General features: G+C 39.5%; 3 protein-coding genes across 8 annotated transcripts; all 3 read right to left on the reverse strand.

The window, feature by feature from the left end:
- Positions 1-749: 749 nt before the first annotated feature.
- Positions 750-39,437, reverse strand: dbpa (D site albumin promoter binding protein a). Its single transcript, XM_081612411.1, has 5 exons — positions 38,394-39,437; positions 31,806-32,074; positions 28,266-28,467; positions 7,247-7,500; positions 750-4,663 (listed from the first exon to the last, which is right to left on the reverse strand). The coding sequence occupies exons 1-5, from the start codon at positions 38,587-38,589 to the stop codon at positions 4,448-4,450; spliced, it is 1,137 nt and encodes a 378-aa protein (XP_081468537.1). The 5' UTR covers positions 38,590-39,437; the 3' UTR covers positions 750-4,447.
- A 4,289-nt stretch (positions 39,438-43,726) lies between these two features.
- LOC103472855 (uncharacterized) lies at positions 43,727-53,580 on the reverse strand. Of its 5 annotated transcripts, XM_008422707.3 has the most exons (6): positions 52,920-53,580; positions 52,472-52,574; positions 52,165-52,277; positions 51,973-52,073; positions 50,673-50,760; positions 43,727-49,433 (listed from the first exon to the last, which is right to left on the reverse strand). In XM_008422707.3, exon 6 carries the CDS (start codon positions 49,001-49,003, stop codon positions 44,855-44,857), a length of 4,149 nt encoding a protein of 1,382 aa, XP_008420929.2. In that variant the 5' UTR covers positions 49,004-49,433; positions 50,673-50,760; positions 51,973-52,073; positions 52,165-52,277; positions 52,472-52,574; positions 52,920-53,580; the 3' UTR covers positions 43,727-44,854. The 5 variants fall into 5 exon arrangements, with proteins under 5 accessions (XP_008420929.2, XP_008420930.2, XP_017163083.2 ...); XM_008422708.3 differs by lacking the exon at positions 50,673-50,760; XM_017307594.2 differs by having other exon boundaries at positions 51,973-52,277.
- Positions 53,581-54,637: 1,057 nt separating this feature from the next.
- Positions 54,638-93,030, reverse strand: shisa7b (shisa family member 7). Of its 2 annotated transcripts, XM_008422711.3 has the most exons (9): positions 92,656-93,030; positions 74,777-77,720; positions 72,957-73,199; positions 71,992-72,108; positions 71,041-71,186; positions 69,928-69,996; positions 66,119-66,346; positions 60,112-60,493; positions 54,638-59,346 (listed from the first exon to the last, which is right to left on the reverse strand). In XM_008422711.3, exons 2-9 carry the CDS (start codon positions 75,172-75,174, stop codon positions 58,890-58,892), a joined length of 2,040 nt encoding a protein of 679 aa, XP_008420933.2. In that variant the 5' UTR covers positions 75,175-77,720; positions 92,656-93,030; the 3' UTR covers positions 54,638-58,889. The 2 variants fall into 2 exon arrangements, with proteins under 2 accessions (XP_008420933.2, XP_081468685.1); XM_081612559.1 differs by lacking the exon at positions 69,928-69,996 and having other exon boundaries at positions 92,656-93,029.
- Positions 93,031-109,686: the final 16,656 nt, after the last annotated feature.

The following is a 109,686-nucleotide window of genomic DNA, read 5'->3' on the forward strand; positions in this document are numbered from 1 at the left end:
GTCTTGTGGTAGATGGCAAAAGAACTGAATATGCAAATCTCTAAGATAAATTGAAACATTTGGAAACAGCAAAAAAAAAAAATAGCCAAAAACAATAATTTCTAACAAACATCATTAACACTTTGTTCATAAGTGAGCAAAGTGTTAGTCTTTACAGTATGCCCTGATCATTTTTTGTGTAAATAAGTCAATTAACTCATCGAGTGAGATAAAAACTCTCCAGTACATAACCACTATAAAAAGAGAAAAATGTCCCTCCCTGTGTTCTCTCTATAAATATTAGGATCTGACCTCAAATATGCAACATATTCCTGGCGTCAAAACTGAAAAAAAAAACCAGAAAAGCCATTTGAAAAACTAAGTACCCCCATGATTTAATAGCTTTTCGCAGCCAACTGGAGAACTGGCAAGAAAACTGCAAGAAATCTGGCAGACGTCTTAATTGTTTAGCATTTGTGAATAATCTCTCTTACCGTAGTTTTTTGTTTGAAAGAATATTTCACCTTCAAATCCATTTACATTAATTGGTTCTGCAACACCACACACACTATGACACACACTTATCACAACCATAAACCTGAAATGTGTTTCATAGATTCACATGATTTTCCTTTGTCATAATTTTTTTTTTTTATATGAAGTCAGTGATCATTCAATAGTTTTCTGTTTCACACACTGTCTATAACAGAACAGTTCTGTCACAAGGTTTGAGCTCACTTTTCAATCACACATTAAGACACTTGAGAAGCTTTGTCAGTGAATAGGGATTAGCCTTTATTTGTGTCTGAAGGGAGAAAAAAATACCAACATATGCCATCACCGCTGTGGACTGCGCACAATGCTGGTGAGGAGTCCGGCTGGAGTTGCGCTTGTAGTTCATAACAGTCAATCACGACAAGGAGAAGTTGGCTGAGAATCCACAAAGTTGAAGAAGAAATATCAAGGCTGTGTCCATTATTGTTATCATCGTTATTGTCAGTATTACCCGCATTGTCGACAGCAGCAAATTGTTGCTGCCTCCATGTGAAGAGTGGGCCTCAAACACCCGCCAGAGAAAATTGCAACACGCTCAACAACACAATTACATAGAAAAATAGCACTGTCAAAAGGTTTCTGAAAGGTGTGTGTGAAAGAAAATCATAAATCCCAGATATCTCAAGAAAGAGCATAAACCTTCATATGCGCTTGGAAGGAGCTTTGAGATTCCTTTTTATGGGGATTTATAGTCAAAAGTTTGTGTCAGACTAGAAATATTACCTTAAAAAGAGGACAAGAAAAAGGTTTACACATACTCACTGCAGATCAAATAAAAGCTGCTGTTGGGAATCAAAGGGTGATGTGCCAAAAATCAAAACACAACATCTCCTAAAGAAAACAGGCAGGAAGCTATTTAAAAGAAATACAAGAGCAGCAATAATTACAACTGTGACTAAATAGCAGGTAAAAAAGTTGGTATGTGTAAATAAGAACTGGGCAGTTCTAAAATGACCCACATCCCTACCTCTGTTAGTGTGTAATGGACCGCAGCCAGATGCCTGCCAAGCTTTGAACTTGATGCACAACATTGTGGTGCATTTGGAAAGTTTGTAACTTTTGACTCAGAAACTTTGAAATAGCATGTGAGTGTTGAAGCAAAACAAAATGTCCAAACTATTCAAACAATTTTTATGATTATCAATTTTATACAAGTATATTTCCATCTGGTTCCACTTTTATCTAAATAAAAAAACTTCTTCCGCATCTGAATAAAATGTAGAAAAAACAGTAGAAAACAGCACAGATGAAACTGCTGTAAACCTGATTGAATGCCTGAAGGTGGTGATAGTGACAGTATCACTAACATGAAAGTGTAAAAGAATGCCTTGATTCTTTCTTAAACTGAAATATTTAATTCATGTTTAATATATTTTAATATCAGAGAATAAATATATTATTGTTGTTCAATATTTAAACGTGAGAAACTTTCTTATTTTAACAAAAACGTTCTCGTCAAAATGAGATACAGGTCTTGAATTTATTTCCCAGCTTACAGTCCATATAAAACAAATAGGAACAACTTTTTTAAACTAAAATGCTGTTTTAGTATCAATGGGGGGTGAAAATGCAGTGGGAAGAGATTCGATATTAGCATTTTAGCATGTTAGCATTGAGCTATGACCAAGCGGCTTTCTTGGAGCCAGAAACATGGTGGATCTAAAATGTAATCAGTTGAAATCTCAATGGTAAAAAGTGAGCATCTTTCAGTATCAACATGAATATTTTTTTTCTTTTTCATGATTACCAATACAAAGTAGCAGCACCTAGTGGTCACCTCTCATAATAAACCTTTCTGGCGTTTCTGAATCCAGAGCTTGACAGGCATAGCAACAGTAACTATGGGGATTAGTGAAAAGTCCTGAGGCCTGTTGTTGAACTTTCTATGAAATATTGAAGTGAGTTGGTTATAAACTCAACTAAACTGACAACTAAATATTAGACTACAACTTTTTCTTCAAATAAACCCTCCCAAAAATCTGGTTTTTGATTAAAGATTTTTTTGCGTCTGTTTTTATTATCGTAGTTGAACAGATTTTATACCTCAGACAAAAAAAAGAAACACCTGAGAGAAATCTTGTTTTTTCTGTAATATATTCAATTATGTATGTTACAACTATAATCACATAATTCAAGCATATATCGTATACACATATATATATATTTAGTGAATACTTTAATATTTAATAGTACAGTTGTATGGTACAGTAGCAGTAGGATGCGTTTCTCTTTCTCATTGGGTAAAGTTTGAAGGAGAGGTATAGACAAAGTGTTTGTGTGTAAATCTGTATAGAAGTTTTCATTACGTTACACAACAAAGGAAAGAAAATGTGAACTAAAAATAGGAATAAAAGACAAAGAAAATATATAGGCAGTTTAGTAATGTGTTTGAGATGTGTAAATATGATTATCGTCTGTTGGGGTGTGTGTGTGCGTGCGTGTGCGTGTGTGCGTGCGTGTGTGTGTGTGTTTGTCAGGTGGAGGATCAGGTCAGCACCATAGAAGTCCATAACAACATCACCAACAACAATAAAGATTCAAATGAGGGAGAGGACTGGGCGTGTCTGTGTGTGTGTGTGTGTGTCTGCATGCTGACATTTTCAGTCACAACCCTAAACCAGTTAGCGCATTTCCTGGACATGACTGAGGAGTAACTAGAAAACACACATGAGCAGCTCTTCTCCTAATTAAATGCAATCCTGCCAGCAAAACACTGCTCTCTTTTTCTTTGCTCTCAAACATCTGCTCACATCCAGCTGTTTGGATGGCTAATTACTTCCTGTATTAATATATTTTTTTTCCTTTTCTCCTTAACCTTCGCAAAAAAAAAAAAAAGCCCTGTGATTATTAAAAGTCGGACACGGAATCAAGTAGAAGAATACAACTCAAGTGCTCAAACCGAGCTCACAAGGAAAAAAAAACGAACACTAAAGTTTCTTTAAGCTATACAGTTTTTGTTTCTTCCTCTGGTCATGCTTCCGTCTCCCTTCATCGCAAAGAAAAAAAAAATCATTACTGAGTTACCTCGCCTTGTCTGTGCGAAATACCTGATTCAACCTTGATACATTCTCTGTTACACATCTTCCTCTGACTACCCCGCTCCGTAACATTGAAAATAGATCTTTTTGTTTACTAGCAATAATCAGCTGAGAGGAAAAGACTTATATGTGGCCCCGTGACTGTCCAGCTGAAATCCCCGCCCCTTCCCCAATATATAAAATGTACAAAAGATTGTCTCTAAAATCCTCCTCCTTAATATCTCTGCTAATAGAAAAATATACAGTAATCATTTGTCAAAATCTCTTTGCGTTCTGGACGAAAACCCTGCATGACTTCTTCCTCCTCCTCCTCCTCCTCCCTCACCGTTTTGCTGGACTAGTTCTATCTTCCTGCCCAGTTCAAAAATATAAGATTTTTGTACTAGTTATAGAAAAACTCCATAAAACAATTACACTTCTGATCTCTCCTGGCTTGTGTCCATGCCTTGAGCTTAAAAAGTGACATTTCACTGGCATACTGTGAACTCAACACCCTGTTTGAACTGGCCAGAGCAGCAGGTCAGAATGCACTACCTGCAAAAAACGCAGTGCAACACCGGGCGCAAGCACAGCGTCGGAGGGGACGGATGCGGTGTGACCGTACAGTACAGAGTGTGGATTCAGTGAAACAGCAAATACGAAGAGTCAAACTGGGGGAAAGTGGCACCGCTGCGCTTTTCAGTCATGGCACCCTGCTAAAACTCGACCAAACTGGCCATGTTTGCGCCTGGTGTCACACAGCGCTTACTGCAGATCTACTCCGGCTTTGCCCCCTCGCCACTTCAACTAAAGTGCTGCTGTCGTTGGGTTGTACCCTTCTCTCAACTCCTCTTCCTCTCCAGATCCTTCCCCTCTCTCGTCGTCCTCCTCCGCCTTCACAAGTCTCCGTGCCGACTCTCGTACTTGTTGATGATGTTCCTGCAGCGGCCTAGCTCCTTCCTCATGTCGGCCACTTCCTGCCGGAGGGTGGCGTTCTCCCGCTCCAGGAAGGCGGCGCGCACCGAGATCTGGTTCTCCTTCAGCCGCCGTGCGTCTCGCGAGCGCTTGGCCGCCTCGTTGTTTTTCAAACGCCTGCTCCAGTACTTCTCATCCTGTTGGCGGCGCCGGTGTGGTATGTTGGGGTGTGTGGGGGGGAAAAGGTGAAGGGAGGACAGAAAAGAAAAAGAGGAGCGGGATGACAAGGGTCAGTCATGTGATGAGTAGAAAGATGGCAGGAAAGGAAAAAAGGCAACAGCTCAATGCTTACAACTAGAGAACATTTAAAGCTACGACAGCACACAAGAACAGAAGAAACGCTACAAAGGAAGCCTAGTTTTTTTGTGGAGCTGCACAATACATTACAAATAACCTCCCAATTCTGGCTAACACCATCCTAGACTATAAAATGGATGGATAGATAAAAATCTACATTTTCTTGAAGCCTGCTTAACTACTTGAACATGAAGCTTACATCAGGCAAGATTAGAAAAATGTGAACAAATATGGAAGAATAAATATCATTAGTAGAGCTGAAAATTAATGGTGATTATCAAAATAATCATCAACTAATTTAGTGGCTGATTAATCATTAACTGGAGGCTCTAAAACATGCCATTTGAAAAGATGCACAATAAAAACCCATTGTTCAATGAACCCGTAGCGAATTCCCAATCCAGCTGTACAAAGCCGACCCGCTGAGCTGCTTTGTTGAACCAATAAACCTTCTGTAGAAATCCTGCAGCAATACTGTAGTTTGAAGGTCACATAAAAAAATTCTGACTTTCTACTGAAGATCAAACAAGGAGATTATTGGGCAGAGCAATAACATAAGGGCCTACAGAGCTGAAAAAACAGGTCAAACACAAACCAAAACCAGAGATTTCTATCTGAACGATTTATGATGAGCGGATCAGCGTGGGTCCAAAAGAATTACTGCTTCCTTCACAGATCGATCTACATCTGGTTATCGTCAGGCCACGACTACAGGCAGGAAAAAAAGGCACTTCTGCAACAATTATTATGAGAATAAGAGTTACACGTTACCTCAGCTGTGGTGTTTTCATATTTTCATTATTTGTTTGTTTGTTTTTGGAGATTTTCTCAAAAGGTTAAACCTCACTTAGCATAAAACATTTCCTGCCGCCGTTTCTGTTGGCGTAAAATCCTGTGAAATAATTTGATTTGCGATGCGATTCACAAATACTCTGCATTTTATTTTTGCGGTGCTGATCCTGCTCATGAAGAGCTGCTGCACTGATATGAAACGCACCTTTAGGATTGACCCAATATCATTTTTTTCCCATAGCTGCACACATGATTGATGAAACTAACCGCGGCTGAACACGGCGAGGTGAGTGCCTTCATCTCTCCATAAATTATAAGCGCTTCAGGAGATGCAGCTGCTCTGTGCTGAACTGTGAAGCCATGAGCAATTGATCACAGCTTTGCCTATTGTGCAATGAGCTGAGGACAAAATATTTTAGAGCTTTTGTCAAGAGGCATTAACACCAGCTGGACGTCGCGCTACCTAAGGTTTTTGGTTTTTTAGATTATTTCAGCACAGAGCGGTGACCTTTGTGATGATCAAGTTAAGAATTTAGATTTAGATTTTTATTTTTTGTCTCATGTCATTTGAATCAGAAGAAAGTCCCTGAAATCATTTGATTATTGGAAGTCAACTTTTTTTTCTGCAAAATGTGATCAAATCATGAAAATAAATGCTCCATTCAGGATTATGTTGACATATTCATTGTGTCTTTTAGCACATAATTATAGTGTGACATCCAGATCAACAGAGTTTGAAGCAAGTCAACCAAAAATATTTAAACGCTCCAAAATGTAAAATATGAAATTACCGTATTTTCCGCACTATAAGGCGCACCGGATTATAAGGCGAACCTTCAATGAATGGCCTATTTCAAAACTTTTTTCACATATAAGGTGCATAGAATAGACGTTACGGTTGCCACCCGTCCCGTATCGAACCTACAGGACATGATTTGTTCTGTACTCTACAAATGTGGATGTGTAATAATAAAGAAATGGTCCCCGAGTACTTTATATAGTAGGCTGCCTCAGTCAATGTTTCACTCACGGTGTTGGTGTTGTGATATTGTGCCCAACTGCTTTCTGGGTAACACAGACCAACCGACACGCTGCCACCGCAGACTGTCTCTCTTCCCCCGCCCCCCCGGCTTTAAATGTATATGGGCTGGTCCCTTGGTAACCCTAGCCGAAGCACCCCGGATGAATGTCTAAAGCCACTTTGTTGACATAAAGAATGTATGAAATGTAGTTTTCGCGACTGGGCCGGGGCGTGGCCAGACGATGGTCACCCTTCAATTATCAATTATCCCAGCATGCACCGCGCGCTTCTTCTTCTACGGGCGAAAATGAAGTCGGCGGCTGCTTACCGTAGTTGCTAGACTTGTTGTGGCTCAATATTGGTCCATGTATAAAGCTCACTGGATTATAAGGCGCACTGTCGACTTTTGAGGAAATTTAAGGCTTTTAGGTGCACCTTATAGTGCGGAAAATATGGTACATATAATTACAAATCTATCTATATTTTGTTTGGATCATAATTTGTATTTGCTGGATTGATGTACCACCCAGTTTCAACAAAGAAACACTCTGCTACAGTGAACAGATTGGTTTTTATGCCAGACAGAAGTGGATTGTGGGAGATGTAGTACCTTCTGTTCGTCTGGGACCAGCATCTTGCGAGCCTTTTTGATCATCGGCTGAGGCTTCAGCTCGTCGTCCGAGAAGCGATGCCGCCGTGGGTCAAAGGCCTCCTGCCCCGGCACACTGGACAGTGCCAGGTCTGCCGGGTCAGGGTCAAAGTTCACCATGATGTCGCTGCTGCCGTTGGCACCAGCCGGAGGCCCGGGTGGCCCTGGAGGGCAGGTGGAAGTGGGCGAGGGGTCCTGGGGCACTGACTGCCCACCTACGGAAAACAAAATATGCATTTTTGTATTTTTATTAGGTTCCTTACAGAGGTGTCCCAGGATACATATTTAATTTCGTCTTCACATAATTCTAACATTATTCACAAAAACAGAAATTAAGTAGGTATTTCTCCAGAAATTGGATCTTTACATCCAAATTTTTTACTCCAAGACATATTAAATGTTTCAGTGAAATAGTAAATAATTAAATATATACATTCAGTGTAACTACACCACCAAACAAATTTAACCAAACATTATTTAAACTGTGTGCTAAGTCCTTTTAATCGCCTTCATGTTTCCACTGATCTCTGATCTGCTTTACACGCCACTGACATGCAAGGAAAACAGAAACAGCAGCTGAATTACTCGTTTGGTTGTCCACTCATCATCATCATCATCATCATCATGGAGTTTAGAGCTGCAGATTAGAGTCCATCTGCTGCCAGAGTGCTGCTTCCACATGTCAGAGAGCAACAGCAGAGCTGAAGGCAAACAGGATGAAGATGATGGAGGAAAAGATCCCAACAGAGGGAAACGGAATGAGACGACCAAAAAAGAGATTTTACGATTTTGCGTCAGATGAAGCTGTTCTGTGCTGATTTGTCCATATGTTTGGAGTCATTATCATAATCCTGGTGAAAGACCCAACAACGACTCATCTTAAGCTGACAGAAGTCTTCAGAGTGAAGTGCCCTGGTGGTTCGCAGAGTTCAAAACCCTTACAACTACAAGCAAAGCAAGCCCACAGCATCACAGATCTTCCACTTAACAGTGAATGCAAAATCCTTTTCTGCATGTTCTTTAGTTTCTTTGACAACTGGTCAACATAGAGTGATTGTTGCCTGAAAAGCTTCACTTTATTCTCCTCTGATGAAGGCAAACATATTTGTTAGCATGTAGCATCTAATGGTTGTTATGGAGACTTAGTATATTTATTTTCTTATATTGTAAAATAAATTAACATGCATCTGCCTTGTTTGTATGATAGGTTTTCTTGTCTCTCCCATTAGGAAAGATAATTGAGAAATGGATCATATTTATGTTACAGTAAAAAAAAGGTATTTACAGATCATTCCAGGACACTGCTCAACTTATAAAAAACTAAATTAGAAATTATGATAATGCTGCATTTACTTTTATTTTACAAGTTAAAGGCTGACAATAATTGTGCCTAATAGTTATCATTACTTATACTTATTAAAAAATAACAAATTAACCAGATGATTCTAAGTTGTTCTTGATTATTATTCATTAATTCATATTCTTCAGATGTGCTTATATATGGTGTAATTACATTTGAAGCTGCAGTTGTTGATTTGTTAGAAACAGGAAATTCATAGATATTTTTTCAACAAGCTCTTGGTATAATGCAAGCCTCGGGGTATTGGTCTGTTTTTGGAGCTGCATAAACCATAGCTGTACATTCTGTCCCCAAGGCCTCATCCTGAGCCTGAAATGTCCATAAAGGGGATTACCCCACAGGTCATGAACATTATGTTCCAGTTCATCTCAGAACAGCAGTAAAGAAGAAGCCCTGGCTGTTTCCTTTCCCTTTTCTCTCTGCTGTTTTATACTTAATTATGGTTGTGTTCAATGTGTAAAACTTGCTTTTAAAATCTGTTTAGCACTTAAAACTTATTCTTAAAACAAAGTAAAAAAAAATGCAATGACAAAGTTTATCCACCTGGTGTCAGTGTTGAGTCAGAAAAACTTGCCAGAGCAGAAGTCGGAATTTTCTTTCTGTTCTTTGACACATTAAAAATCTAATTTCACTTCAGATCTACAATAAGACATTAGTGATCACTTGCATACAATAAAATGTTGATTCAAGAATGCATAATTTATATAAATTTGAGACTATTTTAGGTCTAAAATAGTGTCGTGAGAGTACTGAATGACCATGAATACAAAGCCTAATTAAGGCTAAATCAGCCAGTGGATCCTGCTGGTACATTGTGTGCCACTGGATGTGAAATCCTTCCATGTAGCTCTTTAGCCTGCAGCTATTCTGCTTTAGCCTATCTTTGCTTTTCTGAACGGAACACCACAGAACCAGGAATAGTAAGTCCATTCTCAGCCAAATCATTGCACTCGCTAGTTATCATGACATTTCTTTCCAATTTGTGCTAACTGGAAAAACCTTATTTTAGTGCAAGGACATATCATCTCAATAGGGAGAAATTCAAATGTTAGCTTAGAAATCATTCGGCATTAGTCAGAAATGTATTGTGGCAACATTTGTAAGACACTTCAGAGCTCCGGGCTTTGTGCCACCATTTATAAATAGCTGCGTAGATGGTGAACAATATCAACCAAAACAGTGGTGGGAGCATCACACATAGTTTTCTGCTGCTTTTCCCGATGTGTAACCACAAAAAATATAGAAAGCTGCTTTTAATTAACATATTCAAATACGTATCTTGCCATCAAATTCACCTTGCTTTACTGTCTTGAGGACAGAAAGTCTTTCGTACAAACCCTTTTCCGGGGCTTTTTCTGCATGCAAAGCTTTTTTTTTTTTACATGAATGTCAGTCAAAGCAGCAGAACTGACACTGATTTGCTGCTTGCCACCTGCTGCTGCTCGCTGTCAGTCATGTCATTATTCATATCAGCTAAAAAAAAAACACAACCAACCTCTGACTGACAATGCATGAAGAAAAGTACGAGGGCTGAATGAAGTGAAGCAATTTTGTGAGAACCCCTTCTTGTAAGACGTCCAGCTGAAAACATTTAGTCATTGAGTGGACATGTAAACTTTGTGAATGGTGGAGGTTTTCAAATTTGAACTACGGCTGAACTCGGAGATAAAATCTTCTTAGTGTTGTTTACATTCAGATTGGCTCCTTCTTGACTTTGCTGATGACTTCCTTGATGAGCGCAGAAAACTGGCCCCGATTTACACTTTTACTTCGCATGTTATACCACATTACGTAATTTCAATCAATCGGATGCAGTTTTACCCAAAGTAGAGGTTTGATTTAACTGCAGTGACATGCAACCATCATGATTCTTCATCCTCAGCAGTAACCATACTGCAAAACTGATTCTTGTTCGATTTCTTACTTTTTACCCCTCATACATTCATACACTTTTCAAATGTTTGATTAATAATTAACTTATGGAAGGTTTTCAATAATTTCTTCTAAAGAACGCCTGGGCGTTCTTTATTTAGCAGAGAAAAGTGTCAGCATAAACTTTGAAACCGGAGCCTCTTTTTGTAGCAAAAGATTCAATATGTCTTCTTTGCCACATCATCACAGCTTACCAAAGCCCTCTACACTAAACATTTGGGTGCATTTTGGGTCCATGTGACTTTTTTTTATAAGTCCTTGATTCATTACAACTCTGCAATGAGAAGTCAAGATATCCAGAAGCAAAAAAAGTCATTTTTACCAGTGAGTACACGGCAAAGAGAACAAGCAAAGCAGAAAAGAAAAATTTTTAGACCTCCACTTAGCAAGTAGTTGATAAAAGCCTACATGACTTTTTCAACCCTGTCCTCTATACACTCTAAAATGTTGGTGCCTTTTTTCCTGAGCTTTTGAGAAGTTACCTTCAATAGTCAATGGCAAACTCAAAAAATGTCTTAAACTGAATTTATTCCTGTTTTTAATGCAGTGTTAATTCAATAAAAAAATCCTCTCAGAGCACTATACCTGAATAATGTGCAATTTATATTTTCTTACAAAGGATCGATCTAATTTGATCCTTTGCGTTTGTTTGACAGCCACTTTATTAGATCTTGTTGGTATTTGATTGGACTGTCTTTGTCTTCCAAACTGCCTAAATCTTTGTGTTGTATTTAATAACATTTCAGAAACATTCAACATAGCATCATGCAATTGGCACAGATTAGGTAGCTGAAAATCCATGTGAATTTCCCATTCCAACACTTCCTGAAGGTGCTCTACTGGACTGAAATCGGGTCACTATGAAGGCCACTGGAGTGCCATGAACTCACTATTGAGGAACTGTGTCAAGAAAATATACTGCATACCGTTACACCACCAGCAGCAGCGGCATGAACCCTTGAAGCAGGGCAAGATGGATCCACAACATCAGGTTCACAAAAATTATGACCCTACCAAATGGAAGTGGCAACTAAAACAGAAACTCATCAGACCAAGCAAAGGGTCCCACTGATATTGTTCAATTATGGCGAGCCTGTTGTCAAAAAAGGACAAACTAGCTTCCTTTCAATGGATTTGCCATCTTTAACAGACCATTCTGCAAGGATGAGAGATGCTAGTGCATGAAAATCCCAGCAGATCATCAGTTTCTGACCCGTCTGCAAGGCACCAACAGCCATGCCACATTCAAAGTCAGTTTAATCTCCCTCCTTCTCCATTCAGCTCAGTTTGAACTTCTGCAAATCTAGATACCTACAGACAATGAGTTAATTAGACAAAAACCTCTGCTCTGCATCGGGTTAAAAAATCATTATCAGGACATCCATACATAAAATCTGTGATGAGCTGAAAACGACAATCCTGAACATAGTATTGATAACATAAGAAATACCTTTACGTTAAATGACGAAAAAAATCTCCTAAATTCACAGAACATGGCAAAGAGAGCAAGCAAAGCATTAATTTTTTAAGCCTTTAAATCGCATCGCTCTGTTGCTACACATATAAAACGTCGTCTCTACATTCTATCCCGAACTACTACAATGCTAACATACTGAAATACACCGATTCTTCAGCTCTCTGATGGCCTCTACAGGCAGCTCAGAGGCATTATAGCAACAGATCAGTCCCATTTACATCATTGGCTTTTTGTGCATTGGTCTTAGGTGGGAAAAAGGGTCTCAGTTCTGGGTTGAACATGCCTGCTGACTTGTTTAGGTATTTTTGAACAACACATCCTTTTAGTTTGTTACAAAGACACAAATGTCAAGAGAAAACCTAACAAAAAACTTAGAGCACTATAGCTCCAGAAATATTTAAAATATTAGTAAAACATCTGTATCCTTTGATGCAAAATATAAAAAATGCATTTGCACCAATGTATAAGCTCTATTTTTGCACTCTTGCCTATTAATCATGATGAATCACTAAATATGAGGAATATACGGAACTATACATTATTTGTTCCATCTGAGAATCCTGCTGCTGATTCTGTGGCAGCTGAAAGGGGCTGATCCCGGATAAGTCTGCCCAAAGCCTTGTCCTAATAAAAGCCATTTTGGGTGAAAAGTTGACGCTGATCCAAGAACATGGCTTCTGCTGCTGCCGGGTAAACAGCCGCCTAACGCGGCCCCGTCTGGCTTCATTTCCTGTCTGAGAGCAGGAGGCATTTGGAGGAAGCAGCCGTTGATTCTCTCTGCTTGGATTAATTTAGCTGAGATTATGTGTTTCTCTATTTCTGCACGCCAGGCTCTTATTCGTTTGTATTTCAGTGAGTAAATGATGTGCAACTAAGATTTAAATTTGCCAATATCTTGCAAATGAACCTATCAGAACATGAAGGTCGTGATGTCAACAAGAAAACATAAAATCTTTTCAAGGTCTTTGCCCATCTAGTGAGATAATCTCAAAGGTTTAATTTCTAATCATGCTTAATCAAGTCAAGAAATACAAGTTAAAATCCTTCATTATTAAAACAGAGGAAGGTTTCTTCTCAGCTTTCTTCAGAACAGCTGCATTACAGACAGCTACAGGAGATCCTTCCTGCCCACTACGATCAGCATCTATGACAACTCTGGAGAACTATGAGAGTCGCAACATTAATTTTTAATTTTTGAGATCAGCAAAGTGTTTTAAAATGAAACTGAATTGAATATTGATGACATCAAGAAACTTTCCATTGCTTCATTTTTAGAATTTTTTTTTTTTTTACTATTTTATTTTGAGCTGTCATTTCACTCAGATGTTTGCCAACAACATGTGAAGGAAGACATCAGCTGCCGTGGGCGGAGACGCCCACAGCAGCAGAAAATAGAGAGCCTCCGGTTTGAGAGTCAGGTGAGCAGCTCTTCCTCTTGACTAATCTCTCGTTTGATCCATTGAAAGTCTCACGTGATCCACCTACATGTAAATCTGAATGCAACAAACTCACAGCTGCAAAAAAGGCATTTTGGCAGGAAGGTGATAGAGAAATATGTTTAAGAGAAAACACACAATCAAAGCTGGAAAAAAAATAATTTACAGACTAATTCTATGTTGTCCTAAAAATAAATCAGGTTGTCATTTTCTGAATCAGCTCTCTTATGCAGTAAAAGGAAGCAAAGCTACAAAAAGAATGATAATCATGCTAATTATACAAGGAGAAAGATAACAATTAACATGCAGAAATTACTGTAATTTAGCTAATTTTGTGTATTTTTTTCACTGACTTTTCACCCTCAGCAAATTCTTATTGCAGCCCTTAAAAGTGTATTTACAATTACAGCACTGTACTCAATTTGTTCTTCAAAAGAGTCCCCACTACAATTTAAAGCAATTACAAGGAGCAGCAAATTAAAATGTTGTTGTTTTTTTTTTTTTTTTATTGGTTAACATTAAATAAAACAGGGCTGACTTTTATTGTTTTCAGCAAAACATATTTTAATTTAGCTGCTCTTATCAGCTGGGAAGAGTTTGGACCTTGAACCTTTTTCTCTTATTTATTTTGCATTTCTACGGAAGTAGCTCTGCTTTGTGGCCGATTCCAGACTCATGAGCAGCAAATACCAATTTCATCCAGTTTGATTTGAATGTCAACCACGATCCACTCTGATTTAAAACAACACGGCTCAACGCAGCGTAATGCAATGAAATAAGATGATGCAGAGGAATGAGGCTCAAAATTGAAACAATGGGCAGTATGATAAATCTCTCAAGAAAGAAGAGTGTTTATGATTTTTGGTGAGTCAGCCATCATTATCCATGCCCACTTAACCGTGCAGGATTGCAGGAGAGCTTGTGCCCACCTCCAGCAATCATTGGGCGAGAGGTGGGGCACACCCTACAGGTTGGGAGTACATTCAAAAATCACCCAAATGCACACCCACTTCCCCGATGAAGCCCATTCTGCAAAAATAGCTATTACAATGGGAAGATGTACAGAAATGCAGAAATAATTTCATGCCAATTGCTTTAGATAAAAGAGAAACCAGAAAGCAAACAATTTTTCACATTTAAATTTAAACACAAAAAATGCACTCCTCCTCCATTCTGTGCTGCTGACTATCGGTGATCCATCCAAAGACTTAAACCAGAAAGTAACTATATCACTAAATATCCGATACAAAATATAGAAATACAGTTAGTATAGTTTGCTAATCCAACAGTCAGTCAAGAAACATCTGGGCCAACGGACAGATTATCTGCAGCAATGAGAAGAAGGGAGCGAACCAAGTGAGGTCCTGTTGAAAATCTATAACAGTGCAGTCATTACCTGCAGTAGAAGCTGTTAATGTTTTTGTCTAGCATCACCATAAATGTTTCCCAAATGCTGAAGCTAACAACTAATCTGAGCTGAGGTTCTTCTTTTTCTTTTTCATTCACAAAATGCTAAGTCTGTAGAACATTTTAACCACCATCCTGACTGAGTATGATGATGAATTTTCTAGTTTAATTTCTCTATTCTGAGTGGAAACAAAACAGGTCCAATTCTACATTACTTCAGATGGAAGATTGCTATCCTCGCTACTATGTAAATATTGGCAGACTTCAATGTAATGCAAAAAAGAAAGTGGTTCAGAGACACACTAGCATTTAAACAAACATTTTGGAGAAATATGAATGGTTTTTAGATGGTAAAGGTTCACTTTGGAGCTCTGCCAGCTCAGACAAGCCATTAGGAAAATACTAATCTGAATTTTTGTTTATTGGAGATGCGAGATAAGCTGCAAACTCCAAATAAGTTATTAAATACTTATAAAAAGATTTTTAAAAATACCTAATTGTCCTGTTAAGCTCAGACTGTTTCACAGCCGTTACACCCAGAGGCAAAAACAGAACCACTGTGAACTGAGCGGAACGTTGTACTTTAATGTTGGGTGAGTAAATCCGGCGGGAGGTGCCTTTCTTATGTATACAACATCAAACACAGATTCTGTTATTAATACACATGATCAGGGAATAGAAACCTTTTATTTTCCACCTCTAAATATGATTTCTGGAACAGTTTCATATCAGATTGTTTGTTTAACCCAGTTCATTTTAAACCTGTTTTAAATCTTTTATGCTTTACAATAAAAGATTTCAATTTTATTGTAATTATTTTGTTGATTTGCCATATTCTGCAGGTCATTTTAGACCAAACATTTCTGTTGTGATATTTAAAAGCAACATATTGGCAGCCGTTCAATCAGGCGAAGATGATTGAAACAATCAATTGGATATTTCACACCACATTTATGACAAAGAAATTACCAAAGTTTCAGACACATTATTAAGAAAGAACGGAGCAAGTAGAAAAGATTTCAGTGCAGAAACAGTCCAGTAGCAGGAATCTTTGCTATTCTAATTGTGGCTTGTGCAGCAGCTATGACAAAAGTCCTTCAGACACAGCTCTGGGCTTAGCAGTACTTTTAGAAACATTTACAACAGCATGAGTAATGATAGTCCTAGCAGACGTTGTCAGCAGCTATAATCAGATGAGGACTTTGAACAGCATTTCATTTCCTCTTTGTTTGTTTCTGTCATGGAAGATACGAAGACAAGCTGTGAACTCTGTCAGCAGCTGCTTTTCTTTTCTTTTTTTTTTTTTCATTTACAAGCTGGGAAGAGAACACGATGTGATATAAGGAGCGTGTTACATGAATAGGGCTTCCCTCCCTGGAATGTAAACATTGAGGCAGGTCCCCTCTCCACTGCCTCTTTATGCTTTCAAGTTAAATTCTTCTGTCTTTGGAAACTATGACAGTGTTAGGGTCATACTAAGAAAACAAAAGAGAATTAACTAATAATATCACATGATGAAATCAAGTAATACTACAACTTTATTTGCGTAATATTTCTTTTTTTCTTTTTCTTCTTAGGCAACACCCAGGATTCAGAGAGATGTTTTTATTCCAGACTTGTTAGAGATCAGACACTTCCAGGTCAATACTGGTTTCCAGTTTTCTTTGAGGTCTGGCTTGCCTCAGATTTTCCAGATCCACATAAAACTGTTTGAAGTTTGATACGGGTAGTAGTTTGGGTTCAGCAGGAAATGATCTAATTCCATGATTTTATCCTCATTTATGCATCAAAGCACATGTCCCAGATCATTATCTGATTATTATTGCACTCACAAATATACAAAGTGCACACTGTGGGTTGATTTGTTTATAGGCAAATAGTTGGAGTTCATTGCTTTGAGCTTTGTTTGACCTGCACATCACAGGGTCAGCATCAGAGTCTATTTCTATTAAAGTATCAAATACTGAATTACTAACATTTAACAATGGAGTATGTGTCAACTAGACAACATACAAAGAACATAATTTAATAATTTCTGTGTATGATTGTTTAGCTTTGGCTTATCCAGGTTTCAATTCATTTCTATTGCTCAAAAAATGGGGGAAAAAAATTGACCTGTGTCTCCTAAGTTCACCGTGAGAATCTGAAAAAAGACAGACGGTGCGTAAAAACCGAGACAGGCCTGGACTCGCACACTTGAACAAACACACGCAGGCACGTGCGTGTTCACATGAGTGTACAAAAGCACCAGAACACCGACGCACACCAGAAACAGCTGAGTCCAGGTGACACACCCCGGGAGTGTTGCACCCAGTGTCAACACACCGACTGCGTGTTATGTCACAGCATTATGGAGATCGTAGTGACCTCCCCCTCCTGTCACTGTCGTCTTTCCAAATCACCGCTGAAGCTCTGCCAGTGGTCAGATCAGATTATGACACACTGACTGGGCCTCTGAATGCATCAGATGACGGCGTGCAGATGCCACATGGCAGGTTTACCGTAACCATGAAATGCCGCTGTTTACTGAAGCCAGCATTCGTTTTTGTTTTTTCTCTCTCTGTGCACGTTTGAGATAAAAAGAGGATTTCTGCTTCGTTGTTAAGCAAATAGGCACTGACAGGTCCTGACAAACATAATAGAGGGAACAAAAACATTTAGGACGGTCTGTTGAAAGGCTTAGATCTTCTTAAATCTCAGCTATTTACTTGTCACATAAATTTAAAACATTTTGTAGACTCAAGTAGGGTGGAAAAGGCTTGGCTTCCGCTTATTCCTTTTTTGGTAAATTATCAGTTTGATGTTGTAGATTTGCCAAAATAAATCAAATTATATTAAAAGTATGAAATTAAAGACTGCAGAAACAAAAAATAGGGTGTTTGAACACAATGACCACTGTTATAAGGGTGAAAATAATAACGTATTGTTACATCAATTGAGATCAGAGATGCACTAAGAAATTCTGGTTCCTGGATTCTGCTGAGATTTAGCCTGTTTGACTCCAACCAGTGAACTGATCAGAGGATCCCACCGGATCACTATGAACATGGAGTTATTTCAGGTAGACAATGTTACTTTGTACAAGCTTCTGAAAAAACAAAACAAAAAAACAACGGGTGATTGCTCAAAGTTAACTATTTTCAGTAACAGTGAAGTGTTTAAAAAGGCTTAAAAAATGTTTTTAGGAGATGCTAAAAAATATTCTAAAGGAAACAAATTTCTACGAGTTAAAATATGTCAGATGTCAATGCTATGGGATCACCACTACAAGTATCCTCTTTCTAGACTTGCAGAATAGCATCTGCCTGCAAATATGGTCCAAGATTCCCTCAAAATATATCACAAAAATATAGTCATTCTGATATTGGTGTGTGTATAAAACTCCAAGACTGTTTGGAGTGCAAAAATTGTTGGCTAATATATTCCGAGTGTATAAACTTGCATTTTTCATCCGGATGTGACATGCAGCCAGTTGGACAGAGGCCCACAGCAGCAGATGCTCAGTCTGGACACACATGACATTCCTCAAACCCAGTCTCAGCTGTACGATCACCAACACAGCTGCAGATTTCATCATACCGGCTCTCTCTACCACCTCAGATTCTGATTCTGGTAGAAGAGAAAATGAATATAAAAGACAATATTAATAGGGAGTCTATTGAAAATAATCTCACTTAGCTGAATACGACTGCTTAAAGTACACAACTGCACAGCAAGTAGTTTAAAATGTAGTGTTTATGGTCTGTTTGTTACTCAGGATAAGTTTGCCATGTCTTAAAAAAAATCACACTTGACACTCCAAACAGTTCATCATGCCAATTACATTAAACTGATGATGTGCTTTAAAAAAAGACAGAAACTATTGGACCTTTACTCAATCAGATCAGCACAAATAAGCAACTGGGTAAGTAACTCTAGAACCTGCTAAACCAAGACCTAAAAGTGTTTTATAATGGTGCCATTAGTGTTATTCTTTACTGATCTTTAATTGCTTACCATTTTTATATACACTCAACCTTAATGGCACCAGGTTAAGGATGTGTGAAAAACATTTAATTATGAGTACATTAATCAGTGGGGCAAAACTACACGCAAGACAATCTAATAATAATTGATGTTTATACTTTTATCAAAATGTCTAGAAACTTTCTTTAGTAGTCCATGAAAATGGCGACAAGAAATTGGTTACAGGATTAAACCAGCCTATATCTAGAGTGAGAGCAAATTCCTTTTTAAAGTTTAAAGCAACTGTTACTCTGACAAACAAGGCAGAATATGAATCTATGTTTATCTTTCCACCACACAGTGAGCAGGACGATACAGAGGGTAAAAAAATATAAAAATCTCTAAGTCTCAAAAGCTCCCAAGTCGTCATAACAGCATTTAACACAATCTACATGCCAAGCAGTTAGCAGACATGCCAGGACAAAACAAAAAAACATCTACCTCTATGCAAATGTTCGGAGTTTGCTAGACCAACAGGAAATCTGAGCCAGGGTCAAATGAGGTCGAGGCTGAGCTTCTCGGCAGCACAACAAACCCTGCAGGTGTGTCTGACATCTACTGAAGGCTCAAGGATGATTTTATGGTGGAGGATCTGTGATGCTGTGGGTCTGTTTTTCCTTTAAACGCCACAGGAACAGAGTTTTTATACCGAACTCTGCAGGATAATGATCCAAAATATAATAAACAGAAACACTAGAAACAAAAGAAACTTTTTTATGGTCATCCCACAGACCTAAAGGTGTTAAAAATCCTTTGGTGAGCTGAGAAAATCACAATTTTGACTAAAGTGGATTAAAAAAAAGGCATGAATAGCAGTAGTGAGGGATTGTTTCCATCAATTTGTTTTGATCATTTAGACATGTGTAATTGAAAATGTTTTTAAAAAACACTAAATTTAAATGAAAACCTCTTAAAAAAAACATTTTTATGCCTGCATACATTTTACACAACAAAATAATGTGCACTCATTTTGTTAGTGTTCACATATGAAGGTAGAGACCTGCTTTGGAAACATTTCATCAACATAAATGCCAAGAATTTTTGCATCTTTAGTTTAAAATTGTGGATTTTTTGATGTAATAAGTAAAATTCATTTGGAAATCTGAATGATGTCACAGAATGCTTTCAGGAGGAGTTTATTTAGGCGTGTAATCTGTGCCATGAGGAAGCACATTGTGAAATGTGAGAAATGTTAAGAATTAGTGCCTGAACTTGTCTCCTGTTTCCTCTAATGTTTGTTTACTCTGTAATCTCCACTGCTTCCTCCTTCTGTAAATCTCCCTCTGCTCTGCTCTCCGTTTCCTCCTCCTCCCCTCCCCTCCCCTCCACTCCGTCTCCTGCTCTCGCTCGCATGCTGCCTCTCCAGCTTGGATGATCTCTGCAGCGGCACGTGATGTGGCGGCTGCACATGGCCTGGGCGTGTGAGAGACAGGGAGAGTGAGAGAGATTTCTGAACATGCAGAGCGAACTCTCTACCCCCCTGCTCTCTCTCTCTCGCTCTCTCTCTAGCTGTGCTCTGTTATAGAGTGCAGAGTCAGTGTCTCATTTAACCCTACACTTCCCTGGATTAATCACAGCCTTGAATGTTAAATCACTGGTTGCCTAAGCTCGGCATTATCCTTTTAAAGAGACAAGCGCCTGGTTTAGCCGCTCTGCAACCAGCTCAGGATTTCATCATTTCATGAGAGGAATTTAGAACTGCCATGTTTGCAGAAATTGTGATCGACTGCTTTTATAGTTCCATCTCAGTTGTGGGTTTGAGTTGTTTCTGTTGTGTTGCTCCAAAGGTCAAGGATGGTCTAATCGGTGCTTATGTCGGCTGTCTTCTGAAAGTGATAAGAATCGCCTCTTTTGGACTGCTGAGCAAAACAAATAAAATGCAAAGGATAAAATATATTTGCATTCATTAAAAAATGCAAAGTTAAACCTGTCGCAATAAAACAGTTAACCACATGATAAATTAAAACAAGCTCAATAATGTCTATTTGCATGATTGATTGTTTTTCTCGTGTCTCTCTTTTTACCAAAAACCGGATGACAACGAGGCTTCAGTTTTTATTTTTTGGGGGGAGATATTTTACTATTCTTCCAGTTCCAGTGTTAAATATTTCTTAGAAATTAAAGTTTGTTGAGCTATGAGAAGACATACTTGCATTATCATATTATATTACTTGAAAATGGTCTGAAAAATAATATTGTCATTTATTGCAATAACTTCAGGGATGATTTATCATTCAGCAAAATGTGTTATTGTGACATGCCTAAGGATACATTGATCTAAAAAATTAACTATTTTTGTAGTAAACATTTTGGGAAATATGAAAAAGCATTTTGTACATTCTTGTACAAAATGTGTCAAATCCTGGAATCTTTGTCTAACCAAACCCAAAGACATCATCGGATTATTACAGATCCTGTGAAACTAACATATTCAATTCTACTATTCACAAAACAACAAAGTAATGACTTATACATCAAACTAAAACGACTTAAACTGTTTCTGCAATCAAGAAAACATCCGAATTTTGAAAAGAAAACAGTAAAGCCAAATAGAGAAAGTGCTTAAAGTCCTGCAAGGCCATCGTTTATAGATTTTCACAGACTTTCCCTCCAGGAAGTGTTGATATTAATTATCATCAAGTGAACAAAGATCAGCACTGGTGTACTTGGGATGCCTGCCAGGAAGAAGCCACAGCTATTCAAAAATAATGTTGCAGCATGTTTGCAATCAGGAAGTGATTTAGCTTAAATATGACGAGAAAACCAAATGCCTTCCTGTTAAATATCTGCAAACCAGAACTTAATTAGTTTGCTCATTAAATTTTACCTTTAACTGATTCAAAGCTACACTAAGCAACAGCAGAGTTCAGTCTGGAGCTGTGATGCAGAAAGCATGTAAACATGGAGCAACGCCTTGTATTTGTTTTTTCACTACAGTATAATGCGTTGGCTTCATTTGCATTTATATTGTCTTTGACGTATAAAACGAAGCTTAAACAAACCTAAACTATTTTCACACTTTGCACATATGAATACAAACATCTTCACAGCTAAATCACTCAATGATAAGGAAAATATTCTGCTTTGCTTTTAAATATTGAAAATGAGATAATGCAAAAACATAATTTGGTATTTATATTATCAAGTCTGTCTAAAAAAACAACAAAATCATACCCATGCATATCAGCTGAACAGGAAGACCTAGTTTATAACATCTCAAACTTGACTGGCCTGTTTATGATTCTAGGACCATACGAAGCATTTCAGCATAAATCTATCTGCTCATCCACCTCTGCGTTTATTGTCAGTCTCCACACGTCTGTTTCTCCACCGGATTCCCACCGAGTTTGGAGGACAGATCAGCCTCGAGCAAAAGAACAACTGATCAGACGTGTGATTTTTTTTTTTCGCTTTACCATATTTTTCCTGTCTTTTTTCATATCGTACTTCACCTGAAAGACAGTCAGATGTGACGAGCTGACAGCAAGACAAGAGTTCAGATTTTACGGTTATTCGTAGAAATGTCATCTACTCTGATCCTTGGGATCCGTGGCGCAACATTTGCTCATTGTTAAAGAACGCCTTGGTAACAGCTGAGGAAAATCTGAGCGGCACATGTTTTCACGTTTCACGAGTAATGAGTTCATGCAATGGCTCTAGGGAATGTTAAGGCAGCGATCTGTTTGCAATTTAATTTTTTCTTTCTCTTTTGTTGGATGAGATGACCTGGACCCGATGAAGTAATGAATTTCGATAAACTTTTGGGATCGATATTTTTATTAATAGAAAGCAATGAATAGAAACTTGCTACATGTCAATTTCAATTTTAAAATAAGGATTCTTATTATCTCAGAGAATGCTGTTTTACTTTATGATGTAGACTTATTTAAGTATCTGCCAATAAATAGAGCTTGCCATTCATTAAAAGTATATCTTAAATGCAAAAAGAGCCAAAAAATCATATTTATTTATTTCAAATCCAAACACAGATATGGGTGTCAAAGGCAAAATCGTATACTTTTAAAAGGTTTTATACATTTTGATACATTATCACAGATTTTTTTTTTTTAAGTGAATACTCTTGCCCGAAACATGAATAAAAACTAACGTAGATGTTAGTTTTTATGCATGCTTAAATTAGATGTTTACATACAGTGCAATCATTAATCCCACTGTAAAAGCAGCTCAGTTCACTTTCTTTTTGGAGCTTTAGACAGAACTATCTAGTTGTTAATCTGAGGAAAGCTTAAACAATTTGCAGTTATTTATCATTGAATCCATTCTGTACAATGCTGGTGTTGTACGGAATGGATTCAATGATAAATAACCTAGAATGTGCTAAAAATCCAAAGGAAAGTGAACTGAACTGCTTTTACAGTAGGAGTAATTATTGCACTGTATGTAATCATCTAATTTGAGCATGCATAAAAACTAACATCTACGTTAGTTTTTATCCATGTTTCGGGCAAGAATAATCACTCTTTTTTTTTAAATCTGTGATAATGTATCAAAAATGTATAAAACCAATATGTTCAGTTTTACCCAAAGTCCAACCAAATTGTATTCCTTTACTGACCACTTTAGTTTACTGCTGTAAGAAACTTTGATTCTCTCATTTAGCATTTAGCTCATTTAGTATCCACCTAGATTGTTATGTGTAGTTTATAAGTTTATTAAAATAAGTACTAGATTTCTGGATAAAGAGTCTGCACAGTGGCGCAGTTGGTAGAGCTGTTGCCTTGCAGCAAGAAGGTTCTGGGTTCGATTCCCGGCCCCGGTCTTTCTGCATGGAGTTTGCATGTTCTCCCTGCGCATGTGTGGGTTTTCTCTGGGTACTCCAGTTTCCTCCCACAGTCCAAAAACATGACTGTCAGGTTGATTGGCCTCTCCAAATTGTCCCTAGGTGTGAGTGAGTGTGTTCATGGTTGTTTGTCCTGTCTGTCTCTGTGTTGCCCTGCAACAGACTGGCGACCTGTCCAGGGTGACCCACGTCTCACCCGGAACATTAGCTGGAGATAGGCACCAGCAACCCTATCAACCCCACTGAGGGACAAGGGTGCAAGAGGATGGATGGATTTCTGGATAAAGTCATGTTTAGTGATTGTTTTTAGCGCTTTCTTTTTTGACTAAATGCACTATATTTGATGTATTTTAGCTGTAAAATTGTCAGTATTGTGTAGACCCAACAGCAGAACATTGATGAGGATTTAAGTTACACTCACCTGACACTGCAGGGTATTTAGTTATTGTATCTGAAAGGACAGCTCATACCTTTAGAAAAATCTCCATTTAAAGAGACAGACACCTTCATCGCTCTCAAACTCATCAACAGGGCTCAAACATTTTGCCTGAAGCTCCTCTGACTGTCTTGGATTTTTTTTTATGTTCATATGGAAGTCAAAACTTTCACTATCATTTAACCCCAACATTATGTGACTATTTGTCGTTCGGTTTACTTTCTTTCAACAAAGAGACCCAGGGTGATTATTCATGCTTTGCAGCACATGAAAACTATCACCAGGATGCTTTGCAAAACCACAGCTGCATCCATGTTTTTATGCTTCGCCTCCCTCTGAGCTGTTCTCTGTTTCTGCTGAGCACAAATTAGAATCAAAGTAAAACATGTGCATGTGGATGAGATTATTATTTCCAGCCTATTTTCCATCAGTCTCTCTGGTTAACTCTCTCCCGGTTTTCTCTCGCTCTCTCTGCAGCTCTGTAGTAACACTTCAGCTCCACAACGACCGGAGGGATTTCTGGCTGGATGCATCAAGCTCAACCCAGTCACGTGTTTATAATTCAGAATAAAGAGCACACACGTACACACACGTACACACACGCACACACACGCTCACACACACACACACACCAGGATGAATGTGTGTTTCCATTAAAGCTAAAATAGCAGCATGCAAATGCCAAAACAAAGACAAACAAAGGTGCTCTCGAATGCACAAAGTTCTGCACACGAAACTGAACCCATTTCTAAAAGGCATGCATTTACACAAACACACACTGACACACTATGTTCAAAGACACACAATCACTGGAGGCACATTTGAATTGCAGCAGTGGTATTCTCTCTGCAGCAGCCTCGCTAGCCTGACTGAACCTCCGCTGCTTTCTCTCTTGCTTCTCTCTCTGTATCTCATTTCATCAAAAGAATATTTTTTCACAGATCTCTGAAGCTTATTTCTATTGTTTATGACTCGGAATAAAAATCCGAGCGCAAGGTCCCTGGAAGAATTCTCAGACACAGATCCTGCAGGGCTCCATATCTGTTTTTTTCCCCTTTCTTTTTCTTTGCAGCAAGACTTTCATTCTACAAATTCAAAGCAGTTTATTCTGTAAGAAATTTGAATATAGCACAAAGAAAACTGTGCAACAAGCATCCTTTTAAGTAACGAGGTCAGGCAGGTATTTTCTTCGCATCATAGCAACAAGACAAGCAGAAGATGAAAGGGGCAGATTCAAAACTTGGACGATTTATTGCATTTTTGAAGATCCTGTATTTCGCATTGAAGCTGGGCATTTTGGGAAATCCATGCAAACAGAGGAAGACTAACAGGTTCACAGATCCTTAGTGGCCTACCTAAAACCTCAGCAGAAACCGTTTGTTTTGTTGGACATCTTTGGATTTTATCAACCTCTAAGGTGATTTAAGGACGCAACATTTCACTCCAACATTTGTTTTGCAAAATAATCACTGAAATGTAGGAAAACAGGTCTGAATTATCTGAATCTCCCTTAATTATACAATAATTATATCCATATTTATGAATACCACATGACTAACCCATTTCTGTTCCATCTTTTTGCTTTCAGTGTTTGTTTGGTTCCCCGGTGAACAGCTTTACTATTTTATTAACTGTTTTATTTCTCAGTCACTGATTCTGTGTCTTTAAGAGCCATCAATCTCAAATTCTTATACTAATATATTAGAGAGCATCTGCTTAGTAGAAGAAATTTCCAGAAAAACAAATCTTTCATAAAATTACAAAGCTGATATTAGTTTTTTAATTTCCTTTCAGTATACTGGGAAATGATTATTACTGATTGTTTAATGTAAAGGCAGGTCGTTGCACAAACTGGAGAAATTCTGGAATTGTTGGTGCGTAAATTTAAATAATTAGTTCTTGGCTGCTTTGGTTTAATCAACAAAACTAATGAGTTATATTTATATATTCAAATAGTTTAACAGCATCTTAAAAATGGACTTTAAGTTGAATAATATCAATAGCACTACAGGCAGGACTTGGCAGGAGTAAAACCACGTCCAGTGAATCCTCTGGTATTTGTGGAGTTTAGGGACCACAGCTGTCTGCAAATAGCTGAAATTTGTAAATACTTCAGACTCAACTAAAAAGGCTTATATCTTCCTATTTTAATATGCAAAAATAGTGAGAATGTGTGAGAATATACACAGTGGAAACTTTCTTAACACTACTGGAGAAGCTAACCTCTACAGTCTTCGTTAGTTTTGCTCTTGGGTGTTCAGCCTATCAGTGCCTAGGAAAATGATTGGTGCTACGGGATTGGCTGCTTTGCAGACGTCAGCCATTGGCGTGTCAAGTAGCATTACTGCATTTTCTTTCTGGACTTTTCCAAAACATTTCTGCTCAATACCATTGAAGTCTCCTTGCTGCTGATTCAGTTTAGCACTGAGGAAACAGCTTTGGTTTGGGTTCGTGCCACAAGTTACCAAACATTTCAGCTTCTGGTTAACAAGGCACATTAACAGCAACAGTGACTTCTGGCCTTGTCTGTAGCCAGTTAAAACACAACCAACAAACCAACTGAAAACAGCTTCATAAAACAATAATGCTATTTTCATCCATTAATGAGCACTGGTTTTTGCTTACTTGAACAATTAATGGTAAGTATGCTGGTCTAGGTCCTTTCCAAATCTAACTTGATCTGTGAAGATCATTTCAAGCCTCCTAACTTAATGTTTCATGGACCACATCAGGGTCTCAACCCTGCAGATTGGGAACCCATTTTTAACAAGCTCACCACAAATCACAAAGTTTTGTTCTCAATTACTGGTCGCGGCAGAGATTTAAGAAGCTAACTAAGGGCAGTTATTTCTCATTTTAATTAGAGCCTCATGTTGTCAGACAAAACAGCAATTAAATATACAATAAAATACAATAAAATTCAAACACTTTAAATTAAGAAAATACATGGAAATTCTGTGCAAGCAAAGGAAAGATGGACATATGAGTATATAAAAAATGTAGGAGAATGGGAAAATGAATTAAGTCTGAAAAGATGAACATTTCTCCATACATGCTCTGTTCTTTGAACTTAACCCGAGTTTGAAATGAAATCCCATACCGCTCCATAATTCTCCATAATTTTCCAGACAGTGTACGATCCCTGGAATGTGTCACAGCAATTCTCATACAGCGCTCTAAGAGATTTGGTTTCCCTCAGTTTCTGTTCAACTGTTTTTTAAACATTTGTCTCCTTACTCCGTCTTCCTTCTTCTAAATGTCTATACATCCGGAGAAATTTAAGAAAGAGCTGTGGCTATCTGTCATTCGCAAATCATCACGGGGAAAGGGATAGCAATCATTTTTAGGTCTCCCAGGAATGAACGAAAGCCAGGATCATTGGCTTTGTGAAGAAGAGCTTTGTGGATTGAATTAGTAAAATTGGAAACTGTTGTGAACTCCTCTTAGCCAAAAGAAATGAATAGGAAAGAGAGAGGAAGAGCTGGTTTCTGGTGTCTCTGCTTCACATCAAACTACGCAGATGAACCAATAAATCAGAGTATTATAAAAGATGAAAACAGGCTTTTGAAGGGACGGTCAGAGACCACAGCCATTTATCATACAGAGCCATAATTAGAGTAAATCCTTCTCTGGTTATTGTTCAAGCCATCAGACTGCTGAATTTACATTAGTTAATGTGATGTTTGTACAAATTAGTCCTCATTAGTGTCCCAGGCTCCAATGAACAAATAGACGGGAACGAAAATGTGCAACAATGGTTCCAACAGTCAAAATGGCATTAAACTGGGCACAAATCAGGCACAAAACTGGGCACAAATCAGGTCAAATTGCAAGGAGCAGCATTAACTTCTGCAAGTCACCCCCTAAATAATATGCTTATATATATATATATATATATATATATATATAATTTTTTATTTATTTTTATTTTTTTATTAAGTTTTCCTTAATTTTACCTCAAACAACTAGAAAATCCAATTATTCAACAATTATCTATGAAGCATTCAAAAGACCAGGCCTAAACAATCGAAAAGTGGTTCAAATATTTACAGATTATTGATCCACTGACCAAATTCCCATCCAATCACCAAACGCTTCTGGAGTTAGGAAATTCACCATCACTCACCATTTAGTAACTCCGGACCTCCCATCATGCCTTGCTGTTGTTGAGGTGGCGGCAGCGGCGCCTGTGGCTGAACGGTCTCCAATCCGAGGAGCGAGGAGGAGGAGGATGAAGAGGACATTGAGGAGGAGGAGGAGGAGGAGCAAGGTGGAGGAGATGTGGGAGGACACTGGGAGCTTTGGTTCGGCACTGCAGACTGGGAGCTCTGGGAAGATTCAAAAAAGGAAGAGTTCGGAAACAAAGTTTTTTCCCCAAAAAACACAACTAATAGTTATAAACTGCACTCTAGATCACTGGAACCAGAAGAAACAGTGAGAACATTGGAGGGAGCTGACTTACAATATCCAATTGTTGATTTATTCTGGATCCAGTAATACTGAAATGAACCTACCTAACAGAAAAGCTCTAGAAAAGTTTGTATGTCACATTATCAGCCTATTGCTCAGTGGGAATCATTTTGTTTTCGACTGTCAAACTGTCAAAAACACTACAATATTTATGATAAATACAAGAAAATCAATGAGACCAAACAGTGAAGCAAAAAAAAAAATGCTGGGAAAAAAGCAACCAATGTTCAAAGAAACACAATAAAAGAACCACGGGAAGCCTGGAAAACTTTCCTTAAATGATATAGGAAGAAACCAGGAATGACTTAAGACTTTCACTCTGGACAAGAATAGCTACGGCTTGCATCTGATCCTGTTATGACACGTTGTGACTTAGGGAAACACTTTGCAGATTTGACAGATAAGTGAGAAGATCTGACACTGCAGAGGATGTCGGCTGTGAACAGCTGCTCTGCCTCCATGTGATGAGGAAAGCTGTAGCTGCGCGAGGGAAACATTAGCCTTTGTAACGTCGTTATTCATTCCGCTCGGGATTTGAACCTGCAGTGCGTTAGATTTGACAGAAGTGTCACCGTCACACTGCAGGAATCCGGCGCACCGTTTCCAACCCAACACATCAAACCAAACGTGGAGCAGAGAACATTAGAAGCTGGTTTGTTGGAATAAAGAGAGGGAGGAGTAGCAGCTGCTCCGCTGGATGCAGAAGAGGCAGCAGAAAAATCAGAGTAAAAACTTTGTAGACATGTTTAGATCGGTTTCATGTTTGATCTGTCCCACACAGATCTGGTCATCCAGTGAGAATGTATAGATGGACTAAAAATAAATATTTTGCTTTATTTTAAAGCAGATAGTTTAAATTTTATTTGATAAACTCCAAACAATTATTCAGTAAAGTATCCAAACTATCATCACGATTACTGAATTCTTTAAAAAAAAAAAAAATAATTATTTCTCTTTTTGATCAAGTTTTCTCATGAAACTGAATTTCTGGTGTCAGGGTTCATCAGTGCAGCACGTCTATGCATAATGTTTCAAGAGCACCCATGTTGTCTGCAATCTCATCATTATTTTGTAGAAATAAGTTTCTACTGTGACTTTCAAAATGTTTTTTTTGTTGTATTTTTCTTTGTTAAAAAAGGCAGATCATGTGGACCATGATTGATCTGTAAAAGCAAGAAAATGGTAATACATTCAAGTGGGTAAATAATTTTATGGGCACTGATGATTTTCCGTAGGACAATAAACTAACATCACCATAGAGGGTTCATTTAGTGTCTTCTGAACCATTTTTGTAAGCTTTAGGCACGTTTTGGATCATAATCCTGCTGAAAGAGACAATGAAATCCCATTTTCAGTTTTCTGGTGGAGGATGGCAGATTTTCATGTAAAATGTCCTGGTAATTCAAATAGTTAATAATACAAGGCACTCTAGCAAGTTTGCTAGGGCCAGTTCCCTGCCAGCATGCCCAGGTGGGTCTCATATGGGAAAAAGGAGGGCAGACCAGATGGGTCCCATATGGGTTTGTCCGCGGGTTCCACGGTGGCCCCACATGGGTTTGCCTACATAGGGCCAGAGCCCACATGGGCCCTACATGGTGGTGGACCCACATGGGTTTGCCCATTTAGGGCCCATGTAGGGCCCACGTAGGCTGTGGCCCTACATGGGCAAACCCATGTGGGACCACCGTGGAACCCGCGGAAAAACCCATATGGGACTGTGATAGCCAAATCCATGGCCACACTCTGAAGTCGGTAACTTTTATGCACAATTTTTTTTTTCATTCAAACACAACAACTCTTTAGTTTCAGTAAAACATTTATTAGTTGATTTGGATGCATTTGTTCTTTTTGTTAGAGCGCGCATTTAGTTAACATACATTTATATCAACTTAAGTGTAATTTGTTTGCTTGAGGCTGACCTTTTGTTTGTGTTTTGCTGGTACTTGCCTGCCTTGGAGTGGCCAGACAAAAGATGGGGGCCAGGGCTCAGCAGGCTTAAATGCTGATTGGACTGCACCACTAGTTCCTGCTGGCAGGGGAAATTTGTAGTTTCTTTGTTTAGATAAGTTTTGTATTTAATTAAATATTAGTATTTAAACTTGACTTTTTTTTATTTTCATTTTGTGAATCTTTAGTTTAGCCAAACTTAGCTGTACTGTTATTTGTTTTTCTGTTTGTAATTGTATTCTGTTTAGTTACCCCTATTGTGTCTTAATTGGTTTGATCAGCCAGTATACAGTATATAAACCCCCTGTGTGTCATTTCTTTATCAGGTCAGCTATGTTTGTTTGTGCAGCCAGTTTGTTTACATTTTTGCCTCTGTTCAGTTTTGTTTCTTTGACCTCTTTTATGAGCTCAGTTCATCTTTTTGTCATTTTATAATCTTTGGGTTAAAATAAAAAACCCTATTTTTCTAATTAATATCCTGTGACTCCTCCTGTTTTTAACTCGGTCCACCACAGGGACCCATATATCAGCCCTTCTTTCCCCCACATGGGGCCCACCTAGGCATGCTGGCAGGGTTGTAGAGAAACAGGTCCACATCATCTCCGTTGTCCTACCATTTCCATATCAATCTAATCTGACTGGTATGCATGGTTCCAGTAGTAGCAGAAAACTTTACACATTTCCACTTGTGAAAAAATTGCTTTTCCCAGACTTGACTCCCACACAACCAATTGGCGTGTAGAGTGTGGTTGCTATGTAGATCTGGTGAATATGCCACTATTTTCTGCAATTGTTTTAGTGAGCTTTAGAGATCAACAAACATATATCTTATTTGAATGGGATGTTCTCTTGTCTTTCCTTTTATAAGGTGTTACTAAGAGAAACAAGCCTCTTCATTATACCCCATCTATACCACAAAGAAACAGAAAAGTCATGGATTACATATAGAATGTTCTGTTTGGTTCATGTTAAAAAAAGTGAGATAGGAATTACATTATCTGCTTCAGTTACTCTTTTTATAAAATACATTTATACACGACACAAAAATACACAAATTTTCCCTTTGAATACAAAATTAAACACTTCGCCTTGTTTCCATTGAGCAGTACGGTGCGGCATGGGTTGGTTATACTGGCTGCTTTTACAGTAGGAACAGACAAAACAGCCTACCAAACGGCCGTACTGCTCAGTGGAAATGAGTCAGTAGTTTGGACACACCTTCAGCGGTTTCCATGTGTCATAACCCTACCTGGGAGGGTATTTGGGCGCTGGTTGAGCTGGGCCCGTTACTGTGCATGCCCATCCCATTCTCAGTCAGGAACTCCTCCAGATCCATGTACTGCAGCTGGAAGAGGCCTCCGTCGCATGGAAGGGTCCTTTCCCACAGCAGTGGCCCCAGGAAGGCCGACTGGGAGTTGGGTCGCAGCGGGCCGGAGCCTGGGGTCCCTCCCGTCCCGCCGGGGCCTCCATTGTTGATGCCCAGCGAGTCTTCATCAGAGTCCTGCGGCTTGTCTTTGTCTGGAGGAAGACAAGGAAGGACATTTCAGAAAACAGTCCAATGAAACTGATTGTGTTTGACAAGTAAAGGTCAGAAAAATGTTCCATTCTTTGAGTTGCACTGCTGGGATCTATTTGGCCAAATAAAATCTCAAAATCAGCTCTATTCTGACAAGGTGAGACAAGATGGAATTATTATGTTGGAAAAATGGAAACGGAGCAATTAGACACTGAATACATTTAACAGGGACTCTAATTACAAAGGCAGAGGCCTGATTATCTCCTCCACTGAGATCTAATTAGTTTGTTCCTCTTAAACTGCCCTCTAACCACGATGTGCAATGATTTATTGATGTTTCTATTAAACACTAAACAAAGGCCTGTCAAAGCAATGCAGTAAAATGCCACTTCATTTCTTCCCCTCAACAGAACAGCTGCAGAGTTGCAATAAGAATGCTTTAAAATCCCAGATAAAAGATGATAATGGCAGCAATTTTGCAAAGGAGAAAACAAAACACTTAACAGGTTTGATCTTTAGTGGGCAGAACACAGCGATGACGCATTACCTCACACAGCCAAGCCTTTCAGTCGCTGATTAAATCTACTCTACACTCAACAAAAAAATCATCATACCAAGATTTTGCTCTTCTTGTTGATTTTTTTCAGTGAATTTCTGGTTTTATGTCAGATTCAAATAAGAAACTTAAGTCATAATTGTTCAAACAGGTTGGCAGCAGTGTTGCCTTGCAGCTAGGATGTTCCTAGCATCTTTCTGCATGTAGTTCACATGTTCTTCGTGTGCATGCATTGGTTTTCTCCAACTGGCACTCCGGCTTTCCTTCCACAGCCCAAAAACATAAATGTTATGTTTATTGGTCTCTCCAAATGTGCCTTAGATATGAGTGTGTTTGTGTGTGTGAGCATGGTGTCTCTGTGTTGTTCTCATTCTTGTGCTCTGTCCATGGTCCTGAAACATTATGTATTATATGGAATATATGAATTTAAATGGCATAAATGCTGTCAAGTCAAGATGCTAAAATATTCCTATAAAAGAAATCTGAAATCCTGCTGCTGAGTGTTGAAATCAAACTGAAGCGTGATTCAACACACACTTTTAAACAACTAGGTTATTGTGCTGTTTTTACTTATCTTTTTCTTTATTTTTCTTCCAAAAAAAGTCTGTTCTTCAGCTCAATAGTTCAGGATAAATGTAAAAATATATGTGGAAAAGATTATGAGGTTATGAATTTTTTATTATGGTCTCATTTTTGTGGAGGCTTTCCACAGCTAATGTGCTACACTAAGACAAGAAAATATAACACTTCTACTAGCAGCTGAGAAATTTGCTTCCACTCGTTTTTTTTCCTCTCCTTTTTTCACTCGTTTTCTCCCCCTCACTCTCCAGAAGCACTTAGCTGTAATCATTAAAAGGCATCTAAAAATAAAGTTGACCAGCCTCGAACTTTGACCCCACAGAGAGGCAGCGAGACCGATGGAAAGACAGATGAGGGCTTGCTGCATCAATAAACCATCACCACAAAAAAGGAAATCCTTCACATTACACATGGAAGGCAAGGAAAATGAGTCAGTCAATAAATACATGGAGCAATGATGTCATACAACGATTCTCTATTAGTGTTACTCTAAAGAATGGCAACGTCACCACTGTATGCAAATAAGTGGCACACTAAATTAGAAAGGTGATGAAATACCGAAAGAGCTTATTTAGAAAGGAAGAAGGGGGTAGAAAATGGAGCAGGATAGAGTGACTGTGGAAGAGTCTCTCAGCAGCCAAGAAGTGAAGAGCTTTAGCACGTGAGTGGATACAGCTGGAAAACAGCTGCGGAGGGACGGAGAGACGGGGAGGAGAGGACACAGGCCACTGTGTTCGTCCTAATCTCTCCACGGCAGCATCTTTACCACCTGCCTGGCAGCTTTCTCAGAATTTTTCTGAGTTATTCCACAGAGTGAAGAGAAACACCAGGAGGGGAAATGAAACACGTCACCAATGGCAGGATAACAAACCGTCACAACAAGAGGAAGAAGGGATTGTTTTAGCTTTTGTTTAAGCGGTCACTTTCGAGATTGGTCTGTTGTTTGTTTGGATTCATTTCTCTACCAACTGATTGAGAAATTCCTCCTTTCTTGATATTTTGCTTCTAAGGAGTGTGACTTTATTGCAAACTCAAAGTGTAGTTATAGTGTTATTTAATATGCACTTACAGTTTTTTTCCAGCATTTCTATTCTAGTTTCCAGTGCAAATATCTTCATGAACTTGAATTAAGACAAAACTAACTTACAAGTAACTTTTCAGCAAAATATAGAAGCTAGTTATAAGTAAGAAATTCCTTATAATTGATGAAGAAGTACTAGTTCCACTGGCAGATTATTTCCTTATAAATCTGGGAAAATATCTTGTTATAAGCAAAATAATTTGTCACTTAAACTAGTACTAGCAAACCTGAGATATGGTACTGCATAAAAATATGAGTAGATAAACAGTTTCCGAAAGGCTCAATGTTACGTTGTTTACTATCTGGGTTAAGTGTCTGCTAAGCAAGTGTACCTAATGAAGTGGCCAGTGAGAGTAGTTTCAGAGGGTGCTTTAAAGGGTCATCAGAGAGCCTTGACGAATGATCAAAACAATCAAATTAACTCTGACAGCTTGGACTGAGGACACAGAAACGGCGGGCTGGTTTAATACTTTTGCACAGTGCTGTAATTGAAGGCATAAAAGCCTGTATGTCATCACGATCAAAGATGTGTTTAACTATTTATCTGAAGAAGGTATTTATAGAAGCAGATGTCTTCAGAGGAACCCTGCAGGGAGTTTTTTTCTCGAACTCCAGGTCACAGGTGCAGAACGATGATCTAAAAGTTACCCAGAGGCACCTGCTGAGCCTGCTGCACTTCTTCACTCTATTAAGTTGAGCAGAAATGTTTTCTTTACTATTAATAAATTAGAGGCAGCAATTAAAGTGCACAATTAGTGTGGTGTCTTTGAAATATTTAAAGTTCCCAGAAATGATTCACACTTGGTTTCATGGAACTCTGAGCAGTTTAATAATGAGAACATGAAGAGGGAAGTCCTCATTTTTTTGTTGTCTTGAATAACATCAGCATGCGTTTCATTTATTATTTTCCATCAGGCTTCATCACTTTATAAAGCAGCTTGTTGTTTGCAGAAGAAGCTGGAACACTTTGTAGTTTGAAATATTTAAGACACGGCAGTGCAGCTGTGCTACAACAATAGGAGGTCAGGGACATTTTGATAATTTAATGGTTGGAAAAACAAAATAAATTAGCCAATCAGTGCTTGTGTTTATACAGTACCCCAGTAACAAGCAGCAGCATAAACCTAATAAAGAAAGAAAATAACCCAAAACCAACTGTACAGAGGGTCATCAAAGATCTTCTCTAAAAGGTAGCTGTAATACTTCAGCTATATTACCATCAACTACCATCTACTTCAGCTACAGAGGGCAAGCAGATGGTAGGAATACGTGCAAAGTGGCACCTTTAATTTAAGCGATAGTGACACTTTGAACTAATGTGGACAAGTCATTAAAGTGCACCAGGGCTTAAACTGAATGTAATACAGCAGAAAGAATGGGCAAGAGACTCTAAAGATGGATGATTTGAATAATCTAAGTAAGACATTCAAGAAAAAAAAGAGTGAGAAAACAAGAAAGACAGAAGAGATGAATGACTTTGGAGAAGGAGCCGCAGTGAGGAGACTGAAAAGAGGAAAACAAACCCTGAGAACATGTAAATGAGCAGAGGGAGTCTTGGGGAGTGAAAAACAGAGGGATCAGGCGAGAAGAGAGCAAGACAGAGGAAAAAACTCAAAGACGTGTGAGAGAGAGGGAGAGAAATGTGTGAGATGGAGTGGGTGTTTGCGAAGGCGTCAAACAAAGCCAGCCAGGGGGCGGAGGGGTAAAAACACAGCAGAAGAGTCCACTATGAACAGAGGAAGGGGAAGGGCAACAAGATCCAGAGGCAAACTGGAAAAGGAAAAGCCTTCCTTGGTTTGCCCCTGAATGCATCACCTATCAGCAGAGAATGCAGCACGCGCTGACAGCGAGGGTAGTGGGAGCCTTTCAGATGCTTTCTGGCTCCTCGGAGAGCCTGTCAGCTGTGCTTACCATCATCATCCTCCTCCTCATGCACAGAGGGGGGAAAAAATCAAGAGGAAAGAGCGGCAGCTGCACCAACAAACCACCAGGGGTCGCCAAATAGCGCTGGCCAACTTCTCTGTTGTTATCCTACATCTGCGTGTGTTCACTTTTCACTACTCTTAGTAAGGATTTGATTTGCAGGACGCCACTAGTCCAAAGACGGCTGGTTTTGTGACATAACTTTTGCTGTTTTAAAAGATCAGAGTTGAGATGTTTGCAAAAGAAGAGTAATCAGCTGGAGGATCAATGTAAACTTAAAAAGCCACCCTACTAGGTGTGTGTGTGTGCATGTGTATGTTTTAGCAGCGATGACATCTCTACAGTCAGAGAGAAAGAAGAAGCAGCCTGGTTAATATTTTGTAGTGGCAGCTGGGGCATGGGAAACAATTCAATTCCTCTCACTAACCTCTTTTTAAACAGTCAGGAGAATCAGACTCAACAGAAACAACCACTGTTTTTTTTCCCCTCATTCTCATCCAGATCAGTGCATTTCACCACCAAATGCAAAAAAGTCTCTAAAAATTCCAGCAGGCCTGCAGACAGAGGGCTGAAGGGAAACCAGTGTGCATGTGAGTGTGTTGAGTAAGCAGCTCCTCTGTATTTTACAATCACACATACCCACACAGTCACATGCACACACACATGAATAATCCCCCAGAATATTCCTCTGAGAGACTCTATAATGATTAATGCTTGTTTGCATTTCAGAACAAGACTCAACCAGGTAATTAATTTCCAAATCTGCAAAGAAGAATGGCAAAAGTTAAATGTCGAAATACAAACCTTGTTATTATAGTGTCTGCCTCAATTTAAAAAGTAGGAAATTAGAGGAGAGTGGATTTTAAATTAGGCAAATAAAACATGAGCAAATGCAAAAACATTTCTTACTGCTCTTTACAAATCTCCAGGCTTTCCACTGGAGAGTAAAATCTACACTATAAAACTGAAGCTGTTGAAGTATTTACCGCCAGCTAAATTATTTACATTTTTATATAGCATGTCAGCTTGCAAGTACAATTTTTAATGGTGATTTAACTCCAAAAACAGTAACTGGTGTTGGAAGAAAAATTGCAGAAAAGGTTTAACACCATTAATGTAGAATTTTTGGCAAAATGAAACAGGAAGTGCTTGTTTTCAAGAGCGGAAAACCGTTGTTGTAGAGGTGTGAGCTTAACAGAGAGAGAGTAAAATGTTGGCGGTATGCTAAGTCTATTTTGTTCTGAAACAACCCAAAGTCATTAATAACAAATCTCAGATTATTATGAAGCAGTATTAGCCAAAATGGGGAATGTCCCTGACTAATATATCAAACGCACCCTTAATACACACAAATGTTGCGGTGTTGGGCTTCAGTTCTACTTGATGAAAGGAACAAAAACATTCACATTTGAAAACTGCTGTTAACTCCTTTTACTGGCATGTATTGTTAAGAAACAATGTGGAGAACATTTATATGCTGTGCATAATGTTACAATAACAAGTCTCTCATATACTCCATTGACTCGGAGGGGACAAAACATATCATTTATCCAAATAATTTAAAGTTACCTGCTTATTTTCTCCTGATCACAACAGAGACTTGAGATTCTAGTTCCTGACATCTGGCTAGTTTAGCAACATCCTGACTGCTGAAATCACACTTGCAAGCAATCCCTGCTCTTTAAAATAAATGACACATATTATCAGTAGCTGTCAGGAAAAAAGGCTTACATATTTCATAGAATAAATTCAAATGTCTCAGTAATGTGTTAAGACTGTGTTTTTTATCTTTTTTTAAAAATATGGGAGGTTTGACCAGCTAGGTAAAATTATTTTAAACACAAGTTTAGTTATAATTGGTTATAATTCAATAAGATGGGGGTTTTTTTTAGTAGTTAAATATTCAGAATTCAGAAATATAAGTAAAATAAATGCAAATTGCTACAAATGTTTTTGTTAGATTTTTATCCTGCTGGCTTTGGATCCATTTAATGCATCATATAAACACCTCAAATCGCATCCAAGCATCACTGACAGGTGTTTGAGAACTTTTTGATCCTGTTTCCTGCTCCTTTCTGTGCGCTATCCCAGCATTGAGCTGTTTCCCTTTAATACTTTCCACGCTTTTAGGAACCCACCCCCCACCCCCCTCCCCCCTCTGCTGGCACGTGCACTCACTCACCCTTCATCTCGCAGCAGTTCTTGGTGACCCTCTGGTCGGCCTTGATTGGCAGCTGGAGTAGAGACTTCAGGTTGGTCATGGAGGTCAGGTGTCCGCCTTGGGGGCCACTTCCAGCCGGGTTGCTGGCCCCAAACTGCGGGCTGGTGGCCCCTGCAGGGAGATCCGGCGGCAGGAGCTGCGTGAGAGGCCTTGACATAACTTCTAGGGAAAAGAAGGAGGAGGAGGAGGAGGGGGTAGGTGGAGGGAGGTGGAGCGGAGCAACCTGCAGAGTTGGAGCTCAAGATCAAAATAATCCACTCAAGAGATTGTAGTTAACGCGCGCGCCGTGAAAAAGGTGCGCAGACAGGTGAGGCGTGCGTGAGATCTCCTCTTGATATCCCGCTTTCCCCTCGGCCCATGTAAAATGTGCAAAAAAGAAATTAAAATTTAAAAACTGAGGGTTGAGGGGGGGTCTATCTCCAAAATGGCAGCATGCTGAGCAGGTTTAATTCATCCCTCTGGAGTTGCTGTCACCGCGTTCCTCTCGAAACAAACACCGCCGCACTTATAAACGACTGATCCAAGTCCTCTTCGAGCTTGTGGAAACAAAACCGGTCCAGCTCGACTGTCAGCTTGACAGATTCCCTAAAAATTACCTTCCAGATGGAGGCAACAAACAGTGAGAGTAATAATAAAAGCAGAAAAGAAGGCGGCTGAAGGTAGTCCCGTGCACTGAGCGGAGAAAGATGATTAGAATCAGCAGAATATGAAGAATCGGCGGCGGGAAGTCTCCACGGCGGAATAATCCATCAAATCTGAGGTGACATGATCGAAATGATCCGATGATAGAAATAAAGAGAAATAAAGAGATTCCCCCCCCGAAAGAAAAAATAATAAAATCCAGTAGTGGAGAGAGCCAGCTAGATGATGGCTCTTATTTTCCTCTCTCTCTCTCTCTCTCGCGCTCCCTCCCTCTCTCACCTTCACGCGCGCACACACACTCGCGCATTTTTTCCTCGGTTTTCGCTTTTCTCCCTCCGCCTGTCAGCTGGAACCAACACGGGCCGCTCGCGTCACGTCACCGCTCACGGGGGAAAGGCGCTCGGAGGCGTGGATCGTTTGCATACGTTGGCCACGCCCACAATCCTAAAACTACACCCCCCGACGTACTTGAAATCTACCCTGGTGCGTTCACGCACACGGATAAGGTGGTAAATAGGAGTTATTTTCCTGCCAGCATGTAAAAAAAAATAACATTTTTTCTTGTTATTATTGAATTTAGTTATTTACATTTAACAAATATTAATTTAGTCTTTGTTTTAAATCGTTTCCCCACATTTTTACATATTGAACTTTTTTTCTAAAATGTTTATAAAGTAGCAAGTGAGGTGGAAACTTACACATTCATACTTATTCATTAATGCAACTCAGTTGATTGGAATATTTTTCTTTATGCAATTTAAAGTTTTTAATTATAACTCAGTAAACATGCAGTGGAACGCCAACTAAATAAGCCAAAATATGTTTGTATGCCAACTAAGACAATAACAAATACGTTCATAAATGTTTTGTCTTTAGGTGTTTTGTAATTGTCTTATTTCTCTTCTGTGTTAATATTTCATTTACAATTTTTTTTCAAAAATGCTAAGTTGATGTGCTTAGATCGTAATAGCATGCGTCAAACTTTTCAATAGTTATATGTGTGTAGCTTCAGATCTTTGTTTGCAAACTGAATTAAAATGCACACAATTTAAATTATGTCCATATCATTTGAATCATATATGATTTTAATGACAATTCAATTAAGATCTGAATTGATTGTATTAGGAATTTTTATATTAGTGGATAAGGATTTGACATGTTTGTATTTGAAAGGATCTCAGATAAGATATCTGAGATCTTTTAAAATTTTGTGTTTATTTTGTGAATAGACACAAAATAAAAACCTGAATTGAATTAGTTCTTGGTAGCTGCAGCTCTCTATTCGATTTGAGCTGAGTTTTCATTCCATTTATACTTGGAAGTTGGATATTTATGGTTGCAAATTGGAAAAAGAACAAGAATTACACCTGAGGTCAGAATTTCAACTCAGAAAGTCAGAGCAGCCCAAAGTTAATTATACAAAATGTTCTGCATTTATATATAAAATATAATTAAATGCTCTGGTGTAAATAATTTTTTTTAGTAAATGATTATTACTTTTTATTGGAAAGAAAAATAAAGGGAGCTGTGCATCACCAACAACCAGTCTCCACTAATTTAGGGAGAAAAATTCAAACCAATATACAAACACTAAACTCCTATATATTTATGTTTCAGTATTCATGGATACATTTTGATTTTTTTGGAACATTAACTATTAAAATAGGCAGTTATACATGTTTTTTTTCTTTGAGAGGGTCTCAAATATTTGTGGATTTTAGCTATTTGTGGACAATTGTGGTCCATATCCCTCGTGAATATCTGGGGTCCGCTGTACTTTATGCAGGAAATATTGAAAAATACATGTGGAACACGCCCCTTTTTATAATAATTTTCTGCCAGGTAACTTATTTGACCCAAATTTGTAGATATTATAAGCTGAATATACAGTAGCAAAAAAAAGGTGAAAAAAAAGTGTACAAAGGAAAAACATTTTAACATATCTGACTTCATTATTAACTTTAGGAATACTAAGTATACAACATATTATAAAATCTGTCATCTTTCCAGGGGTTTTTTTCAGCAGTTTCTATTTAACAGCAAAGATTTTTTTTTCTCCAGTTTTCCTTGAATGCAACATAATTAACATAAGCATGGCGCCTCCTTGAAGTTCCAGCCAATAGCGAGTGCTTGCTGGGTCGGTTGCGCTCCAAACATCGGCCTCTGAGCTGATTTTTCACTCCACCCCTCTACTCTTTTCTCACGCTGTCAAGTAAACAGCAGGACACAAAGCCGAGGCAAACACCGCGGACTGAGAATATATTATGAATCAGACGCACGACGACGACTCTTTCGCGTTTGCTTTTGATCGGTGCCTTTCGCTGAATATCTGTATCCACAGTAACGAGTCAAAGAAAACAGATGTAGCCACTTCGCATAAGTGGAACAATATGATCTGGCACGTTTTAAAGCTGTCTACAAAAACTCTGATGTGTTTTTTTAAGGTTGTGTTTACAGCATCTGAATAAAAACCAGTGATATACCATTTAATCTCATTTTAAAAAGATCGTCTGAGCGGCGGTCAGTGTGCTCCTCGCGCTCTCAACTCCGAACGATCACATGTCCTTCGCACGCGCCCCAGCATTGCCTACCGGCTACAGCGTCGAACGGCCATTGGCTGAATCTGGGTCACTCGCAGCCGCTCTTAGCTTCCCATTGGTTGAAAATAGGTCAGAGTCCCCGCCCAAAGGCCCCCCCTTGCTCTAGCCACGTGAGGTTTGTTTAGTTGTTTTTTTTTTCCTTTGGAGGCTCAATTAAAGCTCACATTTACACGCTCGTCGACTTCCTCAAACTAAAAGGTTTAACATTCAAATAAGACTTTATAGAAAAATAGAAAGTAGTTGCAATTGTGATGTGATGTTTCTAAGATACTATAAAGAAAAAAAACTTAAGTCTTGTGTATGATTTATAATTGATAATTTACCTGTTACATTTTGGCTGTCAAGTCATATAATTTGATGATGTATACAGTATATTACCATTGTTGTTATTGTTAATCTTGTTTTTACATATTAATTTTTGATCTTTTTGTATGATCCTATGTCAGTGGCGCAAAAAGTGGGTATGCAGGGTATGCAACGCATAGGGGCGCAGCACCAGAGGGGGCGCCAAAATCCCGTCTGGAGGGGGCGGCGCGCCGATGATTGTTTTTCCATACACTTCGGCGCGTGTAACGCTCCTTCACCTCGCGCACATAACGAGGTAAATGTAGCGAGTTTTACCCTTCACGTATCGTCGCCTCGGGGGGGAGGGGGGGGGGGGGGTAGGAGAGCGTCGCTCCTTCACCCTGACGATCCTTCCCTCGGGAGGTTGGGTGGTGGGGGGCGCCAATCTATGTTTTCGCATCCACCTGAATAATGTGTAGTTGCGCCACTGTCCTATGTATCAGATGCTGCTGTAAAACCTGAATTTACCCTGTGTGAAACAATAAAGGACATTTCGATTCTATTCTAAAGTGCCAAAATAATGTTGAACGTTTACGGCAACGTTTTTAGACACCATCCTTTGTTGTCCCGGAGAAAATTTGTGACTGGAAAACCTGAAGCCCTAAGAATTTCCAGACCAATACAGCAGCTGTTGCACCTGTTTTATGGGTCTCGGTGTCAAATTATATTGCTGCTACACGCTGTGTGCATAAGGGAACATAAAATGATTACCAGGGCCGAAATAGTCCGCTTTACACAAACACCAGTGTATGCACGTTGAAATGTTTTACATCAACAGCTTTGCTTGATCGGACTTTCACAAGAAGTTTCAAATTAAAATTATATGGATTTCTTCGACGGAGCCACTACTAGCATTGTAAACAGTACCATCTAGTGGCTCATTATTGGTAATGCAGCACAGAAAAAAGTTGTGCTTTTTTCTGTGCTTTTTTCAGACGTTTGAATAGTTGCTCATCAGGATGGAGGTCCTGGATTTGAATTCCAACCTTTTGGAGCGTGTATGTTCTCCCCATGCATGCATGGGTTCTTTCCAGGTGCTCTGGGTTTCTCCAAACAGTCAGAAAGCATGAAACTTAGATTAATTGTTCTCTTTAAATTGTACCTTGATGTCTCCTTGTCATCCTGTGAGACTAGTGAAGTGTCCAATGACCACTGGAAAAAGACACCAATTCAAAGACATTTTGAAATGACACTAGCAAATGCTAAATAAAGCAACAACTTAATTCATACGTATAAATACTAAATGTATAAATACTATCCATCCATCCATTTTCTTTACATCCTTGTCCCTTGGTGGGGTCGTGAGGGTTGCTGGTGCCCATCTCCAGCTAATGTTCCGGGTGAGAGGTGGGGTCACCCTGGACAGGTCGCCAGTCTGTCGCAGGGCAACACAGAGGACACACAACCATGCACACACACACTCACACCTAGGGGCAATTTGGAGAGGCCAATTAACCTGACAGTCATGTTTTTGGACTGTGGGAGGAAACTGGAGTACCCGGAGAAAACCCACACATGCGCAGGGAGAACATGCAAACTCCATGCAGAAAGACCTGGGCTGGGAATTGAACCCAGAACCTTCTTGCTGCAAGGCAACAGCTCTACCAACTGCGCCACTGTGCAGCCCATGTATAAATAATACAAAAAGTGAAATCAACTGTTCTTTGACAGAGACAATTAGATTTACCAGAATAAAACTTAAGAAAAGACATTTCAGGTGTTTATTCAAGGTTTTTCAACAACTCACTTTTAGCCAAAGGATAGTAATTTAGTCATATTACAAGGTTTAGTTTTACAGAAAGAAAATGGATAAGCACTTCTGGACAGGACCTAAATAAGAACTATGTGTACACGCTTCTGTTACAAAAATGGAGCCAAACTGTGTATGAGCAGGTAAACGGAGTTTCAGGTAAAAGGAAGGGAGGGATGATCACATTGATACATATAATTATGATTTTACAAACAACGTCTCAATTCGTCCCCTCCCACACTTAGAATAGCAACGATAAGATAAATGAAAACTGGGAGTAAAAAACAGCAAATAATATTTATATATAATAAAATATAATACTAATTGTACAGTACACTCGTTATTTCTGTTGTCCTTTTCATATCCTGAAAGAGTTAACAGCTTTAGTCATGTTTGTGTTTCATTCACACATTTTTTTTAAAAAAAGTAACAAAAGTAGTGTACAGTATAAAAACGATCGACTAAGTTTTTGTTTCAGCTTCATTTCAGTAAATCACCTAGCATCAAGCTGTGCCACTTTTGTGAGCTACTTGGTATTAGATCCTAAAGAGATTAATTTATATTAAGGGGAAATATCTCAGCATAAAAAGTGAATCTGTTCAGTGTAATAAACAGAGCATTAAATGAGGACTACACAGTATAACTATGAATAATGTAATAAAGAATAAACTGGTACATCAGCCCTATGATAAACATCCGATTTTTGTTGATGCACAAACACGGCAAAAGGGATTTAGAACATGACAAACATGATGGAAAGTACTGACAATTTTCAAACAGATGCTACAAAAAAAAAAACATGATCTTTAGTTCCTCTACCTTTGAGGAACAGGAGGCAGATAGTTTGGGCGGTTTTGATTTTAGGCCTTTAGAAGTCCAAGTGATTTTATCAACCACCTCTGCTGTTGTACTGGGATTGTTTAAAGGCTTGTCCAGATAAGGGGATGGGGAAAGTCCGGTAGTTGAACTAAATCTTCCCCTTTCAGTCCCCACCCTATTTTGTTAAAAACGTGCTAAGATCTTGGATTATTTAATAAAATATAAACATCAAAAAACAATCTAGTCTAAAAAAAGACAGTTTATGTTTACTGACTGTACTCAGTCAGAACTGTTGATCTCTCAGGCTGGGCCAGACCCGGAACTGTCAGCGGGACTGGAGAGTGGTCACTAACCGACACCGATTTCATCCTCGTCAGCTCATAGTTTTCAGCAACACTGCCAGTGCTCGCCCCCCGGCAGGAGAACCTGTGGCGGGTCAGGAGACATGGGTTCCAGAAGCGATGTTGGCATTTGTGGCACTTGAATGCTGCCTGCTTGAGATGGCGACTCCTGTGTTTCAAGGCTTTGTGTAATGAAGTGGTGCGTCGCCCACACACCTGGCACCGCAGTCGGGCGTGACGCCCTGAGTTTCTCGGTGGGTGTCTGACGGCGTGGTGCACCAGCAGGGAGCCCTGTTTGGCGTATGTGGCACTAGGGCAGATGGGACAGGGAAAGCGTTTGAGGGGGACATCCATAGAGGTGAGCCCAGTGACTCTGACCGCACCCCCGCACCATGACTTTACTTTCATTACTCCCCCCTTCATCCTCAGCTGGGCCAAGAGCTTTTTCCTGTTGATGTGCGCCTGCAGTCTTCCCTTTTTCCTCCTCAGAATCAGCAACTTCTTGCGAGTGTCTTTACTCAAAGGGACTCCCACCAGCTTCCCGTCTCTCATGATGCTGTGGATTACGATGCGCCGTTTTTTCTTTCGGTGCTTTCTTGTCAGTCCATGACGCTTTTGGAAGTTTTTTGAGCGGTAGTGAAAAGGGTGCTGCAACTGTTGTTGTGGTTGTTGCTGCTGCTGCTGTTGTTGTTGTTGCTGCTGCTGCTGTTGTTGCTGCTGTTGTTGTTGCTGCTGCTGCTGCTGCTGTTGTTGCTGTTGTTGCTGCTGCTGCTGCTCAGCAACTCCCTGTGGGATGTGGGATGATCCAGGATAGTTGGAACCTGAGCTGGGATCATAAAACAGTGGAGAGTATCCAGAGGGTTGAGACTGGTTGACACGTTGACCGTTGCGGTCAATGCCATGTTGTGACAACTTGTGCCGCACCAGACTGTTTGAGTAGGCAAAGGCTTTGCCGCAAACTTCACAGCGAAAGGACTTCTCCAGGCCCACCCCACCGCCATGGACAGTCTGTTGATGTGCTGTCAGGTGGAAATAGTGTCGGAAAGACTTCCAACATACTGTGCAGGTGTAAAGCCGCTGAGAGGGAGTGCCAGATGTTGGAGACTTCTCTTCTTGGGAGCATGATGAAAAGTAATCCGAGTTTCCAGAGTTGGCAACTTGACTGATTGCAGCAGCAGCAGCAGCTCCACCTTTTATTCTTCGACCCGTGTTGTCAATTTCCCCTTTTCTGTGAAGCTTTCCATGCCGAACAAGGCTCTGTGCATAGGCAAACAACTTCCCACAAAGGTTGCATTTGTAGTTCTTTTGACCAGAGTGTACGGTCAGATGTTTAGTGAGGTGAAAAGGTTCTCGGAACATTTTTCCACACACTTCACAGGCGTGAGGTTTCTCTCCTGTGTGAACCCGGTTGTGGCGCCTCAGTGTTTCCGCCCTCCTAAAGCGTTTGCCACAGATCTGACAGCCATACGGCCTCTCTGAGCCGTCCCCTGGAGGTGCTGGACTCCTCCTCCTCCTCACGATTGTGTTTGGATCCCTCTTTTCTCTGGGCTTTCGAGGCCTCCGGGGCTTCGTGTGGGGCAGGCTGGGGTGAGTCAAAGGCATGGTGGAACCGTTTAGGCTAGTTGATGATGGTCCGCCCATGTTTCCAAACCCCAAGCCTCCCAGAAGACCTCCAATGATGTCTCTCCTTTCTCCTTCTCGACTTTCCGAGTTGATGTTGCAGGAGGCGGCAGCGGCAGCAGCAATGGCTGACATTGCACTGCTAGTGACTTCATCCTCTGAATCATCCAACAAGGAGGACAAGGGAAGGTGGGGCTGCTGCTGTTGGTGGTGGTGATGCTGCTGCTGGCTCTGAGGATGGGGATGAAGAGTTGGAGCTAACGGGGCTTTCCGTAGAGTTTGGCTAGTCATTTCGTTCCCTAATGTATTCTCTGAGGAATAGAGCGTGGAAGACTGTGGACGCCTGTAATCGCTGACCCCACTGTTGTAAGGCGCCTGGTTCTGGTATCGATTTCTGGAATAATCTGTTGCATACTTGTCATCGGTCATGCCAGCCCCATCAGTTGAAATTCCTACCCTACTTTCTGCACTATTTCCTATTTTACTGCTGCTTGGGTTGGATGTTGTATTCCCCCCACTACTGGACCGATTTTTTGAGCTGCGGGGAGGTTTCCCACAAGCACCTGAAGCAGCGTGGTTGAGCAGAGAGGTACTCTCACGGAAACAACGCCCACACGCCGGACAACGAAATGGCTTCTCATCATGGATCTTCTCGTGTCTTGTGAGCGACTCCCGGCGGTTGAATGACTTTTGGCAAATGCTGCATACAAAAGGCCGGTTTTCCGAGTGGGTGACACTGTGCTGGATAAGGTGACCTCTCTTTTTGAACCTCTTCCCACACTCACCACAGCAGAATATTCGCTCTGGGCTTGGAGAGTTACAGTCCGACTTCCTACTTTGGCTTTCTGGTGTCAAGCCATGGCTTCGGAGATGCCTTCGAAGGCTGGAAAGGTGAGTGAAGGTTTTACCACATTCACCACAGTGGTACAGGGGTTCTGGTTCAGGCTGCCCAGACGAGCTGCTATGACGTTCTTGTGGTTTGGACAATTGTTGGTTGCCATTGGCTACAAGGACAGAAGTGGAGCTAGAGGATGTGGAGGCAGATGAGGATGATGAGACAGTGGAAGATGACTGCTGCTGAGAGGAAGACGAGAGGAGAGAGGAGTGCTGTGTCTCACTTCCAATGCCACTTAGCCCAACACCCCCAGATCTCCCGCCCACAAGGCCTGAAGAGGAGCTCTGAGTGTGCCCACTTGAGCTGTTGTTATGACAAGTAGTTACACTGCTGCTGGTGTGGCTGTGGCTGCTACTTTCAGCTTTTCTCTGAGGCAGGTAACCTGCCATTGCCTTCTTCCTCCTGCTACCTCCACTTGAACCAGATGCAGACGAGCTGTCTCCTGATTTTGTTGTATCTTCTTTAGCTAGAGACAGGTGCAAGGGCAGGGGGAGGGGAAGACCCGCCTCCTGCTGCATTAATGATGCTATCTGGTTTGAGGAAAGTACTGGAATGCTTTGGAAATCAAAGCCACTCAGTGGGGCAGGCTGAGGGGCTGGGTGCAGGGGGTGCGGGTGGTGAGTGTGGCTGTGTGGATGAGATAAGGCATGAGGGGTCAGCTGTTGTTGCTGTTGGGTCTGGGGAGCAGTGTGGCTGTGAGAGGAGTGAAGGGCAGGAGGAGGGGCCAGGGCTGAGTTGGATTCAGTCGCCCCCTGGCCAAGACCTAAACTAAGGTGGTTGTGAGTTCCCTGCTGGACGAGGAACTGCTCAAGGCTACTATTTGTTGGGACACCAGACAGAAAGTACTGGTTGGCAGCAAGCATGCAGCTGAACTGTTGGTGGAGGCTGCGGGGATCGGACTGGCCAACCAGGGGGACCGCAGTGCTGCCAGCGGGGTTATTAGAAGCTGAAGCAGAGGTGGAGGAAGAAGGTGAAGACGATGACGGACCGGGTGAGGGTTGAGGTACAGAAAGACCCGGGTGCAGTGGAGGAGGGGGTGGTGCAGGCGTGACCCCAATAACTCCGGCAGCTCCTCCACTGCTGCTTCCAGTGAAGTCAAAACGCCCCATCCCAGAGTGCAGCTGCTCCTGAGCAAGAGCCGCCTCAGCTGGATGAAAAGGCCGCAGAAACTGGGGATATCCGGATGAGGAACTCCCACTGCCACTACTGCTACTGCTGCTAATCTTACTGGACTTCCTGGAGCTGTGGGACGATGAGGACGACTGGCTTTGGTGGGAAATAGATGGAGGAGGGGCGCTCATTTTGGCGAATAATGATGAGGAGTCAGCGAAGGCATTGCTTCGAGAGCTCTGGAGGGATCCCAGCCCAAGACCGGACAGTAGACTTCCAGAGGTATCAGCAGAGGGTTGGTGCTGCTGCTGGAGCTGCTGCTGATGCTGCAGTTGGACTTGTTGTTGGTGGCTCAGTTGTCGTTCCAACCCAAGCCCTTTAAACTGGTGGGCTTGGTGTCCACTTAGCATCTCTAAGATGTCCATGGGGTACTTGCTGAACTGAAACATCTCCAAATATGGCTGTGACAAAATGTCCAGACGGCAGAACAATCCCTTGCACTAATTCTATAAAACCAGCAGAGCCCTCAGTAACCTCTGGGAAAGTCCAACTTTTGCTTCAGCGCCAAGCAGTGAAGGAGCCACTTTAGTCCAACAACAGTTAATGCTTCATTAGTTCTTATAAATGTTTCACTAAGTTTATTTTTATTATGGAGTGAAGCCTTCAAGTGCTTCAGGTGGGAGGTTATATAAAGGGTCATAAATAGAAAATTTACTAAATTACATAAAAGTCTGTAGTGTGTCTTTAAAGTGTTCCATTTTTTTTTAAGTTGAAGTCAGGCCAGGCGGTTCCACAGAGTGGAGTGTGTTCATTTTTCTAGAGGAGGATTAATCATTTCTTCAACAGTTTCCTGTCATCATATGAAAACCTCTGGGCAGCCTGAAGAGAAAAAACAAAACACATGAAATCATTAGTGATTCTGTGCTTTGATTCTGATCAAATGAACAACACAGAAAGGAGTTAGTGACTAAAGCTTGAAGCATAATGACTCAATAATAAATCAGTTAGAGCTAATACAGATAGAATCCTACCAGTTTCAACTTAAACAAGCATTTATGCAGGTATTTTATTAAACAATAAGAAACTTACTGTGTAGTTTTGACACCTAGTTTAAACCAGAATGTTTCTGTCTTAGTGAAACTATATTATACATCTAAACGCTTTAAATATTTCAAGGTGGATTAGGTTTTACACAAGTATACAGGTAAGATATTTTACAAAGCTTGTTCACATGTCCATTTATTTTTAGGTGTTTTTTAATCAAAGTTAAATTTAAGGCATAGTTTCTATGCTACTTTTTTTCTTTGTCAAAGCACATGGCTTTGATTACAAATATACAAGCAAGAGATTTTGACCTAAGACAAGGGATGGGTGATATGAACTTTCTATATTATTACAATATTTTGTGGAAATTTAGTGAGAATAAAAAAAAGTGTTTCCACTTTTAAACGGGCTTCTTCAGGACACCTTAAAGAAAAGAGATTACCATCACTAAAACTGCATTTAATATTTTTTATTTTATTTATTTTTATTGATGCTCTTGTGGAACAATAGAGAAAATTATTCTGACAACATCTTTAGTTTTGGGGGGGGGGGGGTTTCAAACATCATTAATTAATGTTTAATGTCATAATAAATCACAATTCATTGATTTATCATAGACAAAAAAAATTATTGTGTTTCTAATCAGACACTCTGCTGTTAAAATGACTCCCTAAAAATTCAGACACTGTGTTGATGTTTAGAAACATCCCAATATTTTATGCACACTTTGATATGTTTTTGATAAAAATTACATGAAACCTCCAGTGATTTTTTTTTATAGATATGGCATCTCTCTGACAACCAACTAGCAATGAACTAAACTATCAAAACCATCTGACCAGTCCCAACGTTTGAGTCTCATTGAAATGACTTACAGAGTGAATTGCAATTATCTCTAAGAGCCACTAGCAATATACAGTAACCCAGTAACCAAATGTTGACTGAATCCTTTGCTAAAAATATTTTTGTGTGTCTTTGACCAAATGGTGATAACTGTAATGCATTACTCTCAAATAATCGCTGGCTGAAAGTTAGAAAAAGTTATTATTTTCATTGTAACTGTCACCATCATACCCCTTCTTCTTCTTCTTCCACCACAGCAGTGTCTTTGATGTAAATCTTTTAAGTCATCTGCTCGTGCCTATTAGTCGTGACTTTTCCTCTAGATGCACACAAAAAAACCATCCATCATGTGAGGGTTAAATCAGCGCTTATTTCTGACCTTTCTCTAGCTTTCTGCAAAGCACTCGGCATGGAAACGTCTCCCTTGAGACAAAAAGCACAGAGGCCAAACAGTCTTGTGCGCGCTGTCACATCTGTGTTCGCTTTGAAGCTTGGCAGAATGACAGCAGAGGCTCACACAGCACAGTTACTCTACTTTGAAGAATTTTGTGACAATACAGCATGAACTCTGTGATGAAACGGCAAAAACAAAAAAATGCTGCCAGAATCCAAAAATCTGAAATTAACGGGGGCAGTAATAACTGTAGGAGTAGAGAAACGATGGGTCCCAAAATATGGAGCAAATGCTGCTACTAACTAGGGATCTGAGCTAATCCTTGTATTTTACTGAGCTGCAAGTGAATTCCCGAAATTAGGATTTTTTTGTCTGATTTTAAGATCCTAAAATCACAAACGTTTAAAATACATTCAACAATTTTTTTTTTACCTACATATGTAATTAGTGTGGTCAACTTGATATAAGAAGTACAGCTAAAGTACAGGATACAGCTAAAAAGTCATTGGACATATAACTCAAATATAAACACACAAAAACAATCAGTCTGGTTCTGGTCTGTTTTCAGATGATAGACGGATAATAATGGTCTAGCTGAGGCAGAGCATGATGATCCAACAGAAGCTAATGGATTCATATTAATTATCACATTAGGCTTTTTACACAAAAACATATTTTTTATACAATACTAATGAATTGCAAACGTCAGCTGTGCAGCTGAGGCCACATTAAGACAGGATGTGCATCTCCGATATGCAGTGCTGCTTATGAAACCCAATCAGAAGGCGCCCACTCTGGACTGTAAACAGTGCTCACCAAAAACAATTAAAAATTGTGAACAATGAAGAATGCTTGAGGGAAATTGAGATTAATAATGTAATTTGTGTAATGAAGTGGTCTCGCTGAAGTTCAGAACAGAAGAAAGAGAAGATCAAACTGTTGCTGAGATACAAAAACATTGGATGCAACTAGAAAAGTGGCTAATTTTGTAGTTAGTTTAAAAACTGGATTCCAGTTCAACACGGTAGTATGATGAATGTGACTCAGTGATGATCTTCATGTAACAGTAACAGCTCATGCATTAATCTAAAACAAAAATATCCCAAAATGTTATCAAGTAAAGCTTTTGATTCATACCTTCAGAGTCAATGCAGTTTCATAGCATCACCCAAACTGTGCCAACAATGACTGACCACATTGTTTCGCTTTGTCTACAGATTCTAGTGGATATGAATCACCTAAAGAAAGATGACTCATTTAATTTCTTGTCAAAACAAATTATACTTATGTCACTGCAAGATAAAGCAAAAAAGGCAAGCACAACTGAACCTGATGGGCGTTAAGAGGGAAAATTAGGGTCTTGTCAGTTTCCAGACTCCCTTCACCGCCTCTTTTTCTCTGTGGTGTTTTCATCTTGTCTGAGCTGCAGATTAAGCGCCACTCTTTTCAAAACAAACATGCAACAACTGTTCAGAGACTTGCAACATGCATTGATTTACGTGCTGAATTTGCCATCCATTCACACATTAAGCCTCAAATTTTTTAGTGAATGATACACTGATAACAACAGATACAACGATTTCTCTCTAGATCTGCAGCAATGGGACTGTTTACATGAGTGTTGTTTGCATCTCACCGGCTAATCCACAGATCCGAAACTCCAGCTGGGTGTTAAGAAGAGAGTGGGAGAAAAAGAACACATCCCACTCTGTCCAAACGGGATATCACAGCTCGACAACCTTAAAAAAATAAGCATATCAGGCGTTAAGTCGGGACAAATAAGTCAACAAACCCTGCTAGCATCTGTCAATAACCTGGGCTAGCTAACGTTGACTGTAACAAACGCTACTCTACCGCGAAAAAGACATGAAATCAAAATGTAGTGCCTTTCTATGAAGTGCAACACTCAGCTCTGTTTTGTTTTGAATTATATTTAAGCGTTATGTAAAGCAAATAAGCAAAAACAATTCAGAGAAAGAAAACGTTTTATAGTCAGAAGCTACATGCTACCAACTTAGCCGAGCCGTTAGCTTCTCTATGCTAATGTCAGTCCTGCTGGAAGCTGCTTTTGTTTATGTTTTTACCTTCCAAAATACGAATCCTGGTTGGAAAACGCCGCTGGGAAACACGGCGGTAAAAGTGTGAGGGCATGGGGGAGGACGTGCGCTCTGAAAGCGGGGTCCCTAATGCCCGTCACCGGGGCCTTTTTCTCCATCCGTGGAAAAGCACCGTGAAAGGCCCGGGATCTCCATCGGCCCAGGAGGGCTGCTGCTGCTGCTGCTTCTTTTCTCTCGCTAACAAAATCGCTGGCCTGCTCCCGTTTTGACCATTGTTTGAGTCCAAAGTCCTACAGCTCGACTGGCTCACTGCCGCTCATCGCCAACTCGTCCTCTTTATTTCGTCTCGGTGGTGGTTTTCCTGCTTTTCTCCCTGGCTTCCAGCTTCCCTCCCCGCCTCAGCTGCTTTAGGTGTCCCCCTCCGTAGACGACGGTTCCCCCGATGCTGCTGCTGCTAGCGGTAAAATGGTAGTTTCCTGTCTGCATAATGGTTCCGGGTAGAGCCAAGCAAAGGTAAGTTTGTCCGGCTGGAGTGCTCACAGCTAACAGATCCGATCCAGCATGATGCTCATGAATTAATGAAGCTGTGTGTGAGAGAGAGGCTGTGCGGGTTCATGCATCATGCAATAAAAATATAATTGCGTGCATTCTGACACTTTGTGTCAGCAAGCTCCTGTGTCTCTGTGTGTGTGTGTCTGTGTGTGTTTTCACACCAAGAGTGTAAAATGTTAATTAGTGTATTGAAGATGCCAGCACGGCGCCTGCCAAAGAGCATTGTTTGGTGTGTGTCAAACAGGTTTGTGTGGTTGGTGTCTTTTTTTGCATTTCAATGAGGTGTACTCTAATTGAGCACTCATAAAAATAACTTGTTGAATGAACATTAAAAAATGTGAGAAAATTTTTTTTTTCAACAATTTACACCGCTTTTACTATAATGTGCCTTCGATTTTTTTTTCTTCTCAGAAGTGGGGATTTTCTAAATGTCAGGTCAAAAATAATCTTACTTTCCCATTTAGAAATACAGAAGGCCTCCAAAGTCAGAATCTAAGTCGAAACACATATTTTCTGCGTACAAATTAACTTGTTTGTTAAAAAGTGCATTGAAATTGTTTTTTTTAATGTTTTATGCTAACATAAAACATAATTATGAGAATTTAAACTGAATTGAGCAACCCAGTATGAAGTGGCTGTCATCCGTATTGCTGCTTTAGATTTCTTTCTATGTAGGATTTCCACTCTTTCACTCAGGAATACAACAGAAATGCTGATATTCTGACTATGAAAGTAGAAGCCCTGAGTTCAGGATCCAACATGGATTTTGCAGGTAAAGAAAGAAAAAAATATATATTGCAAGTATGCAATATAATTCAGCCATGTTAAGATGGGAAACAGCAGTAAGATAGAAGCTGGCTATTCCAACATAATTTTCAATTTTATATGTTGAGCGACAACATTGTTTAATTCTGAAAGAAAAATGCAAGTCAATCTTAAATTTTTTTTTAATCTTAGTTGAACAAGCCATTTTTCAAAGTAACAAATTTACATGGAGCCTTAAACCAAAGTAAATAAAAATCTGAATTTCTCAATTTACTTTCATTTAAACACCTTTGCCTTAGTTACCTTTTTTTTATTTTGAGTGTGCAATATTCTTCCTCTTTCTTGCCGTACATTCCCCAGCTGTAAAACTGTAAAACATTGTTTTTCCTAATGTAAAACATACTTTGAATCATCACAGACAAATTAGATTCAATTGGATATTTTTTTATTATCATTTAAACAGTATGATTTCTACAAATGCAAGAATTGATCACCAATAACAAAAGGGTTGCACATCTGTGAGACCGTTGTTGGGATATTCTTGGAAATAGACATATAAGGGAATGTTATAAATAATTTATCATACAGTTTGAGGTATGCAGAGTAGCTTTGAGAATACAAATATGCCCATGCCTCCCCTCCCCCCAACCCATGTGGTTAACACACTCACACATAAATACAGGCACACAGCTTCATCAGGGGAACCGTTAACTCAACATGGAATACAACAGTAAACGACTTCTGAAATTATGAGGAGAAATGAGTGAGACATCAAAAGATTGAATTCATATTTCAATATTTTCTCATTGGTTTTTACTCTCAGTCCTTTAAAAGCAACTAAGGCAAGCCACAACATATTCTTTTCAGTGACAGCAGTTGTTGCTTAAAAACATTTAAATTAGGTTTGATCCCCCTGCAAGAACTGCAACTTTTTTCAAACTTCTATGCCCTTAAAATTCTGTAAAAATGAGCACGTAGGAAGAAGCTGCATTAAAAACCTAATCTGTCAAACATCAGCGACACAAACTGATGAACCATGCGATAAATCAATGCACTCAGCTATTACAGGTCCCTATAACTGCTATAACTTATCACCATATAAGTCTTTAAAAATTTACATTTGTTTAAAAAGTCCTTGCTTTGGTGAACACAGCTCAAATTGAAGGGGTGGGAGTGATCAATGTCCCTCTTAAAAAAAAAAAAGTGACATTAAAAGGGACAACAATGGAAGACCAAAAAAGCACAAACAGGCTGATATGAACAACAATTGTATTTTGGATCGAAGCATCATCTTCGTGATCGATTTTAGTCAAAACGAGTGTCAGCATTCCTATAACAAAGATGACCGGGATTCTAACACACGGGTACGTAAATTTGAAACAGACAATTAGATACATACACACCATGACATCATAAGTCAGCAGTGTGACATCTCTAACACTGGCTCCTGACATCATCATGCGGTCCGTCTTTTCTCCATGGTTGCATCGGCTCTTTTTTGTTCCTGTGATTACAACGGTTTTGCTTTTGTTTTTATTTTTTTCAACTCCACTAGAAAGTTGTAAGATTGAAATTTCAGGCATATACATTAAAATTCACAGAGATTAAAATAATAAATACATGTTTAAAAGAAGAGATCATGATAAGAGTGCTCATTTAGGGAGGTCGGGTTTTTCTTTTTCTTTTTTTTAAATCAAACCGTTAACACATGAGTACATAACATAGAAAACTACAAATGGCTGGCAGGAAGCATCACTCAATCAGTGGTATCAGTCTTTGTCAAAGTATAACTTCACTATGAAAAAGAAACCCAGCCAGTATGGCCAGAAGGTCCATCTTATCGGCAGAGAAACAAACAAAAATCCAAAAATATGACATCTTTATGGAAAGCTTCCTCCCCCATAGCAATATTCAACAAAATAAAATTTTTACACAAAGACTCTTTTGCAGAAATCCCCTGCATGTTTCTTTTCTCTCTACACGTGAAGAAATCTGTGAAAATAAGCACGAGCATGCCTCCCGACAGATGCAAGAGATGAAAATGAGAAGCAGACGCTGTTTAGAGCACAGACACACAAAGATAAATTCAGTTTAGCCCTTAGTGTGAAGTGTCCATTGTTCCCCCGCCTCGAACCCGTCTGCCTTCCTTCCCTTGGTGCGAGGTGAGCAGCTGAACTTGCAGGAAGCGTGTGGCGTCTCGGACGAACGGGAGGATCTGTTCTATGCCAGTGCGCTGCAAAAAGAAGCCCTCGACTTTACAAGTTACTTGTGAAAAGTTTGAAACATGGCCGGGGGATGTTTATTCACAGATCGGTTCCTTTTAATGAGAAGTCTAATTCAAAACATTCTCACTATTACGTTTCATAAATGTCGTACACTCACTAGAATCCACTGTACAAGGCTTTAAGTTAGCTTAAAACATGGTTACATACTGAATGGTAATTTTAGGGCCCAGTCACACAGGCATCACTGAATTTGTTTAGGTAACTGTAATAATTTCAGGCTCCAACTATGCTGCTACAAGTATTTCACTTGATATGTTGGGGGGGAAAAAACAGATTTTTAAAAAGCTTTTTTTATTATTTTTTTATTTTAATTCTCAGTCCAAATAAGACATTTACCCAATCAAAAAAAAAAAAAAAAAAGAAATCCCACACTGGACCAATAGGGGCCAGTATTGTTTACATTTTTAAAAACATGATACAAAAAGAATATGAGCCGAATTCTGGTCATTTTACGCTTATGTAACTTTTACAGCTCACTTTACACCCGACTTTTCACGATTAGAAGAAAACATGTCCAACAAATGTTTTCTGTGTGTATGTGTGTGTGTGGTGTGATTTTATACTTCTTTTAGGGGTTGATGCATACCTGCTTTGACCAGTGGTGATTTAAAGTAATTTGCTATAATTTACTTATAGTCTAAAAGACAAAAAAGGTTATATGATATTCTGAATAGCAAGCAGAGATTTCTTACAGTAATTCTTATTTAATCAGGGATCACAATTAAAAAATATGTCATAGTCAAATGGCTTAAATGGTGATCAAAATCAAAATCAATAGAAATATCTTATAATTAATTGTAGATAATCTGAAAATGTGCAAAAAAAATAATTATACACAAGTCTTTTAGTACAATTTGGGCTATATAAATTATCAACATGCAAATAGCAGTTGTGTGTAAGCAAGGTTCAAAATTGTGTGTAAATTTTGAACTATGGTTCTAAATATTGTGTAAATGCATGAGTTCAAAGCAGGGGTACAGATTAGAGACAAATATATTCTCTGATTATAAAAGCCTGTCTTGCTTGACTTTGTCACCAGTCAATTCAGCAGTGGTCAAAGTTAAAAATACTGAAAAATACATGTTTTTATACTGTTCAATTAAATACAGGAAAATTAAAAACTCATAGTTTTTAATGTTTGCATGTTGCAACAAACATGCAAACATTAGATACAATTTAGGGAAGGATTTGATAAGTAATTGAGAATCATCTTGTACTTCTCAGTTGGATTAGAAACTACTGTCTGTAACATGTTTTCTATTTATGATCACTGTTTGTTACATGTAATTGTTAAATAAAATGAAAAAAGTTTACATAAAATTATCTGACGTGTTAAAGTCCTGAAATTGAACATGAAAAGTGTCGGGTCAGAACGAAACAAGAACTGGGAAGTGGCACTTGCCGGTCAAAGCACTGTCTGTGCATCTTAATCATGTGACTGAGATTTACTGGAAACAAGAAGAAAATTGAACTAACATAAAATAAACATGGAAGAAAAACGTATTAACATTTTTCAGCCAACTGGTCTTTTTGTTTTAGACTTGATAGTTTTGTTGTGAAGTGCTGGTGTGACTGGGCCTTTGTGGCAGCAGCATGAGTCGACGGTGTTGTTTTTATTCCTAAATTTCTAATCTTGAATTATTGAAGCTGTAGAGTCATCAGATGACAGTTAACTGCACTTGGCTCGAGTGATTCAGCAGTTTTACATTAATAGTCCAATCACAACTACAGAAAGCGATGATCGTCTAATCCAGCCTTTAAGTTACAAACCGGCTGGTTTTGAGGATAAATACGTGTTCAACTAAGTATACACAAAATCCTACAGGGCTCAGTCATGTTAATGTAATCAATATCGAGTTATTTTCATACAAAAGTAACTTGTTTGGTTCTAAATATTGTTATAAATACAACAACAAGCAAACCTGTCTCTCTCCAGGCTCGGTGCTCTTCACCATCCACAGTGGATTCAACGACAGATGAATTTCTGTCAGAGCACTCGAGGACTCAGAGGACAGTGCAATAAAACTCAAGGACGACTCAACAACTCGGCGGATATCCTTCAATAAAAGTCACAGCGAATACCCAGCAGCCTCTGAGCTGCTTTTTTTTTTTTTTGCTCTTTTTATGAGGATTTTTTTTTTCCTCTTTTTGCAAAGAATGGCTGAATATTCTCTTTTTCGAAACATAAAGTGACAAGAGGAATATCGGTTGGCTTTACTAACATGAATGGTGTCATCAACCATTGTTTTTTGGGGGAGAATTTTTTTTAAAGGTTGAGCAGCCAGCTGGGGTGAAACTCATTTCTGTTTCTTCTTCACCTTCCTTCTTTATTCTTCCGCTGATTGGTTCCCTCTCCTCATCCTTCACCTGTCCTTCTCCTCTCCTTCTCCTCCTCTCACACCGTCACCTCGTTCTTACTCCCAGTCCGCAGTCCCTGCCCTCCTCCGCCTCCGGGGATGAAGTGCAGCTGTTCGATGGTGTTCTGCCTTTTGTTGGCGAAAGCCATGCGCCGCGCGCTGGGCTGGCCCCCGATTATCCCCGCTCCTCCTCCGCTGTGGCCCCCGTGGGAGTCCCAGCCACCGTGCATCCCCATCACGGGCACAGCTGTGGAGCCGCGCTCGTGGTCGTGGCCTGATGTCGGGTGGGAGTTCATCTTGATCATGTGGTGGCGGTCCATGGACGGCGTGGCACAGATGTTCTGCTGTGACTGGGCCTTTTGGTGGTGGCTCAGTCGGCCCATGGTGGGGACCATCCCGCTCCCCCCCCCTCTCTCCATCGTTCCCATCGGCAGACCCATCGTCATCAGGCGATCCTCCAGACGGTCCGGAGAGACGAGGAGACGCTCATGAGACCTGAAACCAGAAAGTCATTTCATTTGACTGTAAACACGGACAGGACACATACGGTGCCATGTCTTCCTAATTTCTTTCCACGGAGGAAAGAAATCCGTGGAAAGAAATTAGAAATTTGAAGAGTGGATCAGTTTTTTTTTTTATCACATGCATGTTTTTATTAAATGAAATGCATGAGATCTTATAGGCCAAAAAACGAGATTATCAAGTTTATTGCGTACAAATTTACATGTTAAATGTAATTAATTAATCAGCATTAACATTATAAAGTTCCAACCCTATCATTTATATATTTAATATTAGTTAATATTGGTTATCAGATGGATAACCGATGAATGAGACATAATTTCTATTGCATACTTTTTCTTTCAACATTTTACTTCTCTGATTAGTGTCGTATAGAAACAAAGAAAATACTACATTTTAAAACGTTCTTTGTGAAAGCATTGATTTAGGGGTAAACACACTTATGCAACCAGATTATTTCATCTTAATTCTTTTTTCCTCTAACAGATTAGTTCATTTTATCTTAACTGACAGAAATGCTCTGTCTTGGAAGTCCACCGGTGTGCATCGTCACCTTGTCAGACTCTTGAAACTTTAATGAAATGATATTTCTTAGTCTGCTTCCCTTTGCTTTCCTTCCTCCATCCTTTCTGGATCACATCTCATTATGATCCGTTTTCATTTCCATCTTCTCTGATCTCTTTTCTCTCTCCAGGTTGTCAGAACTGATCATCTCCCGTCTCCTGGCTCTAAGCTCACCTGCGGAGCGTCTGTGACGTGGAGCTCCTACTGGTACTCATCATGGCTTTGTAGTACTGGTGCTGCTGGTTCTTGTTCAGGCGGGACAGGGTGTTTCCCTCCCCGAACGCCAGCAGCTGGTCCTGGGAGCGGACGCGGCGAGGCGGCCTGTCGAAGGTGGAGCTGGTGTAGGGCGTCTGGGAGGGAAGCGGGTACGGGTTCGGGGTGGAGGTGGGGATGTGGAGGTGTGGACGGGATCCATGGAGGGGCAGGGTGCCCCTGGAGCCCAGTGTGTAGTCGCCCCCCCAGGGCAGGTGGTGCTGCGAGGAGTGGAAGGAGGGCGGAGCGTTGTTGGAGCGACGTTTGGAGGTGTAATAACCCGAGTATTCATCAAGTTCTTTCTCTGTTGCATAAAAAAGGGAAAGAAACAGAATCTGTTAAATGTAAACAAACCATTTTCTCCAATGATAGATAAGTTGGTAACATCAGTTGATTATCTTTAAACTGAGACAGGTTGTTTCACAGGGATCTCAGTGTGACTCGTTTTATCCATGAAGTGGATGTTAAGTAAACATTAACAGCATCTAAAAGCGTATTTTTCTTTTGTCTTTTTACAGCTGCCTGTTATTTTAAAAGTTTAGGCTTGGCATCTATGCAGCTTTTTCAATTTAAAGCCTGGAAAAGGTTTAACAAGCAAGTTGATCTGATTAAAGACAACACTGATGTTAAAAGATTTCTAAAGTTTTTGATGTTTAGTTATTCTTGTTTGAAATCACTAAACACATTTTAAGAACAAAAATAAACCTGAGTAAATGCAAAGTGTGGTTTTCTTAACAGGATACAAATTTTAAAGGAAAAACAAGCAATCTAAACCAAAATAACCAACATGACGTACTTATCCTCTCGTTAAATCATGAATTAAAAGTGGTTAACCACCCTGCCCTGAGAGTTCAGTTTCACTAGCCAGATCCAGGACTGACTGGTTCCAGATCCGTAGAAACATCTGGCAACATGATGCCAACTAAAACTTCTCCTAAAGTGACACATTGTGTCCCAACCTAAAGAAACTAGAAATAAAGACTTGAAAGGTTATCGCCTCCCTAGGTTGAAGTCAGTATCCTTGAAAAACATCTTGAGACTTTCAGGAAAGTATTGAATCGACTGGCAGGACAAAAGCAAAACTTTCCTAAAGATTAGCATCCTGATGCGTCTTAATTTAAACATCACATCCACAAGAAAACATGATTGAAGTCCTTTAGCTTTGCTTTAAGCATATAGTTAGACTTTATCCGCAAATCCTCTAATGTGCCTTGATGGTCTGAAATATGCAAAAGTGACAAAAACATGAAAAATAACTGACTGCTTGCTATAAGCAAAGCGACTAAAGGGATCTTCCCTTTACAACCATTTTGGTCTCCAGTGACACTGACAAGACAGACAGAAAAAATAGAAAGTTGAAAAAGGAATTGCAGGAAAAGAAAAGGCAAAGAAGAAAAGAAATTAGAGACAAAAGTGGCAAACGTTCAGAACAAAGGATGATGTAAAAACAATGGGGAAAGAAATGCATGGAGTCTGGCAACAGAGGGGAGGTGAAATTCTTTGAGAGAGGAGTATGGGCAGCAAACGAGGAGATGAAACGTAGATAAAAGAAATTACAACGAGGCATAAGAGAATAAAACATGAGAAAGGACAGTGAAAAAAAACAAAGTAACAGGCTGAATGAGAAAGGACAGCACAGAGAAACAAAGTCAACAGAGACGAAAGTGTTCATTAATAGAGAAGTAACAGTGTTTCTGTGCTTTCTGCTCCATACCCCGAGTCAGCTTTAATCTTCAAAGTATTTCCATGGAAGCAGCTCCACAAGAGCCAATTTAAAACCTGACCTTTAACCAGCTAGCTCTCTACCTCTTCCTCTCCTCTTGTCTTTTTTTCTCTCACCTTCTCAGGTCTCTTCCTTTCTTTCTATTTGTTCCTCTGCCTCCATCTCCCCTTAATTTCCGCCAAATGTGGAGGTTTTCTGTCTACCTTTCTGTTGCCTCATTTCCCTTTTTTCTATTCTCCCTGATGATCTCATGTCCTCACCCTGCCCTCCCTCTTCTCTCTTTGCTCGCTCTGTTTAAGGCCAAATTATCTCTAGGGTTTTTTTTTATGCCTGGCCGCGGACAAAGAAGCCTTTATCGATGTCATTTCTGCAGGGAAGCACATCAAAAGCAGCAGGTTTCATTCAGCAGCAGCTGAGAGGCCGTTTTTCATCCACTCTCTGTGTCATTCTGACATTTCACTCCCATCCTGAAAAAAAAAATTGTTCCACAAAAACTGTTTGATGAAAATATGGGGGTTGTTTTGCAGAAGACCAAAAGCAGCGCTTTAATTCAATGTGACAATGATTCACACTGTCTGAAGAGGTGCTATGCCAGCTAACGCTACAGATCAGTATGTTCATGAGATCTTTACTCGCAATTCACTCACAATAAATTAAACACTGTAATAATTCATATCATCTGCAGTAAGTATCTCCAAATATCTCACAGTAGCATGTCTTGGATGACACAATCAGTTGTTAGCTAGCACTGCTAGTGCACCTCATTTATTTTTATCTCTCCTTTTTACACTCTGTCTGTTCATAAGCTTAGAAAGTTGAGCTGAAGGATGTTGGAGTAGGGGATATGATTCTTATCCACTATAATAGATGGAATCCATCTTGTAGCATAAAAAACTCTCCTCAAGCACTAAAGATTAAAAATATTTAATACTATACTATTTCCAAAACATTTAGCTTTATGGGACTGATAGGACAGCTACATTTTCACATTTGGGTGAATATATAAATGTTGTTTTTTTATCTGCAGATTTCTAAAACTAGATTTTGATGTCCATATTTGGCCCTATATGGATAATAATCATGCAGGGAGTAAAACTCAAAATTGCTCAGATTTCATACCTCATGTCCATCAGAACTAACCAGGCACAAGAGCACAATGACACTTTATGAAGATTTAGAAAAATAAAACCTGTCCCCCCCCCCCAAGATTCACCTGTTGAAAGAAATGATGTAAACAGAAGTGGATAATATGCACAGTGCAAAATCTGACAAATTCTTAGATAATCCTTTAAGAGTTTATAACTTAAAATCACACTGCAAGGGAATATAATCAGATTTTTTGCGAGAGAAACAAATATCTTCATTGTTTGATTCTTATGTGCTCATAAAATCTAAATGTACACACATATTAACCACTGTTATGTGACTGTTTGTAGCTATGAAGCAGAGCTGTTACAGACTCATTACATGGAGTTCAAACAACAAAAATACCTCTCAGAACCCCGCTTGGTATAATTTAGCAATTTTGTGTGATTTACAGTCCCTGAGCTCTGCATGCAATGCATTTTTAGTTGTTTGTTTATAAAAAATTCACTTCTAAGAGCAACACTGTTTTGGATAAGTACAGTTTTGTTTTAGGTGAAACCAGTTCCAAGACTAAACTCTGAAATTACATCTTTTACTCACCAGGTAAACTAATAATATTTATATAAAGCATACATGTATATTTAAATGTGTCCACAATTTGATCCACCCTCCATTAAGCTTTGTGGCAACATTTAACATGCTGTTCAATTTTTTTTTCCAATTATCTGTAGTTGCCAAAGGGGAAATATGGAGTCTATCTGATGGTTAATTACAGGAAAGATGCTGACTACTAATAACTACTCCAGACAAACCTCTGTTATGTATGTATAAATATGATTTGAAACATTATTTTTAATTGTAAACAAATCTGAACCACACTGTAACTGCCTATAAGTCAGCATAAGCCGTATAACTATTAAACTAAAAATGGGAGAGGAAAGGCGGAGGGGAAAAAAAAGAAGAAAAACTAAGATGCGAATCACTGACTGGAGTCTTATTTTTGCCAGGAGTCAGATCATCAGTTGCTGAATACGAAGAGACCTTTTTCCCCTTCTGTATTTATGGAGCGTTTCCCCTTTTGACTGAATCGAAATAATAAAGAGCCTCCTCTCGATTACGCCTTCACATCATTCCATCCATGCAGCGCCATGCTCGTTGAACACAGACTCATAAGGGTCGTTCCTCATGAAGTAACCATCCGTCACAGGCCTGCAGGGCGACTCCCCTCCCCCTCCAGTCCTCGGCCATCACAGAGTGAGTGAAGTAAAGGAAGCAACTGCCTCGAAAATCATTTCCTCCTCATCGAAAGCAGCCAGACCTCTGCAGGTTCCCCCTCCCCCATCTCTTTCCACAAGTGCCTTCTTCCGCTTCCCTTTTTCCCCCCCAAATGACCTCTGCATCAGCATCTTCCTTTATCTTCTACCTTCATGTCGTATTGTCACTCACCCTGTCAGAGCCTTTAATTTCTCTCTGAATTCACTCATTCATCCTTTTCACTCCCATCCTTCTCATCTGTGCCACTCCCTGTTGTGTGCTTTATACTGCAGCTTTTCTTTACCACTTTCAATCAAGCTTTCTGTCATTTCTTGACATAAGTCTTCCTGGAATGACCCACAAAGAATGCAGCAGATTTCATAGCAGGATGATCAACAAAGCTGCTGACCTACAGTAAATGGGACTTTTATATAACCTGTTTTGCATCCATAAATCAGTACATTTATAGTACGCTGAGATGTACTCCCAACACTGGCAAATAATGGAGAGCATTATACCAGCAACTAGAACGAGTAAAACGAAGCAAAAGCGCCCACGTTGCTCTTTTCCACTTGTTCTGACAGGTTAAACTCAGCATTACGGTCAGTCTGACTGATTCTGACATTTGTGCTCCCACATTCAAATCCTCTGCATGTCTGTCTCAAAAATCTCAGAGAACAACCTTCGTGTACATTTTTGCTGAATTCCAGGAGGAGATTTTACGACTTTGCACTTTTTGTCACTAATCTTGCAGCGTAGTGAATAATGACGATGGGAAAGAAAAGCTCATATGGGAGGAAGTCATTTTTCCTTAAAAAAAAAATACACTTATATACTCTGGTGACCACAAATAACAAACGCTTGTTTTATTTTTATTTTTCATGGTTCAATGGTTTTAGCGAATCAAAAATCTCCCCTAGAGTAGACAACTGTTTTCATTTTGTCCTAATTGATGAATCACATAAAGCATTATGAATTTATAAATTCCATCATTGCTTCAGAGAAATCTTGAAAATAAATACAGCAGCTTTTTTAGAAGTTTTTGTTTACATCAAATAAATTTTTTTTCACAGAACCATAGTCATTTTCCCAATTTGTTTTATTCCCAATTGGCCAATCTGCTGAAATTGACTTTTTTATTATTTTATTATAATTTTTTTTTATTTCCTTTATTTAACCAGGTAAACTCCGTTGAGATCCAGATCTCATTTCCAAGAGGGACCTGGGCAGAAGTCTGCAATACAAAATGCATATGAAGAAACATAATGTAATGTGAGTTTTGTCTGAATAAACATTTCATGTTGTTTAACCAACAGGTGGTGCAACACGAGCAAAAAATGACATTTTAAGGGAAGTTCAAGAGGTGCAGGGAAAGCAGCTGAACCTTTACTCATTAAATTTTATGGCGTTCACAGCAAAGCACCAAGTTTATGAACCAGGAAAAGAATGTCTTGTGTAAATTCTGTCCGCACAGAATTAACTAGAACCTCTTTTTGAGATCTTTATATCTACTTCGCATTAACAGACAGGCCATGTTTAATTGATTTCTTGACTCTAGAGGCCAGACAGTAAAAAAACCAGAGTTTCTATAGTTAAGCTGATGCAAAAATCTGGTGAAAATAAACTTAATTTGTTATTTGTTAAGGGGGATAATTATACTTTCAGATAAGCCTATTGGGGTTTAGATAATGTTTTTATTTCCTTACAAAATTAAATAATTTGAAGACTGTTTTTGTATTTATTCTTTCCTTATCAGATTTTAATGTTAGAATGATTATCTGAAATACTTACTGCAAGTGTGTGAAATGTCCAAAACAGAAGTAGCACTTTTTTAGCATTTCTTATGAGAAACAAATAATAACTCACCCAGTTTTTTCAGGGAGCTGTAGCGGCTGAGTTCTGGTTTCATCACCGCCTCGTAGGACGGGGGCAGCTGCGCCAGGTTGTGGAAGGAGTGGGAGAAAGACGGGTGGCTGCTGTTGTGTCTCATGCTCCCGGTGAGGATGCCGACCCCTCCCGAACCTTTACCGCTTCCTGAAATCAGGCTGGGCCCAGACGACAGCTGGGAGGTGTTGTTCAAACGAGGCCCGCGCTCTGAGGAGAGACAGGAAGAGATGGACAGGAGGAAGGAACAAAAAAAAAGCAAGTTAGAGATTAAAAAAGATTGGATATGAATATGAAAAAGTAATGGATGGAAGGAGAGTAGAAGGAAAACAATGAAGTGAGAGTTCAGGTAGAGTAAAACCCCTTAGACTTTTATCATGTTACAACAGGAAACATCAATGTAATTTATTGGGTTTATACATGACAGAAACACAAAGTAGTCAATAATTATGAGGCAAACGGAGAATTATACACTATTTTCAACATTTAAGTTATTAAAAAATCTTAAAACATCAAGAAATCTTATCTAAAGACATGGCCGTCCTTATAGAAAGAAAAAAAAAGGATGCCAGTAAATATGTGAATGAAAGAGCTCTTCTAAACTTTTTGTGGAAGAAAAACACCATCCACAACCAGAAACATGGTGGCAGCATCATGCTGTGGGAGAGGGACAGATCTACACAGTGTGAAATACCTGGAGGACAAAGCTTCTAAATGTACAACATGTGTTATAATGGCCCAGTCAAAGTCCAGACCTAAATATGACATATGAAAATTGATGCTAACGAATACGAATGCTCTCTATTCAATCTGACTGAGTTTGAGCTACAAAGAAAAATGGACCAAATATTTTAATTTCAATCGCAAGACATGCAAAGCTGGTACAGACACATCACAAAAGACTCAACAGAGATACACAGAAACACACTTTTAACATTTTTTTTTCTCTTTTTCACTGTTGCTACTTTGTGTCTGTTGCAAAACCCCAATAAAATTAATTCAAGGTTTTGGTTGTAACATTTTTAAATAACCAAGGGGTAAAGATTTTTAAAAGGAACTCTAAGGGGTAATGAAAGGAAATGTAATATGTATAAAAGGAAGAGAAAAGAAAAAAATGAAAATAAAATAATGTAATTTAAACAAGAAGCAAAAAAAGTAAATGAAAAAAGGAAAGGGAAGACTGAACAAAGGAAAATCTACAAGCTGGGTAACTATCAGTGAACACAGGAAGTGTCTCTTAGCTCCATGGCGACCATCTATAAATACAACTCTGTACTGCTCATCTAAGATTGCAACACCAACATATCAGCCACATATAAATACACAGAAACACACTGATGGCTTCAGGAAGAATCTTAGTGCACATACAGTCACATTTATGCAAAGTGCAAAAGCAGCACATAGATCAGTAAACACAGAAATGACTTGTCTTATGTGAGGTTAGCAACATGGAGGAGGAGGAGAGGGGGGCATAGATGCCTGCTTTGCAGCATGGACACTGATATCAGTTACGTCATAAAGTATACAAACACATCCATATATGCTGCAAACAGCAGAGAGACGGAGCCGTAAATGAGCCAGCATGTGGGTGCACTCAGCAGGGACCTCACATGTGGATTCAAACAGAGACAAACGCTCAGATCTTCAATCGGAAACATGCCGATCAGTCACGATCATCCAAACGGGGATCAGAAATGTTGGATCTATGAGGAGAGACAAAGGGAAACTACACCTCTGGGAGTGAGAGCGGGAAAAACTGGAGAACAACAATTAAAGGTTGCATAACGTGGCCATTTACCGTTTCCTGTCTTCAATACAGGCACTAGCAGAGTTCATTCAGGGTGGGAACGGTTATGGGCTGCGATCTTGTTAAGATAACTGCAGGACATATACTGGTCATTGACCATTGACAGTAATGGGCTGTAATGGCCAATGATGTCTCTGTTAAGTGCCACCCAGGGAACACACACCACATCGACCTCTGTACTTGTTACACACATACACACGCACACACATTGTGTAAAAAAAGCAATGCTAGTTCTGCGATAGTTTTAGTTTAAGGCTGGGAGTGAACATGATGAAGGCTGACAGAGAAAACAAGCAGAAAGCATCAAGGACTGAACATAACATACCGTGTTTATGTACCAGCATACAACTTAACACAAAGGTGACCGTGTGTGTTCATGTGTGTTTGTATATGTACAGAGAATCTTTATGGAAATCTTCTCAGATTTGTTCATTTTATGTGATGCAGGGAACCACTTCACTGAGCTCCTCTCTGCACTGCCGCCTTTCCAACTCCAGATGGTATCCACTAAATACTAACAGAGTCAGATTAACCACTTTAGGGGGAGAGAAAAAAAAAACCATCTGCGCATGAGAAATTAGCTATTTTCTTTACAATTACTACACATCTTTTTAAGTAATCCAAAATGTTTTTTAATAAATTTCAGTTGTCTGAAAAAGAAATCCCTTCTAGTTTATGATTTATTAGCCACGTTTCTTCTAATTCAGGTTCTTCTAAGCAAATCTAGAATTATCATCAAAAGTTTACATTTGTCATTATGGGAATAAATGTCACCAATTCTGGGGAAAAATCTAAAGCATTATAATGATCAAACATAAAACCTTACCTAGTTTTATTAACAAGAACTGATTGCAAAGGTTTAAATTTGTGGACTGAAAATTGGGATAAAGTTCAATATGTGACTCTAATAAAGTGGCTGTTAAAATGGAAAAACAAGAAGAATCCATCAAAAAAAAAAAAGAAACAAGCCAAAAAGAGAAGAGGTCATGTAATGGAACATGACTAAAAGAGGACAAACGATCCAATAAAGGTTTAAAAGCTCTAAAACCACAACCGCCTGATCATTAGAGGACATTAATGAGCTAAAATCCAGAAGGTGCTTGAAAGATTTTTCTGTTAAATTCAGTGTCTCTTCCTGATATCCATTAACCCAAATTAAAGCCAGTGCAACAAATGGTAGACGTTCCCAGGCTTCGATTCCAAATGTAACCGAAAACATCAATTACTTTTAGTTTTCTTTTACTAATGAACGTCATCAGTGCAACATCTGTAGGCAAAGCTGGCTCTAATCACTGCAGATGCCTTCTTGTGTAATTCATTCCAGAGGAAACGCATGTAGGTGTAGACGCTCAGAATAACTCGCACTAAAACTTAAAAAGTTCAGCGAAAATCACGCTGATCTCTTTACCATCAGATCGCCATGGTAACCACATCCTACAGAACCTTCATCAGCGTTACTTTACATTCAGGAGTAGCTCATTTCCTCCCATGGACGTAACTTACATCAGCTTTTTTTTGTTCTTTTTGGATAAACGACTAGCATTGCTTTTTGTTTTCTTGGTGCAAAGCTGGGGAGAAACAGAGAGCCGCTCTGTTCGCACCAAACCCTCCTCTCATGTTCGGTGTCAGCTGTAAGCACTCGCACGTCACTGTGGCACAGAGATTAAAAAATGAAAAGAGAGAAGAACAGGCACATTTGGAAGCAGGCTTGTGGTGGTAGTGGGTGACGAGAGGTGGGCAGACAGACTTGCAGTAAAGCCAGGGCAGGCCAGACAACTTTAAGCTCACGCTCTTATGAACAACGTGCCAATTTCAACACAGCTTCCACACAGAGAAGCCACACACAGACACAGTGTTGAGAATGGCGCAGCTGTTTTAAGAGCGCCAACAGAGACAGACGAACAGGGTGGTGGGGAGGCCGTGGGTCCGGCCGGCAGCGTGCCGCCGCCCGCGCTGGACTCGCGCTGCTAACCACGAGGCTTACCGATGGTAGCAGAGTGTTTGGGGCTGGAGGCAGACCCCTGCTGGTTAAAAGGGTGGTGCAAGTTCCCAGCTGCAGAGAGAGCAGAGCCAACAAACTGATGGACGACCACTCGAGAGACAGAGAGCGTGTGTCGCGTAAGCATTTGTGTCAGTATAGAGACAGAGAGGGACAGCGGTAGAGACAGCAGAGAGAGGAGAAATGGACAGGAAGGAGAAAACAGCATTCCCTCCAGGAATTATATTTCTGTCTGTTTCATTTGTTTTCAGGTCTGAATTTTTGCACCAAGCTTAATTCAGCCAAATGTGCGTACAAAATGACTTAGGAGCTTCTCTAACAGAAGGTTTGACAATTATCTCATCAGTATTTTCTGCAGGACAGTGCAAATCGTGGAGAGAATGAAAGAAAATCAGAGGAAGAGAAAGAATGAAAAGCAAAGGGAGAATATTGGTTAATTCATTTATTCTCACTGCAACTTTGAGCTTTTTCTCTCACCTCCACTGATCCCCATCGCAACAAAAATATTCCATGTCCCACTTTATTAAATTCTATAAGCTGTGCATTTTTCTCAGCATTTTATTAATCGTCACAAAAAATGACAATGAAAGGTCAAAACGTGAATTAGATAGGATTTTCATGGTTATATTTCATATAATGTGTCGATTTTTCCTGTACGAAATATGTGGCTCAGAAATGTATACGGTTCTTTGCAAAGTTCTCATAATTGCATATATTGTATTGTAGTAAAAGACAAAGATAATTAAAAACCATTTGTAGTTAAAAAATAGTTTAATAACTTCCTTATCTGTGTTGTTTCGGTTTAAAAGCAAGTTTATTCATTTCCTTTCCTGTAAAACTGCAGCATCTGACAGCATCTCAGTCCCAGCAAAATGTTTTCCACCTCAAGTGCGAATTGTGTTACTGCTACTGAGTTTGAAGTGAGATCTGAAAACCAGGAGAACAGCAGTGATAATTACCCTCCCTATCACTCGGGACGCAGTGAGCAAGCTGGATCCGAAGGCTCGTGTAACCTGGATGTGACACTGTCGCTTTATGTTTTCACCTCCGCAAACATGCGAACGCGTTGGCTTCGACTCGCGCCGCTCTGTCACTTACTGCGGTTGTCTTTCAACTGCAGGACGGGGGTGTACAGGTTTTTGGACGTGCGGCCGTCGGATGTGGTGGCGGTCAGCACGGCGGCGTTGTTCCTGTCTCCCTGCTGCACGGGGCTCGATTGGTGACGCAAAATGTCCACCAGGGATCTGAGTCAGTGCAGGAAAGATGAGTGGATCAGAGCAGAGAAAGGTGAAAAGAGGGTATCATTCAAAACATGCACTTTTTATCTTTAGTGTCTTGTTTTAACTGTTAGTTTTTTTTATGATGTCAAACATACAAAGTATCACTTTTAAAAAAAATGTTTCCTTCCATTTAAATTATGGGAGTAAAAGTGTCAGTTATCTTTCACTTTGTACATTTGTATTGAAATTAAGTCAAAAGTTCAGATATTAAACATAAACGTAAATAATTTAAGCCCTTTATGTACGGAGCAGTATTCCTGTCTGGAGATGCTGATGAAGGAACTCAAAAATAAACCTTAAAAACCCCCAAGTGATGGTAAAATTGAGAGAGCATGACCCAGTCCCAGAAAACTGAATGAAAACTACAGGAAGGTTAAGAGGAAACCCCCCGACTGCTGGAGGTCAGCAGCTTGATAAAGGCAGTGCATTTTTTTTTCCATAGTAATTTATAGCTATTTCTTCCTCACTGTTAACTTTCCTTTAGGGCAGACTTTAATTAAATGAAAAGCGATAATAGTAAATAATAATTCCCTGATCCATCGCCTCAGTAATTGCTACCACAAATCACCCAGCCTGCTTTAACTCTGGTGGGTGTCGAAGAGCAAAGTGAGCCCAGAATGAGACGGAAATTCAAAGCATCAGTGTTTTTAATTTTTTAAAAAAGTTCAGAGTTCAGATTAGCAACTGTTTACTTTAAGTTCTATCAGTGGAAAATAATGAAACACATTTTATTTCGGGCTCTATGAGACAGCTCTTCAGTCGGTCTCACCTGGGCATGTTGACATCTCTGTTGCGGGGTCGACGCGCCACCTTGCTGAAGGCGACCCTGACGCCCACAGCCACCACCAGCGTGAAGGATATCACCCCTCCAATCACGTAACCCGTACTGGAGAGAAAAAAAAAAACATAAAGTCACGCAGTCACAGGCAGAAAAAGAGAAAAATGTATGGTTTCTAGTGTCCTGCTCTCAATCGCTTAGTGGCTTTAACGAAGCAGTTCCACCCAAAAACGGTTCAGTTAAGTATTTCAGCAGGTTTGAACCTCTGCATTCAGAAACAATAAGAGCTTAGACCAGGTATCAGGTATTCAACTTGATATTTTGGATTGCTATAATTTGCTTTCGCATTGTAATAACAAACCAAACCCAAAAAATCAGATCAGTTCCACTTTGAATGTGGTACTAAAGTTTAGATACATATCTGATGATAATACCAGTCCTGGCTCTGACTGCACATCCAAAACAGACTCCCCTTCATGTTGTGATGATCTTGTGACAAAACTGTCGTTTCTCATTGCTGCACAACTTTAAAACCAATCCAAACGCAGTTTAATCCATTATTACTCCCATGAAGAGTGTGCTGTTGGGTGATGTCAACGATCTTTTTCTGTCAATTTAGGTTTGTAAACGGTTCACACTCAAGTGTCATTGTGGTCGGGTTTTAGTCGGTGGTTAGGACCAGGCAAAAAAAAACAAACAAAAAGACAACGGATTTCAGCAAAAATATCAAAATTAAGCATCAAGACCTGCTGTGTGAACAAAGCTACTCATTGGGACTCAAATTATTTACTTCCTCACCTATTACCAAAACTTTACAATGATATTCCCTAAAGTTGAAATCCTAATGTATATTTATATTTGGTTTTCAATAAGGCTGGCGTTTTGGTAATACATTTAGTGTACATTGATCTAAACAAATTATTGATATGCATCATGTGATTGTTTTCAACCCTGACCTGCTGCTCTGCTGCTGCAGCGTCTCGAAGTCGGGGTCGGGCTTGTTGGCAGCAGGCACGCTGACGGGGGCCTGCGGGTCAGCCCACACGGGGGAAATGTAGTTTTTGCAGGACTCCTGGTCCAGTCGGTTCCTCCGGTGCTCGCAGCAGAACCGGTATTGGCAGGTACCACAGCAGTAGCGATACGTGCCCTTGGAGCAGTTGAACGTGTTGTCGAAGTGCCCCATGACGTCATAGTAACCCCTGGGGAGCGAAGCATAGAACATAAATCTGAACTTCTGTGATGAATGTGTTTCATCACATCCCACCAAGTCTTAAAATCTGGAGTGTATTAAAAATAAAAAAAACAACAACACTAGTACAAAAGGCAAGATAGAAATTAACAGAAGTCATGAATAAGAAATTAAAACAGACAGAAAGTTGAAAGCTTATGTATGTTTTGGATCTCGTCTTATATTTCCCTGCTTGTTCTGCTTCTGGCTGCCTGAATGTGGTCGCAGTGTGTGGCTTGCCAACAGACAACTGATTTAGAGCTGATTATCTGTTGCCTAGCAACAGCAAGACGCCTCTCAGTGCAGAACATGAGCTTTGGTGGGATCAAGATGAGAGCTGCAGGAGAATCATGATGTTCTTTGCTTTTATGGCGTTCAGTAAGATGAACACATTAAACGAGCCGGTGGAAGCTGCAGTCACTCAAACAGCAGCCTCACTTCTGCAAAAGGCAAAATACTATAATCCTTTTTTCTTAAACTTAACCCAAATGCACTTTTCAGATTTTAATTTTCAACCTTCGATTGTTTTCCTTGCTCCCGTCAATTTTTCTCATTTTATTTTATTTTCCCTTTTTGACCTTGGTAAGCAGGGATGAGCTCAACCTGCAGATTTGGCTGGACAACATGAACATGTTTCATGCAAACAGCTCAGATTTTTATCTGTTGTCTGTTTCTAACATGCTTTTAGTCTCTGGCTGTATTTCCATTCATGTGGAACTTTTTCTAATATCTAGAGATTAACATATTTAGCACTAAAGCGGTTTGTTACATGTCTTAACTATGTCTTCACAGGTGAATCTAGGGAACCAAGGCACTTCAAGGTTTTTAAAAAAACACAGTTTAATAGACAGCTTAAATTTTAAAGTCATTTTAAATAAATTCCAGGCAAAGTGCCACAGTGACCAGAGCTTAGTTTGGCTTTGTGGAGCATTAAGTAACGTAGTGCTGGTCCACCCACACCTGTGCACTGTTTGCCAGCTGGCTAAAAGATTTCTAAACCAATTGTTTCATGCTTACAAAATATGTTTGAATGTATTTCTAGTTGTGAAAAACTTTTTGTCATGTAGATTCCAAAGGAGCATCACCCATCCCCTTTGTTAAAGTAACACTGCAATTTCATTTTTAACTGGTACCAACAGAAAGCATGAATGTAAAGCAGCAGACTGAAGCTGGGGCTAACTGGAAACTACTGCTAACTTCAGCAAGTGTTTATTCTACAATTCTGCCTAATTTTATGTATGAGAATTGAAATAATAAGACTCAAATGTGACATTATTAGCATAACTGTAAACTAATATGTTATTTTAATAGAAGTAGGGATTATAGTTTATTTTTTTGGTTTATTTTGATACCAATTGACTTTTCAATTACAGGTATACCAGCCTCAAATGGTGGAACAACTTTTATTCTGTAGTTATTTTACTACCTTTGTAGTGCTTTGTTTTGCAGAATACTAAACATTTTTTGTATTTTTTCGATTGCTATAATTTGTTTTCACAAGTACAATTTGACTTTAGCAAAAATAAGTGCATCACAGGACATTCATACCTGCAAACTTCTCCATTATCCACCAACGGCGGGGCCACCTGGGCCCCGCTGAGCGGGGGCTTCAGTGGGTTTTCCGTGGCGTTCCGTGGAAACATCCTCTGTGGGAGGGGCTTCGGGGGGAGCTCAGCCATCGCCGCCGGATCGTCATCGTCCTTCATCTCAGCCGCTTTCGGTGGCACTTTGGATCCGCCGCGGGGGTTTGACTTGTAGCCGGTCAGGAGGAACAAGGTGCTGCCCGTTTTTCCAGCAGAGGTGCCACTGCTGCCGTCAGGCGTCCTGGCGTCGCCGTCGGCATCTCGCCGCTCCACGGTGACGGTCAGGGAGGAAACGGGGAGGCAGGAGAAAAGCAACAGGATGACAAAAAGGGAAATCATCCTCTTTGGAAGCGTGGACTTCATTGTTCTGGGGTAAAGTTCTTCAGCCGTGATTTAGAAAAGGAAACTGTCAGAGTTCAACTCCAAGATGGCGTCTGGCTGAAATATAAAAACCTTTGTGATGAAAATGTTTTAACTTCAGTTTTTAGTTCAGATGCGGTTCAGCAGCTGTTTTATGAATGTGTTTGGCATTTCACTCGTTCATCTGAATGTAAACATTTCTCTGGATAGAAATCCTTCCCAAGAGCAGCTTGTGTAAACATTGAGGTTTTCAGAGAGTTTAGGCCCTGTTCAAACTGCCTGTAAAACAGTTTAATAAACCAGCCAACATTAACTTCACAATATGACTGTGTTGAGTGGCACTGGGTTCTGAATAATTAGTAGAGGTCTGTCAGCTGACAGAGTGGCATTTTTTTCCCCCTTGGCCAAAACTCAAAACTTTTCAAAATGGCAGTATTTACACGTTTACTGTAAACAAAAGAAAAGAGTTGGAGGAAAACTGTAAACTCTTAACAAAATGACCAACGGGAACGCTCGACTTGGCACGTAACAAATTGCTATGGAAACGGTGGATTGTAAACATTTAGCGCTGTATGTAAACTTCAGATCGCTCGAACCGATGTTGGATCTATTCTTCTGGGAGTTTGGCACTTCTGTTGTCCGTTGTAAATAAATAAAAAATAATAATAATAATCTGACATGGAAAGAAAATAATTTTATTCCAGGCTATGTGTCTGTAAACAGTGATGGCAGCTTCAGAGTTCTTTGTTTAACAAGCTGAAAGAAAATCAGTTTGAATTTGGCACAAGCTTCTTCAGTTTGTACATCTTCTACAAGATACTATCAATTTCCATCATGAGCTCCACTAAGTAACTTAGATGAATCAGTAAAGGTCTGTATGCTTAGGAGTTTGGTCTAAATACTGGGGTTTAAAACTGTGAGCTATGATGTTGTTCAATGAATTTACTGCAGATGAACAGCATTGAGCAGCATCAGGACTTTCAAGGAAAAAGGTTTTTCCAGCAGCTAGTGGAATGAAACGGTCAGTCCATTAAACTGGAATGTCAATGGAAGCTGGCGAGAACTTAAAAACTGAAGACTTTTCTTTAAAAAAAAAAAAAAGCCGCAGATTTATGTGCGATCGATACCCTTGCTCGAGTGTCTCTGCTCTGAGTTTAGCTTGGCCCAACAGAAGAGAACAAAGGAGGGCTTGGGCCCGGTTCTAGCAGGGCAGCGAGGTTCTGCCCACAGAACAGACATGAAACTGTCTGGATTCATCCGTCAACGCAGAGGAAAACGGAACGCAGACGGGGAACTCGGCGTGGTCGCTGTGGCTGCCACGATTCGACGCCGCGGACGATCCGACTGCACAATTCTTGAAAAAGCAGTTAGAAAAACTACAAACTTACAAGATCCTCTTTCCTCCAAACATAAGAATTTGGGTTTTTTTCATGAGCAGTTGCCTCATGGGTTCCCTGAATGTGTGTGTGCACCAATATGACGAAGATCACTTTGTTAGAAAACAAAACTCTAAAACACTGTGAGAAGCTTTGCAAATGTAAAAGTTAATCTGTATGGCTGGTGTTCGGTATGGCTTCAGGTTATGATCTTTTTTTTTTTTTCCTTCTTATAAAATTTTTTTTCTTTCACGTACAAACATGAGTACAGTGAAAGGTTTTAAATTGCATGTTTTTTTTCAGGAGTAAAAAGAAGAATGCTGAAGAGCTCACTGGGACTTGATAAAGGGGGATTTCACGTCAGTAATCAAGCTCAACATATGGAAGAAACGAGACGACAATGACTGAGAAGCCTTTCTAATGTAAGCAACTGGAAGAAGGAGATAGGCAAAGTGTCAACAGTGTTTCACAGCGCAGACTGAGAGGACAGTATACGTCTAAGCCTTTTGAGACAGCAGCAGCGGCGGCGGCGGTGAAGATGGCGGGCTTGGATTTATCTGGTCAAACTTGGCTTGTGTTACCCGTCAGTCAAAACGGCGCTCTGATTTAAAATAAAACCTTCAGACGCCGTCAGAGAATTATCACTTCTCACCACATGCTTCCTCTGTCACAACGCAAACTGTTTATAAAGCACTTTGAACCAATAATGCACTGATTATGGTCTTGGCAGGAAAATCATGCAGTTTTCACATTAAGAGCAGCAAACACTGAAAGATTAAGTAGTCAGGAGTAAATAAGTCGTTAATATGATGGTGGACTTAAAGGTTCACGTTGGCAAATAAATCAGGTTCTGAGGCTGGTTTGACTAGATACTGTATGATTATGTAGAGAAATGTAGTTTCATTAAATATTGTTTTTTGCTTTTTTTGACACAGTCAGTTTGGCATCTGCTTTTGGTTTCGCTGGAGAAGAAAAAGAAGAACACAAAGAAAAAGCTCTGAATCCTTCATCCAGGCCATGAAAAAGGGGAGGAAAGAAAAAAAAAAGTGAAATGTAAAGCAGGAGTTTGAAAGTTGAAAGAAGGGGAGCTGGGAAAATTCCCCCACTTGATAATGAGATGTTCCCGATCTGGTCGTTCACTCTGGTTTGATCACAGGTTCCACAGTTTTCTCTCTGCAAGACAAGAAAACATAAGAGGGAACATTAAAAACCTACATTTATATATGTTGTCTGTAATAACTTGTGGAAAAGGACGAAAAATAGGTCAGTGTCCATCGGTGGTCAATATTCACACAAGATCGCAATATTCACCAACATTTTCTTTATACACCAAGTTTTAATGACATCCCCAAATTCAGCAGAGAAACCTGAAAATTGTTCACATCACTTGTATGTTTAGCTGAAGCTCTACTGTGTAGCAGTTTACATGAATCAACACTAAAACATGAAGATTCAAACATAAGGAAATGTTTGATTTTGTAAAAACTAAAAGGGGAAGCATTTTCAAGACTTTTCTACTTATAGACTGTCAAACATGAATTAAATTATCCTACAATCATCACAGATTCTTTAAAACCCATTGTGTGCTTTTTGAGAACAAACTAAGGAATGGGCTTACGTCATTTTCCCATTATAATTACATATTTTTCTGCGGAAAGTCGGATCCAAAGATGGATTGTAGGCTATGCTTCTGTCTAAACAGTCAGCTCTGCTTCTGCTTGTTTTTCCATACTGTGACCTATCACCTCCGTCAAACCCATTTTATCGAAAGCACCAATCAGAACTTGTCTTGTCTAAATTTAGTAAATTATTTAAACAGAATACACTCATATATATGCAATAATGTCAGCAGTGGGCTGTAAGCATGGCAGTCCACCGTTAAACAGAAAGCAATAACACCACTACACAGCTATACTGGTATCATCAGATGTATAATTGAAGTGCATGCGTCATACAAAATGTAGCCTGCTTTTCAGAATGCAGCATACCATCACACATAAAACAGGAGCTGACAGCAGAGATGTGACTTTGATAGAGGTAGCAGGGGACGCGAGAGATGCCATATGGACCCATCTGACAGAGGGACAGAGGAAGAAATGGATCACAGATGTGTGAATGTGTTCTGTTTACAGAATGAGGCCTTCGTCGCTGGGAGTGGTCCAGCATCACACTGCTCTAAAGATCTCATTATTTTATAATACTATTGATGTGACTACAAAATGTATGAAATGAGTCAGAATGTTACATTCATCAAGTGTGACACTGACTAAAATTAGTCTGTTTGTGAAAGAAAAATCTCTTTCTGTAAAGTAGGGATGCAGAAAAGCATGCGAGATGTGAAAACATAGTTAAATGTTGCTATGGTGACATAAACAAACAGATCAAATTAAAGAAATTAAACTTTCTATTTCAACAACAACTCTCTTGAAAAACTTGCGTCCGGCTACAGCTGCTGTATTAGAAATGAAAATCTAGTTTAATTGCAACATAGTTATTAAGGATATTAGAAAAACCTTTTTATGCCCCTGCTACATTCTGCTGCTTTACAGTTATACTTTGAAAGTCATACTGCAGATAAATTTGCAGATTTGGTGTTCCTGTATAGTCTGTATAGAATTTTATATTTTCATAATGTGGATAATTTGGAAAAATACTTTTTTAATATTGACTATATAAACTATTAATATTGACATTGGTCCTAATGTCTGTATTGGTGCATCACTAATAGGTATAAAGCATATTTTTTGTGTCAGGTTCTGCTAATGACTGACTGTAACTGCAAAGACATTTCTCATTAATGCCTCTGTTATGTCTGTCATTGAACTGGATTTTTGCCTCTAAACAAAAATGACACTTTGCAAAGCTTAATGAACTCAGATAGAGCCAATACAGAATTCAGAGCCCAAATACTTGGATCCAGAGTCAGAATAATACACCGCCTCAAAATGAAAACATACCCCAGCAGTGAGTGCTGTTAATTTTAACTCACTTATGATTCATTTTCAGGTTACAGTTACAAAAAAAGCAGCTTTAATTTATGGTATCAGTCATCTGCTAATTGCAGATAGAATTTACTGTATTTTTTTTTTCTTCACTTTCGCCCAAGACTCTTGGATCCTTCTGTTACATTTCAGAGCAAACAGAAATGAGATCACCATCAGGACAAGACTCATCTCCTGGAGCAACAACAATACCTCCAGCTGATACTGTAGCAGTCAGAGCGGCGGCGCCAAAAACAGAGAAACCTCAACAAGACGGCAGAGCAGGAGAGCTTGGAAAATAAATGATCGGTTGTAAAATGTAAGTGAAGGGGAAAAAATATAAGAACAGTATGTTCTGGGGTTAGGGTCGGAGCTGAACTATATCCTGAATCACAATAACCTAAATAGGCCGGTCCTCCTCTCTGCTGGAAAGTTCTGGGCGCTCTGCTGCCCTGACAGCTTGGCTTCACATCAGTGTGTCTCGACCCTCCAGGGGCTTTTCCGACCCGCTTCCTCAGATGTCGTAATTAAGAAGCCCCCGCTGACAAATAGCCGAACTTCCACTGGCTTTCTAGGCGGCAAGTGTAATGATTCAATAAAAACCGGGAATATGTGAGCGCATGGATAAAAGTGTGGATTTAACACATTGAAGTTAACACTTTTATGCTCTGCATGGAGCTGAAGAACCATTTTTTTCTCTTCATTATAACGGTTGAGCCTGTAAAGAAGTGTAGGGTATTAGATGCAATAAAACTAACACAGAAAGAGCACTGGAAAGAAAAATGATCCATGTCATGGATGAATTTATACCCTGTCTCATCTGGCAGTCTGTCTGTCCAACACACTGTCTGCCTGCACTATTTTCTGGTGAACCTGCCAGTGTGGCTGCATGTACATCCCCGCTGTTATCCCTCTGTCTTCCTGCTTCTCCCGTCTCCCTGCTGATCTCGGTCATTCGCCTTGCTGTGTTTGTGACACACATGCATGAATTTGTCCTGCTGACTCCCTCTTAGCAGTGTGCACTAGGAGTCACTAACACCTTTACATCATAAATCATTTTACACATGCTTTTGCTACACTACTTTGAACAGTAATAACCTTGTTCAGATAAATGAATTCCCCTTTTGTGGTCAAAGCTGCAACTGCCTGATTTAAGAGAATAAATCTCTGAAGAACACTATGTCTTGGTATTTTTCTATCAGCAAACAAAATGTCAATATTTTTCTATTCATTTATCTAAACTGCAGTAATGGTCTAGTTGAAAATGCAGTTATTTTAAGCGCTGAGTGTTATAAAACCTAAATGTATGAGTAATCCTTCCCTGAGCGATGCAAGCTTTTAGAGTTTGCCGTCTCTGTAATATTGTGCTTCACTTACAGGGATGACAACTTGTAGATCGCAAAGCATATGGACAAGGCTACGGTCAGTGACATACGTTTCTGTTAAGGCTTTTGGTTGCTAAAGTAAAACAGGCGATTTTCGTAAAACAGGACCCTGTTCCTTTTTTTTACATAAAACTACAAAATGCGAGGCATTTTATTTATTATTAATTTAAGTGATAGACCAACAAAAGGCAGTGGAAAACTATGAAGCTAAAAGAAAACCACAGCCATATAAACACAAACACTGATCTTGACAAGAACATGAAACAGGCTTGTTCAGGCCACCAGTGTGCTTTTTATCATTAAACTGCATGTAGTAACAGCATTTAACCATAATTCTAGTTTACTGAAATGTATTACTCATGGAAAAAAATGAGAAAAAATTGTATAATTACATTTCAACAGTTTTCAAACATCAATAATTGGAATTAAGTGCTATGAGGGTTAATCAAAAGTCTTATGATGGCATTTTTAGGCATTTTTTTACGATAACGATAAACGATGCAATAAACGCCTCTAGCTCTGCAGCCTCTCAAGTTTTCTTCCAGGATTGCTCTGTATTTAGCTCCATTCATCCTCCAAACACCATTCAGAGATAAACAATCCCACACCATGATGCTGCCACCACCATGTGTCACCATACTAACAGTGTGTTTAGTCGCATTATAAGTGCAATGTGGAAAAACTCAAAAAAGTTCAACAAACATCAATAATTTTGCAATGCATTGTAACAATTACTGTACAAATCAGTTTTACTGCTCTGACATTTTATTAAATAAAAATACAGACCCAGAATTCAGCCAATCAATAATGAGTGGAGCATTAATTAACCAGAATAGAAAACAGAGTGTGTGCATTTAAGCACTAAAGTATAGATGTTGTTCATGTGTGGTCGTGCTTACGGTGCACTGTAAGTCTGTCTCCATGTTGTGTGCATGACTGACTTCCACTGGCAACAGCACATGAGTTTTAAAGACACAAAAGCTCCCTGACAGGCGGTGACCCCCTCCGTCATGGCACAAACACTATCTTTCCTCACTCCATCCATCCATTCACTCCTTCCCTCCCTCCCTGGCTGTGCGTGGGTTGGAGTGTTTCACTAGGAATAGCTTAGCACCACTGAAAAGAGATAATGTAAAACAACAACAGAGGACAAAAAATGTAACGTTGAAAGAATCTACTCATTTCATGTTTAGGATATTTGCAAATGCGCCACAAATTTTAATAAAAAATAAATAAAAAAAACGTGGCTGTGCTGTCTAACATCCATATCAACACTGTTCAGTCAGCCATAGTCTCAGAAACTAGCATGTTTTAAAGAATCTGCTCTCAGTTTACTCGTCCTCATCCACTCAGTTCCTCCTCTTACACCTCTTTCTTTCATCCACCTCCTCTGACCGCTTGTTTTTACCCACAATCTCAACCTTTGTCTGCCTCCTCTCATCTCCATTCACCCCCTCCTCCTGATACCTCCCCTCTATGAAGCATGCTGGGAAGAGAGCCAGTGCATAAGGGCATGCAGCAGCAGCAGCAGCAGCAGCAGGACTTGCAACAGCGTGGCTCTGTATTCTAATATGGAGTGGGGCGAAGCTTGCAGAGCCTTCAGCGCGGTGAACTCTGTCCATAAAGGTCAATGCACTGCCCTTGTGTTGTCCACTGATGCAGCGATGAAACAAAACAAGCTTCAAAATAAAAATCCATAAATGCACCCTGGTTTTCAGATGACTACATAAAGAGTGAAGTATTCCACGAGGTCCAGGCCTCCATTAACTGTCTGTTATTGCACACAGTGATGAAAAACGGCTTTTCATGGAGGGCGATCTGCTTGTTGAAAACCTGAACTGTCTGTGCACTGTTCAGACTAACTGTTTGGGTTTGTGTTAATGCACATATTGTGCACTAAGCATTATATTTGTCCAATATATCAAAATACAGGGATTAAAAGAGCGTAAAACTAGAGCTAGAGTGGAAGTGATTTCACTCACAACATTGAAATCCAAACCCTAAAATGTGTCCAGTAACAAAACATGGATTCATCCAGTTTGCCTGCAGGAAGGTGGGGGTCTGTTGCCAATCTCCAACATGACAAAACATGGCTGCGGATATGAAAACCCTTAAATCGGCTTTTCTCTCAGTTTAACTACAGTTCCTTCTTGTCGTCACAATTCAGTAGTTTTTGTTTTAATCTGTGTGAGATACTGGAGCGATGCTTAGCTAGTGAGTTAGCAGTAGCTAAAGGAGTAAAGTTTAATTAAACACCATATACGTTTAATTAAAAGAATAATGAAAAGGCCCTTTAAAACACAATAAAAGCGTGTGATTAAAGTGCTTCTGAGGACAGAAACAAACACATTCTAGGAATCCTAACTGATTCTCAGTCACACATTTAGACGTTTCTGTTTCTATTCCTGCACTGAGTTTTAATCCTGTAAACTGGAATTTGTACAATTAGATCAACAAACGCGCCTCATAGAGCCACTATTCAAAAGGTCTTATTTTATCATCTGTACTTACTCCTTACTGTTGCTACATTGTCACTATTTATTAAACTACTGCACATTTTCATATTCTTTTAAACAGGCAATAATTCAATTGGGGCATTATTTCACATAATTGCCCAAAACCAATTATGCGAAATAATTGGTTATTTCGCATAATAACCAATTATTATTGGTTATTATGCGATAATAATAATTGGCATAATAACCAATTATTATGCCAATAATAATTGGCATCAGATGGATATCAGATGGATGGAAATAATATCATCCATCTGAAGATGGATGAATATCAGATGGATGGAAATAAAAACATTTTTAGTCATGGATGAGATTCCAAACCAAACTGACTGCAATATCGAACACATAATATAGTCAAGTAAAAGCTAAAGTTCAGACTTTAAAAATGTCTTTAAAATGTTCAAATATGCAACATTTTTATTTAATTACGGTTACATGAGTAAAAGTAACTTGTTACTTTCCATTATACTTTCACTGCATGTCTGAGTCATGATGGCGCTGAACTCATCCCTCCCTCCATAGTCGGTACCTGATTGTTCTTACGAATAACCCGACATTACAGTCATGTTTCTGGACTGTCGGAGGAAACCAGAGTACCCGGAGAGAACTCACACATGCACAAGGAGAAAAGTCAAACTTCCTGCAGAAACCCAGATGTGAACCCAGAACCTTCAGCGCTACAAACTGTTCCACCATGCAGCCCTGAGCTGAAGTCAGTTTATGTTCAAATCAGAGCAAATTGAACACGACCGATCTTCAGATGGAAATAAACAAAACATAACAAGAATGAATGAATGAATGTACACATATTAAATACAGTAACTATACCAGATGTATTTGGTGCCTGTTAACCTACTTTGGAAACTCACTCACACAGAGGATGAAACAAAAGGATTCTAACTTCGTGTACAGTCATATGCTGATATTTATATTGTAGATAGTGATAATATGATAACCACTGCAGGATATCAAACAATTTTCATGTGAAAGACTTAGATGTTAATCTAATTGGGAGGTTTAAGTAAGGGTTATAAAAGAAACGCTGTTCACTGGAGCTCAACATCCAATCTGAGCTATTTAGAAAGAATGGATATAAAAAAATGGCACATTCATGAGAAAGAGCCAACAAGTGCAGACATTTGCCAAAAGACATCCACCTGTAACGGCAGGTAGAAACGTACTAACTACATATCTACACAAACATTTAACATTTTTATTTGTAAAAAAATCTCCATTCAAAATGCTTGCCTTTGTGTTGCTCTGCTTTAAAAAATTCCAATAAAAATAGCTTAAAGCTTGAAGTTGTTACCTGACAAAATGTATAAAACTGAAGGACATGCCAGATAAATGATAACTAAACAAAGAATACCCAGTTTATTTTATGCCCAAATGCAATAAATATAAATAAATATGAATGTACTGTTGGTATTTTGAGCATGATCCTTGGATGTGCTTAAACTGATACTACAGAAATCTCACTCAGCAGCTGAAAACAGTTCATAATTTCATTCACTTCAAACTTCAGCAATTTAATGGGATCTCTGTCAAATATGTGACATTAAAAATATGCAAGGTTACAATCTGAATGTGGTTTTGAATCTAAAAAACTGAATCTAAAATGAATGACTAGTTACAAAGGAGGAACATATTAAATGTCATGAGCAGGTCAGAGCTGAATCAAGCAAATCTCTGAATATCTGCATTTATAAAAGGATTTAAAATAGGTTATACGTTTTTTAATTATAAAACATACAGTTGAAATCAGACGTTTTTATACTGTATGAAAAGCATTTCCTGCTTATTGTCATCAAGATATGTCAAAATTATTTATATTCTCTAAACGCCAGGATAACGAAAAAATAAAGTAATAGAAAATTGCATTTATTGCCTTAGTCAAATTTAGAAGTTCACATATGGGAACCCTAAAGCTTCTGAAGCATTTGCTCTTAATAACCTTATTAACATTTCAGGAAGCTGAAAAACCTGAGAACATCATTTCAGCTATGAAGCAGGGCGGTGGCAGCATCATGATGTTTACTCTCATTCCCTCTTTGACTGGATTTAATTTAGCAAAAATAAACAGCCCTTCCTGCACACAGTAAAAACCTTCAATGTTTTCACAATGTTTTGTTTCTGAGCTGTAGATTCTGACTTTGCAGCTTTCTCTTCTCCTGCTAAGAGCGTTTATTGACTTGTCTTGTTGGTGCTGCAGCTCGAGCAAAGCTGAGTGGCCACCAAGTGCCGCTGCTCCAACTCTAATTATTTACCAAGAGGTTAGTCATGGCACTCAGGCCTGAAGTTGTGGACTGCTAACAGAATGAGAAAATGAAAACGCTCCTCGCTGGACCGGCGCCTCCCAGTTGGCTGTGAGGGAGGAGCAGATGTGTGAGGCCCGTCTTTCTGCCAAGCTCATCCACCATCTTCAACAGATTGGATTGTGTGGCAAACATCCCACTGCTGCACATACATGACTGCAAAACAGGATGTTTCATTTTCACCCTCCAAAGCCGTCTCCAAAAAAAAATGGCACCTCTTTTTTTTCCCTAGGAAAGTGGAATAATTATCACATGGATTAGTTTGACTAATTTTTCAGTCGATGGTCTTTTCAAAGAAATAGTGGCTTTGCAGGGCGGCAGCTTTGGGACTTTACAGCAAAGAGTGAAAAAAAAAAAAATCAGTGTGTGAGATGTCTCACAATTGTCCTCGTTCATAGTGGCTGTCAAGATCTGCTTCACAGTTATGAAGAGAGCATGTGGATTAATAAGCTGAGCGGGAATGATGTAATTAATTAAAACATTTGCATATTGCATAGTTACTCTTGACACGGATTCACCTCGCAGCATTTGCTGCCTGCTTTACTCAACCTCTTTCCTACTTCACCAGGTTTTTGTTTTTATTTCAAGTGCTTTACTGTTTCAGGGCGTTAGGTAGATAAAAATAATCCTTTTCCTCAGTGCGAATGTAAACCCCACTTTTGCTGTCAACATTTATGTACGTTTATATTCTGGAAATACGTAAGCGTTTAATTGTGTACAGAAAGGGACGTTCGTCTTGCAAAAATAAAGACCAGTCAAGAGTGAAAGAGTATTCACAGTAACCTTGTGACTGGAGTCACTTCTGTGCAGCCATGCAAGGTTTACTATTGCCAATTACATCTAATGCATCAAGGCATGAAAATCACTTCCAGTGTGTTTATACGCTTTCCGTCCTTATTTACGACTGATGTGAATTTCTGGTTACATGACACGAGCTGCTGAAGTTATTTTTAATTAGATGGTATTTTGGATGATTTATTTGCCCTTCTGCATCAGCTGCTGACCTCCATTTTCTTTCATAGAACTGTCTCGAATAGAAACAGTCATGCAGGATGCTGGAAAAACTTTGAAAAAGCAGCTAGGGATTCATAAAGAATTGTTCATTAGTGGTTACAACTTCTGTTGTAGCATTCATTAATAAAAGACAAAATCACATTTATTCTCTTCTTGCTTCTTCGTGTTTCAGATCAGAAAAATTATCCTAGTAGACAAAGATAGTCTGTGCTTATTATTTTATTTAATCTACTCATGAAGTAGACAAACGATCTCTAAAAGCAGAAAAAAATTTTTTTATCCCAAACATCAGACATTTCAGAACAGATGAGAAACAAAGTCACTGTGAACTTAAGGAGTCATTTTGAATACATCTGGTCTATAACAGATCATTTCAGAAAATGATCATCAAATCAACAAACTGTGGTTGCTAAATGTGTTTGAGGCTCTGAAACATTTAAGTGTGGCCAAAAAGCAAACAAGAACTTATTCACTCTATTATACAACCAAGTAATGTGGCTTTATGTTTTATAGATAAATACAAGAAAAGAAATTGGAAAAACTCAACATTATTGAGTCAGATCGTTTTATTACCTTTTATCTTTGGGCTGCTTCATTTTTAAACCAGGTTAAACTGATTTCTTTTTTCTTGAAATGATTTCATTTTTTTCTTATGGGATGTAATGTTTGATGAAAACTTATTCTTGTTTTAGGAAATTAATCATTTTTTCAATTTCATATATTGAAAGTGAAGGAAAAATGAGCAATAAAGAATAGATTACAGTGAGCACTTACCCTAACATGAAAGTCTTTAGGTTAAAACTGCATCATATGCTGTCAATATCATTGTGTGAAGTTTTATTTCAAATCTAAATTCAAACTCAAAAATACTTTATTTATCCCAAATAACCAATATTATTTATCACAAAGGAGTAATATTATATGTCTGGTATATGGAATTCACACTTCGGATGCCGATGAGATATTTAGCCCGTCTGAAGTCTCCCTGCAGCAGATCTTCATACCTGATGCATTATTTTGATTCCCTTGACACTAAAGTTTAAATGTACTGATGTTGTCAGTTTGACTATTTTCCAATAATTTTATCATGATTTGATTTTTTTTTTTTGTTATTATAGGGGAGCTCAACTATGAATAGTGAATCCTGAGAAAGTAGCATCATCCAACATCACCTACAAGTAAAACAAATGCATTTGCTCCTGGTTCTACAGTAGAACATAAAACCCATTCAGTACAGATTTATCCTCAGCTAGTTGTTATTCACATTGAGAAAACTAATAACTTTAACCCAAATCAAGTCAATAGAGCCATTGATGGACCCCAAATAGATTTCACAAATACTCAAACTTTAAAATATTGAAAGCTCCTGCCAGAAATTCCTGGAAACCCCAGGCAGTGCAAGCTGTCACCAAAATGATGACTGGTACCAGTAACTGCCAGTGTTTAGTCAGAGTCAGACCTGAAATGTTCCGACAAGATAAAACCGTTACCTGTTATGTTGCTAAAACATTCTAACTGCTTGAAAATAACATTTTATAATTTAGAAATAGTGTGCTATAATATTCATAATGAAAGCTCAGTGACTAACTGACACCCAAAAGTCAACATTTCTATTTGAATCTATTCCAATTTTTTTTAGAAACCATTAAAAACTCTCATGTTAACCATTTCCGGGTAAAATGTATCCTGGTTTAGCTCAAGGAAAACTCTTTAACTAGATTAAAACAGAATTATAAAAACAGACAATAATTTGTCCATATAAAGATCGAGAGTTTTACATCTTATCCCTTTTTTACCGGAAATTCTTCTGCTGTTTAATAGTGAAGGGTTAAGACTGCCTGTTTTAAAATTCATAGTCTGAAGCTTACACCCACAGATGTTGAATCAGGTGGAATAGTCACTGACCAACATGGTAATGTTTGTTCCTAAAGGAGGCCCTGCGCTCACTACACCACCAGCCATGTTCCCACATGTCCGGCTCTGACGCGCACACCTGAGACGCTCCGAAAGTCGAAAGCATAAACGCAGTTGAGGCCATTTAGCTCGGCACATAAGCCCGTTCCCGGCGTACTCTCTGGGGCACACGGAGCCTGAACACCACCAATCAGATTAATCACCACTGACTCACAAAACAGCCATGATGAATGGTGAAAGCTGCAGACGATCCACCTCCTCCAGCTCGCTGGGAATGAGCTCGCAGGCCCAGCAATCTATAGGAGAGCTGGAGTCACCCATCATAAAAGAAAGCACGGCCATTTAAAACCCCTGACAAGTCTGCTTTTTTAGGAAATTAAAGAATGCAACTGAAAAATAGAACCCAGAACAGACTGCATTTTAAAGCAGCACATCTCACTTTGATAGTCTGATAGTTATATCACCAATTTATAAGCTGCAGAACGTATCGTCAGGAGGCTACACAAACTCTCTGACCTGCTCGCTCTCCTGTCAGTGATTCCCTGCATTTCCAAGGATGCCTTCCAAGCAGCCTGCACAGAGTGGGTGAGAACTTGCTGATTTCACCCAAAGGTAGGCGTCTAGAGGCTTACAAACAGCTTGAAAGTGTGATCATTCAGCTGTAGTGCTGCACAAATCGCATAATCGCGTGCAGCTACGCCCCTCACTCAAACTGAACATGTCCTCTGGCGGCACCTGGGTCCAGCAGGGCTTTTCGCTCTGGCCTCATTCAGGACGCTGGTGTGACTCAGCGGCTCTCAGAAAGAGCGTGTGACGACCGTTTTTATTGTTTCTCTTAAGGATCAATCAAGAAACAAAACAACTGATCTATCACTTCACAAAGTGAGTTATTCATTTGTTTCATTTTAGCAACTGGCAGCAAATAGTGTTGTTATGAATGAGACGCCGGATTTAAATTTTTTAATTGAAAGTTTCACTACATTAACATTTCTTAATAGGGCAGTAAAAGTGTTAATAGTTGACCTTCACAACTACTGTCATACGCAGGGCGTGTCCTCTAGGAGACAAAGAGGACCCTCTTCATGGCCATTTTTGTGTGCTTTCTTATGTCAAGTTTTATTCATGTGACTTTGTTTGAAGAAAAAGAAACATCTGTTGGTCAGAAAAAAATCATCAGGAATATTTTCCTTACTGAGATACTCTTGGCTCAAGATCTGCCATCAAATATCAGCATTTACTCAATGAATGTGTTGATAAAAACCTTGAAAAGTGACCTTATTGCAACAGCCTGGGAACTTTTACTATAATGTGGTGGCATACAAACTATTACTAGGGGGTTTCACGCCAAAGAGCAACACTCTTTGGAGTGAAACCTGTTACTGAGTGAAGAAGACTCAGATTTAACCATTTTCCTCATCAGTGAGTCGTTGAGAACTGAAGTCAGCAGAAGCACAGAGAAAAAAGAAATGATATAAAAGTGAAATGTATTGTCTGCAACATATTGAGCATGTCTGTGTGAGAGAGCGACACTTCCAGCAGAAAACAGGAAGGCTGAACAAAGTTTACAAAAGGTGCTCCATCAGCTAAATGATTTTGTGAAAGCTCTGGCTAAACTAAATATGGTACAAACTTAAAATTTTCTATTGAGATTATCACAAATCTTTTTTTTTTCTTTTTTTTTAAATAGAGATGTCAGATACAACTGAACATAAAGTATTTTACTCGAGAGCCAGTTTTGGTACACCTATCCATTAATCCCAGCTAAATTCAGAAAATAATTATGTAGAAAAAATCCAACCAAATGGCGTGTTTTCGTTTATTAAGGCAGATGTACAACAATTAACAGATTAGACATCTTAAAATGTGACCACATGAAGGATGGAAGAAATACTCTGAATGCTGTTCCATTACCTCTTAGCTCTTAAAAAGGAACCAGAATTGGTTAAAATTAGTGTCGACAGATCAGAACTTTACAAACATAATTCTTAGTTGATCATCTCTAATATTCAACGTCTATCTAAAAGAGGTTTCAGTCTGGCAATCTTCAAAGAAAAAGATTGTATGACCATGTTTTTTAATCAAATATTTAATTATCAAGATAAATAAAATAATATTCAGGGCACAAAATGATTAGTTTGCATGTGCGAAATGAAACGGGGTCGTGATGGGCAAATGGGGCTGCAAATTAGTAAAGGTGCAAATCGACCCGCGGCCTGTTTATACTCGCTGCCAGCTGTGTTTAATTACTGATGTGATCAATACTTTCACATGTCATCTAAAATACTCATTTAACTTTCTGTTTGGTTTTGCTATAATTAAAAAATGAAGTTTTGCCAAGGCAGCTGTCAGGACAAAATGAGCAATTTGTAACTTTCAATTTGGCTCTTGGGACTTTGATTTTTGATTTTTTCTGTAATGTTGCGATTGGAGACTGCACAATAATGTAGAAGTCAGCCTGCTTCTCGCATTACAATGAGGTCCTGGATTCAAGTTTGGATGTTCTTTCTATTTTTATGTGCTCTATCTTTCTCCCATCATCCAAAGCATGATGGGAAAGCATGATTGTTTGTTTCATGTGTGTGTGTGCCGGCCCTTTAATAGACTTTTATGCCTGTTTATGTGTATTCCTGAACAGGAACACTAAACAGGATTCAGCAAATACCGGTGGATGTTTTTATTAAAGCTAGCTTCATTATAAAAAAGAAATATGAAAGTGTGTTTTTAAAAGGAGATCACAAACAGGTGAATTTCAACACATTTTCCATTTGTTACTGTTCTGCAGTTTTCACACCAACTATTTTATGCGGCCTAAAGTGAACCATGAAGAGCCTGAATTACAGAGGATGGGAAGCAGTTCCCTAATGCACCCTCACTTCAGGGACTGGATGAGACAGGTGTAGGTGTGCTGCTCTAATGATCCTAGTTAAAACACATCCGCAACCACACATGGCCCCGCAACAATATGCAGGGTGATATCATCCACAAACATGCACCTACACACACACACACCTACACGGATGAATACCCAAACACACATTCGCACACCTACAAATTCACACAGGCACAGAATAAGTCAGGTAAGGCTAGCCAGCTCCTGTGGGGCCCATGAGAGAGTAAAGTAGGGGGCGGGAGGCGGTTAGTTTGCAGTGTTTCTGCATCAGGACGATGCATTAACATTCATGAGGCAATTATGCTCCCCTTAGAGCAAGTCATGAGTGTGTGTGTGTGTGTGTGTGTGTGTCAGTGTTTCTGCAAATGTTCCATCAATCTTTATGTCCTTAAAACTCCACTACATTGCGGAAAACACACTTTTAGGGGAAGGAAAACACAACCCCCTAATTTTAAGCAGCCAGATGAGTCAATGTATGGAAGCTGCTGCTGCATTCAGAGCATCACAGAAGACATAAAATGGGAGGGTTTTTGTTGCATTATGTTGAGGCGTTACAGTGTTGTGTTGTATTGTATGCAAGGCAGCGGATGAGAGTGAACACCCCCCTGATAAACACAGTCTACCACACTGCAGCACAAACAACATCGATACAATGAAAGCAATGAAATGCTTCTTCTCCCCCTCAGCTCCCCCCTCCCCGCCGTTTTACGCAGAGAGGATGCTGATCCCAGAGATGCGGCACCAGTCACCATTTTCCCCCTTTAAAAGAGGCGGAGTGGGAGACAATAGCTCGCAAGAACTGATCCACAATGCGGAGGGAATTTTTTTTTTTTTTTAATCGTCTCAGTTAATAAACAGAAGCTCAGCAGTGAAGCGCTCAGACATTGCAGTGCCACACATGCGCCTTAACAGGTTTAAAATGTGCCATCACTTAAAACCTCTACGACTCATTTACCCGTGAATAAACTCTGTTATCCCTGCAGTGCTTTAATGACATTTGCCACCTGAAAAGCAGTCAACATTTAACAACATCTTCTCTAATTTAACATTCCCTTAAACTAACAAGACAAACAGGGAACGTGTTTGTTTTTACCTTTGTTATCTTCGCTCGGTTCCCTCTGTGATCCCAGCGTGGTGAAAGAAAACGTGTCACCTTACATGTTTCATTGTAAATTCCCAGTTCTGGAGCAGGGGGAATTGGTTAGCCGCAGTGACGTTTCTCCTCCAGCATAAACAGAAATCAAGGAAAACAAAAACAAAGCAGAGTTAGAAGCGCATAACCTCAGCGGGGAGGACGGACGTGTCTGCGCAGTAATCCTGTCACGTTAGTTGAGTGCGGGCGCTGCGGTGAACGTCTGACCCGCACCGAGGCTCCGCGTACGTGGCTGCTGCCGCTGCTCCGCCTGCCTCACTGAAACGTGTTACTCTCTCTGAGCGCTGCTGAGCTCCCTGGCCAACTCATTGATTGGTTAATGTGGCGTTTGCCTACGTTCGCATTCCCAAACTGCTGGGAATGAATAACCAATCCTAAAGCGGCCAGTTCCGATGATCAGATTTGATTGGCTGTCAGATTTGAAAGCGTAAGTTCCCGGCAAAGTCGCGCTTGTGACATGTCATGTAAATATTAATGTGCTGATCGGAAATGCTCCGCCGAATTCATTAACTTATGGACTAAGCAAAACATTCATCAGTCATTAATCGACTTTACTGCTGTGACTAAACAGCCGGTTTTGGATAAAGAAGTTCTAAGTGGTTGAATTTTGGGAAATAATTGCAAATCCCGGTACAAACTGCATGGTCAGCCTCTACTTACAGTTCATGACTACTTTATGTCCTAACTGTCAGCCATCCACTTCGGGAAGTTGATGCATCCCCAGAGGTCATTGGGTGAGAGCAGGGGTGAAAGTAAAGGGGTACGGCAGGGTCCTGCGTACCCCTAAAAGATTTAGCTGGGGTACGCAGTACCTGCAAGAGAGGAGCGGCTGTCCACTGACAGTGAACCCACTAATCAGTGGGTTCACTGTGCAGCTGTGAGCTCACCCACTAATTAGCCGTGACTGATTAGTTTTTTCAAGAACGGTCTAAAACACGACTTAATCAGTTATTAAATAACTTTTTTTCCAATTTCATATGGTCTCTGAACTGTTCGTGCTATAGAGCAGGGCTGCAACATGCTGAGGGTTTTGAGTCGATCTCAGCATGAGGTGACAAACTGAACCGATGAGAGCAGCACGTCCTCCCCTGGGTCCTTACCAGAACGTTCGTATCTTTATTAAAGAACAACAACAACAAAAATCAACAAAACGTGTTCAAATTAATGATCCATCAACAATAATAATCTCAGTGATTATTGTTTCAACAAGGTGTTGCGCAATTCTGTGCGTTTCGGTTCCATAACGAGCAGGAGTTTTAAAATTAACTAATCAACCACCGCTGTGTTCATGAGAGGCTTATGAAAAGCCTCTCAAAATAAATATCTAGCCTGAAAACCTGATATCGTAACGGACTGAATGTTATGTTTTTAATGTAATCTCTGGTCGGCTTGTGGGGGGCAGGAGGTTGCCATGGCAACGGGTGTGCTTAAATGACAGTGAGAGACAGAGAATAAAAATGAGCGAGTGGTTTAGAGTTGATCACCTGTTCAGGTTGTTTTACCTTTGTTTGTCTTTGTCTTGGCTCATTACAGCCGCTGTAATTTCTGAACATTCAACAAACGACAAACTTTTACTACTTACCTCGTTCTTTGTGATTATATGTCATTTACAACAAACATCAAACACGTAAATACATTTCATTAGGTATTTCACAAACAAATTGCTTCTACCGCAATAATTATGTGAAATTAAATTGTCTAATATAAAAAAATAGTTTGGTGCTGTCGGGCTCAGAGTCTGAGAGGCTTTTCCTTTATCAAACAACTTTGTGTTTTGCCTCTTATTTAGTGGAAATGTTAATGTCGATGAGATTTTCTCTAAAATAATAAAATTTTTCAACCTTTATAGCTCCACTGTTGAAAAGTCCAATATCTGGTTTGAGGTGATTCCTCTGGAACCTATTGGAGTAAAAATATCCCAACCTCAGAAGATGAGCTTTAACCTAACAGAGCTCCGTGGTTCCTCCTGTCAGTATGAGAGTCAGGGTGAGGAGGCGCCATGTTAGGAAGAGAAGCGGAAGCTGCAGGATCTTCAGAACAAACAGGTCATGATGCTGGGCTACTGATTATCCCTCTGTCTGGACACAGGATCAATAGAACCAGTTTAAAATATAAAATGAATTATTATATGCCAGACATGGAAAACTGGGATGCATCCATGCCATAATGTTCAGGATTTAGGTCTCATGGCATCTCAAGGTGTGAACATTGCAGCCAGTGGGCTGAGGGAGGAAATACAGCTTTACTTTGTAGCAATTCAAGAGCTACCCAGCTTATTTATATATATATATATATATATATATATATATATATATATATATATATATATATATATATATATATATATATATATATATATATATAAAACGCCTACCTACCTACCTACCTACCTACCTACCTACCTACCTACCTACCTACCTACCTACCTACCTACCTACCTACCTACCTACCTACCTACCTACCTACCTACCTACCTACCTACCTATCTATCTATCTATCTATCTATCTATCTATCTATCTATCTATCTATCTATCTATCTATCTATCTATCTATCTATCTATCTATCTATCTATCTATCTATCTATCTATCTATCTATCTATCTATCTATCTATCTATCTATCTATCTATCTATCTATCTATCTATCTATCTATCTATCTATCTGTCTGTCTGTCTGTCTGTCTGTCTGTCTGTCTGTCTGTCTGTCTGTCTGTCTGTCTGTCTGTCTGTCTGCAAAGCCCAGTGCTCTTTGCCCCCTGCACCGGCGCCACCCGCTGGACCCGCCTCCATGGTCCACCTCTGCCTACTGGATTATTTCAGTGGAGATTTCAGACTGTGGCAGGAAGCCGGAGAGCCCGGAGAGAAACCTGCAAACAAGAAACCTGTCAAATCTTTTTACCTTTTGTCCTCTGGTGTCTGATCATCTCTTCTCGTAAATGTAAATGAAACCGTTGTTGAGCATGTCTTCACTGCAGTCGCTGTCTGCAGTGAAGACATGCTCATTGTCTGCCTTCACGGTTTGTTCTCCCTTCATTACATAACAGTAGAAGTCTGTCAGTTTAGGATCCCCACAGATGACGGAGGACAGGTGGTACGTCTCCGTCCCACATTCTGCAGGCACATCGATGGTCTGAGTGGCTTTGGTTTGGTGCTTCCTGGTCAACCTGTGCAGAAAAAATACCAGGACCTTGTTATCGGTCAGGCAATGTTTTTTCTGCCAAGGTGACCCGCACCCTGAACAACGGCGTTTGCATGCCAAATCCAACCAGTATTCAAGCAGTATAGATATACTGGTTGAAAATAACACCGGTGGAAGGGCAATCATGGCGCTGTTGTTCAGGAGCCTGAGGGAAGTGGCTCCACAGTTAGAGCAGGAGTCGTTGTCGTACAACTCTCTATCTGTGTCACCGCCAAACGAATCCAGCCAGACCAGCACAGACTCCAGCAAACTTTTTAAGTCGTAGTCCTTTCCCACGCCTGATGGCAGCTTCTTCTCCCTCAGCTCCATCAGAACTGGGGAAAGGTCTTGTTGACTAAAATGCTTGCCGGGCTGACGGACAGCTGAGAGGATGAGACTCCCACAGCAGGGGATGGACGATGCCTCCAGAAAAACCCTTTCCTTAGCGAGACACCGCTTGGTGACGCTCAGGTTTAGGATGCTCTGGAAGGCAGCGTTCACCCAGCTGTTCTGGAGCTCATCGGAGAACTTGAAGAAGTTCTCCTCTGCTTGTCCTGGTCTTGCAGATGTCCTTCCTACATCTAGCAGATCCGAGCCAACGCTATCTTCTGAGTTAGCTCCAGGAGAACAGGAAACCTCGACATCAACGGAAATCTTTACGTTCAGAGATGGTTTTTCAGACAAATGTTCAACACTGTCAAAGGACCCTGTAAACGTGGCCTTCAGAGGACTCTCCTGCAAGGATGGGACCAGCAAAACCAAAGCTTTGGCTGTCACTTCAGCCACAGCTTCGGCTGCGAGATCAGCTGCAGACAAATCTTCCCCAGCCGGGTTAGATTTTTCTGCGACTGCAGTCTCAGCCTCATTCTGTACCATCATCTCAGAACAAACCTCCCCAGCCGGGTCGGTTTGTTCTTTGGAAGTGGATGGAAATCCTTTCCAAAACGGATCGTCCTCTTCTTCCTGATCGTATCCTTCATTGGAATCCTTCCCTGGGAAGAAACGATCGCACACTTTCTTCATCCCAGTCGTCACGGCATATCCGATGCCCCAACCAACCGGGAAAATCAGGGGAACAAAACTGAACATTGTTGCTATAAACAAATCTGAAACTCCAAGAAATGTCTGGATCCTGACTGATGCTTAGAGATTCCAGTATTCAAGCACTAGAACTTCTTTGATCTACTGTGATGTACATAATGTCATCTATGACCTCATCAGTGAGCTCACTGGACTTCTGGTGCCACGCCTTGCTTCTGATCGTTGCTATGGAAATGATTAGATCAGATCTGCATGACTCGAGCTGACATAAATATTTAAATAAAACGTTATACTTTTTATTTATTTAACATGAAGAGATTAATAGATTTGTATATGATTTAATTTTTGCTTTTGTGGTTTTCCATACCTGCTGTGGTATAAATGATCCACTATCATTTTTAATTACTATTAATTCATTAGGATTATTCATGTATTAATCATTGCACAGTGGTAGGAACAGTCTGTATATATATATATATATATATATATATATATATATATATATATATATATATATATATATATATATATATATATATATATATATATATATATATATATACAGAGAGAGAGAGAGAGAGAGAGAGAGAGAGAGAGATTTTTTTTTGTCATAGTACCCCCAAAAATGTAAAACTACTTTCACCCCTGGGTGAGAGGCAGGGTACAACGTGAACAGATGTTCAGTCCATCACGGAAACACAAAGATACTCAGAACATGTACACACACACTCACACACCAATTTCACACACTCACACACCAATTTCACACACTCACACACCAATTTAGAGAGACCAATTAACCCAATTGTAATGTTTTTGAACTGTGGCAAGAAGCCAAAGTACCCAGAGAGAACCCAAGCATGAACAGGGAGAATGTGCAGAAAGACCCAAGAACTGCAAGGCAACTGTTCTTGTATGCATTGTTTTCATCAATAGGCCTGTAGAAACAGCTGCTGCACACAGATATTGGATTACTTTTGGTAAACATTTGGTCTCTTTTATTTGTGGAAGTAGGAGTGTATTCCAAGGTGGAGGAATCAAGTGGAACATTCCCATAAGTATAGAAACTCCACATACTTCACCTTTCCCATTCTCAATATAAAATATGGCCATTACATGTATAAAATATTAATAGTTTATTTGAAACTGTAATATACTGGTCACATATTTGTGCATATCTAGTTGTAGTTTGCACAACACCTATGCTTTCTGCCTTGCTAGTGTAACTGGTAAATCTCAGGCAAATGGAACATAACATGATGTACTTGCTGTTAATGAAGCAATACATCCCTTCACTGACTGGCGTTTTACTTCCAGGAATGTACCCAATTTTTTTACTTTATATTGCTCATGGCCGGCCTGTTTCATTTCCATCATCCACTCAGCTCTCACTTATATTTGTATTTCAGATACAGTCAAGTTAAAATCGGGTTCTTTAAGCTACTGGGAAGAGGACGTCTTGTACAAAGTTCTTGAAAGACTCTGTTATCATCCTGTAGTGCTGAATTCCATTAACACTGAAGCTGCTTTTGATTCAGCAAAGTGGAGTTTTATTTCCAGGTATTCAGCAGACCTATCAGGATTCCTTTTCGTATTGCTCACGGCCAGCCTGTTTCATTTGTATCAACAGTTTCCTTTGACTTTGCAAAAGCTGTGGCCTTGTAGTACAAAGAAAGAGAGTATTGAGGTTTTTGACATTATGCACCATTCATTTCAATAATATTTCTAATCAAAATGTTCAGTGTGAGCAATGACTCTCCCTCCAGTTAACATATTTGTGTGTTGTCTGATGTATTTAACTTGAGAAAATGTACTGTCTTCTTCGATAGTAATTATTTTTGCTTTCAACTTGAATTGTATGTTTCTGCATGTAGTTTTTAGCAATGACCACTAAATTTAATCTGTAATTTTTAGCAGTGGCTGCTAAAGTTTCTCACTTGAGGCACAAGAATTTATATACCGAACATCTTATTTGCCTTCTAAACTACAACACATTTAATCTTTGTCTGTCTTTTTGTTCTTGCTTTAAATCTAGAACCATCCATAAAGACTTTGCACTAAATGTCTGAAATTAGACCCACTGAAGGCAGTCGCTCCAAAATAACACCGCCCATAGAGGTTTGGGGTTTCACTCGCAGCTGCATTGATGACAGTCCCTGCTGAATACCAACATGAAAGCGGAGCAGGAAGTTCCTTGTGATTTGGATGCAGCTTTTGAAAGAGTGATGATTCATTCCAGGGGAGTAATTAAACATCCTCGTCAAACCTTTATTGCTCGGCTTGACTCAAAACAAGTCAGTAGGTGTACCTTCAATGGAACTGCGTACATCAATGACATCAAATCTAACATTTTAGAAGTCTGCAATTTTCCCTTTGCAAACTTTAAAAAATTTAGGAAGCTGTTTTAAAGAGGTACTTGGGTACTGAAGGAACGCCGGGTGGTTGGCTCCTTTGAAGCAAAATATAAAGAAATTAGACGGGACTTTTCCACAGTACAGCAGACTTTAATTTGTGTGGATATTTCAGAATGAATCAAAACCGGATAAACAAAGGAGTTATCTCCCACAGAGCAGTCTGCCTCTGTACTGCCTGCAGTGTCTCATTTGTAGTCCAGGCTTTTCCTCCTGGACTTGGCAGCATCGCCATGAAACACATTGTTCTGTTTGGGACTTTTTAGCTGCACACTCTCATAAGAGCGTTTGTCTCACACTATGCCATTTTTGTCAAATCAGAGCAGACCAGACCATTCTGGCAGGAGGAGCCAGGACTTAAAATACAGGCCTTTGATTTTTTTTCTAATTGTATGAAAAGTGCTAGATTTGACTTTGCATCGTGAGAAACAAAATGAAAAGACATACCTCTTTTCATTCATCAGCCCTCGTATATAAATTAGTCACCAGCAGGTGGCTCATGGTTTCAAAATAAGTTAGTTTCCTAAAAATTAAAATACTATTTGCTTTTGTGTGATTGTTTGCTTCTTTTTGTCCTTATTTTTCATATTTTGTGTCAAGCTTGTGTTACGAACTGATAGTTTTAGCTGTTCCTAATGACATCACTTCTATAAAATGTGGGTTACGTTACTATCATCAGGAAAACAAGGCAAGGTATGCATTAAACCGATTCTGTGTTGTGATTGACAATTTCACAATCAATTGAAAGAATTCAATTTGAAGTGGACATTCCCAGATATCAGGAGTATTAAAGGAGGAGCTGCGTTTTGAAGGCGGGGCTATGGCCACCCAGGCGTTTTGCACAGCTGAATGGTTGCCATGGGAGATTAAAGGATTTTTCAACAATGAATGAAAGAGGTATGTTTTAGATGAGGGAATAAAATTATAACATGATGTAAAGCTCCAAAAAGTCAACTGTAGTTAATACTGCTCCTTTAGAATAACATGCTAGTGTGTTGGTATGCTCAGGGTGAGACTGCATAATGTTTTTACTGATATATACATTTCAAAAGCATATACATAATATTATAATTCCTTGGTATAATTCTGGGCTCCCTGTTGTCTATAATAATATGCTGCAGTAATCAACTTTATAAGGTTAATACCAGATTAAAACGATGCAAACTTGTCTTTCTGAGTAAGCAGGAGCTCTTTAGGGAAGGGTCTCCCTCCCCCTTTTCCTCCCTGCTACGATCTGTTCAATGGCAGCTTGATGAATGGGAGGAAACAGGGAGGATGGAGAGTGCAGCAGTGCCAAGTGATAATGCAGTGTCATCAGTTACCTTGACAACTGCAGCCTCTGCGTCGAACATGTTAATTATGAATTTTTGGTTGAGGAAATTAGCAAAAGTCTTGTTCCCTGTTCTCTGCCCGGCCTTTCTAGCTCAGGACTTTATTTATTTATTTGCTCTCTGCTGACTTCAACAACAAGAGAGGAGATACAATATGCAAATCTCTACAGCACTCTGCCTCAAGCACTGGCTTATATTCCTCGGCAAAGACAAGTAATCCGGATGCAAACGCTGAAAACAGCATGCAAAAAGAAATCTTTTTCCAAAGACAAAAGCAAATAAATCTTTTTTCATTTGCATATTTCTAGTTAATTGGTTTGAGCCGATTTTGTATGAATGAAAAAAGCCGCAGAGCTTTTTAAATCTTCGCAGCAGCAGGTAGGTCAGTTTGGCAACCAGCTCACAGGCGTGATGATGGAAAATTACTGATTGAATAAGTGACCCGCAGGTCAGCAGGCAGTGAACAAAGCACCAGAGTGTTTTATGTCGGTGGCTGTTAACGTGTCAACCTTTTCAGCGCTCAGATGTCAGTGTTAAGTGGGTTTCTGCGCTTTCAAGGCTTGGAGTGAATGAGTTGCCCTTTGCAAACAAATTTCCCTCATTATATCATATAAACACATGCATCAGGCCTGTGTCCTGCTTTACATGCAAATAGAAGAATCTATTTTGTAAGATCGAGTCATGGCATTTATTAGAATGACATTTCCTTTAGATATAACACACATAACACATAACAATGATTTCATCTAATTTAATTGCATTTTGATGGTCATACCGGCTTGCTGTGCTGTTCGTTTTAAATCTTTAAACTGCATTAAATTTGAACTACGGAGGATTTTTAAAAAATGTGTTATTATTTATTCATGTTTATGCAAATGAATAATTATTTAAAGGCAAACGTGTCCCTCAGAGCTTCTCCTCAGGTTGTGTGAGTGCAGCCACGGAAGAAGTGGGAACGTAATGAATATTTTAGTAATGAATAGTTGAATACATTTGCTTTGTGAAAGTTTTAGACAGCTGTATTTCTGTCCATGATTTGATATTTATACGAGTCACCTATTTAAAGAAACTTCATCCTTTTATACTTTTGATTTTATAAGGCTGGCTAGTTAACATGAACATATTCTACCTCAAGTTATACATGACATTTTAAATGTCTCATTTTTACCATTCATATCTCGTAAATATTTAGAATTGAACTATTTAAACTGTTTTCAAAAATCATATACCTATCTGGTTACAGGTTGCTATGTATTCATTGAAACTCTGTGCAAAAGACAAAAACAGTTAAAGTATCCTAAATTAAATTCAAATGGACTTTGTTTACAAGTTTGCTCACTTCTGGAGGCAGCCAATTTTATTCAAGAGTAACACAGTAAAATGGGCTCAATACAAATGCATGCCACACTTTTCAGATTTTGTTGCCTTCCACTTACCAGTTACTGTTTGTTGTGTAAATAGATAGCGACCTTACATGAACAGCTAATTGTGTGCAAGTAATTAATAAAAAAAAATTATGTATCCACAAAATATGTATAATTTTATACAAATGTTTTTAAGCTGTTACATAATATGCAACATTTTACCAAACATGGTTTCAGGAATGTTTTCCTCTGAGACTTTAAATCTCTGCTCGTTAGCAAAAAAGAAGAGGTTAAGATTGATGTTTTTTCATCATTTTGCTTTGGGATCAGATTATACATTCCTCAAAATACATACAGTCAAGATGCTTCTCATAACCTGATGTATCTCTGGAGAGGTTTTTCTTCAAGAACTTGTGATTTTTTTTTGGCATTTAAATTTTAATGTTAACATAATGTATAATATATTACCACTACTAATGTGGCTCTTCAATATTTATAACATACCATTAACTTCAGAAAACCATGAGCTGAGAAGCGAGCGACCTCATTTACACTGTTTAAATCTCAGCATCCTCACTAGATGAAATCATGTTCCTCCAATCTGCTGTTTTGTCCTCAGATAGACTCCTGCCAGCTGCTTTCAAGTGCGCCTTCCGTTTTCATGCAGATGAATATTTTATCTGTGCGGCTGTAGGTTTGAGAGGAAAGCGCGCCGCTGAACTCGGGTCAGCAGAGAGGAGGCAGCGGAGGAACCGCAGATGGACGGGCTGCATGATGGTCTCTGCAGGAAACAGCCAGAGGAGTTGGCGCGTATCGACCCGACGGTTTGCCAGCTGTTCCCTCACCAAAGGCAGCTCTGATGATCTTCTAATTTAGACCTTCGCAGCACATATCACAGCTCGCAAATGAAAACTACACACGGGCAGATGAAGATATTATTGAAGTGGCAGCTCCATGGAGATCAGAAGTGGCAGTCGCTCATGTTCACCATGCCTGCTGTGAATTTTAAAGCCATCCTATAGCACCAATGGATGAAGAGTCGTATTAGACTCAGGATTTTCTCGGTAAGGAATCATTTCTGTTCAACAAACTGAATTAAAGATGACATTTGAGAGTTCATCTGCATCCGCCAGAACCCAGCGCTCACAAGGAGGTTTTGACTCAACACTCATTTGCTGTCATGTGTCATAATTAATCATTTACAGCATTCATAAATAATAAATGTAAAATATTTCCTAATCACATTAGAAAATCCACTGCTTGTTGTAAAAACAGATTTACACTCAACCATGATGTGAAACCTAAAACTGGTTTGCATGCTGGTTAATTTTAAACACTGTCTGACCGACTATTTACATCATAATGACATTTTATAAACATCCCCATGCTAAATGCTTAAAAATAATCATTAATAACTTTGTTTACTTGAATAAATGATCATTTCTCATCCCTCCATCCAGTTTTATTTTTCAGAAGACAGATTTACAGTTTTTAAATGTCCAAACCTCTTGTGAAAAGACTTGAAGATGAATGAACTCCTGTGTTATCACTGCAGAATCTGGACTGTGTTTATTTCACTCTCTGGTAATTACTGTATAACTCCGAAAAGATTGGTGTCGTTCTAAAATGTGTCCATCTCAAGTTATACACAAACTTTGCAGCTTTATAGCCCAGCTGGTCTGATCCATTCGAGGATTTAAATTTACACAAGATACATTTATGAATGAGCTACTTGGATACAAAGCAAGGAAAACCATCTTAATTTTAAATTTACATTTACAGAGATGTTATTAAATGCTCATTTCCTTACCCAACAATACAATAATAACAGACATGGGTCTTTAGGGTAGATGGTGATTTCCTTTACTTAGTTTATCTTTCTTATTCCAAAAATACTTGGAACAAAATGAATAAAAAATGTATTAAAAGTAACAAGAATATAGTTTTATGTCAAATTTAGCAGATAAATGGTCTTTTGTAAAATGACCTTGGGTTTTTTATCTGATCAACGGAAAGTCAAATTCACATCAGAAACTTCTCTCTCATCACTAGTGAGAACACGCTAGCTGAGTGTTTCCAAGATTGAAGCAGAATAGAATAATGTCTGTAACTTGTCACACTTGCGATATTTCTGAGAGCTTCAGTTGAAACTGCAACAAGAGAAAACTGGAAAGAGAAAGCAAAAAGGTCAAGAGAGAGATTCGGTTTTTTTTTTTTCTCCAAGAGCAAAATTAGAGCGTGTGGAGGAGGACAACGTTGCAGAGCAGATATGATTCAGAGGGGGCAGCGTGATGGGAGGCACATCGAGGAGAAATGAACCTTTAATGATCCCCCCGGGGATCCAGTCCGGCTGACAGAGCGAGACGAGGAACCATTCTGTTGTTCTGCTTCAACAAGAAAGTTCAAACTCGCAGGATTCATCCAGCCAACAATGTAGTATCAGGAGACGCCTCGACTGTTTTCCTCCGGCTTTCCTGAACCGCCCCTCCGCCCCCCTCAGTCCCTAACTGTCTCCTCTGGACAGGAAATCAGTAACATTCCCCAGAGGCCCTCTGCAGTCAATACGGCTGCATGGCTGGCAGTGTGGGTGAAGAATCATCTACAAGACTTAAGACCCAAGGATTTGATCTGGTTTAGAAGTCGTTGCCTTTCAGAGAACAGAGCAAACTATCGATTCATAAGCTTTAATTAAACTATTCATGAGTCTACAGGTTGCATGTTCTCCCTGTGCATGCGTGGGTTTTCTCCGGGTACTCCGGTTTCCTCCCACAGGCCAAAAACATGACTGTCAGGTTAATTGGCCTCTCCAAATTGTCCCTAGGTGTGAGTGTGTGTGTGCGTGGTTGTGTGTCCTGTGTGTCTCTGTGTTGCCCTGTGACAGACTGGTGACCTGTCCAGGGTGACCCCGCCTCTCGCCCGGAACGTTAGCTGGAGAGGCACCAGCACCTCCTGACCCCACTGAGGGACAAGGCTGTAAGAAAATGGATGGATGGATGGGGTCTACAGGCATTCACAGGGAAATCAGATCGATTCAGTAAAATGTTTACTGATGAAAACATTATTAATTAAAGAAAGTATAACAATGGAAAAGCGATTGGGATTGGCTTGCAGGCGAACATCAAAACAAATGTTATGATTCTTTATGGAATCCCTGTGATGAAAACATTAAACAGAAACTTTTGGCCACATTTGGACAAAAGGAATAAAAAGGCAGAAAAATATCTTGTATTCCTGACGCAAAATGACTCAAACATGTTTTCTTCTCAATAAACAGTTGCTAAATCGATGCATTATAGTTGAAAACTGTAAAACTGTCACCAGATACTGAAAAGTTTTGGTGCATCTGGTCCAGCTGGGAGCATGCATGGACGCTCCCAATGTTTCTGTGCATGCAGAGCCATGAGCTTCAGCTTTACGCTTGGATTGGACTAGACCGAATCAAAAACAATTGGGCTGAAACAGAACGATGTTTTCAGCTATTTTATGCTGTTGGGGTTGGACTTTTTATACTTATTTGTTTAAGGTTTTTACATTTTTTTCTATTTTTTTTATATGTTTGCACCAGATGCCAAAACAAATCCCTGCATGTGAAAACAGAAGTGGCAATAGATCTTTCTAATTTCTGTGTCTAAATACACAACAACCAAAAAATGTTGGATTTTACATCATCAGTTGCCATGGCTACCAACATAAAGATATACACAGATGTAAAATTTATAAGGCCCCTTACAGATTTCCTTCACTCTTCTTTTTTCGTATTTCAGATGATCAAACAAATATTTACGTAAAGCAAAGATGACAGGAGTTAATTTATAATGCAGTTTGTGGAGTTTATTATGTTAAACAATCTAGTCGTGTCTGAAACATTTCTGAAGGTTTGGGACTCCAGCAGCACACAGAGCTGCTTTATGCAACAAAGGCAGCCAGTTCCAGTGACTCCCTTTGTTGAGAGACTGGAGCCAAGAAAATTGGTTCCTAAACTGGACCAGTTTATAATTCTCCATATTTTAAAACCCGCTGATGTAGCTGAATAAGAACAATTCCATGATTCTGATTAATTTAATCTTTGACATTTGAAAAATGTTTGATAATCTGAAATATTGAAATGTGGTAAAAAAATAAAGAAAGATAAGAAATCTGCAATGGGGTTATCCATCTTTACCTAACATATGAAAAACAATTCTCAGCTTCATATTCCACCAAAAATGCTTCAATAAATCCAGTCACTGCAGAGAAGCCTAACAAATGTTTTCTGCTCAACATTGATTAAATTCTGATGTGAACGTAAAGGGATCAGGAATATTGTTCACCATCCGACTTTAATTCTTTTGGGATTGACCCTTTCAGTTCCATATCTATATTTGCATCTATTTTTTCAGCTCTGTGACGACGAAGGTCAGAGGTTTAGATGTTTTTCCTGACTTGCTGCAGGCATCAGTTCCATGTCCTTCAGGAATGCTGAAACTTTTGAATGCTGGAATAAATCAAGACTTTCTCATACAAATTTTCAAAAACACTAAAAGAGTCTTTTCAGCCACATTGAGAAAATGACAGATGTTTTCTTTCCTTTCCCATCTCATCAGCTCACAGCAGGTGTCTGCATATTAAAATAAATGAACAATTTTTATTTTCAGATATGATCCAGTCATTATGAACAATGTGCATTTTCCTGAGTTACTGACTTCCCTTAGATTCTGCTGGAATCTTGTTTGACTTGACGAAGGGACAGCTTGCTGTTCTTTGATTAAGTCATAGCTTAGTTGACCCTGCAGGCTGTTTGCATGTCACTCTGTGGTCAGAGGCCAGACACCGGGATAATGTGGAGCAGACAGACTGTCGACCATCTACCGACCCGACTCCGCAGGCTGGGAATCTCTGTGAAGTGTTTCTGTGATGATGCTGAGGAGTTTCTGAAGCTGCTGTGGCGAGCAGCTGCTCCACAGCCTGCGGCGCTGCAGACTTTGATAGTGCTGCTGAGAAACTTTCTCTGGGCCTGCTTTTTCTTTTCTTTTTTTCCCCTCAGTGTCTGCATCACCACCTCCATCGTGCATCTTTGTAGTAGCACATTTGAAAGGATAAGACAGTAGAATGTAGGTCAAAGCAAAAATGGCGTCTTCTCGAGTTCTGGTTTGCTGCAAGGTATTCATGCAAGAACACGAGGGGAAGGTTTGGCTTTTTAAACATGTACATGTGATAAATATTTACGTTATTCAGATGTGAGAAAAGCTCGAAAATGCATCATACTCAGTAGTATGTAAGTAAACTAGTTCATATTTACAAAATTCACACAGAGTGAGCGAAAATCGCTGGTTTTGCTCTCATTTTCATCATGTGCTGCTTTTACATCATTATCTCCGGGGCAGGAGGGGGGCGAGGGAGGGGCGCGGGTTTGACGCTGCAGTCGCCGCAGCGCCGCTCTCGGTGGTCGCCCTGCCAGACTTCAGTACAGTCAACACACAGGGATGACTCAAAATGTCCTCTGGCTAGCAGAGAGTGCGTCACTCATACCACATACATGGATGAAGGACACACAAACACACACCAACATGAATATGTCATGCTAAGTATGGATGCTTGCTGAAATGGAAACTCGTAAGGGTTTGAAATGAGGAGCTTCTCCATGTGACCTGAGCTGAAAATCCCTGAAGGTTTGAAATAAACATTTTATTTTGGCTGTTTTTTTTTTTGCATTTTCAGTCATTGATCTTAAGATTTTTTTTTTTTAATCATGTAACTGTAATCTGAAAATCATTCAGGAATGAAAAGGCTCCTAAACTCAATTCAATTCAGTTTATTTACAACAAATGTTGTGTCAAGGTACTTTACAAAGAGTCTTTTCAGTTCAATCACACATATATTCCAACTGATCATAGTGATCAAACAGTACAGTTTGATCAATTGATTATTCAAAGTTGACTAAAAAGTTTCAGAGGAAACCCAACAGATTGGTAGGTTTGACACAGTGATGCATTGAGAGACGACAGAAATTTTAGCAGATCCTGGTCTTAACTTTAATGTTAGCTGTTCTTTGGTTACCATTTTTAATAAGTACAATCAATAAAAAATTAAAATAATACAAAGTTTGACCATCGTAAGTTTGATTTAATCTGCGATAACGAGATATCCAGAGAGCTACTACTTGGGTTGGTAATTTCTAGAAAATTTGCACAAAAAACCCCCAAAACAAAAACAGGTTGCTTAGCGTTGGATGAAGGATGGATGGACACATACAGTGCATATCAAATGTATTCACTCTGTTGGACGTCTTAGTCCTGTTCTATGTTTACAAATCCGCCATGAATAACAAAACTTGCCTTTTTTTAGACAGAAAGTTACCAAAAAAAACCTTTAAAGTCAAACTGAAAACAGATTTCTCCAATGCCAAATATCGTATTTGGACTGTCTGGCTTTGGATATTGAGATCCAGGAATTGCGTCCATATAATCTTTGCAGTTTCGTTCTCTGAGGATCAGTATCCTTTCCTTATAACTGAAAACTGAAAAGGTTTTATTTACGTTCAACATCTCGGTGTGTTTTATGCTGGGAAGGTTAGACGTCCTTTTTTCCTGAAACTGGCACAGTTACCTACACACCAACACCACACTAATTTCCCAGGGTTCCACACAGTGCAGCTCCCACATTCAAACTTTGTATTCATAAAAGCTACAGAGAACAATTTCCGTGGACAAGAGAGAATTTAAACTGAATAAACGTCACATCTGCAGGCAGCAGCCCCGGATAAGGAGCTGTGATGGTCGGTGCATGCAGTCAGTCATCCAAAAAGCAGCATGACAGAGCGGTTTGCTGCAGCCCGACTCTGGAGAACTGCAAAACACGGCCATATGGCGGCACGTCTCCATATGTCTGACTGTGGCAAACAACTGAGTGAAAACCGCGAGAAGAGTAAACAAACATCTCTGCAGAACACGCACATGAAAGCAGGCCGAGTGTAAATAAGTGGGGCGGCGGTAGCCCAGAGGTGAAGGACAGGATGTGGGGGGAGTGGGGTACTCACACACACACACACACACACACACACACACACACACACACACACACACACTGCAGAGGTACGTTTTAGCGGCAGAGTGAAGCTGATTTGCCTGTGAGGGAGCCGCTCAGTGGGCAGCAGAGGCAGCTGCTGGTGTTAATGTATGTAACCATGTGAAAAACACCCAGGTGTGTTTGGTGAACACGGAACGAGAGAAATATTTAACTCCCCGTCATCTTTTAGGCTTTTTATCGACTCATCTACAAAAATCTGGCAGATGAAGAGAGAACATCTGCTGTTAAACCCGCAATATCCAAGCTGTCCTGTTAAAAGTCCCGCACGTATGAAAATCCACCAATAATACAGAATAAAAAACATTTCGAGGTATAAAAAAAAGTAACATTTAAGTTTCAATTCCAAAACACTGTTTATCCAAAAGGAAATTGAATGTTGTAACTCACATGATCAAAGTATCGCAGTGACCAGTCGGGATATCCAGTAGCAGTCAGTCTCACAACAAATCTGAAGATGCCTCTGACTAAAGACTGTTCCCGTTTGACAGTTTACCGACTGCTATGACATGCTAACAGCAGCAGAGATGATATTCCACAGTAATGTTCTGGATTACACCACCAGTTGTTGACAAACATTGCTA

The sequence above is a fragment of the Poecilia reticulata genome, chromosome 11 (assembly GCF_904066995.2).
Source record: "Poecilia reticulata chromosome 11, P_reticulata-male-v2, whole genome shotgun sequence".
Lineage (NCBI taxonomy): Eukaryota > Metazoa > Chordata > Actinopteri > Cyprinodontiformes > Poeciliidae > Poecilia > Poecilia reticulata.

Coding starts and splice junctions, on each gene's coding strand:
- dbpa (XM_081612411.1), bottom strand. CDS start 38,589: ATGTCAAGGCCTCTCACGCAGCTCCTGCCGCCGGATCTCCCTGCAGGG. Junction 32,075..38,393: donor GAACTGCTGCGAGATGAAGG/GTGAGTGAGTGC, acceptor GTCTTCCTCCAG/ACAAAGACAAGCCGCAGGAC. Junction 28,468..31,805: donor GCGCCCAAATACCCTCCCAG/GTAGGGTTATGA, acceptor GAATCTTCCCAG/AGCTCCCAGTCTGCAGTGCC.
- LOC103472855 (XM_008422706.3), bottom strand. CDS start 49,003: ATGTTTCAGTTCAGCAAGTACCCCATGGACATCTTAGAGATGCTAAGT.
- shisa7b (XM_008422711.3), bottom strand. CDS start 75,174: ATGAAGTCCACGCTTCCAAAGAGGATGATTTCCCTTTTTGTCATCCTG. Junction 73,200..74,776: donor GATAATGGAGAAGTTTGCAG/GTATGAATGTCC, acceptor TTCGCTCCCCAG/GGGTTACTATGACGTCATGG. Junction 71,187..71,991: donor AGAGATGTCAACATGCCCAG/GTGAGACCGACT, acceptor GCACTGACTCAG/ATCCCTGGTGGACATTTTGC.